Genomic DNA, 144179 nt, shown 5'->3' on the forward strand with positions numbered 1-144179 from the left:
AAGATTCAGAATAGCTCAGCTCTTCTATTGAAGATTCAGTCACCAGGTCAAGGGAATTACATTTTTAACAAGTGTCTAATAGTTAGGAATTGTTTTTTTGCAAGTGGCATAAGGTGTATCTCAAGCTGGCTCAACCAAAGTAGAGAATTTCTTAGCTTGTACAACTGAATATTTCAAGAATAAGGTTTCAGGGCGACCTTGATCAAGAATCTAAATGATACTACAGTATAAACGATGTTATAACAGCCTCTTTCTACATTTCTTCCATCTGTTTTCTCAATGTTACCTCCATTTTTTTGGTCCCCTTGTGGTTGGAAGATGGCTTGACGCAGCCCCTATGTCTTCAGAGGTTCATATTTAGTCGAGTTGAGGGGAAATCTGGTTAACTTTTTACCCGTAAAGTGGCAAAATGAATGTCAGTTTACAAAACTGTATCCTAAGAGGCAAAATAGAGGAAGGATAAAAATGGGTGAATTTCTGTGCTTTTGGGTAAAGTTGTCAAGTGACCTAATACAAAAGATACAAAGTATACAATTATACAAAGCATAATTCAAAGTTTAGTAATAGCTTAATAATACTGATAGTGTTAACTTCGTGCTTTTTTGTGTCAGCCTCTTTGCTGAGTGCATCACATGGATATGTGTATTCACATTAGGTGTAGTTATTATCGCCATTATACAGACAGGGAAACTGAGTCTCTCAGAGGGTACAGTTGCCCAAGGTGGCAGACTGGGTGAAGGAGACAGAGCTGGGATTCACGTCTCAGCTCTTCGGTTTTCAAGTTCTTGCTTCCAAGTGTCACATTTTGCTGCCTCATTAACATGCCAGCTTTGGGAGTGAGCACTCTGTCTTTCTTCTAAAATTAATTAATTAATTACATTTTTCCTTGTAACTTTTTTTTCCCTTCCGTTTTACTGAGATGCCACTGACAGACAGCACTGTGTAAGCTGAAGGTATACAGCATAATGACTTGACCTGCTTGTACTGCAAAATGATTACCACCAGAAGTTTCAACATCCATCAGCTCATATAGACACACACAAAAATTTTTTCTTTGTGAAGAGAACTTTTAGAATTGATTCTCTTAGCAGCTTTCAAATATACCATCCAGCAGTGTGAGCACATTATACGTTATATCCCAGAGTTAGCTCTCTTTAGCAAAGTTGCACTACCTAAAATTTTAAAAGTTTTGATATGACAGTAATGTTGGTGATGAAAGGAAAACATATTCTTTATCATAATTAATCTACATGTACTAGAAAGGCTACTTGTCGGACTTTTGCTTGCGAAGTTGTCTTCCAGACTCAATATATGACGGTCATTGTATCTCTTAGCCCTGGCCATGGGAATCTTCATAAGGTGACAACTTCTTAATTCAATTCAATATAGGCAAGAGGAAAAAGAGAGTCCCAAAATGCTTCTTTACTCCCTGCTGAAGCTATGAGTCTCACCTGATGACTAGGTCACTTGACAACCTTACCAACTTGCAGACTGCAAAGCATGACCAGTTACAAAACCAGCATTCAGAGTGTGTTGTCCTTATTCAGCTAAGTACATTTATTTAACTACTGGACAGTAGCAAAGGTGTTGGTAGGTCTTTCCCTGGAATTTGGGCAGAATGCCTTTGTCCTATTGCTGAGAAAATGCATGTAAATGCCTGAACCACTTTAGTGGTCTTTCCCAAAAATAGCTTGGCCTTTTGACTCACCCAGGCTGCCAGTAAACTGTTTTTTTTTTTCCCCTCTCCACAGATATGCTAAATCTAGTAACATCACGTCAGTCAGTGCATTCCAAATTGGAGGCAGCACTGAATTTGTTTTAGTTTGGGAATCCTTATTATTGGTTCATAGGTTGTATCAGAGAACATTGGGACAGGAAGGGTCTGGCATATACTCAATATTCAACCCATCCTCTTAGATTTATAGATAAGGAAATCGAAGCCCCAGAAGGTTAAGTGATCCACACAAGCACGCATTGCTGGTAAGTGGCAGACCCAAAATAACTCTGGGCTGCTATGCGTGAAGCAGCCTGTTTTCTGCCAGTCTCAGCAGGAGATTTCATGGGTGGGATATGCCAGGTCCCCCTGGCATTTTACAAAAGCATTTTAGTAGAGTGATGGCAAGGTATGAGTCTTGGCTGTCCCTGTATCTACAGAATTTTTATTTCGCCATGTGTTGCTTTAGCAAGAAGGAATTTGAGAATCAAATAATACAAAACCAAATAGATGTTTTGATGCTCAAACTTGGCCAGGGTTGGCTTTCTTAACAGGGCCTTCAGGAGAAGTTAATTAGCATTAGCAAGCTTCTCTGAGTCTTGCACTGCACCGGAGTCATTCCTGCGGCTAAGGTGTCTAAGGCCTCACACCTCCCTAGGTGGCCCGAGTCTACTGCTTTGCACGGGAAAAGGATCCCAGCAGTCTGCCCTTCACCTGGGAAAACTGGACCGCTACATGTAAAAGTATGAAATTAGAACACTTCCTAACACCATACACAAAAATAAACTCAAAATAGATTAAAGACCTAAATGTAAGGCCAGACACTATCAAACTCTTAGAGGAAAACATAGGCAGAACACTCTATGATATAAATCACAGCAAGATCCTTTTTGACCCATCTCCTAGAGAAATGGAAATAAAAATAAACAAATGGGACCTAATGAGCTTAAAACCTTTTGCACAGCAAAGGAAACCATAAAGATGAAAAGACAGCCCTCAGAATGGGAGAAAATATTTGTAAATGAAGCAACTGACAAAGGATTCATCTCCAAAATTTACAAGCAGCTCATGCAGCTCAATAACAAGAAAACAAACAACCCAATCCAAAAATGGGCAGAACACCTAAATTGACATTTCTCCAAAGAAGATATACAGGCTGCCAACAAACACATGAAAGAATGCTCAACATCATTTATCATTAGAGAAATGCAAATCAAAACTACAATGAGATATCATCTCACACCAGTCAGAATGGCCATCATCAAGAAATCTAGAAACAATAAATGCTGGAGAGGGTGTGGAGAAGAGGGAACCCTCTTGCACTGTTGGTGGGAATGTAAATTGCTACAGCCACTATGGAGAACAGTATGAAGGTTCCTTAAAAAACTACAACTAGAACTACCATACGACCCAACAATCCCACTACTGGGCATATACCCTGAGAAAACTATAATTCAACAAGAGTCATGTACCATAATGTTCATTGCAGCTCTATTTACAATAGCCATGACATGGAAGCAACCTAAGTGTCCATCAACAGATGAATGGATAAAGAAGATGTGGCACATATACACAATGGAATATTACTCAGCCATAAAAAGAAACGAAATTGAGTTATTTGTAGTGAGGTGGATGGACCTAGAGTCTGTCATACAGAGTGAAGTAAGTCAGAAAGAGAAAAGCAAATACCGTATGCTAACACATATATATGGAATCTAAGAAAAAAAAAGGTCATGAAGAACCTAGGGGCAAGACGGGAATAAAGAGACAGACCTACTAGGGAATGGACTTGAGGACATGGGGAGGGGGAAGGGTAGGCTGTGACGAGGTGAGAGAGTGGCTTGGACATATATACACTACCAAGCGTAAAGTGGATAGCTAGTGGGAAGCAGCCGCATAGCACAGGGAGATCAGCTAGGTGCTTTGTGACCGCCTAGAGGGGTGCGATAGGGAGGGTGGGAGGGAGGGAGACGCAGGAGGGAAGAGATATGGGAACATGTGTATATGTATAACTGATTCACTTTGTTATAAAGCAGAAACTACCACACCATTGTAAAGCAATTATACTCCAATAAAGATGTTAATAAAGAAAACAAAAAAAACCCCTCTGTGTTTCTCCTTATGTTTTTACAGCTGGGCAAAAGTGCCATTTTCATACAGATCTTTTCTTTTCTCTCTCTGATCTTTCTATCATTTGCTTGGATTTCAGGATAGGTTTTTGTTGTGTTTTGTTTTTAACTGAAAAGGATATAAATCATTTCTATTTTAATTCAATTTGATAGACCTCTCTGTAATGTGAAGATGGAATTTGCAGTTAAAAAATGAAATTTGGTCACACTAAAGAAGGCAAGTATGCCTTTGCTGAGTAGCTATTAAATTTCTCTTTAAACAAATATTCAGAATATAATAAATCCCAGATAGTAACTGTTTCAGTTTAAAAAGGAGTAAATCAGGGATGGATCATGGAGCAGTGTTTATTGTGTGTGCCAGTTTTGCAGGTGAGGAAACTGAGCCTCAGAAAATAAATAAGGAACTTGGGTAAGGTGCAAAGCTGGGAAGTAAGAAATAAGGCTTTAGACCTAGATTTAGATATGAGGCTCACAGGATGACTTGCTCTTTCCATCTGGCTGGACAATCAGTCTCTATAATCACTTTACTGTCAAACGTTTGACTTCTGGAATAGGAAAATTAAAATCTGGTATGAAGTGTTTTCATATTCATTATGTCCTTTGCTCTTTCTAAAGCCTTGAAAGGAAACTAGATGTCACGTTCCCCATTCAAAAAAAAAAAAAGATACCTGACCTTTTTGTTTTTTGCATTAGCAAGATGGTGGAATAGAAAAACCCTGGCCTCACATTCTCTTATGAGCACACCCAAATCACAATTGTCTGCAGAATCTATGAAAAAGACTGGAAGCTACCAGAAAAGATCGGAACCACAATGATATGGGGTCTCCCACCATCCCTATATTGAGGTATAATTGACAGATAAAATTGTACAATATTGAAAAATAAAATAAGATACCTGAGCTTCAGAGAAGTTAGTTGACTTACGCAAAGTTGACTGCCCAGAAGCAGCTAATGTGGGACTCACATCAAGTTCTTGTACGTCTAAAGTAAAGTGACTAGTGAAAAGGATTTAGTATTTGGAGACCCAGGCTCAAGTTCTAACTATTCATTCCACTTACTTGAAGTGTATCCTGGACAGATTACTTAAATCTGTGATCAGTTTCTAGCCATTCACGAAACGGGACTAAAGATAACACCCTGTGACTGGATTGTTATGAAATAAATATAAAATGCCTTTTAAGAATAAAAAGTAATTTATAAGTGCTATGAGTAAAACAATTTTTAAATGTTATAACTTTTACAGTTTAAGAGTTAGAACTTTAAAACAATTTAAAAAGTTAATTGATCCATTTATGATGTGAATGTGGAAATTCTCTTTCGCTAATAAAGGTTGCTTACTCTTTTATCAATTTGATCCTCACAAAAAGATACTCATTTAAGTATTTTGGCCATTTTCTCTTCTAACTTGATGACTTATAGTAGAAACCCTCAGCCTCTTTTACTTCCAGGATATCTGTGTAAGTTGTAATTATGGAAATACATCTTAAGCAGATTTCTAGATTCTGAAAATGAATACAGCTCACCTTCTAGTCCTTTTTCTTCTGTCCTTTCTAATAATTTAGGGGCTAATTGAAGGAGAAAAACCCTGATGTGGATGAGTAAAAGATGACAGTTTTGAAAGAATAAAAGAGGTAGATTTTCAAAGGAGTCTCTGCATCTGATACATGAGATTATGTTCATTTATCAGCAAAAATCTTGCTGAGGAAATCAAAGCAATACTGGTCTAAGAGGTCATTTCTTCTTCAAACTAAACATAATCAAAATTTTATTAAGTATTTACTTTTAAAATGACATTTCAGTGGGCTGAGGATTATAAATATTCTAATACCTTTCATTCAGTTTTTCCTGCACTGAAATTTACAATTAATTTTTAAAAACAAGATGAATGCATTCTAAACAATTACAGAACAAAAGAAGAGTGCACATTTGATTTTAATTACTCTCTACTGCACTTTGTAATAAAATGCCCGGTTAGAGATGGCCTTCCCTCTTCCTGCAGGGTGACATCTTTAACCAAAAGGAACCAGTAGTTACTGAGGGGACTGCAGTGGGAACAAATACTTATTAAGCGCGAATAATGTGTAAGGCACTTTAATCCTCGTGATGATGCTGTGAATTAGTTATTAGGATCCTCATTTTCAGATGAGAAAACAAAGTATTTATGCTTCAAATGCCATAGCAAGGTGATGATGACCCAGCTCTGAGTGATTCCGAGCCTGCTTCTTAAAGAAATCTCTTTTCTTTAGGCTCTGCTTTTGCCATAGCCCTTTCTCCTTCGTTGGTTATGCTTTATAACTGGTGAGTGTTTGTGCGTCTTGCCTTATGGAAACTCTCAAGTGCTAATGTACCAGGTTTCATGGTCTGTAAAGTTATATACAGTAGACTAAAGCACAGATAGGTGCAGCTGCTCAGTCAAGGGGTATTAAGGAAACCTTTTAAATGGCGATAAAATAGACGTACTGGTGTTAACAAGTGAAAAACAACCCATTCTATTTCATATAATACAACCAGTTCATCACAACCTCTACCAAGGCAGCGTAATTGAGGACTCATACTGGAGTGTTCAGTAGACTAGCAATCAAGAACTACCTTCCAGGAATGAATTTACCAATTATAAACCATGGGAGTCCATTAACCTCAGTACTTTCAATTATAAAATAAAAATTATATTCTTCCTGATACCTCATAAGGTTGATTTAAAGATAAAATGAGACATTGTATGTAAAAAGTATTTGTATCCCTATAAAACTGTAAGAATTTAGAAGGAATAAGTTTGCCTTTTACTTATAGCGTATTCCCCAAAGGGAGTAAATATTCTTATTATTCCCAGTGTGGATAGACAAACTCTATGTAACACCTACCCTAAGCTTCTATTCAGTTGACTCCATTCTTATGTAAAATAGAAGGAATGGATTGCCTTTGGACGTGTGTGGTAGAGCGATGAAACCATCACCTTGACCAGATAAAATGATTAATCATTTAAATACTGTGCTGGGAAAGCTCATGAATAGAAGTTCTTGAAATGCCAAGTGATTCTGATAACCTTGTGCGTCTGATCTTGGGATGAAAATTTAAGAACTTGGATTTGCTTGACTTAATTGTGTTTTTCCAAATAATGGCCCATCCCCTGTATAACTAATATTTATTTTTGTGTTCACATTTATTGAGTGCTTTCTGTTTCCCAGGCACTATGCTAAGTGCTCCCGGTACATTATCATTTAATTTTCATAAGAACTCCAGACATTTAGTAATGTTACCAATTGAAGCATAAACTCATTAAGTAATTTTCCCAAGGTTATGCAGTAAGATATATACAAGATACATGCAAGATTATCAAAATAGTTGCACTATTGCCATTATTTACTTATCAAGATTAATTGAAGTCCTTTTATGAGGGAAATTGGTGTTTAGATGGCATTTAAAGCCGTAAGAATGGTTAAAATCACCTCAGGATGTGTGTTCCTAGAGGACCGAGCCCTAGGAGTTTCCTATACTTATAGGTCTGAAAAAGAGAAGGAGCCAGCAAAGGAAATTGAGGAAGAGTGTCCTTCAAGAAGGTAGAAAAAAAAAAACTATATAAATATGGTCTCATAGCCTAGAAAGTGAAATTAAGAGATAGTAGTCAGATTTGTCGAATCCTTCTGAGATGTTGAGAAAAGTGAGAACCGAAACTTTGCCATGGACTTTGGGAAGACATAAGATGTTGATAACCCTGGTATAAATAACTTCAGTTAATGATTGTTCAATTACAGTCAGGTTAGCAAAGAATAGAATGTGAGGGAGTGGAAGCAATGAGTACAGAGAGTTCTTTCAAGTGGAAAGGGAACAGAAATCAACATGATAACTGGAAAGAATTATGGGGTCTTTTAAAAGATTGGGGTTGACATATATACACGAATATGTATAAAATAGATAATAAGAACCTGCTGCATAAAAAAATAAATAAAATTAAAAAAAAAGATGAGTACTAAGGCACATCTGTGGGCAAATAGGAATGATCCTGTGGTGAGGAGGAAAATGAGGCTGCAGTAAAGAAAGAGAATAGTCCTGGTCTCCAGAGCATCAGTGAAGGGGAAGGCCTTACATGAGAGCAGGAGAGCTGGTTCATTAAGACAGGAAGAAGGGCAGAGTGTACAGAGCCACATGGAAGGAAGTGCCTCTCATCAGAGAGAAGAAGATGAAGTTGTTCTTTTCTGATTATTTTTGGGGGAATTATTGCACAGTGTTTTCAACTGAGAATGAGACAAGAGGAAAGGGTGGCTATCTGAAAAGGGTGGTAGAGTGGAGAATGGGGAACTCATTTTCCTGGAGAAGTGTGGTAGGATTATCAGACATTACAGAGGGCATAAATTAAAATGAGGCCAATCAACCTGCTTCTGTGCTTTCTTCCAGCATCATATAGCCTCCTAGGTGCAAGCGCAGAGCAAGTGGATAGCTGAGTTAACCAGGCTTGAGTTTCACCAGGCAAAAAGGGCAGGGTAAGATAGAGGGAAGGGAAAGAGAATTGAGAGCATTTGCAAGGAAGTGACTGCATTTCTGAACATGGGATCTAAGCAGGAAAGGGAGCAAAATAAAGAAAAGGGTGATGGATATTTTTAAAAGAAGCAGTAGGGGAAAGTAATGGAGATCTGGTTGAGATTATGGAATTGCTTCATTGGGTATATATTTTTTTCTTTTTTTTTAAGTTTGTATCAGGGTATAGTTGATTTACAATGTTGTGTTAGTTTCAGGTGTACAGCAAAGTGATTCAGTTATACATATACCTATATCCACTCTGTTTTTAGAGTCTTTTCCCATATAGGCCATTACAGAGTATTGAGTAGAGTTCCCTGTGCTAGGTCCTTACTAGTGATCTATTTGATATGTAGTAGTGTGTATATGTCAATCCCAATCTCCCAATTTATCCCTCCCCCCCTTACCCCCGATAACCATAAGTTTGTTTTCTACATCTGTGACTCTACTTCTGCTTTGCAAATAAGTTCATCTGTACCATTTTTTAAATTCCACATATAAGCAATATCATGTGATATTTGCCTTTCTCTGTCTGACTTACTCCACTCAGTATGGCAATCTCTGGGTCCATCCATGTTGCTGCAGTTATTTTGGGGGGAATTATTAAAACATCACTAGCCTGCTATTTCTTGAAACATATCACAATAATACAACTTAAACATTTCCCAATGAAATATCTAAAAGCATTTGGTTATTAAAAGATATGTTGGGCTTCCCTGGTGGCGCAGTGGTTGAGAGTCCGCCTGCCGATGCAGGGGACACTGGTTCGTGCCCCTGTCTGGGAGGATCCCACATGCTGCGGAGCGGCTGGGCCCGTGAGCCATGGCCGCTGAGCCTGTGCGTCCGGAGCCTGTGCTCCACAACGGGAGAGGCCACAACAGTGAGAGGCCCGCATACAGCAAAAAAAAAAAAGATATGTTTCATATTACCAGAAGAAACTTTTTAAATTTTAAATTCTCTGAGTAAACAAATTACTTTTCCATTAAGATATTAAATATTTTTTAAAAAAAGATATTAAATATTATTTGTACTTAAAAGGAATTGAACAGCCATGGGTAGGGGCTGACACTCATCTGCTAAACATATTTAACCAATCACTTAATGGACTAGAATAAATAAGATCGTGTAGACCAAATTTTCTGGGTGATGGCATTTTATTTACAATGCTTGCATGTTCTATTCCAGTAACCAAATGCCTTCAAGTCTCTCCAATTTCTTATCTGGTTAATTACATTGTTCCACAAAGGAATCTCATTAAAAGGTGGGTGGAGTTTATCCAGGTTAGCTAGAAAAGGAATCAAATAGTATTTGGGGAAAGCTTTGTTGAAATATTTGACCAAAAGGTACTACCTGGCTAGTGTAGGAAAGTAAAGCCAGAAATAGATAAATGCTTTTAGATTGGAGAGAGAGAGGAAACTGAGGAACTGGAAACTTTAATGATGTTGAAGAAAATATTTTATTGGAATTAGAGAATAGGAAGTTGTAGTTGGAGAAGCAATTCAAAGAAAGGGATTTGAATCAGCTCTGAGAAATTGTCTCATGAGGATGAAAATCCAGACGAGTGGCATAAATCCCTGAAGACAGCTTCAAACATCATTCAAAACCCTGGACTTTTTTTTTTTTTTTTTGGTGTGTTTTTCCAGAATCATGATTTAATTAAGGGAGCATATCCATTGTAGAGAATATATTGATTGTAAATGTGACCCCTCATTACAGCCTTAAAATTTTTGAAACACCAAAGCACAAAGATGTCAATTATATATACAAACTACAGGTACAAAACAAGTACATATATTTTCCATGCTCCAAAATTGAGTACATACTGTATTGTCAGTAGGGAAGGCAAAGCCCTGTCCTTTTGAAATCCTCTAAGCCTGGCTTTAATTCCCTACTCTTCCATTTTGTAACTGAGTAACTTCAGATAAGTTAGAGTAGGAAAGTTCTTTACGTAATCATATTTGATTTAATTTTCTCTTCATTGACCTAGTTCCAATTGAATTTACACTTTGCAAAGACAAATATTCTCACTGAATATAATTACTACTTTTAGTGACATATGTATAGGCAAACATTCAGGAAAAAAACCTCTTTGTGTGACCAGTTACAATGGAAAGAAGAAGTCTAAGTACCAGATTGTGTTTTTCAACTGCTTTTTGTAAATCTTCTAAGTCAGATGACTTTGAAAGTGTACTTAATCAGAAAGCTGTGTTTCAATATGATGTGAAGATTCAAAGTCAGGGACCACATAAATGGAAATAGTGTGCCGAATAAATTACACTCTAGTTTACTGGTTCTAGTTTATTGGTTTTAAGGCTCCTCTGAAATCCTTGGTTGGGCCCCAAATGGTACAATTGTTTCCAAAAAGTAAGAAGTATTTCTCTTTTTGATAGAGTCTTAAAAGGAGAATACTTTCTGATATCATTGTCACAAAATGATTTCAGCATAAACAGAATGAGTCTGTTATTTGCATCCCTGAGTATAGGATGAATTAGCTGGATGTCCTTTCTTATAGGAGGATGCTTGGAAAGCAAGGTGGTATCACTTAGAGGGATCTGCATTTTTATCTTCTCTCTTCCAGTTTGATCTTTGTTGTGCCACTTAACCCATATCCTTATCTATAAAATTGGCATAATATTACCTAGCAAGTTGCCCAGATTCTCTACCTTTTTCACATCATGGCACACATAATAATTGTAATATTGCCTAGCACACTAAGATGAATGGTGATGAGGTCAGAGGATACTAACCTGGGGTTTCCCAACTATGGTAAGCTGTCCAGCCTCCTTGAAGAGATCAACATATTAGCATATTTATAACTAGGACGACCATATAATTTATCATGTAGATATGGACACTTCTGAGAGCAAAATTGGACACATTAATAATAACATTTGGGTTGGTACACTAGGCAGAAGCTGAAATTTAACTGAGCCAACCAGAACATGTTCAACCAAACTATAACCACATCCACAGTAAGTGGCATACTTTTAGGGAAGTTCTAGACTCAAACAATGCCTGATATATTAAGCACTCAAAAGTGGTTAGCTGTTACTGTTATTTACAGGGAAACTAAGTGCAAAGAACTTTTCTGACCCTTGGGGAAATAATTTCTTCCAAATGAGATACTAGTCCAGCAATAATGCCCACTATCTATTCTAGCTCCTCCAACTATGCAATCAAGGAAAACAACAACGATCCTAGGAATCCTATATCACCTTTTCTAGTATCACAGACTGAAGTTGCTTCAGTTTCAATCTTCTCCTTTTCCCTCACAGCTGCCAGGAATTATCCTTGAGAGATCCCCATGAATGAGTGGCAATCTCTCTGAGACTGATATTTTTTTCTAAGTATACCACCTTTATGCTATTCATTCCCACCCTACCCAGCCCAGGTCTCACTCTTGAACTCCATGCTGATATTCCCAATTATCTTTTGAATGTATACATCCAAATTTCCAAACCATTCTGCAAACTCTACATATCCAAAGTGAACTCTGTGCAGCCAATGCTTCACTGACACCAGTCAGCTTTTCCCTAGTCTATGTTTCTAATTTGTGTATGGCACTGTTAAGTCTCAAATTACTCATCTGGGAGTAATCATAGGTTCCGCTCTCTCCTATACCCTTCTTGCTCAACACAAACCCAGCCCATTGACTCTTCCTCCAAACAGCTTTCAAGTGAGCATTTCCTGTATATTCTTACTGCCCCGATTTTTACTATCATCATATCTCATCTCCTTATGGAAAACAGTCTTATTTGTTGGTCTTTATATCACTTGTACCAGCGTCTTTCATACTGCTTACAAACGTCATCATTCTAACAGGCAGGGGTGAGCATATTTTTTCCATGCTCAAAATCCTTCAATTTTATCTGCTAACGAATGAAACCCAAAATAATTTTCATCACATAGAAGTATCCTTGGGATCAGGTCTCTAAGTGTCAAGCCTAATTTTGCTCAATCCTTTTTGCATTAGACTGCCTCAGATACTTCTTTTATACCATGTCAAATCTTCTCAACTTCACCTCTTATATCAGTCATGGTCATGTTATTATGAACAGTTCCGTATAGAACTTGACTAGTTTCACCAAGGTACGTTTCAAAATGCCTCACTTTGTCCTCAAGCCACATAGTTCTTCCTTCCCTAGGGCATATCTGAGGAAGCTTCTTAGTATCACACTTGTGTAGCTCAACAGTGGATGTTTACACGCATGGAGCCACCTTGACATGTGGGCAATAGAGGCCCGGACCAATGGTTCAGAGACATATTTTATAAATCTCTACTGCATTATGCAGGTTTGAACACCTGTCACCTGTACCAATGGCCAACTCAACAATTCATATTTATATATTTTCTCTTCTTTTTTACTCCCTCTTTCCATACTTTTTGGCCCAAGAGATTACTTCCCAAATAAATTACCTTTATGTAAGCCTTTGACTGAGGTTCTGTTTTCAAAGAAATATGAAAAACTGTAATTACTAGAAGTGTTTGTATAAAACGGACTCCTGTGATGGGATTTAAAGCTGGATTACTCATAGATAAGAAAGAACTAAAACTCTGAATACTTGTAGGAAGTGGGTGATGATAATCTTTGGCATGCAAAGAAAATATTCCATATATATGTGTTAGCATATGGTATTTGTCTTTCTCTTTCTGACTTACTTCACTCTGTATGACAGACTCTAGGTCCATCCACCTCACTACAAATAACTCAATTTCGTTTCTTTTTATGGCTGAGTAATACTCCATTGTATATATGTGCCACATCTTCTTAATCCATTCATCCGATGATGGACACTTAGGTTGCTTCCACGTCCTGGCTATTGTAAATAGAGCTGCAATGAACATTTTGGTACATGAAGGGGACATAAACATTCAGCCCATAACAGATAGTATAGGAGTGAGAGAATGAATTAAAATCATGTGCCTCAGGACCAGTTACAGCAGCAGGAACTGGAGCTAGTTCCACTAGTGTACTTCTAGTAACTGACTACTATTTTGAATGGGATTTTATGATGGATTGGACTAATGGAAGGCCAAAGTGGACCTGAGTAGTATAAGAGGTAGATGGTGCTGGAAGAGGATGATATTAGATATCTCTTCAAACCCTCTTAGAGCAGTTATGAGACACATAAGTCTCCAACCCTCAGGCTCAAGCAACATGTTGCTTGTATCAGTGGCCAATTAGACAATGCAACCTTAAACTGGCTTATCTTCCTTTTCTGTTTCACTTTCCCTTGTCCATCACTTTTGCTTTGGGGGATCACTTTCTAAATACAGTATTTTCACTCAAGAATTTGTCTCGGGGGAACTCTTGCTAAGACATCTACTTTAAATAGTATTCCCAAAATAAGTACAGTACTTAGCAAAGGGACTGATGCATGATATGGACCCAGTAAATATTTATGTAATGAATACTGGTCTCTGGACATGCCGTGCTCTTTCTGGATCTTTGCTCAGGAATTTATTTCTAACCCAAGCACCTCCATCAGATTTATCACCTGTAAAACTCCTGCTCATTTTTCAAATCTCAGCTCATTTGCAACTCTACAATGTAAACTCTCTGAGTCCCTGTAGGAAACATAATGCAATTTGGTGACCAAACGATTTGATTTCTGGAAATACTGAAAGCGTACATTTCCCAGTCAGCACTGCATGTAGCTAGGACCATGTGGCTGAGTTCTCGCTAGGGAAATGTGAGCAGAGGCGATCAAAGAGATTTACGGCCCTAGCCATAAAATCTTATGCATGATTTTCCATTTTCTGTTTCTGACTATGCAGTTGTAAGTGAAGGATCAAAGATGACAAAACTATAAGTTGGAAGCAACCTGGCTCCTGGTTTATCACTTGGAAGGGAGTTGCCTAGAACTATCACCAAACCACATTAAACTTTACTTGAGTGAAACGTAAATTTGTGTCAAGCCCCTAAGATGTCAGTCTTTATTTCTACTTAAGTATAGCCTACTGCTCCATAACTAGTATATTCCAGGCAGACATAAAGAGTTTCTCTGTGTTCCTACTGGACTCTGATGTGTCTGTATTAAATAAGTAAATATCAGTTCTAATAATCTCATTTCATTTCCACTCATTTGACTGTAACCTTTTTGGATTCCCTAATGCTGGTACTACATTACATAGTTACTGATTGGATGCATGGAGAAGGGCGTGTAGATTTACCTTGTAGGGTTCTAGGAGAAAAGTATTTGGAAATTATTTGGAGATATATTTTGATTGACTAGGAAAAAAAGTTACTAAAAATTTTAGCCTTGGAACAATGGGCTAAAAGGGCTGCTTTTAGAGGTGATGAGAAATTTATCACTGAGAGATTGACTTGGCCTGGAGTTTAGACCAATTGTCCAACCTGTTCAACTTACTAGTGAATTAATTAAGTCCAGGGAAGTTAAAGGACTTGCCCAAAGCATGTTCTCAACAGAACTGGAAGTAAAATTGAATCTCTTATCTCTGATACCAGTACACTATTACATTAAAATTCAGAGTCTGAGCAACCAGAACATCAAATATGCAATATATCTGAGTTCAAATCCTGACAATTTAATAATTACGTGTTTTTAGATTAATTACTTAATCTGTCTCAGGAAAGTTTTCTCATTTATAAAAATGGGATATGATATCTTCATAGATTTTCATGAGATTGTGTTAAATACTGAGCCTGGTACAAATTTGCAATTATTATTGTCATATTTATTATAATTTTAATCATTACAAAAATATTATTCAAGTCTATTATTTACTTCACTGGTATGATATTAAGTAAATTTCAGCTACATTATATGTCAGAGAATTTTTGGTAGCTAAATTGAGAATGTGGATCCTATGGAAAAATGCAGTTCAAGGCCCAAACCAATGAATTCTAAGAGAATTATGGAGCACAATAATTTTTTCAAACTGGGAACTCTCTGGGAAGATATTTTTATAAATGTGACTCCAGTCAATTGCAAACAGTGAGTGGAAGAGGTATGGGAAAGAGTGAATCTGGAAACTCACTGTGGAGCCAGAATGCCATTCCCCTTCTTAGCTTCCTAGTTTCCATTTTACTCTGAATTAGTATTCTTCATGATTCCCATGAAAATGAGTAATCTAGTAAATGTAAAATTATAGGGTCAGGGAAGGGCTAAATTGACTGAATCATTATCAAAAGAGTAATTTTTGTGTCATTGGGATTCAACTTGTGCTTAAGTTTTGGGTCTATGATAGCTCAGAGGTTTGCAGTTGTTCAGGGAGGTGTTCCTAGAGAGTAGCCGTGGGATGGTCACTCCAGGAACCTGGCTGCTTGGGACGCTGGTGTGTGTCTCATGGGAGGCATTAAGACGCGTGTGTGATGATCTAGACTCTGACACACCTAGATAATAAATCCTGGCTGTGTCTCTTTATATCTTTGTGATCCTGAGAAAGTTAATTCAACCTTCTAAGGCTCAGTTTCCTCATGTATAAAATAGAGATGATGATACCTGCCCCCATCAAATTGTGATGATTAAATATACGGCACCTAACAGGTACTCAAAAACAATTCCCTCCCTCCCTCCCTCCCTCCCTCCCTCCTTCCTTCCTTTCCCTCCTTGCTTCCTTATTAAGCAAGAGTGGAAAGACATAGTCTCAATTAGTAAATCTAATTAGCAAATTCATTGAGCACTAACTTGGAATTCCTGAATATAAACACACACACTGTCCCATTTTCCTCCTTTGGGGCAGTGCCTTTCATACCCTGATATCTGCTGCTGTCAACACTGACCCATAAAATTCACCTTTGAGATTCATTTCAATAAAGCCCCACAGACACAGACAGGTGAGTGAGGGAGGAAGGGACCACTGGCTCAGAACCTGCTATGCAAATCCCTTCCCCTTAAGAACAGATTTTGTGGGAAGTTAGAATAAAGCCTATAGAAGTGACAGATTCAGGGGGCACAGCACAAGTGGGGATGTGGCTTTTATTTCCATTCTATTCCTTTGGGAAGCTGGGTAAATCACCTTTGATCTGCTTATCTGTGGATTAAGGATTAAACTTACTTCAAGACTGAAGGCTGTGATTTGACTCTTGATGGTTGTAAAGCAGTTTAACAACTGACTCAGAAGTGAAGCGAAGAAAGCTTAGCTTTTTAATGCTGTCTTTATTAAAGTTAATAAAAAAAAACTTACCCTAGGGCACATAGTATGTGCTAGGAAGTTATCTAATCCTCACAATTACTGTATGATATGGGCATACTATCATTCTACCTTTTACAAATGAAGAAACTGAGGCATAAAGAATCTAAGTAACATGTCTGAGGATGCATTACTAGGGAGCGGTAGAGTTGGAATCTGAATCCAGGAAATAGGTCTCCAGAGACTTTGAGCTTAACCATTATGCTCTACTAGAGAGTTTGGCAAGTGGGTTTAGCAACTCAATTAAAAGGCAACGCATCACAAGAAAATGTGTTGCATTTTTTGAGAAATTTTTATCGCATATTGAACCTCTAGTAAAGTCTTATTGGGCATGGCAGAGAGTAAAAGTTACCAATTATTTCTCAAGGTGTTGGCCTTAGAAAAAGAAAAGACTTTTCTTCATTTTATAGTTACATATTTCTCTTCTACCTATATAAATTCCATAGAAGAGAGGTCTTTTACATGAGGTATGAGAATCCCATGGGTGTGCACAGGGCAATCCATTGAGGTACAAAAAGAAATACTAGAGCATTTATTTTATCTCATTTGTTCCACTGTTAGTGACTTTTAATAAGCAATATATTATTTATTATAGTAGTTCTATGTAATTTATAAATTCATATTATACTCATATTGGAGATTAATCCTCAATAATATCTTTTCTGATAAAGAAGAATGTTACAACAAAGTTGAAGCCCCTAGAATTTAGGAAAGTAACCTTTAATGCTTTACTACAGTGAATCAGTTTACACTTTCACAGGATAATTTAAGCTGCCTTCTAAAGAATCACTGGATTTATGGGCAATAACAAAGCTACCAATATTTCTGAGGGATTCACCATAGCACAAAATTTTGAGATTTCTACCATAGAATCCAATGCATAATAAACTCTCAAAGGATATAGAAGGAAGGGAAGGAGGGAGGAAGGGAGGGAGGAAAGGAGGAAGGAAGGAAAGAGAAAGGGAGGGAAGAAGGAGAAAGAGAGGGAAAGGTGACTTCTTTACACAGTATTTTATCTTTAAGATTACAGATTTTGTAAACACTCTTGATCTTTTCCCCAGCTAGGGAACTCTCTTGATAAGAAACACAGACTATCCTTGGGTTCATCCTATTGCAGTGCTCATCTTAAACAGAACAAATCTGAGATTTGTTGAGAGTTGAGGCAAGCAGTCGCACACTGCTGAGGATATGGCACTTAGCAGACACACAACAAATTTCTATTTAATGAATAAAAGTATGTCTCCTATTTATTGTGTGCTAACTACGTAATGGGCACTGTTGCAAGCTTTACACATATTATTTCCTTTGAGCCTCACAGCATCATTAGGAATCAGGTTCTATTAACCTCACTTTACAGATGAGAAAATAGAGACCAGAGAGAGTAAGTAATTTGCCCAAGGTCACAAAGCTAGTGGCAGATGCAAGATTCACACCGACATAATCTGGCTTCCAAACCCTTGCTCTGAAACCACTACATTACTACACAGGACCTCTCCCATCTCTTCCCTCTTTCACATTTTTAAACTTCTTTTCCCCTTTAAGGATACCTTTGAGTTTCATTTTAATATACTTATCCTGGATTTTGCAAGGTGGGGAGGAGGGGTAACGCCATGGGATAATTCCCAAAATACTACGGAAAAATTAGTTAAAACCAATACCACGAGTATAATGAGGGACATTATCATGATCACCCACATCTTGTGTTGGTTTAACACTTCAGTTTTCAAAGTACTCTTATATATAATACTTTTATATTTAACATTTAACAATTTCAGAATAATTTCCCATTTCTGACAATGAAGGAATTTTTTTTTTTTTTTTTTTTTTTTTTTTTTTGCGTTACGCAGGTCTCTCACCATTATGGCCTCTCCCGTTGCGGAGCACAGGCTCCGGACGCACAGGCTCAGCAGCCGTGGCTCGCGGGCCCAGCCACTCCACGGCATGTGGGATCTCCCCGGACCTGGGCACGAACCCGTATCCCCTGCATCGGCAGGCGGACTCTCAACCACTGTGCCACCAGGGAAGCCCCAATGAAGGAATTTTTGATGTAAGGTTTAGCCACAGTCACAAAGCTAGGGCATGAATATGGATCATCTGACACTTGGTCTTGTGCCCTTTAAATAATTGATCCAACTGATACCCTTTGACAATGGGCAGTTTGGATGGATAACTGCCCTCAAAACTATACTAATAACAATTCCTTGCATTTGTAGAGAGCCAGATTAGCAAGTAGGGTCCATACTAGCTTTGACTTATTGGTGGTGATCAGCTGTGTTGAGAAGGATTCTGAGGCTGAAACTCAGCTCTGTCAAAATGAGTGCAGTGATTGATTTGTTGTGGCTTTCACAGGTTCATAGGCAGTGATTGAGGGAAAACTTACAGCATATTCACTGAACCTCTTACTGAGATTTATGCTTTGGAATTTGCTCTCTTATTTATTGCTTCTTCCAGATAGAGTTATCCCTTTGATGATTCTATAACACTATAGTCATACTTCTGTGATTTTATATTAATAACTGTATAAATATCTAATGATACTTTTCTCATTCTCACTCTTGAAATCAGAGACCTTGTGTATCTGGGCATTTCTTCAGCCCGACACAAATCCTGGCAGATAGTAGGCCTCAATAAAGTTACTGAAAAATTTACGGCTGAAAATAATTTTGTGAGATGAGTATTATTAGCTGTCTCTTTGAGATGGCTGAGAATTCTGTGAAAGCCATCTTGAGTTGATACAGAGTTAAGGAACTATTCCTCTGGACTGACTCTTAAGATGTTAGTGACTTACGTCATGACCACTGGGACTTCTCAAAGCCATTAGTATTCTAGGAGAGGACAGAAGAGTTCTGAAATTGCTCCCTCTAACTGACCTACTGTACTTTGTTTGGAATTAAACTGCCTGTGTTTCCTGCAAACTTCATCAGTTCCCCACAAACATGAAAAGAAATTGTTTCTACTGAGCCATCTTGCTAGGAGACCTTTACTAAAATTGTCCTGGAGAAGAAATTATTCTTCACCCCTGGGGTCACTTGGTAGCTAAAACAGACTTCTCCTTTTGCTTTTAATCTGTTCTACTTCACTGCCTCCTTTTTTGTGTGTTCTTGAAGGTATTGCCTTATTTACTTTGATGGTTTCTCAACTAATTGAATACAGCAGTGAGTTCTTTCTTCCTGGACTCTTTTGGATGTTTCTACTTCCCTAAGGGGACGGGTCCCCACCAGACAGCTTGACTTTGAGATACATGCTTATTGAAACTACTTTAAAAGTTGTTATTTATGAGGCTGTTAAAAGTTTGCACATTTGGCTGAAACAGAGAACGGCTGGAGTGATACCAGCCTTGGCTTGTGGTGGTAGTATTCCTAATTTATAGAAAGGGAGAATCATCTCTAAAAACAAAAGGATGGATATATCCTGTGGCTTGATATTTAGGTCTCTGTGTATTGTGATCAAAAGGGTCCTAATATGATTTAGAAAAAAAAAAACAACTAAGGAATTACTTGCATATGAAGATAAAGAGCACAAGCTAAGTCCAAATCAGGTAGAAACATTACTGAGGAGAAAGAAGTAATTGTCTTAGAACCGAATCCTTCCTTCTGACACAGAGATGACTTGTTTCTGGCCCCATAGTTACCAAATATTTTCTGATTCTTTAATACATGTGCCCATGTGTATATACATACGCACAACCCACAGAAGAGTAGAATCTTCCATAACTGGCCATAATAATATATATTTTGCCACTCTGCTTCCTCCATCCTCCGTCCTCATCTACTTAATCCATTTTATGAAACACTTTCAAAAACATTTTCTTCAAGATAAGGATTTTATTTGACAAGTTATAAAATTCTAAGAAAAGATTCTCACTGCCTTCTCCTTCTGCACACTGACTGGTACCCAACGAATCCCCAGGGCTCAGGATTTTCCAAGAGTCTATGTTTAGTATGCAGCGTGTGTAATGAATCATAGTGTCCACCTGTAAGTGTCATAAACAGATGGTATAAATATGCTTGCATATTGTGACTCAAAACACATCTCCAGTTTTAGCTGGAGTTCAAACAATATTCGCAGTTCCAAGAAACCTGCGGCTTGCAACTTCCGGGTCAGTGGGAGGAGAATGCCAGAAAAGGGAAAGCAAGTTCCCTGTCAGTACAGGCTGTCAGTGCAGTGAGGGGAGATAGTCAAATGGGGGAGGAGTGACAGGAAAACCTGTTTTCCATTTGCTCTTGAAGCCATTCATTTTAAGGATTCCCAGGAAATTGGTCTTTGGATCCTATGGGAATGGGTGGCATCACTCATGCTCCTCCCTCGTCCTGGAAGGTCTTTCTCTCCTTTCCACCCACTCCTGTTTTTTGTTTTGTTTTTGTTTTTGTTTTTCCTCCCCTGTTTGTCTCTACTCTCACTCATCAGGTCTCAGCTTCAAAGCTTTTTCCTGAGGGAAGGGAGGTCTTCCCAGCCCAAGGACATGCTCAGATGACACACAGGAGGGGTATCCTCTAGGGCAGGGACTGTGCTGCCTCCTACATTGATGAGTGCCTGACACTGGGCACAGACAGTGCTTGGCAATTTTTTTTAACTTTTTATTTTGTATTGGAGTATAGTTGATTAACAATGTTGTTTAGTTTCAGGTGTACAACAAAGTGATTCAGTTATACATATACATGTATCTATTCTTTTTCAAATTCTTTTCCCAATTAGGTTGTTACATAATATCGAGCAGAGTTCCCTGTGCTGTACAGTAGGTCCTTGTTGGTTTTCCATTTTAAATGTAGCAGTGTGTACGCGTCGATCCCAAACTCCCTAACTATCCCTGCCTCCCACCCTTCCCCCCAGGTAACCATAAGTTCGTTCTCTAAGTGCTTGACATTTAATACATTGTGTTCATTTGAAGGCCTAACCCAAGAAACAAGCAGTTAATAAAGATTTGCAGCCCAGTTAAAATTTCAGTATGATGTTATCTGGCTTCTTAAAGAGTGATAAGAATTGACTTTTGAAAAAAGTCAAAAAAAGAAAGGAAGAAACAAAGAAAGAAAAAGGAAACTGATTCATCATTAACACTGTGAGGTTTCATTCATTTCTCAGCATGTCTCCCTCACAATACCGAAATCAAGTATCCTGTCCTCTTCAAAGTCTTGTCCGACCTCCTCAGACAGGCAGTAGTCCTCTCTTCCATGATCACACAGAGCTCATTCATAGCCTGGCTTCTTTACCTCCTTTTATCCTGCCCTAGTAGGTCACTAGCTACTTAAGGTTGCGAACTGGGTCTTTGCTTCTTCTGCCTCATTCTACCTTTCCTAGGACCTAGCACATTGCTTAGTATAGAGTAAGCACTCACATTTGCTGAAATGATTAAATGTTGGTGCAAAAAATAGAACATCTATTCATTTAACCAACATTCAATAACTATTTATTGAGAACCCAACTGTTTACCAGGAACTGTTTTTGGTGCTTGGAATACATCAATTAGAAATTCCCTATTCAAATAAACATTTTAGAAGTTTTTAACTTTTCCAAAAGCTAGAGTAATTGTTTCCAGGTTGTTTTGTAACTGTGTTTACCTAAGAGATGCACACAGATGCCTAATACAGGTTGCTAAATACTAGGTGTTAAATTCCAAGGTTCTGATCAACAGTTAAGCTTACTAGTATCTCTGCAGTTATGGATGAACCTAGTACCCTGAAGCTGTGTGTTCAGTAAAGGCAATACAAAAAGGTAGCTGAGTTAGCAAATGATTTCTGTCTACCAGTTTACCATGGGCACAAGTATAATGGTGAAGATTCTTTTCAGTTTTTCATTATAAGCATCCTAAAATGGCCTGAAGGTTAAAAGCCTAGCAATCTTGAATCAGTTCCAAAAATTGTACTTAATTAAATTCTGTTTTTTTAAAAGTGCCTAGTCCTTCTTGAGAAACTAAGCTTCTCTTTAGTATGCTTCAATCAAATTCACCTAGAAATATATTGTTTCTGTGTGTTTGTTTTAAACTAGAATCATTAAAAATGCACAAAAATTTCATGCTGTGCAATCTTTATCTTTTCTAATGATGCTACTTCAGTTGTAGAGTGTTTAAACAAGTAGAACTTGCTCATTACCAGTCATTTTGACATTGTGGATGATATATGGAATATAGCAATTCATGTCAATTATTATCCATTGGCATACTTCATTTCTGAGCCAGTAAGCACAGATTTTAGGAGCAAACCTTCAGTGTTAATTGGAAAATCAATAAACTTCTGATGGAATGAATTTTGTACTCTCTATTTCCTTAATTTTACAAGCTGCCTCAATTTAAATCCATGGTGTTAGCCCCATTAATATTATTTTGGGGAAGGCAGATGGTGACATTTTATTCTTCTATTCTGTCAAGGGGACATGTATTACATTATTTCCAGATTTATACTAACAGGGCTTAAACTTTCTTAAAGGGCTTCACAGCACTGCAGACTTCATAAACAGGTCCTCTTATTTGTCATAGAACTTTAGTCCCTGCAGATGAAGCACAGCAACAATTATATCTAAGATAGGGACACTCTATAAGGAGTTTAGGGGCAGAGAATGAATGTCCTCTGCAGTCAAAGCATAGGGGCTGGCAGGAATTACTCCTGCGGGAGCCGGTAGAGGCTGAAGGCTTCCCTCTGGAGGGAAGTGGAATAGGCAGGGTTTCATCCTGGCTGAATCTGCATCTCAGGTCAAGGCCCTTAAAAATCCTATAAACTTATTAACCACCATCACCATGTGTTCCTGGAAAGACCCATCCTTAACAAGACTGTGAAATAACAGTTATTTTATGGTCCAGTTTCTCTTTCCAGATCCATCAACTGCAACATCGTGGAAATATTACTAGAGTTAAATTTTGACCCCAATTTTGAGCCTGGCTCTGTCATTTATCAGTGACAAGACTTGGGGATATCAATACACCTCCGTGAGACAATATGTTCCTCTGTACCATGCAGCCAACAGCACGTAATCCACAGGTTTGCTGCAAAGATTACATAGGTTGACGTATGTAAAACAGCTTAGTCAACTGATCTATATTCTTGACCATCATTACCCATAAAGCTGGCTTTGGGACAAAAATCGGCAAGGCCGTCTCATGGTTTGGTATTGCTCCCTCCGGCAATCGTCTTGCTCAAATGCCAAGATTCCTCTCACCTCTCTTCCAGCAACATCCAAATAGAATATCTCGATGTCTCAGAGTAAAATGAAAGCTGTTAACTGTCAGATGGTGATGGAATTGTCAAAAGTAAATTAGATCAGCCTCATAAATTGTTCTGTTTGTTCTGTGACAATTTAAGCACTGACCAGTTTTTTTTAAGGAGAGCAAATGAAAAACAAAGAAACTATCCGCATCCCCTTCCAGACAGGCAGGGCCCTCCCACAGTCAAGCATTTGTGCCCCTTAAACCTTTTATTTCTCATCTAAGTCTGTGCTGGATAAAACAGCAAAGATATAAAAATCTAGGTGAAATGTTAGCGTTACATAAAAACGATTTCAGCACTAAGCAGAAGAAATGGCTTGAGGTGGGGAGGAGGTAGAAGAAGAGTTCATCATTCATGCAGCATAATGACATTGGGAAAAGCAGCCCATTTTTTTCACATCCCACATCCGATCTCTAAGGAAATCCTTTAGGCTCTTCTTTCAAAATAGATCTAGGGACTTCCCTGGTGGCGCAGTGGTTAAGAATCCGCCTGCCAATACAATGGACACGGGTTTGAGCCCTGGTCTGGGAAGATCCCACATGCCGCGGAGCAACTAAGCCAGTGCACCACAACTACTGAGCCTGCGATCTAGAGCCCTCGAGCCACAATTACTGAAGCCTGCGCACATAGAGCCCGTGCTCCGCAACAAGAGAAGCCACCGTACTGAGAAGCCCGCGCACCGCAACGAAGAGTAGCCCCTGCTCACTGCAACTAGAGAAAGCCCGCACAGCAACGAAGACCCAGCACAGCCAAAACTAAATAAATGAATGAATAGATTTATTTTAAAAAAAGATCTAGAAAGTGACAAAGTGAGAACTTCTTACCACCTCCTCTTCTTCCACCCTTGTATGAACTACAATCACCTATTGCCTGGATCGTTGCAGTAGCCTTCTAACCAGTCCTCCCCAGACTATTCTCAACTCAGCAGTCAGAGTAATCTTTCTAAAATGTAAGGAGGGTCGTGACGTTCTTCTGTTAAAAAATCCTCCAGCGACTTACATCTCACTGAGTAAATGCCAAAATCCTGAAAATGCCAGGAGACCCTCCTTCTGTCTTTCTGGCATTGCCCCTTATTAGTCTCCCCTTGCTCACTCTGGATTCCTTGATCTTCCTCCTATTCAACAGGCACCTCCTGCTTGAGGACCTTTGCATTGGCCACCTGATCCATTAGCGGCAGCTACCGTCATCCGTGCTCGTCCCTCAGACACCCACCTGGTTGTACGTGCACCTGCTTCAAACCTTTCCCTAAATATTGCTGTCTGAATAAAGCTCACCCAACTACCCTACTTAAAACCACAAGCCACTTCCCTCTTCCCAATATTGCTGACTCCGCTGTGTTTTTTCTGTAGCACTAATCACCATGTAGTATGCCATGTATTTTACTTACTTACTCTGTTTATTATTTATTGCCTGTCTTCCATCCATTTCCCCCAATATAAATTCCAAGAATGCAAGGATTTATATTTATTTGTTTCATTTATGTATCCCATTTGTAGAATGAATAAATGGATGATATTCCTGACCAGATATTTTTGAGGTTGGTATTTTTAAAGGAAACTTCCGAGAGAAGCAGAGAGCTTGGTAGAGAGTACTTTTTAAATGTGGGATAAAAGTGACTGAGTTGTGGAAGGAGAAATGGTGCAATAGAATTTAATGAACAGAACTAAAACTGAGATTACTTATGTTCCAGAGAATGGTTTAAAATCCCCAGTTTCTAAACACGTTAAGTATTCAGCTTAGTTCTCCCTTTGTGATTTCTATGAAAATTGGAAAATATTCTGGTTTTAAATTTTAGTGATGTTGAAAGAATGGATAACATTTAGTGAAATAGAACGATGATGTTGTTTCTGTTAGAATGTATATCTCAATCATTACATCTTTCAGCAAAAGAAGCACCCCATTCTGTATTTATCTTTCAATCAATTTATTTGATGTAAAGACAACTTGTCAAAGCTGCAATTACAAACCCTCATTTGAAATCAGAGAAATAGCTTTGTAAGAGGCAGAAGCAGTATTTTTTGTTGCTGTTTTTGTTTTTAGAGAGGCTGTGACAGTCCTGTACTCCAGCTGCTTTTGTCCAGAGCTAGACACTGCAGGTCAAAACCTCACACGGACACATATTCCTTCTGGGAGGTCTTGTCAGAAACATGCTAATGTGATAAGGGCTGGGAGGTGAAGAGTATACAGCACAGTTTAGATTTTAAATTTGTTTTGTTGTGAGAAAAAACTGTGACTTTTTCAGGCTTCCATTTCAAGAAAGTGTTTTAAACTTTGTGTTTCCATGCCTCTGGTTAGGTAGGGGGCAAGTAGCATTTGACAAAAGACAAAGTTGACGGTTACCTAGCATTTATTTCTTACCCATTCCTAGAATATTCTTTGGGACCTTTGGTCTCACTTTTTATGAAGAAAGGCTTCAAGAGTTGGGAAAGGTGGAAGTGGAACAAATTAGGAAAAAACATACGTGCAGGCTCAGTGGCCATGGCTCACGGGCCTAGCCGCTCCGCGGCACATGGGATCCTCCCGGACAGGGGCACGAACCCGCGTCTCCTGCATCGGCAGGTGGACTCTCAACCACTGCGCCACCAGGGAAGCCCAGGAAAAAACCATTTTTTATTATTTTTAGAGTTTTCCCAGAGATTGGGGGAGATGACATTTTACTCGTGGTCTTTAATAGTGGGACCCCTTGTAGGGCCTCGATTATGTGTGTGACCTCAAATGGGAATGGCCACATGGATGGTCTTGGGATGCTGGGTGCTGACTCTTAAGGCTCAGCCCTTCAGGTAGAATTGCCTCCTCCCCCCCAACACACAAAACACATGTGGACACACAAACACACATACACACACGCATACACAAATGTGCACACAGACACATCTATAATGAGGTGCCACCACCTGCTTTTAAGGGTAGTTAGCAGAGTGGCCCTCATTGAATATCCTAGATGGCACGAAACCTCTACTGTTCTTGTATTACACTGAGGAGGAAGTGTCATATTGAAGCTTGGTTACATTTTCTTACTTTTTTCAGAAACATGGAGGGTCAGAACAGGCCATCTGATTTACTGAAAGAGAATAATGTGAAATTTCTTGCTTCCAAGTTTTATAGAATAAAAGTTATACTTGTTTAAATGGTTCAAAAGGGAACCCGAGGGAGGTTTTATAATTTATCAAGTTCTCACACTAGAGTTTTTTAAGCTACAAGAGATCTGGGCAAGACCATTGACATGTCATCTCTCAACCCAGTTACAGTGAGTTACAGTGAGCTGGGAGTTTACATGGTTTATTATAACTAACAAAAAGACCCCACTTTCTATAAGATATTCATACAATTGAGGTAGCACGTATTTGCATCTGCATAGCACCATACTTCAGAGCTCAGTCTCCAGCTCAACTCTACAGTGTCTGTTCCTTCCAGAATGTGGAAATTGACTGTGAGGTCATGCATTTTATCTTTGCTTTCCAAAGCTAAATGGAAAGAAAGTGATACTGAAATATCTAGCAATTCAATCCACTGAGTGGAAAATCTGAAATATTCCAGTCCAACATTTGTTTTCAAATTTACCAGAGATTATTTTTTAAAGTTTTAGCTGCTCTTGTCTCCCTTACATAATGCTTGGTACCACACTCTGCTGAGAGTAAACAAGCACAAACACCAGCATTTCAAACATGGGTTCTGTGCGCTGTGGGTTTGTGGGAAATACTTTCTGTGGTTAATTCCTCTGGGCCACCCACCCCTGTGGCCTTGGGTCAGGAACTTCTTACCTGAAACAGTTCCTGGTGTACTTCATAGTGTAATGGAGGGGCAAGACGTTAGGGGAAACTTGGGCTTCCAAAAAATCGACAGTACGGACACCAAGCACAAAGTGACGAAGCACTCGGCTTGACCACATCACAGTGTGGGGTTTGAGGATTCACTTCTGGGAACCTCCAGTTCTTGAAAAAGGAGAAGATGTGGTGCAAATGAGTGTTCACAGAAGCTCAGATGTTTGCTTAAAATTTATGACAAACCGTATTACTCCAGGCTTCTTGAGCTTATGCAGCAGACATAGACCCAACTCAACCTTAACGCATGAGCAATGTTAGAAAGCACCAAGACTCTATCCTGGCTCCTTTGAGAGCCAAGTTCCTTGACATCACAGTTTACGATCACTCCTCATCTTTACATTCTCTCATCATCATCCCATTCTGTCTGTAACACAGCAGTATAATTTATGCTTACATTATGTCACGTCAACAGAACTCACTTGGATTGTTCAAACCATCCCATTGCCAGAGCCATTGGACGTTTATTAGTCCTTATCCCATTTAATCTTCCTTCAGTACTTGGTGTAGTTGACTAGTTCCTGTTTCTCGAAACGTCCTCCTCCCTTGATTTTGACGGTACCTGGTTCAACACCTTCTCAATTATCTTCTTTTCAAGTATAATTTTATTGAATGACTGTTCTGCGTTATGAACTAATACAAAAAGTAGAAGTCATGATGGGTTGAGAATCATTTTTGCAGTCCTGGGCATTGCCCTAGGGTCTTTGACTTTGCAGAGCTATATAGAAAAGTGTTTAAAACCACGGCTATTATAACCAATCTGTCTGAGTTCAAATGCTAGCTCTTTCATTTGGTGGCTGTTCAGAAGGGATTCCTCAGAGAGCAGACTCGGAGATGAAGATAGGTGTGTAGGATGTTAATTAAGGAGTGCTCTTGAGATCAACACTGTGAGGATTAAGGAGGGAAGCAGGATTGGGCAAAAAAAGAAGTAGAGCTATGTGGATTCTCATCAAAGCCAAACTTGTGTGAAGCTGGAATGGGCTTTCAGAGTTAAGTGAAGCTGGAGAGGGCCTTTGTAACCCTGTATCTATCAATCGTTGGTTGCAGGCTGCCCCTAGGAAGGGTATCATGACTGGGCAATGTGGCTGTCTTCCCTTACTGGGGCTAGGAGCTGAGGACAGTCAGGTAGCAACACTGCCAGCCATTAGAGGCATATGTCCTGATCCTAAAGGGAGTCTGGGCAGAGCTTCACAGTTTGCATTACCATAGCTCTATATCCTTGGGGAAATTATTTAAATTCTCTGTGCCTCACTTTCTATAGCCATGGAATGGGAATAATGATAGTACCTACCACATGGGTTTGTTGTGATGGCTTAAAATGATATCTGACACATAGTAAGTGCCTGGTAAAATCAGTTATTATCTTAATTCCATAGCCACTCAAGACAGCTGCAGAAATAACCTTGCGCTACAGGGCTAAATTCAACAGATTGCCAAACCGTAAGCATGCCCACATTCAATCCATGCATTCTATCGATTCTTTGTTTTAAATATCTTTCTTACTCGTGACCTCTTCTCCAGCCCCAACCTTGCTGCTTCTCTGGGTCAGATCCTTAGTTGCTGTTGTCGAGACTAATGTGTTTGCCTCCAATCTTTCTTCTTCCCAAATAACCCTTTATAGATAGCTAACGATCTTTTATACAAATTCAAACCCAACCATCATTTTCCTGCTTAAAATCCCATTTCCAGTAAGGCAGAGTACAAGATTCTTAGCATATGGACAACCACATCATCTATTGCCACTCCCTTATATGTAGCTAATTTTCCAGGAACAGCTAATTTACTCTTTTTTTGTTGTTGAAGTATAGTTGATTTACAGTATTGTGCTAATTACTTTGAAGTCATCAATCTCTTGCATAGCTCTGGGACCTTAACCGATTGTTTTGTGAGTTTAACTTCTCTCCACAGCTAAAATATCTTCTCTTCTATGAAGCTTTCTCCAACTCATATATGTGAGTGTAGAAATACACACAGACTTTCCTTTCTCTGCCGGTGGAAAGATTACTTTCTCTCTCCTCTATGTTACCCTGCCTTCTCTATTCAGCCTGGATTAAAGTCCTTAACATGTTGTCTCATAATGTCTTACGGTGAGCCCTGAGATTGGACAGTCCTAGATTTAAATCCTAACTCAGCCTTTATTAGTTAAGTGACCTTGGACCAATTACACCCTTGATTTTCTCAGCTTACCTTGGAAGTTCCCTGTCAAGACTAAATGAGAAAATGTGTACAAAATGCACTAAGCATGTACTCAGTATTAACAGATACGAGTACTATTGTGGTTGCCTGCGTGTCTCCTCCATTTAGTTACGAGCTCCCAAGAGGAGCTTTATCGTATACGTCTTGGTTTCCTTGGCATCCAGGAGAGTGTCTGGCACATTAAATGACTAATTGCTGGATACATGGTTAAGGAAAGGTTTGATGCATATCATATAGCATACTGAAATTGCATAGTAGTGTAAAGGACAGACTTTTGGAAAAAGTGAAATGTCAAGTGTATGACACAGAAACTTAAGGAGCTGTTATCTCTATTTTAAAATGAGAATGCTTCATAATCTTCTTTTTGAGAAAGTGAAAGATACTTCAAACATGAATTCATATGTGGTCGTGTCATCTCAGGTAGAGAAACATTATTTTCCTTCCGCTGACAGGAATAACAATCACAATGGCTAACTAATGGTAGTGTGGTATGTATTTATTCATTCATTCATTCAAAACTTATCTGAATGTTAACCATACTAGGTACAAGCAATTAAAAGATGAACAAAGACAAATCTCTGAGCCTCAATTTCTATCACTAAGAGAGAGGTAATAATGGTAGTTACCTCATTGTGGTTGTTGGGAGAATCAAATAAGTCAATACGTGTAATGAGCTTAGAGTCAGTCTTGGAACATAAGCAGTACTTATTATCATATTGTCATTTTGAAAATTTTTAAGAAACTGTAGTGCTTTCCATCAACAAATTACCATAAAGCTCTGAACATGTGAATGCATGCCTGTGGAACTAACCATATTTCATATCAAAGATAACGACTACCCTACCCCTCACCTACAATTTGGAGTTATTGTGTGAAAAAGTATTTATAATTATTCATCCTGTATTTTCTATGAAGATTTCAAAATTCCACTGATGACTCTGGGATGGAGGGACGGAAGTTGTGAGAGAGCATCACATCGTGTTGGGTTCTAATCACCCCAGATGGAAACCATATTTAAAGGTCCAATGTATTCTTTGGAAGGAAAGACGTCGGGTGGTGCCAGTGTTACGTCATATTCCAGACCAGATTAAAGGTTTCTGGAGTTGTGGCTGTGCACACCCTGTTTTATGGTTGTGAGAATCCACTCCGCAACCAAGGGTACACGGAGCTTCCTCCAACATTCCAGCTCTGAAATATGTAGACCAAATGAAATATCACGTGGCAGTCACTGATTATCAATCGCGAGTCTAGATGGTTCTCATTCATAAACAAATCATTTGAGTACTCACTCCCTGCCAGGTATTAGGATAGACATGAGGGTACCAATAAGAAGAAAACACTTACCCTCTAGCCAGGAAAGTTCCAATTAGTGGAGGAAAGAGACAAGTAAAAAATTCCAAAACGGTACAGTAATAGAGGCATATAAAATTCACAGTAATGAGACCTGGGAAGTGAGAACAGGGCGCTGTTAGATACAGAGGAGGCCGATTTCAGGGAGGTATAACCTGAGCTGAGTTTTGAAGGATACATAAAAGTTAATCATCAAACAAGATAGTGTAATGAGAAGAGCATTTTAATCAGAAGAAAGAATTAAGGCCAGAAATCTTGGTGTGTTTGGGAAACTACAAGTATTTCAACGTGTTCTGGACATACAATTTGTTGTGGAAATTGTTGGGAATTGAGGCTGAAGAGGGCTTTTTGTCTTGTATGTCTTGTCGAGGAATTTAGGCCTTATTCTGTGGACAGTTGGGGCCCCTGAATGATTTTGATTGACAAAACAGAAACACAATCTTATTTTTTTGCTTTAGATGTTACCTCTGGCGGCAGTGTGGAAAATGGGGAGGGGGGAGTAATCGGAGATTCTTGCATAATTAAAGTCATAAATGATGAGAGTCAACATTTATGTCATTATGATGAAAATGGAGAGAAGGGCTGGATTACACACAGATTACAGTGATAAAATTTGTAGGATTAGCTTGAAGTCACTGATTAGCTTGAAGCGTTGGATGAAAAAGTAGAAAAGTAGTTGAAAAAGATCGCTGTATTTCTGACATAAGCATATCAGTTGGTGAATAGTGACGCTGATGACCGTCATGGGACATGTAGTTGAAAGAGATGGTAAATTAGATGAAGGGCCAGACCATACAGAGGGCCTCCCCATTTCCCTGTGTCTTACTGAAAACACTTATCCTCTTATTCAGAGTTCTTTCTCTTGATCACGTTAGAAGTTAATCCAGAAGAAGGGTAAATAGGAGGAAGAATTACGTATTATGTATATACTATGCTACACTTGACCTTAATTCAACTTACAATGACAATTGAGCGTTCATAGAGGGTAAATGTAATTTTAAAATTTATTTATCTATTTATTTATGGCTGTGTTGGGTCTTCGTTTCTGTGCGAGGGCTTTCTCTAGTTGTGGCAAGCGGGGGCCACTCTTCATCGCAGTGCGAGGACCTCTCACTATCGCGGCCTCTCTTGTGGCGGAGCACAGGCTCCAGACGCGCAGGCTCAGTAATTGTGGCTCACGGGCCCAGTTGCTCCGCGGCACATGGGATCTTCCCAGAACAGGGCTCGAACCTGTGTCCCCTGCATAGGCAGGCAGATTCTCAACCTCTGCGCCACCAAGGAAGCTCTAAATGTAATTTTTAAAGCCCATATATATGACATCTTAGGAATAAGACTTTGATTTGGAAAACACTGTATTAATAATGATGATGATGATGATGGTGATAACATATTAACTTGGCACTTACTGTGTATCAAGCACAGCATTAACCTGCAAGTACCATTAATCTTCCCATTTTACAGATGGGGAAATTTGAGACTTAGAGAGTTTGGTCACCCACTGTTAAGAAGTTAACGAGGATTCAAAGTGAAGTCCTCCCATGTTGTGGAATGAGCAGAGGGTTGGAAATTCAGAAATTTGGTTTAGACTCCTAGTTTAGCTATCTATTGGCAAGGCAACCATCATGTCACCCTTCGTCTGTAAAATATGCGTTGAGGGATGGGTTGCTAGGATAGGGAGGAATTGGAAAAGTTGACATTTTTGAAGGCTCTGTAGCCCCCTTCAACCTTTGCATTCTGTGGTTTTGACTGTATAACGGAGTATTCACTCTGATAGTGACTCTGAGCTCAAAGGGCTATGGTGACTGAGCCACACAATCTACTGAGAGGACAGGCACATCACCAAAAGGAAGGCATGCCATTGTCCAGTCAGTGTGGCTGTTGGTTTAGTTCATGCATTTCTTCAAGCTCTTCTCCAAGATCCTCATGGCTATGGATTTTTTTGTTTGTTTGTTTGTTTTTTGCGGTACGCGGGCCTCTCACTGTTGTGGCCCGTCCTGCCGTGGAGCACAGGCTCCGGACGCGCAGGCTCAGCGGCCATGGCTCACGGGCCTAGCCACTCCGCGGCATGTGAGATCTTCCTGGACCGGGGCACGAACCCGCGTCCCCTGCATCGGCAGGCGGACTCTCAACCACTGCGCCACCAGGGAAGCCCATGGCTATGGTTTTGTACTCATCCTAAGTATTGCCCTTTTCTTAATAGAGAAAGTAATAAGAGCGGTTTCTCTGGAAAAGGAAAACCTTGTTCTTCAATAAAAAAGGTCTTCTTGGCCATTGTCTGTGTTTTAAAACAATTCAGAAAGGGACTTTTTGTGATGTGTTCTCTTGAATTTTGTCATCTCTCTTTCACCTTGTAGTTCTGCTGCCCAAATATGGTAGACTAGAAGCCCTTCTAAGTAGAGATTTGGAGAGTCTGAATATTTCCAGGAAAACCCACAGAAGGGTCTTTTCAGGCTGCAGATGGGGACAGAAAAATATCAGGGGGTAAAAATCTCAGAAATGTCTAACTCTGGTTTTTTACATTGGGATATTACCTGCTGGTTCATTTTGGCTGCAGGGGAGTTATTGGGGCTTTGGGGTAATTCACTCTCTTTAGAGATAAAATAGTGGCCACTTTGGTCATTTAAAGCTCTGTGATGTTAGTCCCACTCTTGGGCTTTAGAAGAAAAGACATGTATATTGAAGACAAACACCGGCTCTGCCATTTATTAGCTGTGTGGAGCCCAGATACTATTCCTGAACTTCCATTTCTCATCTGTAAAATAGGAATCGAATCTTTATTTCAAAGTTTATCTTGCAGTTGAAATGCAGTAATACATGGAATAAGCTTAGTCCAGTGCCTGCCTGTAGTTCAACAGATGAGAACTAATCACATCATTCAAAAATAGCAAAGACTAATACTTCGAGTTAGCAGAAGTAATACAAATAACATAGTTTTCCCTGTTCACTGAGCAAGACCACCTACGGAATGTTTTCTTCCACCTTTTTGCCTGTTTAGCCTCTTTATAGCATATGAGTAACAATCACAATAGATGCTGTGTCAATAAGCAAGAAGAATGGCAAATATTTAATGCAGTACGCTTGTGTGCATGGAAGTTTCTATCAGAAATTACAATGCTTATGATCTGAATTCTTCTAAAAGGAAATTTAAGCTCAGAATGCTTTGTATGTGCATTAGCCATTATTTGGTACTTTCGGGAATATCCGCTATCTATGGTTGGTTGTGATTATTTGTGAAAAGCAGAAACAGGAAGAAGAGATATGAAACTGTGCTGGATTAAAAAGAGTGCCTGAGGCATGGACAGAATATTAATATCGTTTGCACAAAAATGGGCTGACCCAGTTGAGCTCAGATATCAAACCTATCTGTATACAGGAGGATGTTAACTTTCAGTGAAAAACCTTGGATAGATGCCAGTAAATTCCGGGAAAAGGAAATAATATTATACAGATTTCTTCTCTGCGATCTTTGATGTCCACAGAGAAACCCTTTCTGAAAAGACAACTATTTTCTTCTTTGGCTCATCTTTGAGAATTGCTGCAGCTAGGTCATTTTGTACCCAAAGACCACCACGAAGTTCAGAGAGGGTGGGAGGGGCCTTCCCATTTAATCCTTGGTCAGCCATTTGCATTTTCCAAAAGTTGGTTGACAATTACAAGGTTTGGGGGCTTTCAGTTATAATTGCATTGCAAAAATAATAAGAGGAAACAGGCAGAGGTTATGTTCACAGGCCCCCGGTGGCTGTCAAGGACATGTGGTTCAGCCTTTGAAGTCAGTTTCAGTAGATTTTCATGTGATATAAGCGGAGTGAAATGCTCCCATTTCAGGTTTCACAAGTGATATTGTTTAATATCCTGATATTGTTTCTTGTACATTTGTTTTAGGGAGTTATTTCCTCTGGCTATTATTTCAGAACTCCTCTATTAAGCTAAGCAAAACAGGGGGTTGAAATTACATCTCTATTTCTATTTTTATGTTATTTAAAAAAATTAATTGAAGCACATGTTATTTTTTTTAAAAAAAGTAAAACAGACACAGAAAGCTAAAAGAATGTGAAGTAACAATCTCCCTTCCCTAGTCTCTCGTCATATCCCTTTCAAAATCTCTTTTTTTTAATATGTCCAAAAAATACGAAAACAAAAACAAATTTTATGTGTAGACCCAGTCATATAGCAGACCCACTATATTGTATATTTTACCCAAATAGGTATATAAAATACTGTTGAGTACTTTGATTTCTCACTTAGCATATCTTGGAGACTTTTCAATATTATTGCATACAGATCTATTGTATTCTTTTTAACATCTGCACATCATCCTGTTGTTTGGCCATACCATAATGTATACAACCAGTGATTTCTGTATCTTGTTACTATAAATAACACTGTAATGAACAGGATAAATTCCTTACCTGGTATTTCTGGGTCAGAAGATAAGTGCATTTAAAATTTTGACATATATATGAATTACGTTCCTACTAAGAGTATGTGCGAGTGCTTATTTTAGGCAGGTATTCTATTGTCGCTATCTGAGTGTTGTCCTCTACACCAGGTTGAAGGTGTGGTGTCAATCGATGTAAGCAGAATAAGTAAATAAAGGATAGAAACTTGGGTACAACAAAGGTGTTAGTCAGGGTCCCAAAGGGGAACAGAAGACACACTCAAATTGAAATAATTTAAGGATGAGTCATTTACAAAGAGACTATTTACAATGATGCAAGCGGATAGAGGGGAAACCCATGGAATCATGCAATAATCTGCAGGTGGTAAATAGCAGCTGAGCTGTTACCACCTCTGAGCCACAATGGAGAGAGGAAGGAGAAGATATTGGACCTCAGGGGGAGTCACGTGGAGAAGTTCACCTTCAGAGGAGCAGTAGCCTTACATTGAAGGTCAAGGTATCATGAGAGTTCCCATCCCTGCAGTGTCACGGGGGCTTCCCATTGACTTAGCCAAGCAGAAGCCAAAATATATTCCCCTTCAATGGGGTCCATATGGGTCAACTTCACACAGCAAATAGGGCAGTTGAAAAGGGTGAAGAGTAGATCTGAAGGGGAAAAAAAATTCACATCACCCCAACACAAAGATGATTTCTATCATTATCGATTTCCAGAATCACCCATGCCAAACCAGATAAGGACCCATACAACCTTTATACCTATCTAGGAGAAAAGTCTGTATTTTTTTCTGGTAAAGTGTATCTTTTCCATTATCTAATTATTTTATTTTGTGAGTTGTCTGAGGGGAGGGACCATATCTAACTTATTCATCACACTTTTAGCAGAACCCAGGACAGTGCCCGAGACAGATGAAGCACTTAATAACTAGTTGTTGGATAAAGAAATGCCAGAAAAAATTTCTTGTTTCTGAATTTGACATTTTATAATGTTACTTAAGCCAAGTTCTTCATTATTAATGAATTATTCACTGCTGGTTGTGGGAGATTATCTTCTGGAGGATGGCTGGGCTCTAGTGCTTTCGTGAGACCCCAGCCCTAGAGGTGAAATCATACTTAACTTGGTTCTTCCCAGGTGTATGGGATTTTACTCATATACAAAGCATAGTTGATGGGAATAATTACAGACATATAAATGGCATTCGAGGTGATGGGATGTTTCCATTCCTGCTCTCTCCAAAATGGTTTTTTTTTTTCCCTTCAGGTTTATTGAGATTAAACTGACAAATAAAATTGTATGTATTTAAAGTGTACAATGTGACGATTTGATGCGTCATTACCACAAATTAATTAACACTTAATTCATCACCTCCCATGGTTACTATAATTACCACGCTCTACATTAGATCCTCAGTCCCCAAAGTTTTCTGAATCCTAAATTAATCATCTCAAGCATCTATACACACACAGTATGAACTTCCTTGGTAGAAACTTCTCTTCTTTGGCCCGTGTACACCTAGATTATTATTCTTGGAAGCCTTCTCTGATTGATACTCATTCCATAAAAGCAATGATCACATTGAATTGTATTTTCTTCTCTCAAGTGACTGTATTAAATACAAAATTTTGTTGTCTAGCTGTCTGAAGGTTTGGGCCCTGTCTTTTTCATCATGAAATCCACAACATGAATCTCGGCACTTAACAGAAGCTCCATAAATAGAAGCTGAATTTCTTCAGGAGTTCAACATTCTTCTTCCCTTTTCTAGGCTCTTCTGGACATATCCCTAGACTTTGGAGATGCAGCAAGAAAGCTGATTCTCACTCTCTTCTGCTGCTGAATAGAGAACCTGAAAACGAACACGGTAATGTAGAATAAACTTGGGTTTTAATATGAGACCAAGCGGGGCTCACATCTCAGTTTTGCCATTTCTAGCTTGATAACCTTGAGTATTATTCAACTTCTCTAAAGTTGCTGAGTGAATGTAATAGGATTACGTACACAGTAAATTCACTGACATGATAAAATACCAGCTTTCCTTCTTCTATCACCTTCTTTCCCCTTAAGGGTATCAAAAATTGTGCTCTGGTTAAAGTCAAAGGATGGGGCAGTGGACTTAAATGGGGGATTTAAGAAGCTTCTTGTAATTTTAGAAAACGGGCATGGCATAATGGGAATCAACATTCTTCCATTAAACTTCCCTTGCCAGGAGATGTGAAGACTTAATCTTAGTACTACTACTTAGTACTACTAAATGAACAACTGAACAAAATACCACAGGGGTTTATGTACATTCACTCCCCCTTCTTCTATGCAACCTGGTATTTAGACTTGTTTTAAGAACGTATTTCAATGAATGGATGTTGGTGTCGAAATGGTAACGTTATACCCTCATTCTCATTCATTCCTGAATCTTGTGATCCACCTTTGTGAATCTTTAGATCAATCATGGATATCTTATTCTTGAGCTAACCTGTCCACACGACTTAATAAACTCACCTGAATTGTTTCCCAACCTTACCAGACCCTGCCCCTTAAATGCTGCTCTCCCTCTCTTGCTTATCTCCAGCCACATTAGCTTTCTTTGAGTTCTTTGCAATTTTGCACGACCATCTAAGTATTATAAATAAAAGTACAATACATATAAAATTATAATATACATTCAACTTATATAGAAAATTACAATATACATAAAATTAAATATACACAAGAGTAGCTGTCTTACTAATAGCATTAAATTATATCACCCAAATTCTGTTTCTGAAGGCTCGGGATTCACAGTCTGTGGCACGTATAGCATTGTCCCTTTGCCCCTGCTGACGTCAGCAGCCCCCTCTCCCACCATGCTGTCTCTTAAGCCTTTATGCCAGTCAGGCAGAACCTTCTCTTGGTTTCACCAAGGCCTTCTTTTTTATTCTGGAACACGCTCTTACTTCTGTTTATATCTATTGTGCCCCACCTCAACGCCCAATTCCACTTATATCCCCAGGGTCAGTTGCCTCTGCTCACCCTTCAGTTTTCAACTTGAAACAGTCGCTTCTACAGAAGGCTTTCCTGACCCCTCTTAGGGTCACACCCCCTGCTAGGTCATCCATAGCACACTGCCCTTCTCTGGATAGCACTTCCCCTATGTCAATGTTAAAGCTGATTTAAATTTCTTTTTTTAATTTAATTTTTATTTTATACTGGAGTACAGTTGATTTACAATGTTGTGCTGGTTTCAGGTGTACAGCAAAGTGATTCAGTTATACATATACATGTGATTTAACTTTCTGACTCTTTCTCCAGTCTATAAGACCTAAGAGGAGAGAACCTATGGCTGTCTTATTTCTTGTTATATATCCAGTGTCTGGCATAGTGCATGATCCATAGAAGATGCTAAGTAAATAATTACCAATTAAAACTCTAAGCTAAAGACGTAAGGGTATTTGGTTTAGAATGATATTAGTTTCCTTCTGCTGCTATAACAAATTGCCATAAATTTAATAGTTTAAGATGATGTAAATTTATTATCTCACAGTTCTGGAGGTCAGAAGCCCCAAAATGGGTCTTACCACACTAAAATCAAGGTGTTGGTAGAGTTATTTAACTTTGGACACTCTGAGGGAGATTTTGTTTTCTTGCCTTTTCCACCTCCTAGAAGCTTTGGCTTGTGGCCCTTTCCTCCATCTTCAAATCCAGCAACACTGGACCAAGTTCTCTCATGCTGCCATTTCTTTACCTCTCTCTTCTTCCTCTCTCTTCTACTTTTAATGACCCTTGCGATTACATTTGAACTATCCAGATAATCCAAGATGAAGTCTTTATTTTAAGTTCAGCTGATTAGTAACCTAAACTCCATCTGCCACCTTCATTCCCCTTTGCCGTGTAACCTAAAGTATTCATAGATTCTAAAAGATTAGAGCATGGGCATCTTTGGGGGCCGACATTCTGCCTATCGTAAGAATGGTACTATTTTATTCACCTTCGTATCTTTAAAATGAGAGGTGAGGTTAGTGGACCTCAAAGGAATTATCTATCTCTGGCCCAAGCAGTAGAGATAATATTAAATTATTAAATGGATGTATTCTACTCCTTTCTTCCTGTAAATTATGTTTGGCTATAACAACTCCAAGTCATGAGACATAAAACACCAGAAAGAAGAAAGTAGATGCCAACCAACCAACAATGGCATCATTAGTTGGGCTTGACTCTTAAATGAGTTATTATTTTGTTTTTCTTTTGGGGGGGCCTAGCATGGCTATAGTCTTAAAAGCAGACATTCTTTTTTTTTTTTTTAAACATCTTTACTGGAGTATAATTGCTCTACAATGGTGTGTTAGTTTCTGCTTTATAACAAGTGAATCAGCTATACATATACATATATCCCCATATCTCCTCCCTCTTGAGTCTCCCTCCCACCCTCCCTATCCCACCCCTCCAGGCGGTCACAAAGCACCAAGCTGATCTCCCTGTGCTATGAGGCTGCTTCCCACTAGCTATCTACCTTACGTTTGGTAGTGTATATATGTCCATGCCTCTCTCTCGCTTTGTCACAGCTTACCCTTCCCGCTCCCCATATCCTCAAGTCCGCTCTCTAGTAGGTCTGTGTCTTTATTCCTGTCTTACCCCTAGGTTCTTCATGACATTTTTTTTTCTTACATCCCATATATATGTGTTAGCATACGGTATTTGTCTTTCTCTAAAAGCAGACATCCTTTAAAGAGAAAAAGTTGTTCTCAATTCTTTAATATCTCATTGGCACATCAAGGTGGAAGGTTGAAAATTGTGCTTTATTCTAAACCATTTGAAATGAAATTCAGGATATGATGTAAGGGATGTAGTTATCACAAAGAGAAGAGCAAAAGCCCATCCCTCCCAGTCCAGTGGCATGTAGGGAGAAAGAGGAAAGTCAATGGGAAACATGTAGTAAAACAGGTATTCTGTGACTTTCTGCTTTGTTTAAATCCATAACGAGAATACCCATACAGATGTGAGATTTACTAGTCAAGTCCTTAGTGGCAAGATGTATATTCAAGGCTTTGAGCAAAGAAAATGTGATGAAAGGACCACTTACAGAGAGGTGTGGGCAGGATTAAAGGAACCAGTAATAGATGGAGAAGCAGCAAGAACTATCAACAGAGGCGGAGGACCAGAAGGGGGAGATGGGTTTGGGGATCCACAAGAGTAAGAGTTTTAACTGTACGCAAGAGGGTCATTCAACAGGAGTTGTGGCCATTGATAGAAGAAAGAGCCACTGTCAAACTATGCCCCTGCAGGGGGGAGTGTGGAGGGAACACCTCCACTTTTCTCTCTCCCCACCTCCTGATCTCCGCTCTCTAATTTGGCAAATTCAAACCTGGAAGCCATAAGGCAAGTGAGACTGTGATCTGGTCTATAAAGGACAGTCCCCCAGGAAAAAATAACAGGAGCAAATGGAGAATAACTCACATAGAATAGAACTAACATCTGAACATATGGGGTTATGCCTGGGCATAGCCCGGGTGAAACTTCACCTTTAGTTTGGCACCATGCCAAAGGGGTACACAAATCCTTGTCTAAGAGTGGACTTCTGGGGAGCTTAGCCCCCAACATGGATGGAGCTGGGTTTCAAACCTATTTGCCTTCCTCCAAAACCCATGTTATTATCTACCACCACCTAATGCTGGCTCTTGTCAGATCCTCAGGAGAGAACCTGCTGAAGCAGCATTTCTTTTTTCCAGTTTGATCTCCAAATGATGGAGTACCATTTAACTGCAGGAGAATCTGAAGGTTTTTTTTTTTTTTTTAATTGCATTTCCTCCATACATCAGTTCAGTAGAAAAACACTATAGGAATGCAGTTTCAATATTTTTATGAAATGGATCCAAGACTAAAAGAATACCACCTAACAGAATTACTGAGTGCTAATGAGTTTGAAATCTTAATTTTCCTAAACTGTACTAACTGGGTTCAAATTTTTACCTTGCCCCTTACTGTATTATGACTCTGGAAAACTGTTTGAATTGATGGTACCTCATTTTCTGTACCTGTGAGATTGAGGTAAAGTAAGATCGTTTTTAGGATTAAATATTTTAATACAGCTAAAGTCCTTACAAGAGTGGTTGGTATATATTAAACAAGACTCGGTAAATGTTATTATTACATGTCTTAACAACAACACCTTCTGCTTTTATTCAAGAAACTTTTAGTGAGCAACCACTCTATGGGAAGACCTATAAGAAATGGTCTCTGTACTTAACATCAGAATTTGGCAGGAAAAACAGACTGTCAATATAAGGTTGTTCATGACAAGACAGAGGGAGTCATAGAGGTCTGGGTTATATTAACTACCATCATTTATTTATTAGTGTTGTCACAAATTCAGACTGGCCAGACATTGGTTGAGATAGGCAAGAAGGAAAAACCAAATTTTGTTAAATGTTACCTGTAGCATTTATGATTAATAAGGCAGTTGTTCCTTATTTATGATTGATTAATTATGCTTTTGAATTTTTGTTTCTCTAAGGTTTTATCTTACTTTTTAAAAAGTCTTTCAAGAAATAACTCTGGTTTTATGGACTTTTCACTAGGGCAGCAGCCCAAAGACACAGGTTCATTTGCTGGCACTACAAATTACTAGCTTTGTGATACTGGACCATCCTCTCTGAGCATCCTCATCTATAAAATGAACCTAACATCCACCCTTTCTGCTGCCCTAGTAGAACATTATGAGGACCAATAAGCTAAATGGATGTGCTAGTAAGAGTGTTAAAAACATAAGACTTTGTGCAAATGTAGAGAAGGAAGTTGTCAACCCATGATATACCCTGAGATAAGACTATAGTTGTTCAGGACACAGGGTTTGGATTTCAGATATACTTGGGTTTGAATCCTGGCTTTGCCACTTATCAGCTGTGCAAACTTGGTTGAGTAAATGATCTTTTTGAACCTCATTTTATGTAATGGATCATTTTGAGGATTGGTTGAGGTTGTATGTAGAAAATGCTTAGCACATTGTTAAGCTCATAGCTCAATAAGATGTTTTTTTTTAACTGTTCCTTATACTGAAGCTTGGGTAGGAACGTATTGTAGTAATCAAATGAAGAAGCAATCTTGCACCTAAAATTTACAACCAAGAGTCATAGCAGAAGAGAGAAACCACCCATATTTGTATTTGTCTCCCTGGCTCAGCAAGATGACTTAAGGAAGTTTTGAAATGTTAGAATTCAGACAAGCATTATGGAAAGACAAAACACTGTCCCAAATTGTGCCTGTAGTATATGCAGAAAGTAGATAAGGCTTATCACTTATAATTTAAATGGGGGATTTATTAAACCAGATAAGGATCTAGAATTTCTGATAAATTCTGTTTCTGCTTCTTATCCAACCACTTTTATGCTTTTAATCATTAACACCTCTGAAGTTACATGGGGCATGTAACACTTTTATCACCCAGACTTTCCTCTCAAAAGACACATAAAAGATTGCAAGGACTTGCAGACACCAGAAACAATAGCAGGAAGCCAGAGAATTTGCCTAAAAATTGAAGGTGAGTCAAATAGGAAAAGTCTTCGTAACCAGGAGCAACCAGACAGCGTCTAATGTGACTTTGCCACATAAAAGACTCTGTTATAACAAAAAAACCCACCAGTACCCTAAGCTGTAGAGTTTTGCCAAAAACACACATGAAAAAACATTTCCTGTCTGTACTGAACTACCAAGTTGCTGTGACATTATGTGTCTGGGTGTGACTTTCAATATAGGTAAACAATTTTGCTTTTTTTTTCAAAGATAACATTACCAACAGTGTATTCCAGACTCAAATTCTGGTTGTTTTCTTATTCAATGTTTATTGAAACTTCATATTCTTTTCATAACTGACCTCTATTTTTATATATGTATATAGACATATATATATGTGTGTATACACACACACACACACACACACACACACACACATTAAATGGAAATCTGGGGGGCAAAGAAATCCTAGACCATTAGGGCTAGAAGAAAACTTAATAGTGACTTAGCCCAACTCTGTCTTTTAATAGATGCAAATACTAAATCCAAGAAAGGACAATGATTTTTTTGTCTCACAGAAGTAGGACTCAGACCCCCAGATGTTCTTCTTTGTATTTTTTTCTACCTTTCCACTATATATTGCTGCCTTTCAAAGTAAGAAAACAAAAACAAACCTTAAAAAAAACCCTGCACAATAGAACAAATACCTGTACAGGGGAATTTTTACTATTGTGGATATTGGAAACACTAAAGCTAGGGAGATCCCATATCCTAGTTTGCCAAGAGTAGTTCGGTGTGCACCTGTTGTCCTGTTGTAATAATCAGTACTACCCCATTTGCTCTCACAATTGTGTGATTTGGAAGATAATTTATACGGTCACCTTAATGAAAGCACAAGTTTCTTGTTGAAGGTAAAGAGCCACATTTTACTTGCAAAGAATCTGAAGGTCCATTCTAAAACTTGGCCTCCCATAAGGAAATCCACACAACCTATTACAAGAGCTTGGGATTAAAAAGGCAGTGTGGGTGGGAGATGCTGTGTACTTGAAAATGATCAAGGTCACACACCATGGCCATAGTAGAGCTAACCGTTGCCACAAAGACCCAAGCACGTATGTGTGGCTTTGCAAGATGTCTTCAATGAGAATTTTCGTTCCGCTTTTATTTTTGTTTGTTTTTAACAAACAACATGAAAGTACATGAAAGAGTAGTCAGGCTATGCTGTGACTGTAAAAACTCAGCTGGGAGTTGAAACCCAAATTCATGTCTCAGCAAAGTGTGACTTGAGGCTGGTCGCTCTAAATCTCTGGATCTTATTATCTATAAGATAAAAGGATTGAATGAGACTATCTCTGTTTCTTTCCAGCTCCAGTTTTAGACTCCCATGGATTTGTTAATTAACTTCCATGATTTTATCCTTTCCCAGGAAAATGTATTACCCTTACCCACACCCTCACCTCCACCATCACCAATTTGTCCCAAGCTCTCAATGAAATGTCCTCAGAAATTTCAGAAAGCGGGATAAATGAGAACCACAAAGAATTTCTCCTCCTGGAATTTGCCTTAGACTTTCATACAACTTAACGCAACCTAACAACATAAGGTTGAAACAATGAGAGCCCATCTCTCCATCCCAGGGTCCTGACTGGGACAGATGTCACTTGCATGTCTCATGTTTTTATTTTATTAGCTCAGTGGCAAACTAAGGCTCTGCCTGTACGTGTGGAATGGATAAAATATGCCATGGCCAATCGGCTCAACTCTGCTTTTACCCCCAATTGGTTCAGACCACAGCCCAGCAGCTCATGATGACGATAGACAAAACTGAAACGATGGGATTAGATATGCTATAACCTCATTTGATGGCATGAATAGACCTAGCCTCATTTTTTCCAGACTCTGTTGCTGAGTTTTAATGAGAAGTCCAAAAGGTCAATTACTTTTTGACTGACTGTATGAAGAGAAAATTGATAGCTGGGGAAAGTTGATTGTATTATTCACCCTGCATACACAGCAAATTGGTTTTCTATTTATGGAGAATGTTTTTAATTAGTGCTTGAATTGTGCATTAAAATTGGGCAACTATAAATAGTTAACAGCTGTGATATTTTATACCTTAAAATTCAAAACTTTTTTCCCCCCTCATTTGATGAATTCTAACCCATAGCTCTCTGTTTACATGTTTGCTATTTTGGTTCTCTGTAATTCTAGAAATAACTAGTTTCAGACAGTTATGGTTTAGTGAACGCAGGGAATTGCTTTTGCTAAAATTATTGTTGCTTGTTTCTAAAACTCCTACAGAATAAATCTACGGTCTTCAGAAAAGCAGAAGTTATTTCCAATGACACACACTATTTGCTGAAAATTTACGGTAGATTGACTCATGCATCTTTGCATTGCACTTAAATTAAAATACTATAGCTTTGGTTGAAGGGTAGATGTGTCAGTGGCCTCTCTGCGGCTTAACGGTTTGTTTTGATAGGACAGAGAAAGTTTACCTAATTATAGGAGGCTCATTATTGGTTCTGAAGGCGGAAAAAAGTCATCTCAACATTGATTTCTTCTGGAAATGAATCATGCAGTTGTATAACTTTTAGCACCACTGTCTGTCTCCATCTATGATCTTTTTTTTTCTTTTAGTTAATGTGAAGTTTGTCATTTCAAATAATGTCTGATGTCTGGCCCCAGACTATTTGTAGATTTATCCTAGCCAACATGTGTCACTCATCTTTGTTTAGAATCTGCAGCCTTCATCCTAGCAACCTCTTTTTATTTTATCCTTGCTTTTGCTTCCTTGGTGGCTCTGTACAGATTATAATGGGCTCTCTTAGAAAAAGTATGATTAACGGTGCGTATCATAAGTCCATAGATGTAAAGTAAATTGGAATTCTTGACATGAATTTATCATTCAGGTAAATATTGGCTGCATCTTATTTCAACAGTTGCTTTGCCCATATTTTATAGTGGCCGACCCGTCCTTTTAACGGTGCCGCTTAAAGAAACAACAGACAGTTCAAACTATTCACTCCACACACCCAATCTCTAAGCTGAAGCTGGAGATGTCAGAATTCTCCAAATATGAGAAAAAGATGCCTTGATTTTCAAACAATTATAATTTTAAAATTAGACTTTCATGACTTTTATGTGGTATTTGCTTTGTTTACCTGCTTACTGAACACACAAATAAAAAATGGATTCCAGCATGTTGTTGCCTATTTAGGAATCAATTTCTTTTCATTTAACCCTGATCCTGAGCCATTGACTGTCTTCCTATGGCCTTATGGGTTAGTCAATGACTTCACCACACGTTGAACCATAGAATTTTCTACCTCACCTTTAGCTTGTGTATGAAGTAACCCACATGAACTTGCATGTCAAGAATTCAGCTAAGAACATGATGAGGTCTTGGGAAGAGCATTCCCTTAGGAAACTCCTAAATGCTGATTTAGCTCTCCTAAGTAATCTGGCTCTCCTACTTTGGACTCTATTCCAAAATGGTTTTTTTTTTTTGGGGGGGGGAACATATACCAACATGTATTAATGGGTGCTTTCGCAAAAGAGACAGTACGTCATTATCACAAAGGAGCAGCCACTTTCAAATAAAAGAGTATATGGATTAGTGTACAAGGTAAACATTTTGGGTACATCCGAGCCTTGGTGAAACTGGTTTACCACTTTGGCTCTGTTGCCACATGGGTAGTGGATCAGGCAGCCAGAAAAGCATGGACTCATTTCAGCTGTGGAAGTTCAGGGCGTGACTCCAAGCCAGAAGCGTGGCCATGGCCAGCTGTCTCAAGCCTCTGTGTGTACTCAGTAACCGAGAGTACGTTACAGCATATGCTGTGTAGATCCAGCCATTAGCCTTCCAGATCAAGTTAGGGGAGTCTTTCTTGCATGTGGTGCACTAGCAAGAAAGCTTCAGTTGAATTATAGGGATCAGCAAGCAGAAAGGTAGAGAGACTAAAGCTCAAAATACAATTTGGACTTTCACTTGCCAGCTCTTAATAGTAGCGTATCTACTTTTGTCTCCTTATAGAACTAACATATACATAATATGTAGATGCAGGTTTTTCAACACTCCACACATCAGCTGGAATGGAGAAGTTTCCTCTCTGAAAAATATGCAATAAAGGATATATTTACTCTTTTAAACATAAACCCCCAAGTGGTGATGTTTTCTTTCTGTACTAAGCCTCTCCAGTTTTCTACATTTTTTTCTATAGGAATGTGATTACGTAGTATAAAGAAAAACAAAAAACTAATAGGAGAAAACAAATGACTTTGAGAGTCCAATGTCAAAGGTGTCATGCCAATTACTGTAAAAATTCAATTAATAAAAACACAGCTCTCAGCAATCATGAAAATAAGTAGAAAGTCTGAATTGCCCTCTTTTATGTAAAAAACAAAAAATGTCAGAAAAACAAGCTTATCTCGTAGATGTTAGGAAAGTATGATTTTCAAGGTAAATTCTAGAGTTTGAACGAATTAAATCTATCTCCTTACATAAACCCATCTACTATAGAATGAGTCATCATTCCACATGGTAGCTCCAAATTCTTGATGCTCAATCATCAAAGAAAGAGATGATTTTTTTTAACGTCCTTATTTACTAAGCCACAAGAATAGCATAATAGAATTTTTAAAGTTTGGTTTCTTTTTTTTTTTAATTGGCTTTTTAACAAAGAGGAATTCTCAAGTTCAAAGACTAAGTTGTATTCATTGTACTGCCTCCAGTGCTTAGGCAAGTACATGGCACAGAGTTGGTACTCATAAATTCTTGATGAATCAAAGGAATTTTAACACCAATTGTAGGAGCTGTATAATTGCCCTGAAGAAGAAACAAAAAGTCATCTCAGCATTGATTGCATCTGGAAAAGAACCACGCTATAACTTCTATCACTACTGTGTCTCCATCAATGATCCGAGAATTCAATTATCTAAAAATTCAGTTTCCCCCATTTTTCAGGAATACATTGTCGGTATGGTTGAATTAGCTTTTGCTAGGAGAGACAGACTGGCTTTCAGGCTGAAGTTGCGACCCTGAAGCTGATTGCCTGTACCCATGGTCCAGATGGTCATTACTAGCCGTGAAACCTTGGGCAAGCCACTTCACTTCTAAATACCTGTTTCCTAGTAAGAATAGTGCCTACCTACTCGGCTTTTTGTGAGAATCTAGTTCATAGATGTAAAACACTTGTAAAATGAATGTTCCCTAGCACTTCATAAGTCTTACTATTTTATTTTTAATGAGATTCATAAAAGGAAAGCATTATATCTCAAATGTCTTATCACTTATATTTTCTAAGAATTTCTAGAGTAACCAGAGAATAACTGATTTGCTTTTTAATATATTCCTGGCTGTCAAAAAAAAAAAAATAAGTAAGAAAGTTCATTTGGCCTCTAAAGTTTTGGTTTAAATATAAACCCATGATTATCTCTTGAAATCATCTTATGGCAGCCTTAAAGTGATACGATTTATTCAGAAGTTAGTAAAGAGATTTTCTATCCAAGAGAAGCTTATAAATCATTAGCCAGCAGAGGCTGCAAGAAACATTATATACGCATTTAGAGTCTGATTAAATGTCTGGTTGGCTATTTTTTCTGAGGAAAAAATTTTTCTATTTTTTGGCTTGGTAATTTATTTTACTTTAATAAAGCCAGTACTTTTTAAGACAATGAAAAATTCAATAAAATGACTATGATTCTAAGACCCACGTGAAAAATATTCTTTTTTTTTTTTGGAGATAAAAATTCCGATAAATCATTTCACATCTAGGTCACTGATACCAAGCAGTTCTCTGCCACTATGGAAGCATGTCTGAGTGGTTCTGTCCTGAGATTACTGACTTGTTTATAGAAAGGGAACAACAGGACCAAAGTTATATTCTTGCTGCCTCTGTTGGTCAGGTAGCTGTGATCTTTCCATCACTCTTACACTGCTCCTTATTCAGTAAAGCAAATTAATTTTTCACACATCTAGATATTCTAAGAGTCTCACCACCAACAAGAAAGGTTAAAGTATCAATAAATACTTGGATTAAGGGTGAAATAGAGAAAAGTGAAAGCTATTTGCTTTTTAAAAATGAATAAATCCTTACTTCAATCCTTTTCCCAAAGCTAAGTGCTTAAGAGAAACATACGTGTCTTTCAGAGCTATGGACTGAAACCAGTTTCCAAGTTGGAGGGATAAGAGCTGCAAAATTCAAAAAAATGCTTTCATTTACTTATGGATAATAAGAGTCTGTAACAAAATCTAAAACGTAATTAATCAATTATAAAAATTCAAATAGAAATACACTGTAAGAGCACGAATTATAAGTCATGTACCCATTTGTTGCTCTTTCCAGATTACTATTTTAGGTGGCTCTTGGATTACTGAAACGTTTTCCTTTTTAGTGATGCAGTGAGAAAAGCATCAAGATAGCAAATCAGAAGATCTGAATTCAAATCCCTGTTATTTCCCATCCATCTGGCAGAAGGCAAGTCTCTTGACCTTCCTGAGCCTTAGTTAATATACCGATAAAATCAGAATTTTATGAGGATAATAGAGATCATGAACCTAATGAAAATGTTATCAGTGTTTTAAAACAGCAACAAAAGTATCTGACTCAGGAAGTCTGGGCCTTGATCACAAACAAGAGTGCCTGGCACAGAGATGGAGTGAAATATATGTTCATTTGAATGTTCATCAATGCATGAATAAACAGATGAATGTATAGTAGATAAAAGACTGTGACATTTATTTCCCAGCCTGAGCAGAAAAAAATAATAATAATAATAGAAGCAGGAACATCACCCTCATTTGAGATAGTGATTATACTATTTAAGTTGTCAGTTTCTCTAATGCATAAGATGCACATTGCTCAATATATGGCAAGCTACAAAGGTAAAGATTCTGAATCCAGGGGCAGAGGGTGGAGATGCTTAGGCTCAGCCCAAGTATAGCTTTTGGAGCTTGAATCCTACCTCTGCACCTCAACTGCTGTGTGATATTAAGCAAGTCACTTAAATACTCTGTGCCTCAGTTTTGTCACACGTCAAACAGGAAAGATAACAGTTTTATTACAGTGTATTAAGCATCAAAAGAGATAGCTGAAGTGTAGCACTTGGTACTCCCCCAAAATAAACACATTTCTGGGGTAACTTCATCAGGGAGAACTGATAGAAAATACACCAAGATGGCAACATTGCTATAATTATTTCCACCTACAACATTATCAAAATTATCGAAGTTTCTCATTCTTAGGCAAAGTTATTTGGCTTGGTTTTAGCCAACATGGTCCCAGGAACATTCCACAGTTTCAGCTAGAACTTGCAAAATACATGCATTTTTAAATAGGAGGTCAGATGCTAGACAAATTATGGAAGTAGTAGCAACACCAAGTCTGTGCATATACTGATCTCTTGTAAAGATCATGTTAATGTCACTTAGGTATAACTCTGAGAGCTACTTACTAGTCTTCTCTGCCAGGTAAGTATTTTAAGTTAAAAAAACAAGTCTTTCCATTATCCAAGGCATTGTCTCATTTAATTTCTAAAGCTCCAAGGCTATCACTACTGACCTTAATTTCTAAGATCTGGACTTTAGTTCTGGTTGTGACACTTATTAGTTAGACAAATTTATTATGTCACTTAAAGTCTCTGAGTTTCTGTTTCCTCATGGAGTTAATGAGATTCTCAGATTAATATAATACCTGTGGAACGAATTACAAATAGCAAACCAAGCCAGTGCTGTCTCCCAAGGTCAGTTGATGATGTCGTTTTCGTGCCCATTCCATTTTCAGAGGAGAGAAAACTAAGTATTTTTACATTTTAATTTAATTGAAAGAAATGTTGCTGGTGACGGTATGTTATCTTAAAGAAAAAAGGGTGTTTTATCTTAGAGGTTATTGGGCAAATTTAGTGGAAGGCACACAGTGAGAAAGCAAAATTATCTGCAAAACGCCACAAAAAAAGATTTTGGAGCAATCTTGGCAACCCAAGAAGGAGGAAGAGTGAGGTTACATGAAACCAAGAAGAGAGGATTGGAGGTAAAGTCCTAGAGAAAAATGTTGAGAAGGAAAAGCCTGAGAGAAGATGGCAAAGGGGAAATTCCTAGTGTATTATTGGCTAGGGAATTTTGAAGAAGAGGAATGCCGAATACTCAATTTTAAGTTGTTTGATCTGCTCTTGAAATAATCATCCTCTGTTTGTCCTCAGCACTTTGGTAGAAAGACACCGCGTATAACTGTCTTGCACCGGTGATGCTTCAGGGTCAGGAAATAAAGTTCCCTTGTGTGATGGATTGCACACACTTGAACTTACAAAATGGGATTTAGTCTTCCCTTCAGTCTTAATTTAGGTGATCAACTTGAAATAATTTACCTTAAGGCTACAACTTGTGAATGTGGTTATTCATCAGGGCAATTCTCCCATAGCAACAGATTGCCAACAGGTCATGTAACCAATGTTTGTATTCTAAAATACATGTATGAAACATATTCATAGAGGAAGCATGTGACAGACAAGGAGCCACTTAACAGAGACACCATGGACCTGGGGTTGAAGAATAGAACACAAAACCAAGATTGAGTTGAGCTCAATGGTGTGGCCAAGATATCCTAAAACATTAACCCTGTACATATCCCCATGGTGCCCCAGAACACACACAGCATTACTTCTAGGAGTCCCTAAATTCTGGCTTCCGTTTTCCGTGATGTATTCTTGCCTCTGAAATTAATGTGTTTAAAAAATATTTTTTAGCAACTAAATGCTCATTTTTAAGCAAAATTGTTCCCCCGTGTTGTATCCATTGTGACATGTCCTTGTAAGCTTTTGGATCCTTTGAGAGAAAGAGAAATAGGAGTAAGAGACTTCAGTATCTATGCCTGTTATGAAGGAGGAGTTTTGGAGTCGTTTATCAGAACTTAGAAAATATATTTGCTTGACATTAAGTTTAGATCTTCTCAGAAGTATTTCATGAAAAGATGTGCTGAAAATTATATATAAAGTACGCAGCCAAATTTCATAATATGAAATCTCTGAAATATAAACAGACCATTAAAAAACGAACATGTCATTTATTAGGCACACGCTTCCCAGCAGAGCTGAAATAAATATTTATCTCTATAATGCAGGAAATATTTTCCCAGAAGTGGGTTATATTCTGTGTTTCATCAGCTCAACAAATGCCCGATGATCTCTTTTAACTTCTCTGTGTTGAATGTCAACCAAATACATCAGGTCAAAAGTCAACCACACACTCTTCAATCTTTATGGAGACCTTGTTGCTAAGGATTCTCGGAAGCAAGGGGTAAAAGAAGTGGTCAACAGCAATTGCTCTGAAGATCGTTCATTCCTGACCTCTGTATACAGTGAGGAGAGAGGCAAAGATGCCCTTTAGTAATTCAACCTGTACCTGTTTAGTGCCTATCTCCAGGGAACTCAGGTACCACGAAAATTTGTTTGACCCATTCCATAAGCAGAGCATGGATCTGGTCTCCACACTTGCAAAAATAGAGAACTAAGATGTAGCAGAAGTAAATAGTCTTCCCCAAGGCAAAAATCTGTAATGGTATTGAAAGTTGGGCCCAGGCTTCTTAAATGTCGAGTCACCGCTATTGTTTAGCATAGTTTCTATTAAAAATATTCAGTTTAGTCATCTTTTTTTCTTAGAGAGCATAAAGCAATTTAAAAGAGATCATGTATTTGAGCTGACTACAAAGAATAAAGATGCCTTGTCAAAAAGGAAAAAAAAGTGCATAAAGTATTAATTTCCCTTTCACACTGCCGAAAGCATTAAAGAATCTCTCAGTTATAAAATGTGAACTTTCTTCCTCTATATGGATTTGGCAAGTTACCAAACTCTATTGACTCTTCCTTTATAATACATTGGCTATCTTTTCGTCTCACTTTCTATTCTTTCAAGATCTCATCCACTCTGATGGCTTTAATTACAACCTATATGTGGATGACTCTCTGATCTGTACCTCTGGCTGAGATTTTGTTGGGGCCATCAGATTCCTCCCCTTGAATATTTCAGAAGGATGTTGAACTCAACGTACCCAAAATTTAATTTATCATCTTTTCTCTGAAATTTGCATTTCTTTTCTCAGTAAATGGCATCACATCCAATTGTTCAAGCCAGGAACCTGGGAATTTCCCTGACCCCTTCCTCTCCCTGACCCTCCATTTCCAAGCAATCAGTAAGTCTTGTTACTTCCACATTCTTTTTTTAATCCATTTGCTTCACTTGATACTCACCCTTGCTTCCAAAGCCCTGATTTACCTAATTGAACTATCTGATCTTTCAGCCTCCCTTGCTGCTAGCATAATTCTAGCCAATGAGATGTAAATGGATTTCACCCCATAAGTTTTCCAGGATGGTTCTTTGAAAAGATGACTAACTAGCTGTCCCGTTGTCTCGGCGCTTGGTCTACAATTTTTCCCTTCATCCTGCGTAGAATGTAGGTACAATGTTTGAAGTTATAGCAGCCCTTTTGTGGCTATGAGGAGAAAAGCCACATGTAAAATATGGTGAAGGCAGAAAATAGAAGTCTTGGTGCCTGATGACAACATAGTACTACTGTGTTAGGATTCTCTGCCTTCAGATTTCTTATTATTTGAAAAAACAAACCAATAAACCACAAAATCCATCTCTTATCTCACCAAGCAAGTTACTTGCTGCGTTTCTATTACATGAAGCCAAGAAGGCTTACCTCTGACACACCTCTCATATTCTGATTTTCAGATCCAGCAGCAACATTCCCTTTTTTTTTTTTTGGCCACACCCACATTGCTTATGGGATCTTAGTTCCCTGACCCGGGATTGAACCCATGTTCCCTGCAGTGGAAGCGCTGTCTTAACCACTGGACCGTCAGGGAAGTCCCAACATTCACTTTCTTAAAATCTTTCATGCGCTCCCACTGCCCGTGGTATCTTTTTCAAACTCCTAAGCAGCACCTACAATGTCCTTCAGATCTACTCCTTACCTTCAGCTGAGCCTTATCTGCCCCATCAAGTTCCAAACGCTAGCCTCAATGAACTACTTTCAGTGCCCCACACATATCATTCTATCTCTCAACCAAGACTTTGCATATGGTACTCCTTCTATGCAGAATGTCTTCCTTTTATAACTTCTCAACTTTATTTGGCTAATTCCAATAGTTTTCCAAAACCTGCAAAACCCCTAAAGGAAACCTTTCCTAATCCGCCAAGCCTAAATCAGGTTCCTCTCATCTAGGTCTCCATGACAACTGGATGCCCGGTATTTATCCCTATCAGAATGGGAAAAAGATTTAAAAAGTAATGGCAACTGTTTTTAAACTTCTCTCTCTTCCCCAAAAGACAATAAATTCCCTAAGAAAAAGACTGTGTCTTAAGGACTATTGTAACTCCAGATACTGTACTGCAGTATCTGATAAATCATTCATAGTTGTTGAATGAGTAGATGAATGAATGCATTTACATCACACATATCTATCATTCGAACTCAAACCCCTCTCATTATGTGCCCATGTAATTATTCATTCTAATTCATCCACTATTATTCAAGAAATTGCTGTGTATAATTAAACACGGAACAAAAATAATGAAAGTCAGGAGCTTGCCTTGAGCCACATTTTAACCAGAAGAAGGTATTGATCCCTGAGTACGTAAATGGGGATACCCGTGCTCTTTAGTGTAATTAAGCTTATACTTAGATGTATTTAAGTAATAGAATTTAGTAATTTATATATATTAATATCTTTTCTTTTCTCTGGTTATTTTTTTTTCATTGATTGCTTTGATTGAAAAAGCCTCACATAAAGACACTCTTTAGGTGCACTGAATCAGTACATACTGACCTGGAAACAATCTTAAGATTGATGACTTACTGAATCTATAAGAACTGATTTCCAAAGTGGAGGCAAAACCAAATTTTTCTAATTGATGATTTCCAGGCTTACAAACACTTCTTGAGAATTAAAACATTCCAAGAGTTTGGAATGTAATGTTGATGTTATTTTTTTTTTAACAGTTTTATGAAGGTATAAATTATATACCATACAATTAACCAATTGTAAGTGAAGAGCTGGAATTTTTAGTGTATTTATATAGCTGTGCAGCCATCACTGTAAAACAAATTTATAACACAGCTATCACTTCCCGGAGTGCCACTGTGCCCATATGAAATCAATTCCTGCTTCTTCCCCCAGCCTCAGGCAACTACTCATCTGCTTTCTATCTTGAGAGTCTTGCCTATCCTAGAAATTTCATATAAAAGGAATAATATAATACTTCATCATTTTTGTCTGGTTTCCTCTACTTTGAATAATTTGGAGAGAAGCCATCATCTATATTGTTCCGTGTATCAGTAGTTTGTTCCTTATAGTATTGATCCATTGTGTGGACACACTACTTGATGGACAAAATCCATCCACTGCTTGATGGACATTTGTGTTGTTTCCAGTTTTTGACTATTACGAATAATACTGTTATGAAAATTCATGTACAAGAATTTGTGTGGACATATGTTGTAATTTCTCTTGGATAGCTCTCAAAGAGTTGAATTGATGGCTTATATTTTAAGTTTATATTTAACCTTTAAAGGAAGTGCCAAACTGTTTTCCAAAGTGACTGTTTACATCCTTACCAATAAAGAATGAGGGAGCCAGTTTATCACATCCTAGCCAACACTTAGTACTATCACTTTTAAAAAATTATTATGGCTAGTGTAATCTGTGTATAATGGTATCTCATTGGAATTTAATGAGTAATGGCATTGGGCTTCTTTCCATACATATATTAGCTATTTGTTGTCTTTGTAGAAATGTCTGTTCAGTTATTTAGCTCATGTTTTTTTATTTAGTCAGTTGCATTTTATTACTCAGTTTTTTACAAGTCCTTTATGGAATATATGATTTGCAAATATTTTCTTCCAATCTGTGACTTGTCTATTTATTCTTAATGAGGTGTATGTGTGCTTAAGTACAAATGTTTTAAATTTGGAAGTAGTATAATTTATCAATTTCTTTTATGGACCGTGGTTTTGGTGTAATATCTAAGAAATTTTTGCCTAACCCAAGGTCACAAAGTTCTTCTTCTATGTTTTCTTCTGTAAGTTTTATAGTTTTGTCTCTTATATTTCAGTTTTTTATCCATTTTGAGTTAATTTTTGAGTACGGTGTGAGATGTGGTTCTAAGTTCATTTCTTTTCATGTTGCAATTCAATTTTCCATGTGGCATCATTTGTTAAAAAGACTATCATTTTCCCCACTGAATTGCCTTGGTACCTTTGCCAACAATCAGTGTGAGAATTTATTTCCATTTGATTTTTTTAAAATGTGTTTTTATAAATATGAGGTTTAAAATGTAAAAATAAAATAATTTTGAGTGTTAGCGTGTTGCTTTCTAAATATGTGTCATTTTAAAAGCCATTCTATTAATTTCCATTTTTTACAAACTGCATGCAATTAAATTAACTTATGAGAGAGAACTTTAATCGAATAAGATGCTTACATGTGAATGGACAAAGATCAAACCAAGTCCAGAGTTGAGTTATATCACCTTGCTAGGAAATCCCTTCAGGAGATGAGGTTGTCATTTTGCTGTTATCCTGTTTTAACAAGTAGAACACTTCAGCCTTGGGATATGCTTGTTTCATATTCTGTTCGTCATTTCCCTCCAGATATCACCTAAGCTGGATGAATAATAATTAAAATGCACAAGAACAGATGTTATTCGGTCTCTGTCAGGCACTGAATAAATGTCTGATGTGTCATTCCTTCCCATTAACTGTGGATGAATATCACAAGAATGGTACCTTAGTTTCCTAGGGCTGCCATAACAAAATACCACAAATTCGGTGGCTTAAAATAACAGAAACTTATTATCTCACAGTTCTGAAGGCCAGAAGTACGAAATTGAGGTGTTGGCAGGGGTGGGTGATTCCTTGCTTCTTCTAGTTTCTGGTTGCTCCAGGTGTGCCTTAGCTAAAGGCTGCATAACCTCGACCTCAGCCTCTGTCCTCGCATGGCCTTCTCATTTTGTCCCTGTGTCTCATATAAGGACACTTGTCATTGGATTTAAGGACCACCCAGATAACCCAGATAATTCATCTTGAGATCCTTAGCTCAATTACATCTGCAAAGACCCTTTCGCTGAATAAGATCACATTCACAGGTTCCAGGCATTGGAATATGGATGTATCTCTTATGGGGCCACCATTCAACCTATGAAAAAATGGGTAGAAGACTGGGGAAGGAGGCAGAATATCACTTGTTATTCATTTCAGTGGCATGTCATTTTTGGACAAGCACAAATCTCAAACCTGGGATTTCAATGCCTTGGGAAGTGGAAGATGAAAAATTCAGGAAAATGTGGAATCACAGAGACAATTTCATAAATGAGCTACTAATTCTTATCTTTTTAGATTTACTTTTTTTTTTTGAGGTTTTTCTTTAACATCTTTATTGGAGTATAATTGCTTTACAGTGTTGTGTTAGTTTCTGCTGTATAACAAAGTGAATCAGCTATACATATACGTATGTCCCTGTATCTCCTCCCTCTTGCTTCTCCCTCCCACCCTCCCTATCCCACGCCTCTAGGTGGTCACAAAGCACTGAGCTGATCTCCCTGTGCTTTGCGGCTGCTTCCCACTACCTATTTTACATTAACCTCTTCTAATCTTATACCAGCTGAAAACTTGATTGGTTTATTGTTTATGTCAGAATTATGTTTTAAAGAGAAAGCATAGTTGACTTGTATTTCAACATCTGACTTAATTTTCTAGATAACTGAGAGTTAAGTCTTTAAAGTTTCAGTAGAAATCTTTCTAGTGGGCATTAGATATTTTTCACACACTAAAAAGGGTACATTTAACATCATTTGACAACTACCTTTCATTTACTCAATCCTCTCTTCCCTTTTAAAATTTATGTCATTCATTTATTCCGTATTTACTGGGTTAACAAGGAACTTGTACAAAGTTTTTAAACAATAGCAACAGTCTCACAACTTTCAACATCTCACAGACCAGGTTCCATTAATACTTTCTTTACAACATTTTTTTTCTTCATCAACAAATTTCATAGTAAATTATGCTAGATTCCACTGTCTCATTTACCACACCATTCAATTTTAACTGCACTCTGGTTTGAGCACTGTTTAGAACCCTTAAGAAGAAATACAGTATATTCTTAGGTGCTGAGAGTAAGTAAGTAGGAGACAGATGGGTCAATAAAGGTAAGTGATATTATTAGTTTTCATATTATTGTGACTGTTCAATAATGACTCTCCCAGTGGTTATGAGACTCCTTGTCACTCCTTTCCTCTCATCTTGATGAAATCTCTTCACTGAGTGATCTCTTTCATTCGTAAGGTGGTATTTATAAATTACTGACTTCTAAATCCCATGGCTTATTCTCAACCTTCATCTTATGCTTCCATGCATTAATTGGAACCAATTATACATTTAGACTTTCTTGTTCTTTGGCTTCCATGACATTTTGCTCCCTCTGTGATCTGTTTGCTAGCCCTTCTTTTGCCTTTTGGCCCCTGAATATAGACTCTCTTGGTATTCATACTCTTGAACTTCTTTTCTCACTCAAAATTCCACTTTTATCTCTAATCTCCATACTTATGACTCTCAGATTGAAATCTCAAATTCTAGATTTCCCCCTAGAATCAAAACCCGCATTCCAAAATGCCTGCCTGTAATCTCCATCGTGTTATTTCCCTGACCCTTAAAGTCACCCAGCCTCATTATTTTCCCTTCAAAATTATTTTTTTCCACAACCAGGGTTTCTTAGTGGCAATAGTGTTTTTCCTGTCACCCAGATTGAAACTGAGAAGTGTTTTTTAAGATCACATTTCTTGGTAAATCCTAGCTAAAAGTAGAGCAGTCCTCTCTAGTCTATGAAAGTCCTCTACTTTGAATATCCACCTACTTAAAAGCTCCCGTATTTGTCAGTGAGGGAAAAAGGGAACTATATTTCCAAGCCAGATGAGAAAAAAATTAATCCTGGAGACCATAGTCTCCATGAGAAAGGAAAGCACTATATGATTACAATATATGAGTTATTTTTTTTTTAATTTCCGTTTAGCTGTTGCTCTCAACATTCAGTGACTTACCAAGCCATATACATTTGTCTTCTTCAAGATCAAAAGCAGGAATTTTTAGACATAATTTGTATTTGAATTTCTTTTGTCCTCTTTTCAATGGGGGACTATTAGTCAGGGTTCTCCAGAGAAACAGAACCAACAGGATATATCTCTTTCTCTATCACTATCTCTATCTATCTGTATATATCTATTTCAGAAAGAGAAAAATTTATTATAAGGAACTGGCTTACATAATTATGGAGGATGAGAAGTCCCACAGTCTGCAAGCTGAAGGCCCAGGAAAGCTAGTGGCATAGCTTCAGTCCAATCCCAAAGACCTTGAGAATCAGGGGAGACAATGGTGTAAATCCCAGTCCCAGTACAAAGGCCTGAGAACGAGGATAGATGATACTGTAAGTTCTGGTCCAAGTGCAGGAAAAAGCCAGTCCCAGTGCAAGTGCTCAGGCAGAGAGCAAGTTCTTTCTCTCTCTGTCTTTTTGTTGTACTCAGGCCCACAAAGGATTGGATGAGGCCCATTCACTTTGGGGAGGCCAACCTGCTTTACTCAGTTTACCAGTCCAAATGCTAATCTCATCTGGAAACATCCTCACAGACGTGCCCAGAAATAATGTATAGCCAAGTATCTGGCACCCACGATCCAGTCAAGTTGACTAGTAAAATCAACCATCACAGTGACCTTGGCAAAACTGCTTAACTTTTCTGAGCCTCAGGTACTTTGCCTGCAAAATGAGGGAATTACTGTCTATTCCACAGGGCTATTTTAAGGTTTAAATAAGATAAACAAGTTAAGAGACCTATCCTTGCACATAATGACTGTTCAGTCAATGCCAGTTCCTTTCCCTGTATTGCTTATGAAAAGATCAGTTTAGTTATACTACAAGCCTGTTGTTATGGGTTGAATTGAGTCTCCCCAGGCAAAAATATGTTGAAGTTCTAACCCCCAGTACCTCATAATGTAACTGTTTAGACACAGGGTTATTAAACAGGTAATCAAGTTAAAATGAGACCATTAAGGTGAGTCCTAATCCATTGTAAATGGTATGTCTATAAAAAGGGAAACATTTGGACACAGAGACACACACACAGGGAGAACTCTACTTGAAGATTGGAGTTATGCTTTCACAAGCCAAGGCACTCAGAGGCTATGAGATGGGCCTGGAACAAATCCTTTCCTGGTGTCTTCAGAAGAGGCATGGCCTTGCCAATACCTTGATCTCAGATTTCTAGCCTCCAGAATAGTGAGACAACAAATTTTTGTTGTTTAAGCCACTTAGTTTGTGATACTTTGTTACAGTAGCCATAAGAAACAAATCTACCTGTATTTCTTAGATTGACCATTATTTGAAATGACATCTCTTAGGGATAATTCCTTATTAGTTCTTATCAGAATATGTAAGGTTCTTTTCCAATTTCAAAGAAACTAGGTCCAAAAACCCTTCTGGCCCAACTCTTAGTTAACATGCCTCTTCAAGAACGGAGAAGGTAAGAAATCTCCCTGCTATATGACCTGGTTCTAGTTTTTCAGAATCTTACTAAGTCTAGGCTACTCATACAGGTCATGGGGTTGATGGAACAGATAGGTAAGCTGACAGTTAGATGGATAGATAGATAGATAGATAGATAGGTAGATAGATAGACAGATAACAGATAAATGTAGAAAGAGAGAGGAGGAGATCTCTAGTTCTATCTCTGTATATATGACTATATTTGTAGTTACATCATCTGTATCTATATCTGGTCTGCTTTTTAACAAATGTGATACCACAAGGTTTTTTCTCCCCATTTTATCAAAAACTTGCTGAAAACACCATTTTAATAAAATTGTCATGCCGTACTCTCATGCATTTGTACTTAACGATGACTTGCCAACCATTAACGTATCATTAAGCAACTGATGTCCTTTCGCCTTTGGCCACATCTTTTAAATAAAACTTTGCCCACATTTCAGAATATTTTTTTCAGACAGTGTACCAGAAGGCCAATTACTAGGGCAAAGGCCATAAACATTTTTAATATTCTTGATACTTTTTGCGAAATTGCTTTGCAGTGAAGTGGTGTTCCTTCCTTTGGGGCTCAGTCCCAAGACAGTTCTTTGTAGCAAGAGAAGAAAGAAATAAGGTCACATGGAGATCAGTTGAGAGTGTTAGTGTTCAACTGTTACCAGCAGCAAGTAATGAATATTTCCTTGTGAAAAAGCTCAATGCCATGCATAACATGTAGGTAATTCAAGAAATCTCTGGCTCCATCTTTCTGGAACCCCAACATTTCAGTGCAATTTGGGTATTAAATTATCCATTCATGCACTGAGTTGAAGGTATCTCTGTCCCCTCTATTCTCTGAGATGTTTCTGCTGACCCGCACACTTGAGTGTTTAGTTCAGAGATAACTTTCAATAAACTGTTGTCACTTGAAAATAAACAGTCTGGACAATGTATGGTTCATTTGGAACACTGAGAAAATAAACAACCTTCCTTCCTGTTTTTACAGCCCTTTTTGGAATGTGTGTTCCAGATATTTCCCCTTCTTCCCCAAAGAAGAAGGTTTCATTTAAAATAAAGCTGTTGATTTGGCACTTCTGGGCGGCCCTTTTTTGAAGAGCCACAGCAATGGGTGGCTTCGGAGCCCATCTTCGAAGGAATCAGTTCATCCTTCTGTTGCTCTTTCTTTTGCAAATTCAGAGTCTGGGTCTGGACATTGATAGTCGTCCTACGACTGAAGTCTGTGCCACACACATAGTTTCACCAGGACCCAAAGGTGAGGAAAGAAAAATGAAACGCTCATATCTAGTAAGTAAGCTCTCTTACTTCATCCCTCAACCCCACTCTAGCCCCCAATGACTTTCTCTACTCCCTTCCTTAGAGTTCTCTCACTTTCCTTCTATTTTAGAAAAATCAATGTCTTGTTACTTATTTTAAGATCTCCCTTGGTGTTAGGTAAGAGAACGTGGGGAGGCGCTGGAAGGCTGGGGCAGGGCTGTGTTGGAATTCACCCAGGGCAGGGGGAAGTTCCATCTTCCGTGCTGCTCCAGGGGAGATACACAAGCAAGACATCAACCTTCCGGAATCCTTTCCTTAAGAGCATCTCTGTTCATGGGCTGATTTTACTCCAACTGCTTCCTCAGACTGATTTTGGTAAAGCTACTAGACCAAAGCTCAGTAAAGTAAAAATGAATTCTTTCATGTATTTCATAAATTAAGGGGCTTCTGAAGAGGAAAATATTCATCAAGGATTGGAGGTAGCATAGAAATGAACATTTCTTTATTTGAAAGTGGAGTTTTAGGGCCAAATGCCTTCAGCTGAAGGATGATAGAATATTGCAAACATTGTTTTTCAAGTAGAGCCAAGGTCCAAACGCGCTTCCAGCAACTGGTTGGTAAAAAAATGCTGTTGTTTTCCTGGTTTCAGCTCTGACCCTTTTGTTCTGAAAGTGGTCACTGCAGCACAAATTGGTGCTCCCTCATTAGTAATTCATGCTGTGTTTCTCCAGGCTAGATGGTGGAAGAATTGCATCTGCTTAAAATTTTAAGTAGAAAAAAAGGGTCTTTAAAAAAAAAAAGAAAAGCATTGTCCCGTGCTTGTCAGTTATTTAAATGTGTATTGCTTAAAGTGCATTTTTCTTAATCAGTGAATTAATTTCCTCCTAAGATTGCAATCCAAGTTTTAACCTTTGATACCATAAAATAAATGCAGGGAAAAACAATGAGGCCTTGGGGCTTCCAAATAATTTCTTGGGTGAATAAATGAATAATGCGAGGGTAAATGTTCGGAAAACAAACTTTCAATTAGAAATAAAGTACTTACTTAAAACCATTACTGGACTTTTCATAGAATAGAGGACACTTTGTGTTATTCCTGGGGTTTCATGGGAAATGCTAAAAATTAAAATTGAAACTTTGTTCCTTCAAATGGCAGAATCCATTTTAGAATAGAACTGTTAAGCAGTTTTCCTTGCAGAGAAACTGCAACTTTCAAACTGGAAGAAGAATGGACAAAGAATTGTTAAAATAATGTCCAAAATATCGTCCAATTCAACAATTCTATTCATTCCAACTCAGCCGGCATATATTGAATACCTATTAAGTTCTAAGCACTGTTTTAGGCACAAGCGATGCATTAAATGATATATATTAGTGTCATGAGCAATGGGGACGTAAATAATTTAGGAGGGAGAGCAGAGGGCAATTAATATTTGCTGGATACCAGCGTGGGGTCCACCATGAGCCTTCCAACCCTCTTTTTTTAACGTAACACAAAACTTCTCCCTTCCCATTAGAAACTCTAAGGTTTCAAACAATGGAAACCTCTTTAACTCTCTTCCTGAGCCTGTGTAGAAATTATGAGATGATTACACGCAGAAATGTGACAGAATGAAGAAGCAAGTGCTCCTGGGGAAGAAAGACTTGGGACGAAGCCCTCTAGAGCTCCGGGTTTCAGAGCTAAGTTATGGACTTGGTATGATTTCTTCTTCCCCTAGAACCTGGGGACTTGGCATCAAGTGGGTTCTCAGTGGCTTTTTTATTTAAAAGATTCCAAGATTCTGGAACGTACTGAATACCAGCTAAGTCCCAGGCATCATGTGGGATTCTAAAGGTTTCAAGCTAAGGAAGAACTTGTCTTAGAACTTGTACCTACATTGAAAGCTGGTGTTAGAGTGCAAACTCTTGGGGTCAGTTAACTCATTTTTAACTTGCAAATTGCCTGTATGTGTACCACATGCATAACATCAAAAGCCTATTCCTCACTGCCCTTCCTCTGCTCTATGTCCTGTGCTAGACATTGTGGATACACCAAAACACAAGGCATGTTTTTTTTGTCTTCTCTCAAGATATAAACTGCCATCTGCTCTACTTCATCCTGTCATGAACACGGTGACAGTCCTCCCGACCCGTGAATAAGGCGGATCTGTATATTTATCTCTACAAAATGACAAAAAAAAAAAAAAAAAAGCTTGATGGCTAAGCAAACATTTTAACGAACTGGATTATTGCTTTTGTTTAATATATTTTTTTAAGAGCAAGCTGCTCTATATTTTTCTCCCCGGCTAATCATCTCAACACCGGAGTCATCAGCACTGTGCGCAGAAACTTCCAGATACTCTGAGAAACAAACAATAAAAGGAGTTTTCCCTAAATCCATTTGGGAGACTTGGAATTTAATAAAAATCTATAGAGTTGCAAATGGAAAACCATTAATGCTACTCTGTCATACAATATATTGTCTAAGGACAGACACACCATTTTTTATTGCACTACTTCCCAAGCTTGACTTAGTGGGAAAAAACGACATTGGATTGCATCTGCTTGATCTTCAGGATATTACATCTGTTTATGCTTCAGTTTCTTTATTTGCAAAATGAGCTTCATCACAGACCTCTTTTAAGAATAACATCGGCTAATCAAAGTGAACTTTAAGCTGGGTAGACATTATGAATAGAGACTTAACAGATTCTATTTCTCTTTCCTTCTCCTTCCTATTTGTGTAAGTCTGTTGAGGAGTCATTTTGAGAATGAGTATTGCTCTAGTTATAAAAAATTCTTCGTTGAAAGCCATTTTTATTTTTCTTTCTATACCTTAAACTTACTATTTTATGCTGCTTAGTAGGAAAATGTTCCCTTCTTTTTTCCCCCACGTTGGTGGTTTCCTTAAACAATTTGTGTGAAAGTCTGACCTCTAGTGGTTTTACTTGAAAACCGCAATGACAAGAAATTTTAACAAGAACTATTAAAAAGAAATGTAAAACCAATAAGAAATATTTGGGTGATGCTTCACAGTTTCCAAGGAACTTTCAAATATATTATCTTGTTTAAGTTTCACAATTTTTCAACGTGGTAGCAATTACTTTGACCTTAAAGATAAGGAAACAGTCTCTATGAGGCCAAGTGGAGGTCCCAAGGTCTTCCACGTAGATGTTGTACAGTCATGCAATTTGAACTTGACCCCTGGCCTTCTGCCTCTGTGTCCACCGTCATTCCATGACATCTACTAGAGTCTATTAGAATCATGTTTGAAAATACAGCCCACTGACCCCTTTTTGATAAATGGATAGAACTCTGCCTCAGAACATGGAATTTATGCAAGCTCACAGCCCAACATTGTACTGGACCCTAAAACATGCTGAAAGTGATGACGTGCCTCCTCCTTGATAATGAACTCCATCACTTCATTCGTTTGTTTGGAAATTAATGATATTTCACCCTATTGCTTATTTTGGGTTTTGTTTTAGGAGGTTTTTCTTTCAATGAAATTTGGGTGTATGTGGTCTTAAAGCTCCTTTGCGATCCATCTGGATTCTCCCAACTTCTCCCACCTCAAACTACTTGTCCACTTGTAGTTTGCTTCAGGCATCCTTGCTTTGTCTCCCATTCCCGACCCAGGATTTTTGCACTTGATGTTCCCTCTGTCTGACCCAAACTTGCCCCAGATCTTCCCAAGGAGAGTTCCTTCTTCTCATTCTTGTTTTAGCTCAAATGCCATTTGCACAGTGGGACCCTGCCTGAAGACCCCCTTCACTCTCTGTCATAGTTCCCAAGACATTTTGTTGTTATTTTCACAGACTTATGACCAAATGAAAAATCCCTTGTGTTTTTATATATCTACAGTCAGTCCTAGAATACAAGCTTGATGAAAGCAGGGACCCTGTTCATCTTGCTGAGTGTGTTTTCCTGCTGTCTAGAAGAGTTCCTGACACATAGCAATTGCTCAATAAATACTTTTGATGAAATAAACAAACCCAAATTTTCCAAGATCCCCTGACCGTTCCTTGAAAATACTTTCCAAGGATGTCTTGCAGTTCCCCAAAATGTGTTGCAATGCTTCCAAGAAAACAACTGGTCTTGGGAGACACTGTCATTGTACCACTTCAGTGGTCAAAGAACTTTCCCACCAGTGGCCACTAGTTTTCTGTAAGCACAGCCGTACCACCACTTCCCTGGTACCCCTGTCTCAACCTGGCCTGGCCACTAACTCAGTGCCACTTCACTCAGTAAGGAAGGCTTTCCTTTGCTTCTGAGGGCACTGCAACTCCTACAAGTAACCATCTTGACTCCACACAACTGGCCTGTGATGAACTCATGGGGCCAAGAAAGGCTCTCTCCCCTTCAGCATGACTCTAAGGACAGCCTCAATCATGGTGGTGGCAGCAGAAATACTAACACATTGAATAGATGCCATTGACCCGGTACTGCGTGAGTGCTATCCAGCCATTTTTAAGTTGAACTATCTCAATAGACTTTGAGAAAGAAGACATTTTAATTCTCATCTGACAGATGAGGAAACCGAGGTTCAGAACTATTAAGTCACTAGCCTAAGGCCACACAGCTGGAAGGTGGCGGGTTGGAACCTGATTCAATTCTAGTTGGACTTCATGCTCCATTCAGGATGCTAAACCGTCTCATCAGCCGGAGGGGCCCCTAAGCAGTGTTGACTGCATCACAGGATTTTACAGGGCAGGATGAAATAGCTACTTTAGTTTTTGCTTAAAGCTCCTATTGGTCCCTGTGGCCCACATCTGAGTGCCAGACACTACGAGGTACATGTGGCTTTGCCAGGATGTAAACCTCTGTCTTACAGGATAGTTTCTTTCCCAGAAAACCCCTTACCTCTAGGAAATGGACTTCAATCTGGCCAGTATTTTTGCTGAACATGGCTCTGGATCCCAGCAATTGACACACTTGAGTTATTTCCCAGAAGTGTTCTCAAGCCTCCAAAGAGATGGCAAGTATGCCCAGCAATATCTGGGTCACTTTCACACTCCAATCAGAAGTCTCACTATGTTTAAAGTAACTTCAGAGTTTATTTGGTTTAACACCAGTTATATTTACATTTGTGAAAACTGAAGCCCAGAGAGGTGAAATCACGTGTTCTAGTTCACACAGCTGTTCATTGGTGGCAGAGCTAAAACTCCTCTTCCAGATTCCCAAGCCAGTCATTGTTCCATTCCTCCGTGTTCTACCATTGTCCTCAGGTTTTATCATCCTCATTAGGCATGAAATGATCCTTCCTTAGGTTTTATAAATTAACATTAGAAAAGGAGGTCAATGTATAAACATGGTACAGAGCTGTTTTAGCTGGGTCACCTTGGTACAAATTAAGTTGCTGATTTCTTTCTGGTGACTTTATCAGAGAGGTTAAGCAAGTAGGTATTTTCCCAAAACCTTTTTTTAAAATTGTATTAATTCACCAGATTCTTTCATTAAGAGTTTTAATATGTATATTATGCATAAGGTCAGACCAAAATTTTAAGAGACTTGGCTTTTTCAACTTTATATTCCAGTGGATGGATGTTCTGAACCAATTTTTCTCCTCTTTTTCCCTTTGAATAGATGCCAAGAAAACATTTCAAGGTTAGGTCAGGAGGGGAGGGATAAAAGTCCAGGCAATCAAAGTGTGGGCAAAGATGAGTGAGGATGTAATAACCAAAAAAAAAATTAGCTTGTTTCATTTAAGAAAGTTGTATCCTTTACCTATACCATTTCTCCCCCCAACTCACTTACATAATAATTTGGCTATATATCAGTCGTTACTAGGAACTGTAGTAATAGGTGCTTGCATGTTGGTAAAGATGATGGGCTTTGGAGACAGAATATATGGTTTTGAATTTGAGCTCTGCCACTTACCTACCGATGTGATCTTAAGTCTCAGTGTCCTCATTTTTTAAATGGAGACAATTTTATGGCCAATCTCAAAAGCTTAATTTGAAAATTAAGACACGTTTAGCGTATAGCTCAGCTATCAATTTCTTTCATTAGCTTCCATTGCTGTTACTAGTCACCATAAGTCTTCTCTCCCACATCCCTAAACAAAGGCTCATAGGTTGTAACCTTGGTTCTACAAACAGAAATCTACCAGGAAAATGCACCACCTTCTGCTCCTTGCTGCCATTTCCTACCTATTTTAGTCTCACTGCAAAGTCAACTTTTATTCATCAGATGCTCACAAACTTGAGGCCACCCTTCCTCTTCACTAATGGCGCTTTCTTTCTGTAGTTCTCCAGTTGAGCCTGGGGCTTCTTATCAATTAAATAGAATAATAATAGTGTAAATACACCCAGTAGGATTAAATGAATTAAGACAGAAAAAACCAAGCCTCAGTCCTTTTATCTGTAACATGGGTTAGTAATGGTATGACTACCTCATAGGCATAAAGCATTTAGCACCATCTCTGACACATTGTTAAGGACTCTTTAAATATTAGAAAACCACAGATTAGCAAAACCCAAGGGAGAATGAGAATTATTTTTCCATGTTTCCTTCTTCTCTTTTTCCCTTAAGGAATATTTTCCTTTAGCCACTGTCTGTACCCTAGGTAGGCAGTTCTGTTGGTCTTAGGTCATTAGCCATATGTGTAGGCCAGATACAACTTAGGTGTCTCTTTCTATTTGTGTTTATGAAATACTACTTCTGGAAACTTTCTAATTCTGTTAGAAATGGTTTTATTTGGCCTCTCCACATCTTTTCAGGGTATTCCAACTGATAACCAGTCTGTCGGGTTTTCACACTGCTATATGATCTGCAATATTCTATAATTTTCCAAAATTCTTTCAGTTATATTTTACAGCTTCCTCTGCTCTTTGATAAAAGAATTATAAGTATATGCAGTTACAATCTGACACTCAGAGACTCAAGTCAAGTAGCATCTGAATAGTTTAATTGTTTTCAAATTGTTTATCGTGATTGTTCTTGCTTTGAAAACTCTGGAAGCATCCTTTCAGGTCTCTTGACCATACCTGTATCTGTGAAATCGATCATATAAATACGAGTCTTTAAAATTTACAAAGGGTTTATCCATTATTTCGCTTTAGCTCCGCTGACGTATTATAGGAATCATTATCCCCATTTAAAGAGAAGGAAACTAAAGCACAGTACTCTTGTTTGTGACCCCTCTGAAGGTCATTTATGTAACATATCACCCAGGGATGTGTGTATGTGTAAGACATTACAATACTGGTTGCAGTCAAAAATACTTTACATGGTGTTGTTCTGCCTGGCCTGAGATGAACAAATATTTAGAAAAAGATTTTGATATTCAGAGCCAGTAGCTGTGACAATGTCATCTCTCTCTCATCAGACCACATGCTGAGTGACCAAATGACAGGACAACCAAAAGGAAGAGGCCCATATGTCCAATGGGAAGTTGGCAGCAAGTGTGACAATGTGCTCCAGACCAAAATGAAAGTCCCCAAAGAGACTGGGAGACTTCGATATACCACAAGGGAGCGTCTCCGGAACTGTTTTATCAGTGTTGCCCTAGCACTTGCAGAGCAAGGCTGGGCAATGCCACCAATGATCTTGGGGAAAAGCCAGTACTAGCCCATAGGCACAGACCAAATACACTGAAATAAAGCTCACCCAGAGCGTACAAAGGCAAGGGCTATGACCTGCCTTCCTAGATTAGAGTACTCCTAAGGGGACATTATATTTTTATTAAAATGGGCAATTTTTGATTAACGTATGCGTAGGTATCTATATCTATACTGAGAAATAAAATATTGCCTGTCATATCAGTAAACAAAGGATGTCACAGTTATCAGCGATTACAGATTGCAGCCACCTCCAAAGGCCAGCTGGTGAGCCCTGAGGGAACACAGGAAGGAAAGAATACCTGCCATTCAGCAACCATCAGACTGCAGCCACTCCCATCGGTGAGCCCTGAGGAAACTCAAGTGTGAAAACGCAGGATACTGGCCCCAGAGAGCTGAGGTGCATATCAAAGGAATGATTTCTGTGAGCCCAGACTCTTGCATCTTCCCATACATAGAAAAGCACTAAATTCCTAAACTTGAGATATCTAGTTTTCTTTCATAAATAGTAATCTTTTGTTCCGACTACCTGCCCTTTGTTGCAAAACTCCTCTATATCCTAGCTCCCCCTTCCCCTCCCGGGAACAGTTTTCTCAGGGTTACCTGAGATGCTGCCTCCAGGGCTTGAAGTCCTCAGTTTGTCTGCCAAATAAAACCTAACTCTCAACTTTTAGGTTGTACATATTTTTTAATCAACAATATCTGTATCTATATCTATATCTATCATCTCCTGATGATCAAGGAAAGCAATACCACATTGGTATTATTTTAATGTTGCCCAGCAATACTAACATGGAACTTTTTCCTGCTCCCTCTTTCTGATTGACTAACATTTTAACCCTGAGCAAATGAGCGTATGCAAAACTAAAACGTCCTGCATTCACAGCTCCCAAGGTGTTCCTGTGCCTTCCTAAAAAGTTTTATTACTGGGAACTGAAACTACCAAAATGCATCATTCCACTGCCTGTCCTCCTGTATCCCTCTCTGTCTTACCTTTTGGAATGAGGTTAGGGCGCAGTACTCTGCCGTGTCAAAAAACATCACTCATGTAGCAAAGTTACTGACTCAACTTTCTTGTCAGTAGAGACCTCGTCTTGGAGCAGGGGTGTCCAGTGGAAGAGGAACTAAGTTTCGTTCTACCTCCTTTTAGCTAAATAGGATGGATCTTTTAATAAGGTAGAAGACAGAATTATTTTCCCTATCCCAGCTCCAGTGGTTTCTATGTAAATATTCATATGCTTCATTATGCTTTGTTAACCTAATCTTCATTGTACCTTGGGTTTTCTTTTTTCTTCTTTCTCTGTCTTTCTTTCTTTCTTTCTTTTTTGTTTTTCCAGGTTTCATAGCTATTCTGTAGAAGTTGTATTTATCAGGTCTGAGCAGCCACATGATCGTTTAAAACAGAGTAGCCAATGGAAGTTTTTGAGTAGGAGAATGATGTAATTAAATTTGTTTTTCAGGGAGATAAATCTCTTGGAAGGGGTGATGATAGACTGAAGGGTGTGAGAAGCTCCTGGTGGAACATGAATTAAAAACAAGGGATGCATTAAGGCTGTCGGGAGAGGGTGTATTAGAGAGATTTCAGAGGCAAAATGGCAGATTATAATGAGTTCCAAACTGTGTTTGAGCCACCTATGAACATCCAGATGGAAAAGTCCAATAGGCAGTTGAAAATAGACACATCATAAATACTTTTTAGGCATTTTTCCTTAATAAAAGCTAATCACATGACCTGTAGCCTCGACTCTTAGTTTTTATATTTTGTCTTATTTAGTGATAGCAGGGAGGACTGCCTTTCTCACAGATAGTTGGGATATACATGGACCAGGATATTCGTTTATATAATAGCAGTTACGACTTACACTTAATAACAACACTACTCTTTTTCTTTAAATTTGTTTCTGCCCCACTTTGTACTGAAAGAAAATTTAGACAGAATATTGTATGTCACATCTATAGAGTATTGTGAACATTTCAATGCCAGAAGCACAAATCTCTGGAAGCAAAAATATATATCAGCCAGGGCGTGGGAGAGCCGCACAGCCAAGGTGTGAGTTAAAAGATGCATCGCTTCCCCTTGGCCTCTTCTTTTTATCCCTCTAATTTCTTTTTTTTTTTTTTTTTGAGGGGGGTTTCTCATTCTCTTTATTTTATTGTTTTTTTAATTGAAGTATAGTTCATTTACAATGTTGTGTTAGTTTCAGGTATACATATATATGCATATATATGTGTGTATATATATCCAAGATATACATATTTTTTTCAGATTCTTTTCCCTTATAGGTTATTACAAAATATGTATCCCTCTAATTTCTAGTGGCTAGAAACTCTGGGGGCCGATTGGGTGATACTGGCATAATGTAATATTTGCTGAGTGCTTACTGCATTCCAGGCACCGTTTGGCCCTTCACATGTATCATCACATTTACTCCTGGGGAAGTAAATTTGTTTTACTTCCACCCTGGGGAAGTATTTACGGCACCCTGGGGAAGATATTTCACTCTTCTGATCTACTAATGAGGAAACTGAGGCTGAAAGCATTGAAGTAGTTGCAAAATCTCACAGCCAGTGAGTGCCTGATCCCAGATGCCCTGTTCTTAACCACTGCATTGCATTGCAGAAACACAGCACTCAGTCCTAGATGGATGGGATACCTCCTCCTTGCATTTGTTTCTGCTGACTTGGCTGTGAATGCATTTGAATAATGAATGATATGTTCAAGCAGAAGAAAACCTGCCCCACAAAACTTAATGTTGTATTTTTCATTAAGGATAATGTTAGTTGTGTTTTATTTTTTGTTTTTTTCCGCCCTGTTACTTGGACATGCAGTGACTGCAAAAGACTTGCAGGTTCCAAGTAGGAATTCTTTTTAAACAAAACAAGCCTGAAAACAAAGAGTGGGTCCTTTGTAATTCAAGTAGGAAGGATTGCAGGATTCTTGAAATTCTCACTTTTCTTTGCTAGGTTACACAGGAGTGCGGTGAAGGGCGAATGAAGTTTATGGGTCCCTGGAATGGATGGGGCACAGTAAATGGATTGGCTGACAACATGCCATGCATATTAACAGCCCAGCTAGGGCCATATTAAGCACCCAATAAACATTAGATGTTATCATTATTGACGTTGATATTATTATTATTGTGATAAATTAGTCACAATATACATATCTCCTTACATTTTGTATTTCCTTGCATTTGTTTAGCATATTAATATTGAAAAAGCACTTCCATTTTATTTTCTTATTTGATATGTAATCTTGTCATCTGAGGAGACAGCAGTAGAGATGAGTAAAAGCCTAGTCTCCTTACCCCTACATCATTGATCTTTCCAAAGGCTCACCTTGTTAGAAGCCAACAAAACAGGCAGTAATTTCCCTTTCAGAACATTCATGACATTTACAAGACCTTGCTTCGTGCCTCCTTCCCACCAAACTTTTCGGCTTAGGTCATGTCTTGTCCAAGCTAATGCTGTATCCCTAGGATCCAGCACAGAACTTGGTAGGTGGTAGAAATTCAGTAAATATTTGACCAAGGAATGAATGAGTGAGCACATTGTGAAGTTTGAACAGCTCTTGAGAACAAAGTGTAGAATGTCTGCCCTTATCACAAGGAACTTACATTCTGAAGTTAAGTAACAATGCATTTTTAAATAATACTTCAAGGCAGCAATTAGAAAGTAGTAACAAGGAGCCAGATGGTGAATTACCAAGGAAATAATTCTACCAGTAAATTCATATAATTTAGAATTTAATTTGAGACACAACTCATTGGTACGATTTATAAAAGGAGAAAAGGGCCACAGTTCTTTTATATTATTTATGATTTATTTTTTAAATCATAAGAGTAATTCAGGCTTGTCGTAACGCATAGCGTGTATAAATGTGTACAAAATAAGGATATATAAAGAAAAAGCTAATCTCTCTTTTCACTGTGACGCTGCCCTTTACAGATCCAAATCTCTCCTGTAACCATCACTAATAGCTTGTTATTAACACTTTTCTCTATATTTGTTCTGTTCATTTGTTCTTTCTTCTAAATGGGATCATATGCATATGACTCTCTAAGAGGCATTCCTTACATAATATAGCCTGGAGCTCACTCCTTATTCAGAGCTCTTCCTCGTTGTTTTTAGTAGTTACACAGTATTCCTCATATTTTCATCAGTCTCATGATGATAAACTTTCAGATTGTTTATGTTTTTTTTTTTTGCCACTACAAGCAAACATTCTCATGTATACATTTGTTCTTACAGATAAGTCCCATAAAATAGGTTCGCTAAGGTAAAGTAGAGTATGTGGATTTTTTATTTTAATCATGATTGACAGATTATTTTGCAGAAATGTTGTAGCAGTTTATGTTGCCAAAAGCAATGACTGAGTGCTTTCTGTAGCTATGGCAACTTCAGATGCCATTAATCTTTTATAATTATTACTAAATATGATGGAAAAATATGACATTGACATTTACACGTATATCTTTTTGTGACTAATAGTGAGTCTGGGCATCTTATCCATCATTTGCTGTTTATCTTTTTAGATTACCTTTTAATTTCATTTGTTGTCTTTTTTAGCAAAGCAGTTTGCAAAAACTTTTTGTACATTAAAAATATTAATCATTTTTTTTAAGTCAGTGTTTGATTTTTCCTTGTCTCTCATATTTTTGTTGATAAACTTTATATATTTATGTGGCATCTTTTGTCATATAAAGACTTTTAATTTCTCTAATGATCATATATGTCTTTTATTTTATAAGTTTTTCCCCTGAGGAGATGAAATTCAAACAGAGAGAAAGCCATGTGCCTTTCAATGGGAGCAAACATTGAAAGACATTTTAATGAACAATGAATAGACAAGTCGGGCAGGAATAGAAAGTTATGCAGGTCAATGTCAGAAAATAATGCCAGAAAGTTCCATTGATACCAGTCTGTGAAAGTCCAAACACTAGACTAATTAGTTTGGACTTGGCCTAGAAACACAGAGGAACTGCTGAAATGTTTTGAATGGGGCAGTTTTATAATGAAAATGTGATTTTATACAGATTAGTTTGCAAGGTGGTTTGAAAAAGTGAAGTTCAGATCCAAAGAAACCAGGATTTCAACAACTATGTATACAACAGACACGATTCTAGGCCCTTGGAACCACCAGTGAATAAAAACACCATGAAGACCATTTAGGGCTCACCTGCAAGGAACACGGGTTAGTGTACAAGGACAGGAAGAGGTAAAACAGTGGCAGTGAGATGGAAGGAAAAAGAAAGGATGGACGTGAGAAAAAATAAGAATCAAGGTGGGAGTTAGGAAGGAGGAAAGGGTCAAAGCCAGTTTGGGTGTTGAGCCTGGGGCATTGGAGCCCGGGGGATTGGAGCCTGGGGCAGAGCCTGGGGGATTGGAGCATGGCAGTGATACTGGAAGATGGGTAAATCAGAAGAGGAAAAAAAATATGAAGTGGAGGGAACAGTAGAGACAGATATTGGTGTGCAGATCTTACTCAACTTACAATGCAGTTGCATCCTGATAAACGCTTCCTAAGTGGAAAATATCATAGTTGAAAGTGCATTTAATACACCTAACCTAGGGAACACCATAGCTTAGCCTAGCCTGCCTTAGACATGCTCAGAACACTTACATTAGCCTACAGTTGGGCAAAATTATCTTTTTAAAAATAAAGTGTTGGATATCTCATGCAATTTATTAACTACTGTACTGAAAGTGAAAAACAGAACAGTTGTCTGGGTACAGATGGTTGTCAGTGTATTGATTGTTTACCCTCATGATTGCATGACTGACTGGGAACTGCAGCTCACTGCCACCACCCAGCCTCAAGAGAAAGTATCATATTGCATATCGCTAGCCTAGGAAAAGGGCAAAATTCAAAAGTTGAAGTACAGTTTCTACTGAATGCATATCACTTTTGCATCACTGTAAAGTCAAAAAATTGGTACGTCAAACCATCGTAAATCAGGGACTGTCTGTATTTGCCTGGGCTGCCTTACTAGATTATAAGCCTTTCCCATAGACCCCCCAGCAGGCTGAAGTCAATTCATTAATCAGCCATTATTAAGAATGACATTTCAATCAATTAGTAATTAATTTGACTGTATTTTCATTAACCTCACATTCATCCATCTTGTTTTTAAGAATGTTATTCCTTTTACTTTGAAACCTTTATTGAGAAAGCACCTATTGCATCTGAGACCCTGTGCCAAGTACTAGGCATACAAAGAAAATAATATATCATCCCCAACGCGTCCCATCATCTGTGACACAATGTGGAGGAGGCTATGAAGTCTGAGGGGAATTACCTTCAGAGAATGAGATTAATCCAGACTGCTAAAGAGGGAGATGGGGGCAGATGCTGAGAAGACTTTTGGGTAGAGGAGGTGACACATTAGCTGGACCTACAGGGTGCATGGAATTGGACAAAAGATAAAAATCCACATGAATTTTATTGATGAGAACGTTTTAGTATCAACCTGCCCTAATATATTGACAAATTTGTATTTTAGGTTATTTTCTTCTGCACTTACCTTGAGATATAGTTTATTCTGGTGGAGCCCAATGAAAGGGATCTCGTTTACTTCTTCTGGAGAAAGAATAGAGGAGAGTTTTAGGTGTGAGCAGGCAGAGTTAGATGTTTTCTCCTTTATGTTCCCATAACTGCTACTCTTCCCTCTTCCAGCATCTATCACAGTAATTATGTTTACTTGCCCATTCTCTCCTGAAGTTTTGATCTCCTCATGAGAAGATCCTGATCAGTGTCTAGTAGTTATAATAGTAAGGAAACTTGTGTTTGCAAGTGAAAGAAACAAAACCAAATCCAACTTAAACTGGTTAATCATACAAACAAACAAAAGAGAGAAGAGGAATTTATAGACTCATGTAACAGGGAGGGTTTCAGGCAGAGCTATATCCAGGCTCAAGTGATGTGTTCAGAATCAAAAACACCTTGGTTCTCTTTTCCCCTATAATGACTTCATTTTAAAGAAGGGTCTTATTTTGTGGTGCTAAAATAGATTCAGATACTTCAGTAATAGTCTATCCTCTCTGCAACCCCTGCAGAAAGAGCAAGTCTCTGTCTCGAAATTCATAACTGTCTGAGTTATTGAGGAGACTTATCTACCAATTGAAATTTGTTGGCTCTCATTGGGCCACATGTCCACTGCTGAACCAGTTACTGTGGAGAAGGTTCAAACTACGTGGATTGAGAATAAGCTAGTATTGTTTCCTATGGCAAGTTGTGGGGCCGTTACCAGAAGCACAGGTAGAAGCTCCCTGGTAGGAGGTAGGTGAAAGTTACAGATTTTGTGGATTAATGAGTCCCCTCAGTGCAAGGGACTCTTCTATAAATTTTGCCATCCATAGTATTATTTAATATTACAGTAACTCCATGAGACACCTGTAACTATCTTAATTTTCCAGGGTAGAAAATTGAAGCAGAGGGGATAATTATTTAGGATAAGGTTAAAGAGCTGTTAAGTGGAGATTTAGGATTTGCACCTAGATCTCTGTGACTATGATTCCATTTGCTAGGGCTGCCATAACAAAATATCACAAACTGGGGGGCTTAAACAACAGAAGTTTATTGTCTTACAGTTCTGGAGACTGGAAGTCCAAGGTCAAAGAGTTGGCAGATTTGGTCTCTCTTAGCCAAGACCTCTCTCCTTGGCTTGCAGTTGGCTGTCTTCTCACTGTGTCCTTACATGGCCTTTTCAGGGGTGTGTGCACGCATCCCTCATGTTCCTTTGTGTGTCCAAACTTCCTCTTCACGTAAGGACACCAGTCAGATTGGATTAAAACTGCCCTAAAAGCCACAATTTAACTTAACCACCTATTTAAAGGCCTTATCTCCAAATATAGTTCCGTTCTGAAGTGCTGGGGTAGGGCTTCAACATATGGATTTTGGGGAGAAGATACAATTCAGCCCATAACAGACTATAAAACTCCAGTTCATTGCACCAAGCTTCTGGAGGAAACTTGAATGACAGTCCTGTCACTCATTCAGTTTGAATAGACTTAATGGTTCTGAAGGCTGAGCCCCTTGAAAATTTCACCTTGGTTAAAAGCTGTCACCTTCCATGTAAGATTCTCCCTGGGACAGCTTTCCTCCTTAAAGACATGAAGTTTCCTATGGACTAAGATGAACATGGTTCTTTGGTAAACATATCCCTACTGTGAACAGGAATAAACAGTGTTTTGCGAACACGTTAAATGTGGAAAAGGTAGGAAAAGCGTTAACTGTTTAGAATGGTCTTATTTCACGCACATTCATCATAACCAGGTGAGGTAATGTTAGGGAAGAATCTCAGAAAAATCTCTTAGAGGACCTATGTGCTACCACCATATTTTTACTAATCATGGAGAAACATACTGTTGTTTATTTATTTATTTATTTTTGCGGTACGTGGCCCTCTCATTGTTGTGGCCTCTCCCATTGCGGAGCACAGGCTCTGGATGCACAGGCTCAGCGGCCATGGCTCATGGGCCCAGCCGCTCCGCGGCATGTGGGATCTTCCCGGACCGGGGCACGAACCCATGTCCCCTGCATCGGCAGGCGGACTCTCAACCACTGCGCCACCAGGGAAGCCCTACTGTTGTTTATTGTTCTTAAGCAAGGTTGACCAAGGTCAGGGTCTCCCCTATCAACAGATAAGCTACCTCACAGCCATGAAGATGCCAAACACAATGTTTACAAGCGATTTTTCACTTAGAAATCATGCTTGCTTGCTCAATTTTTATGTTTTCATTAAAAGAAATATGAAGAAAATTGCCCCTCAGAGTCTCAGAGAAAGAAAGATGCTGTGATAAAATGTCACTATGGATCTGTAGTCTCTCGACACTGTATACCCAGTGCTATCTTTGGGGGATCAGTAAGCCATACCTGGTTTTAAATTAAAGATAATCTTCTCCTTTAAAAAATTTAAAATATATATCTAAATATAATATTTTCCTATTGGCTCCCAATAACCAAGTGATGGGTGCCAGTTCTAGGGTATAGGACTATTTAGACAGTTAAAGAATCCCACTTTCAGGCAATGAACAGGAGCTGTACAAGTTAAGACTAGACAGGGAATAAAGGAAGTGAGAAACCTTATTAGTGGTGTTTCCTCTGCCCGCAATTACCATCCCAAAGCTATTAAAATGAATCAAAGTACCATGTGTCTCAGAGTAAGGAAACAGCCCTCAGTATGGGAGACTAAACATGTAGGTACTCTAGTCATTTCCAATTACAGATAAAACAGAAACTTTGGAAGGTTAAATATTACCCCTAAGTTCACAAAGCTGGAAAGTGATATAATTAGGACTTGAACTCAGGATATATAAGAGTGGAACCTGTGGGCTTCATCAGTATATCACCCCAGCTTCCCAAGAACTGCTGTCTTCTGTGAAAGACCAGTGGAAATTGTCTTCTTCCAATCACTCTGGTCATGGCAGTTTCTTAGTAGTCCTTTCAGAAGAGAAAATGAAATTATTTGTCATGATTTGTCTTCAAAGAACTTCAGTTTACTCCTCTGAATGTCTTCTCCTCTTTCTAAGTGCTTGCCTGTTTTTCATTAGATTATATGCAGCACAGCAGTATGGGCTCCAGATAAATGAAATCACAAAACACAAATCCCCGCAGCCCACTAAAAAGTAAGACTGATATAATGATATTTTGTTTACATAGGAGAATGTTCTTACCTTTTAGAGACACTTGCTGAAGTCTTTGAGAAATATTGGTTATAATTTACTTTAAAAAAATCAGTAAAAATAAAGAGATGAAGCAATGGCAACTTGTTAATTGTTAAAGATACCTCAGTATCTTTAATGGGTGTATATTTACTTAGCTATCTTTGCGTGAAAATCTTCATAGTAATGAGTAAAAAAAATACCTAGTCAAATAAAAAAGTAAGTAATGATTTTAAAATAAGGATTGAGATAGGTTCAAAAGAGATGACCTTTCATCGTAATCATCATCATCATTTTTGTACCTCCATTCTGTTCTCATTAAAACAAGAATAGATGAGTTTACCAAGCACCAGACACTGCGCTGAACACCTCTCATGCATTGTCTCCTTTAGTCCCTGACAATCCCTTGACGTAAGGAATTTTTCCTCCATTTTACGGATGAAACTGAGACTCAGAGAAATGAAATGACTTTCTCCAGAGCTCTTTTCTCCAGTGCAGTGCACTCCTTTTTCCTTAGGGTGAGCCTTGTGAATGTGACTGAGTTGAAGGGATCCAGGACATATGGGGAGGTAGGTAGAGGCACAGAGGGACTGGTAAGCTGGGTGAATAGAGGAAAGGCAAACAATAGCAGGTCCCAGTAAGGCCTTAAAAGTTTTCTTTTTCTTTTTTAAAACAAATTTGTATTGGAGTAGAGTTGATTTACAATGTTGTGTTACTTTCAGGTGTACAGCAAAGTGAATCAGTTATACATATATATCCTCTCTTTTTTAAGATTCTTTTCCCATATAGGCCATTACAGAGTATTGAGTAGAGTTCCCTGTGCTCTACAGTAGGTCCTTATTAGTTATCTATTTTATATACAGTAGTGTGTACCTGTCAATCCCATCTCCCAATTTATCCCTCCCCCTCTTCTCCCCCGGTAACCATAAGTTTGTTTTCTACATCTGTGACTCTATTTCTGTTTTGTAAATAAGTTCATTTGTACCATTTTCTTTTAGATTTCACATATAAGCGATATCATAAGATATTTGTCTTTGTCTGACTTACTTCACTCAGTATAACAATTTCTAGGTCCATCCATCTTGCTGCAAATAGCATTATTTTGTTCTTTTTTATGTTTCTGGGGAATAATGAGGTCGTGATTGCGGAAGGAAAAGTACTGGGATGTGGTCCACTTTATGACCTTACTAGTGTATCTCATATATATGAGAGGTCCAGACGATAATTGATACAACTATGAACATTTCCAAAAATGAAGATGCAATCAGCATACGTGGAAAAAGGGCGTAAGTAGGGTTGGGGAGGATATATTTTAGGTAGGAATCTGGCCCATTGATAAAGTACACCATAACACCTGTATCACTCAATTCCAAGGCTGACCAGGAGAAGGATTATTAACAACTTGCCCCCAGTCCATAAGATTATTCTGGCAGTGGGAAAAGTACAGCTTCCAGTGAATTTTTTTTAGCATTTCCAAAACCAATTCACTAAGTTTTAATAATTACTTCCTTTGAGCAGGGATAATGACCTAGGTTCGGCTATTTCATTTCAAACTAGAATTTCATTTTAAAAGAGCTTTTGCCTTTTGGGGAAAAAAAATCGTACCTAAGAAGAATTGGTCAGCTGTGTGCTCTGCTGGAATTCTGCTGGAGAGATTATCACAACAAGCTGGTGGCCTGGCAGGGGCTGAAACAAATAATTTTGTAAATCTGAAACTAGTTCATCACAGTTTATAGTTTTTCATTTCATTTTAAAATGTAAGTGGCTATTTTTAAAGGAAGGAAAGTAAGTCTGAATTGCCCTACTAATCCAATGAAATATCGCCAAGAGGGTAAAAGCAGACAACTGTGCTCCATGTGGGAGATCCTTTCCAAAGCCTGCTTTTACGCCTCTCTTCTGTTCTCATTAAAACAAGTCCCAAAGATCAAATGAAGCTGGGACCCAAGCTGAAGGCAAGGGTACACGTTGTTTACTTCGTCGCTGCCAGCAGCCCTCTCACTACCAGGCTGGGATTCAGGCACACAGGTCAGAAGAAGAAGAATCCTGCTTTCACCCTCCCAGGTCTCCATCAGGAACCACCAGGGAGCAGCAGATGACTAAGTCACTCACCTGGCTGCCTCCAGTTAGATACTTGCTTGAAAATGAATGGGAAAGCTCCTAAGAAGGGGGAGAGAAGAAATAATGGCACCAATAATTCACATTAGTGTGGTTTTATGATTCACCAAACCACGTACATGCCTGTGTTTGATTTTGCCTTTTGGTGAGCAGAGCACGCATCTTTGGTCCCGTTGTGCAGAATAGCAATCCCCAAACCCAGAAATGTTAAAACAGAAATTTGTTCCCAATCATACGCTTTGTTCAGAACAAAAGCTTTGAAGGCATTTTCCCTGGTTTGAATTCTGGCTTTATTACTTACGAGCTATGTGACCTTGGGAAGTTATTGAACCTCTCTTTGACCTCATTTTCTCATCTGTAAAATGGAGCTAAGGGGCTTCCCTGGTGGCGCAGTGGTTGAGGGTCCGCCTGCCGATGCAGGGGACATGGGTTCGTGCCCCGGTCCGGGAGGATCCCACATGCCGGGGAGCGGCTGGGCCCGTGAGCCATGGCCGCTGAGCCTGCGCGTCCGGAGCCTGCGCTCCCCGACGGGAGAGGCCACGGCAGTGAGAGGCCCGCGTACCGCAAAAAAAACAAAAACAAAAACAAAAAACTCTCTGAAAAAAGTATTATTTTGTCCATTCTACAAACGGGTGAAACAAGGCCCAAGGTCAAGGACCTCCCAAGGTCCCTCAGCTCATGAGTGGCAAAGCCAGGTCTGACTTACACTAAATTACCGCAAGGATACATTCCCTATGAATTAAGTCACTGAGACCTTGAGCTGGTTTCATCCTCCCCACTATCCATCTTATTTAAAAAGGAACAAGACTCACTTTCTGTATCTCCACTTTTCTCCCTGAAAAATGTGGCACAGTGCCAAGTTCTGTAAAATCCACAGTCTGCTGAGAGTCACAGAATCCTAGACTAGAAGGAACAATTACCTGCTAGTAGGGATCTGGAGAGGCAGAGACACACATATTGTTGAATCCTAGTTGTATCACTCGCAAGCTCTATGACGACAGGGTAACAACTTAACCTCGGTGGGTCTCAGTTTTTCCATTCAGAAAATGGAGCGGTAATTGTTTCCACCTCCTAGAATTGCTGTGATGATCACATTAGCTCAGTGCTGGCACCCAGGATAACTGCTTGATAAACATGTGCTAATAACTTAAGCTAGAGAAACACCGTCTAGTTCATCCACTTCACCCCACTGGTTTGATCACACAAATCACCTGTGCATCTTTTTTGAAATCCTTCCCCAGAAGGAGATACTAGAGCTTCGTGTGTGAAGGGTTCCAATGCCTGACCAATCTCACAACCTGGAAATCTAACTGCTCCATTTAAAAGATTATTTCATTTAAAATATTAACATTCTAAAAAAATTAAAAATTAACATTCATTCTCCAAAAAAAGTAGAGAATGACTTGTTATGCTTTTTCTGGATAAATGAATGAACATCTCAACATTCTCTCTCCCAAGCTAATCTAATCTAATCCCAGGAATTTCGTTTTTGTCTTATGAAGTCTGTTGTCTACCACTTTCCACTGGTGAAGACGAGGATGGCTTCCCGTCCTGAGATTGCTGTGGTGATAAGGCAGGTAGCTCATCTTAATAATATTGTGTGTTGTGCTCTTTATTTTCAAAGCACATTCACATGCTTATCTTTTTTTTTTTTTTTTTTTTTACGGTACGTGGGCCTCTCACTGCTGTGGCCTCTCCCGTTGCGGAGCACAGGCTCCGGACGCGCAGGCTCAGCGGCCGTGGCTCACGGGCCCAGCCGCTCCGCGGCACGTGGGATCTTCCCGGACCGGGTCATGAACCCGTGTGCGCTGCATCGGCAGGCGGACTCTCAACCGCTGCGCCACCAGGGAAGCCCCTCATGCTTATCTTGTTGATCGTAATACAACTGGGAGAGTTAGGGAGGGTGGGGGTTATCTCTACACTAAGGATGAGGAAACTGAAGTATAAAGGAAAGAACAACGATAGCCACCATGGCTAAGCACTTATATTCCAGGTCTTTTTTTGTTAATTTTTATTTTATATTGGAATATAGTTGATTAACAATGTTGTGTAAGTTTCAGGTGTACAGCAACGTTCCAGGTCTTTCACACATAATATCTTATCTAAACTTCTCAAGAGCCTTCTTTAGTAAGTGTTATTAGCTCAGTTTAGAGGAAAGGAAAATGAGGCTCATAAAGGGAGGTGACATAGCCAATTTTCTCCAGATACTGAACGGTAGAGCTGAGAAACTCCAGATCTACCTCACTCCAAACCCAATAAGCTCAGTCACTGACTTTTGAAAATTTGCTTAACCCATCAGTGACTAAAATGGCATTAAAATCCAGGATTCCTGATTCACAGTTTGGGACACCTTTCATCAAACCACTAATTCAGTTCTTCCTGACTGGGTATGTTGCTAGAGCTAGACCCACCTATGACTAGAATAGCCACTGCTCACACAGAACTGCTTTACAGCTGTTCCCCATTCCTAGCTAGTCTTCTGCTCTTATCTTCCAGGTCCATGCCTATGATTTGGGGGTTCTCAAGCATGCAGTCAGAGGGTTATAAATTTATATATATGGTTACATATCTATCTATCTGTTATGTGTATAAAATGTATATATATTTACATAATATATAAATATATATTTGTATTATATATTTATACATATTGTGCATAGATATTCATTTATATGGATATATATATATATATATATATATATATATATATATATATATATACATGCACAGGCTTCCAGAATTTGCCAGATTCTCCAGCAAGAATAAAGATTTGCCAAGCCAAACAAACTTCTCAGGGATTTGCCAATAAGTGTAATTCTTTAAATACAGATTTGGATGTGTGTTGGTTTGCAATTTTGGGAATTTCCTTGGTGAAATCTGAAACTGGCCCCATACACAGAGGGCAAGGGGAGGTGAAGAAAGAGGCAGGCCACTCCAGATTGGTAGGTGAGAGGTTTAATAAGCAAGGGGAGTTACAAGGCTCGTCTTGAGTGGCCTTAAGACTAGTCAATCTCTGCACTCACCCACCAGAATCTTAAAGGTTTATATAGATGCCTTAACTGGGTTCGGGCATGTATTCAGTCCAGGTGGTCTCAAGGCTGCATCCTTGAACTGGCTTGGGCTGTGGGAACTGGGTGGAACATACATTCCAAGGACAGGGGAGAGGGTAAGGAGCCTCTGATTGCCAGAGTCTAGCTTGCTGGTCAATCAACGGTCACATCCTCTTGATTACCTCTTCCAACAACATGGGAGAAGTGAAAGAAAAATGTTAATGGGAGTTTCTTCTCTTTCCCTGAGTGTCCCGTTCACATGGGCCTATAGACATAATCAAATCGAAGTTGTAAGGCCAGCACTGAGCTGAGGGATGGATTCTAACCATGTTCAGCTTTTCCTGGGGAGTCTGTGCTTATGTTACTATTTGAGCTGCTCCACTCATTCATTTTCCATTTCTAAAGGAGATGAGGGTGAAAAAGGAGATCCAGGAGAGGAGGGAAAGCATGGCAAAGTGGGACGCATGGGGCCGAAAGGTAGGTAACATGATATGACTTTGACACTTTGCTCTCTCTCTGCTGGACTTGCCTTGGAAGTTAGCAGCTTTCGTAACACCCTCCTCTCCAGAGATTCATGAGATGTGTTTCCTAGATGAATTTACTTGCCACCAGAGAGTTCCTATGAGATTGCCTGTTGACAAGACTCGGACACATTTCTCAAGCTTCATCCTTAGGGCTGGTGGGAGAGGAACACCCTGGGAGCCCTGGGGAATTGCAGTCTCTGGGAATATCCAAGAAACTCTGAGTTTTAGAAACACAGCCATGTTCACCGCTGTGTCTCCCCTCAGATGCCGTGCTAAGCATCTCTGGCTGGCTGGCTTAGAGTGTGAGGGGGAAGAAAAGCAAGAGCAGAAACAGCTGTCTGATCCATTGATTTACTCACTTTTCTCCAAGAGCTCTTGGCAAATGGTGGGGTATATATGGGAAGAACAGGAGAAAAGAAAATGAGAATATAACACACAGGCTATTAGGGAATGGTTTTACTCACAAGCCAAGACTCAGCCTCGCCAGAATACAGCTTCTGGATTGTGACGTGTCAGCGTGTGTCTTCCAAGCACTAGAACTATTCCTTGCCATCTGCTACAAGGTAGTGGCCCTAGACCACTGATTTTAAAATCTTCAGTAAGTTAAAGAGAGAAAAAGACTCATAGGATTTTGAGACTTCAATTTGAGAAATGCTGATTTAAACTCTTCTTATTGTATAAATATGTACAATCAACTGCAAAATTATTCTCACAACTAGATAGCTTTACAACTGGTAAATATTTTTTAGATAATCATGGATTAAAAATGCAAATTAGTAACAATTTTGTAGGCACTCAGTAACCCCTGATTATATTTTTTTTGGATGAAAACTTGGTGGGACAATCTCTGATGTCTCTTTAATCACTAGGTTTTATGATCGTATGTTCCCTCCCCTTTGAAAAAAATGGCTAAGCTAGTCCAATTTGTTTTAAAGTAGCGAGGAAATAGAATCCCGGAGTGAAGCCAAAATGGATCTCAGGAGGAACAGAATTAGAAAAAACTGCAAGAATTTTTTCACTCAGCTCCTTACCTGACCTTTAGATTAAACATCTTCTGCTGTAGTTCTTTAGAAATATTGCATTTTAATATCATCAGGCCCAGGACTGTCACACTCACCCACATTTTAATTTTAATACGTACATTATAATGCTATTAAAATAGTTAATATAGCACAGGATGTATATAATATAGCACAGATAGAAGAATGCACTTTTCAGTATTTCCTTCAAGTGAATATCATATACTAGGCACATCATTAAAGGGGAGATAAAACCTTAGGATATAAAGATGACTTGCTTTACTTTTCAGGAATTAAAGGAGAACTGGGTGATGTAGGAGACCAAGGCAATATTGGCAAGACCGGGCCCATTGGCAAGAAGGGTAAGCTATATTTTACTATTCTCCAGTAGCAATTTAAAGCCAATCGAACCTACCCTCGAAATGTTCTGCACCATGAAAAATGAGCCCTTTCCTTTCTTTTAAAACACGAGTTTTCTCTTTCCTCCTATCTTGGCAGTTTCTTCCCTGCGTAAGCAACGTGTCTTTGAAAAAAGGCCTTGAGCAAAATTCAGGGACAGATTCAAACATAAAGTTCAGTTAGTCTCTACCCAGAACTCTCTCTTGGGATCTACTGGTTATAATCCTTTATGCAATTAAAACGGGTGTCATGACCATGAAGCGCACTCAGTTGCAGAAAACAATTATTCATAAAACTCAGTGTAGCTGAGGACAGTATAATATTCCTTTTTAATCTGAGTGGAATGATAATAAGTCTGTGTCTGAGATCTACTAACAGGATAGGAATTTGAGGTGCGTGTATATACATCCTTTTGTTTTCAGTCATATCCTGATCCTGCATGTTCCTGCTTCCATATTATGAAACACAGGTAGCCTCCCCTTTATTATCTAAGCACCCTATCCCATCGTCTTCTCCAAAAGCACCACAACGGTAGCAGGTTGTTTTTTTAATAGATCTTTACTGGAGTATAATTGCTCCACGGTACTGTGTTAGTTTCTGTTGTACACCAAAGTGAATCAGCCGTATGCATACATATGTCCCCATATCCTCTTCCTCTTGAGGCTCCCTCCCACCCTCCCTTATTGCTTCTGATATTCAGCAATTCATACAGACATCGTTCTGTTGGGTTGAAGTTACAAAGCGATCTCCTTTAACCTGGATACACAATTTATTTGAGCATAGGAGAACGGGCTCAAGTGCGGATGATTTGCATAACAGGGGCATTTTAAGCAGATACTCGCTATGCTGGAGCTCACCACAGTAGTAGTGGGAGGTGGCTACGAAATTATGACCTAAGTACAGTATTTACTCCAGTTAATTTTATGCAGTTATGATTTAATACTACATCTTTACATTTGCTTACATTTCTCGCAACTGGGAATGGCACCATGTATGGTCTGTAGTCGTGTCTGTAAGTTTTGATGAATTTTAACTTTTTATAATCAGTTTGTGTATATTTTATGGTGTAAATGATAAAATAAACTAGTATCTACATCTATTTTATACATTCATGACATACCTAAATTTTTCTTAATTTTTTTCAGTATTTCTAGGCTACGTGGTTTATCTGTGAGTTTTTTCAAATTGTTGAAAATCTCCCAAAATTTCCCCAATATATTTATTTTAAAACTTTGCACATAAGTGAACCCGCACATTTCAAACCCGTGTTGTTCAAGGGTCAACTGTATAATGCTGAATAACCACAGGACTACTATAGGAACCATGTCAGAGAGTAAAGCCAGATTGGTATGAAAAAGAACTGACTGGGCTTCCCTGGTGGCGCAGTGGTTGAGAGTCCGCCTGCCGATGCAGGGGACATGGGTTCGCGCCCTGGTCCGGGAAGAACCCACATGCAGCAGAGCGGCTGGGCCCGTGAGCCACGGCCGCTGAGCCTGCGCGTCCGGAGCCTGTGCTCCGCAACGGGAGAGGCCACTACAGTGAGAGGCCCGCGGACCGCAAAAAAAAAAAAAAATACGGGAAAGTAGTCACAGGGCTTACATCTTCTCAGAAAAAAAAAAAAAAAAGTCCATGCATCAATTCAAGTATCTATTTCCCACATTAAGATCCAGTTAAAGGCTACTGCTTCAATGAATCTTTCCCTACTCTGATCCACAGCCGTCTTTACCTTCTCTGAAAACCTACCAGGCAATTCCTTTATTTCATTCTGTTTGTAGACAATGGTGCTAATGTCTCATCTCCTTGGTCTCTTATGAGCACTTTGTTTTCCTTAAAAACCTATTTTTTTTTGGCCGTGCTGCGCGGCTTGCAGGATCTTCGTTCCCTGACAAGGGATTGAACCCGTACCCTCGGCAGTGAAAGAGTCCCAGCCACTGGACGGCCAGGGAAGTCCCCCAAAACCTATCATTTTCTAAAGCAAATACTCTATGTATGCTTTTTTTTTTAATATTCATTATTGGGCTTAGACCAGAACTAGGGTCATAGCAGAACTAGAATCAATTTTCAACCTATGTTGAAGTGAAAGGATTCACATATAAAGAAAATAAACGATTTTTAATTAAAATATTAAGCCATATTCATATGAACTTTCAAGTCCATATTGCTTTTGGTGATGATAGGACTGATATTCCTTTCAACTTTTTATAACATGTTTTGAAGACTTGGCTTCCCTTCATTAAGTCATTGGTTAAGTTATTTGAAAAGCACCATGAACTGGGGAGTCAGAAGTGGTTGGGTTTCAATACCAGCACTGCTATGGAATTGCTGGGTGTCCTTGAGCAATTTATTTTGCCTCTCTGATCTTCAATATCTTCAGTTGTAGAATAAATATAATGATAGTACCTAGCTCATTGGATTTAATATGATAATACCTATAAAGTATCTAACTTGGCAAATGATTGGCACTCAGCAAGTTTATATTCCTTTTCTTCCATTAACATACTCTCAAAATCTAGTCTTATCTTTTCCAATTTACATATAAGGGGAATGAGGAGTTTGCAGGACACAGCTTAGGTGTGTTCAGATCAATCTTCCTCATCAGGGTGCTCGGCATATCTTTATGCTTCTTTCCCAGCTGTACCTCTGCTGTACATTGTTTCCTATGTTGCTCCCACCTTCACCTGCTGAAGCTCCAATGCCATCTCCTCAGGAGAGCCTTCCTTCATTCTTCCAGCTGGGGCACTACCTCTTCCAACTGCCGTCTGCATTGGACAGAGTATGTTATCTCTGCTCATGGTCTTTCTTATAATATTTATCACATTCCATTGTCATAGATTTCACCATTGTTTCATTTCATCCAAGTACAAGTTCTGAGGCATTCCCCAGCATACTTAAACTACATTTGGGGTTTCAAGGACTCCCCTCCTTTTGTCTGGGGAGCTCTGGCATCACTGTAAAGAAGAGTGTCCACGTAGGTCAATTCGGAAAGGCTCAGCAAACCCTGGGGGCCCTGGCAGGCATGCCTTTCTGCATGATCATTGGTCAATATGTACGGGACTCAGTGAAAAGCAGTCAGCAGACAGTGATGAAGGAATAGCTAGTGGGCAGGCAACATGGGGAACCCTTTGGGTTTTAGAGTGGCTCCCAGGTTTTCCCTTTTGCTGGGAAAGGAAGGGGTTAGGCAGAACCTCAATGCTGACCCCACTGCCCCTTACATTGCCCCCTCGGTCATATACCCAATTCCTGGCCACATCATTATTCTACAAGAGTAAGCCTCATACTCTTCTCTAGCCTGGATGACCTTCATCCTGCATTCATCCCCCTGAATTCTTTCTTATTCTTTTTCCAGATCACCGTTGAAGCATAAACTCTGTTTTACTTCTATCAGGGTCTTCTCTTTGGAGAAGAGGACTTCAGGGCCCAAAGCTTCAGGCAAACATTTCCTCTTATAAATCAAAAGTTTTGCTTTCAATTATTGTGCCTGATGTGGGCTTCAAGAGCTTATTTTGAAGTTGAAAAAATTCAACATTTTTTTCCTCTCTGCTTTAATAATTCTGATTCTCTGAAAACTGTTTTGTGGATGTCTCTGACTGAATAAGAAAAGGGTCAAATACAAAAAAGAGCAGAGAGGAAAATTATCAAGGTTGATATGTCAGTATAATATTTTTGACACAACTTTAAATTATGGATATTTGCATATATCACATCTCTTCCAAAAAGCATAAACTCTTTCAAGCCAGATGTTTAATCTTGTCTCTCTTTATACCCTTTCAAAGTACCAAGCAAGTCTTTTGTCTTGCATAGAGTAAGTAAATAGTAAGTATTTGTTGAATTAAATTGAAAAAGCATGATACATGTTTTTGAAAATCCAAGGGCAGAGCCACATGGAAGAACTTGGGGGCATAATAAATACACAGACACTGTGTAGTGCTAATCAGTTGATCCAGATGTGTAAAACAATGGTACTTTTTAAATTAAAAACATGCAGAATATTGTCTTAGCTTTGCCCAGAAGGCCACATTATAAAAACATGTTAGTGAGATCAGTGACACAAACTTAAACGTTTATACATCCAACTGGAATTCTGCATTCCATCTAATTAAATTATGACTTGTTTGATTTGCTGTACCTGTACAGCCAACTCAAAATCAAATTATTTTTATAAAACCAAGGAATATTTGTTGGAGATATTGCAATGAATTTTAAAACCTCTTTCCTGTTATTTTAGGTGTATAAGATATTGTCTGCCTGAAATAATTCTATTTCATTAGATTTTATGCGTTCTATTCTATTCATCAATAACACTATTTTATTTAGTTGTTCTTTTCATGGCTACTGTTTTTCTTCAGGTGACAAAGGGGAAAAGGGTTTGCCTGGGATACCTGGAGGAAAAGGCAAAGCAGGTATAATATACTTAGTTTTTCTTCTTAATTTTTAGCATCATTCCAAATCTATTCATCTTAAAAATGAATATAGTGTATAGAAAAACAATAGTCTTTTCAGTGGGATTAACCTCATTTTCCTTGGGCCAGAAGAAAGGGAAGAATGAAAATTTCCTCTCTATCTGCTGGTGACTTTCCAGGCCTCTGGGGAAGGGGAGGATGGTGCATTCCACCCCTCCCATGCTTACCATGAGGTAGCAAACCCAGCACATCAGGAAGCAGCCCTCATTCTCTGAGACCAGGAGGAAAATCCACGAGGGCCACAACAATTGGACCAGCACGTCTTACATTCCACCAACATCTCAGCCAAATACTGGCCAAGCAGTTTGCCAGCAGCAAACTGGCCTGATCCAGTGAGGCCCTGTGGTTACAGAACATGCCTCAGTGGCCGGGGAGTTTCTCCCTGATACTGAAAGAGAGGTCTATTTCCAGCGCTCGATGCAAGGAAAAAAGTAGCTTGTTCTTGGTGAGCTTCAATTATTTCTATCCGTAAAGGTGTAGTGCGGACTAATTCTAAGAGCTCTTTTAACTTCCTTATATTTAACTGTGAATGTGGATAAATAAAGCCACAGATATTTTTTTTCCTTTGGCTAATAGAATTCATTTTGCTTTTCAACAACCAAAGAAACAAAGCCAATGGAAATGTTGACATGAAGCAGCCATTAAATAGGAAAAGGGAATCATTTGAATTTTTTTTAACTTTTTATTTTATATTGGAGTATAGTTGATTAACAATGCGTTCGTTTCAGGTGTGCAGCAAAGTGATTCAGTTATACATATACACGTGTCTACTCTTTTTCACATTCTTTTCCCATTTAGTTGTTACATAATATCGAGCAGAGTTCCCCGTGCTCTACAGCAGGCCCTTGTTGGTTATCTGGGAATCATTTGAATTTTACATCATTTTCCTTACAATTCTTTCTCTGCCACATTGCCAGTAGGTAATTGAAAAGGTAAATGAGCAAAGGGGAATTAATGGCAGAAGTTAAAATCATAGTTAATCCACAAATGGATCAACTGACTCTTGAAATTGTAAGATAGATCTATTCACAAGATTTAAACTTAGTCCTTGAAACGTTAAGCTATACTGCAAATGGATAATCAGAATTAACATTTATTTCATCGTGAAAGTTTTCTCCTGTCTTGGCAGAGTTGTGTGAGCCAGTGAACAATGCAGTAACAGAAGAGAAGACTGGCTAGAAATATGTTTTTTTAAAAGCTGTAAAGATTTTATTCTGAGACTGGTATGTTCTGTGTTCAACAGAATGCCAAATGGTCCACAATATGTGTACAGTGGCTAGTCATATTTACTGTTCTTTTAAAAAATCTGGTTTAGAACTGTGTTTTAACTAATTTAAAATATTTTAAAAGATATTTTCTGAATTCCTAAAGACAAGGTATATCAGAAACCCTGTATTAAATAAAAGACGAAAAGCATAGCCGTTCACAGAGAGATGTAGCCAGACTAGAAGCAGACAGTAAATATTGGGAAGAGAGCAATTGCTCTTTTCAACCAGTCTGCTTGTGCTTCAACATGAATTCACAGCTTTGTCATTTAAAAGGGACTGTCTGTGATTGCGGAAGATACCGAAAAGTTGTTGGACAACTGGATATCAGTGTGGCTCGCCTCAAGACATCGATGAAGTTTGTCAAGAATGGTGAGTCTCTTCTATCGCTTTGTACTATTTATCCGTGGATTTATCTCTTTCAACACTGCAATTCCAACATCCCTAGCAGGAAATAACTTTGGGCAAAGGCCTACTGAATAGTGTCAACAGTTTAAAGTCTCTCAAAATTCTAATTATCCACTCAGTCTAGGACGCTTTAGGTCCACTTCCTGTGGACATACATATGTGTGCTCCTATGGGTAGAAAAGGGTGCTTTAGTGAGAGAGGGGAATGAAGAAGAGGCAGAGTCTGGCTAGCTGGGCCTTAAGAAAAAAAGGGCCCAGCTTTCAAACAGACAGCCAGCATCTCAGAAGATAAAAGTAATAATAAAAACAACAGCTACTTTCTTGAGTACTTGGAATAATAATAATTTTTATGATTAGACCGAAGCTTAGAGAGATTATCTTACCCATAGATACAAGCTAATGAACAGTGGAGCATGGATCTGAACACAGGTTTCATGACTCCTCTACCCTCAGTGCAAATCAATAGGAACATTATGCATTTCTCTAAATTGTGCAATTTTCCATATCAGTCATTTTTGTTTTCCCTTGTATTTCCCTATTAAAGTTCTCAATAAAGCCCTTAAAGTGGGGCTTATGTGCCCTCTCCTGAGACAGTATGAATGAGGGAACTGTTTTAGTTACTGTTACGGTTGGTTTCACTTTGTTGTACTTTTATTTATTATAATCCAGCCATATTTATTGTACAATACTGGAGGCAAACAGTTGCCGTCTTGCGTCCATTCTCGTCTTGTAATACTAAAGGCATAGGAAATGTTTGATATGAACTAACCCTCAGTTATAACTCTGGTTGTAACCTATACAGAAGATGCCGCATCTGACATGACTTGGACCTTAATGAATAAACCAGACCCCAGGGGTTCAACATAGTGCAATAGTCCTTAACATTTGAGTGCTCATAGATTTATTTGTAAATTTTAACTTATAGACCCTAAAAAGATGTATGTAGATGCCCCCATAGGCCAAAACGTACATAGCATATTATGAGCTAGGGATGATTCTGAGTCCCCAATTCTGTCCTGAATCTTACTCAGAAGCTCAGTCTCCTTCATGTACCTGGAGTGAAGTATAGACCATCTATCTCAATTGATGTATATGTTCACAATCTAGGAATCTGGCCCATAGGGACAAACTTCTGTATTATTTCCATATCAGTCCAATAAGCCTTTACCACCCCTTAACGCTGTTCCAGGCACTGAGGCTACAGAGTGGCAAAGACATGGTCACTGGCCTCAAGATGCTCACAGTTCAGTAGAAGAGACACACAAACAATTAGACTAGAATGTGTCAAGTGCTGTGAAGTGAAAGGGACAATGGAAACATAGGGGAGAATGCACAGGAGTGCTCATGTCTGTCCAGGAGCATTGAAAAGGCTCTTATAGGAGAGAACACTTCCACTAAGATCTAAAGGACGGGTAGGAATTTGCCAGATAAAGCAGTAAGAAGACCTTCCAGGCATGAAAGGTACGGAAGTGGAAGAGAGAAGGTCATGCTCATGGAACTGTAAGTGTGGCAAAAGCATAAACTAGGAGGGGAAAAATTGTCTGAGATGAGCTGAGTGACAGTTCATATAACACATCTTTGTCAAAATAGCTCTCTGCTTCACATTGTGAGGGAAGTGAAGGAGAAAAAGACAAGGGAGGACCAATGACAGGAGTTTGTTCCCCATTTGACAGCTAGAAAGGTGGAGAAAATATTGAACCAGTGCCCACCTCATGATAGGTTCTTGGAAAAGAATTTTAAACGTTGAATAAATGAATTTAAATTAGCAATATTTTATACTTAGCGTTTCTCTTTTTGACATATATAATCACATTCTTCTTTTCCTTGCTGCAAAGTCATAGCAGGGATTAGGGAAACCGAAGAGAAATTCTACTACATCGTTCAGGAGGAGAAGAACTACAGGGAATCCCTGACCCACTGCCGGATCCGGGGTGGAATGCTAGCCATGCCAAAGGATGAAGCTGCCAACATGCTCCTGGCAGACTACGTCTCCAAGAGTGGCTTCTTCCGGGTGTTCATCGGGGTGAATGACCTTGAGAGAGAAGGCCAGTATGTGTTCACCGACAACACTCCACTGCAGAACTACAGCAACTGGAAGGAGGGTGAGCCCAGCGACCCCTACGGCCACGAGGACTGTGTGGAAATGCTGAGTTCAGGCAGGTGGAATGACACAGAGTGCCATCTTAGCATGTACTTTGTCTGTGAGTTTGTCAAGAAGAAAAAGTAACTTCCCTCTTGCTGTACATTTGTCATTTCCCCGTGACTACCATGGCAGTTATTTTTATCCATCTTTTTCTGTCTAATTACACTAAATTCATTCTGACTCAAGGCAAGTGAGAAATGCTAGACTGAGGTTTGGAATCTCCATCGCCATGTTCGTCCATGGCGATTTTGAACATTTTCATACACGGTATGTTACTGAGCCATAAGCTCACCAGGTTACGGGTCCCAAGAGAGAGCTCGAATTACTAGTTGTGCAGGAGGTGGTTGTCTATGTCTCAAATGAAGTTCTCACTTGGCATTTGCTCTGCCACCTCTCCCTAGAGCCGTAAACCACTGTCTGTCTAGCCCAGTGGATAATTGGATAGTTGGTTGGGGATGATTAGGCTCCAAGCCAGACATATGAGAGGCTCTTCTCTTAGGAATGTCAAGGTATTATCTGTCTTTGAACCCAAGATCCCCAGTTCTTTGACCAGTCACCCACCATGGCCATAGCCACACATGCAAGGTCCTCTTCTTTGCATACACTCAGAAATACTTCAACTCTAAGCCTCTATATGAGGAACTTCTAGCCTAGTGCCCTGTTCCAGACCATATGGAATCGTACAGATAACTTCTGTTCTTCTGGTTGACGGCCTTCACTGAAGTATACCAAGCCTTGGCCCCCTTTCTGTAGGCCCACAGGTAAATTCCAGGCCTCCAGATATTAACCCTGTGATCTGAGGAAAAGGGAGCTCTAGAAATTGAAAAGAAAAAAAAGAAAAGGTTAGCTCCCACACAATATTATTTATAATCCTCCTGCTAAATTGCCCCCTTTATTAATATGGCTCCATTTTTCCTCATCTTAAGTTCATCCATAGCAACTTTTCTCCCCTTGGGCATGGAGAATGAAGGAAAGGGTTTGTGAAGCCTTCAGAAAACTCTAGAAGCTTCAGGGTGCTACCAACACCAAGTCTCTAAGACTCTTGTCTGCCTCTAATATATCATGCATGGTGACATTTTGTGGGAGGCCCTTTATTCTCTGCAACTGTATGTTGTAAAAATCTCACATCAGTGATGCCTTCAAGTACTTTCAAGTATATCACAAGAATGTGTCAAGTGTGGAGTTTGGAACATGCCTGAGACTCACATTTACTAAGCTGGTAAAATTCTACTTTGAACTGCAGATCAAACCTCAAAGCAGCTCTAAATTGAAATTTTAAAATAAAAGTTCAACAAAACCCTAGATTATCCCCTTATAAACTGATGCTCCAGTTATAGTTTGTGACATATAATTAGACGTTTAAAATGCTGGCAGAACAGTTAATGAGGGGCTTCCCTGGTGGCGCAGTGGTTGAGAATCTGCCTGCTAATGCAGGGGACACGGGTTCGAGCCCCGGTCTGGGAAGATCCCACATGCCGCGGAGTGGCTGCGCCCGTGAGCCATGGCCGCTGAGCCTGCGCGTCCGGAGCCTGTGCTCCGCAACGGGAGAGGCCACAACAGTCAGAGGCCCACGTGCCCCCCAAAAAAAAAAAAAAAAATTACAAAGCAGGACACCATATCAAATCCAGTATCCTGGGGTAGAATGCCAGCCAAGAGCTTGAGGAACAAGAATCTAGAAGCACTTAGAGGAAAAGAAAGGGATTAGAAAAGAGGAGCGAGGGAACAGACAGTAAACATTGCCTATGGGCAGCTCACACTGGGATCCATATTCTGATTTGTTCTAAGCCCCCCAAGTATGAATATTAATTGTGTGTACCGTCCATGCTATTCTAATTTCTATTATGATTATTATAATAATAACAACATTTCTCTCAATGACTCATCGTTGCTGCCATTGCTTCCAAGAGAAGATGACAGAGTTTCAAAGATAGGATTCATCCTGAGACCTTGCCTGGGAGAAATTTTGAAGGCACCACACATTTAATTAGATTTGCTATAAAACTTACTTTGTGCTTTACAAAATAAATGTCTTCACATAACATTTTCCATGTGATCCTGATAAACTCTGGGAAGTACGAAGGGCAGACGTTTTTACTGCCATCTCTCCAATGAGAATACTGAGGTCCAAGGAAGCTAAGAAGTTTACCAAAATCAACTCATTTGAAAGAAAAGCAGGATTTCACTCTGCTGATTGAAACTGTCAATCCAGTGTCCTCTCCAGCCTATGTTTTTTGCTCTTACATTGAATGGAATTTCATCCACGATTCTCTTGTGATAACAGGCGCTCAAATAATCTCTCTTGATTACTTTCCAAAGTTAAAGATTAGGGTTAATTAGTAGAAATGCTGGGGATTCAGAAACTTGCCTTACGAATATGGTACTCACTGGTTTCTTTTAAAATTCAGGAATGTCTACACATGTCATTAATGTTGAGGAGGGGATTTAGTAAAGTGTCACTACAGTTTTGCAGATAACTACAGATTTAGGGAAAGCAAGGCAGATATATTAAAATTAAGATTTGCCAAAACTAAAAATGAGCAAGTAATTATTTGCCCCATAAGAGAATAAAGTAGATAATTCCCTTAAATAATTAGCATTTAAAATCAATTTCATTCTCAAAAGTTAAATGTATATTCAACTTTGCAGGAACATATCTGGGCACTTCCCGAGGATGACATAAAGGTTCCAGGGGAAGAAAATTTTAAATGTATTCACAATTGCACAGTGCTGCCCTTTCAAAGCAACACACTCTATAGCCAGACAAGGAGAAATACCTTATGTCCAGAGTCATTGCCCAGACACTGTAGAAGGGTATACATCCCGTGTTGAGAGAAATATAACAAACATTGATTACACTTTGGACAACTCACCCATAAAAACTACTAACATTAAAGAAGATGTATTTTTTCCTGCTTAGATGTATGAGCTTATTTGATTGTTATTGACCAATTAATTTCCAGCTCTCTGGATTGCATACCTGGAGACCATAAGACGTCTCTGGAATAGGAAAGGTTAACTAGATAGCAGCACGCACTGCATTTCCACAGATGTGGTATACATACATGCATTGTTTTCAATATAGGGCTTTCTTTTACTGCACTCCTAACAGGTGGTCACACAGTCCATATTTGAAGGTTTTGGGTAATTTTCTAACCCCATTAGAAAGTTTTTCCTTACGGTGAAATAAAATATGCTGTCTCTAATTTCCATCTACGTCCTTGTTCTACCTTCTGCTGTTCATAACTCTGAGAGGTCTGACCCTGAGACCAGCTGGATCAGCCTCTAAATGAAAGTACAAGTCAGGGCAGGGAGAACTATGCTCACTGTGGCACTGGTTACTAAGGTGGATACCCAGGTTTTTTTTTTTGTGCGGGGGGCGGTTCGCGGCCCTCCCACTGTTGTGGCCTCTCCCGTTGCGGAGCACAGGCTCCGGACGCGCAGGCTCAGCGGCCATGGCTCACAGGCCCAGCCGCTCCGCGGCACGTGGGATCTTCCCAGACCGGGGCACGAACCCGCGTCCCCTGCATCGGCAGGCGGACTCTCAACCACTGCGCCACCAGGGAAGCCCGATACCCAGTTTTGTACATTTCTCTAACCCTATATGGTATGCCCCACTCCCAGTGAATTCAAATTTTGTTGGTGAGGCATTAGAGGCACAGATATAGAGTAGAACTGGGATTGAAGGTCATGTGGGGCATCTCAATTATAAATAATCTATTTATTAGGAGAGGGTATTCAGTGGAGAGGGTTCAACCCTAAGGGAGGAGGCTGTTAAGAGGTTGATGGTTTGGTAAGACCTGACTGAGAGGGTTCAGGGCAGGTGTCCAGTGCCAGTGAGATGAAGTCCAAGGCAGAGACCAGGTTCATGAAACTGACATGGCGAACAATTGGCTTAGGTGCCTAGTAGAGCTCACTAACTCATTAATTCATCAAATGTACTTATGGAGCATTTACCATGTGATGAGGGCTGGAGACACAATGGAAAAGAAGACAGATCAGACTTCTAGCCTCATGAACAGAACTCTCCTTTGGCTCATTGAACATCGAGGTTACCACACTGAAGCCCAAGAGTTAATCCACTGTCATGGATGGAATATATAAACCTATTCTATTTTTACTCCTACTTCCTCTTCAACATAACGCCTCTTCAAAATTATACTGAAATAGGTTGGACAAAGAGAATTTTTTTTTTGGTAAAAGTACAACGTTACCATTTCTTGAAGAGCAACATTGACACATCTCTTCAAATACATTTATAAATTCCTGTAGGCTGGCTAATTTTGATGTGAACAAGAAGTTCTCATGTCGTTGTATATGCTCACCCACACCACTACCTCACAAGACAGAATATATCCTTGTGATTGTGCATGGATGAGCGTTAACACTTGGTAAATATTCCTCCACATTATTTTTTTCTGGTGACCTACAGCTGACATTCAGTGAAACCCAGATTTCCCACAGACTGTCACTTTCATACTAAAATAAAGACAGGTAGGGAGAAGGGGGAAGGGAATCAGAATTTTACAATTTATTAAAATGTGAGCACAGCAGCCTTAAATTAATCACCATGTTGGAATCTGTAGCTGGGAAATAATGCAGATTCATGTGTGTCCACACAATTTTAAAGGTATGTAATGCTTTGGCCTATGTGTTTTTCGCTTTAGAACCCTTAAACAGATGAATTTATCAAGAGGTAAGTCTTATCCTTTGGACGAACTGGGTTAGTGGGCTTCTGGGGGAGGTGATAGAGATGAGGATTGTCTACAACCCACCCCTCGATATATTGACAGAACATCAGTCGGGAAGAATACTCATAAGCTCTGCCAGGATATGTGAAAAACCAAGGCAGGCACAGAAATTTCCTAAGTCTTGAGAAAATGAGGTAAGTGGAGACATAATTGCAAAACACGTTCAATTTACATCCAATAAAGTCTAGGTGAATACTTTTACTAAGTGTAGTGCACATAATAGACAACTGCGGAAGACTCTTTCCTAGGAGATCACAATTTCATGTGTATATTTCCTGAATCAACTCAGAGAAAATGATTCTGGAGAAAGCTTACCGGGAGAAACATATGTGTTTTACAAATAGATGCTTTTTGGAAATGTTTATGTTTAAAATAATAATGTTTCCAAATACGTTTCCCCAGACTCCCTGGTTTGTCTGACCTTATCTTTGATTCTGCTGACGTTGGTACTTTTCAGGGACTCAGTCTCCAGGAAGGATGAAGGATTTATGTACAGGCACAAAATTACAATCACCACAATTCTCTCTTCCACAGAATAGGGATATTATCTTTGCCCTAAAGGACCTTAGGGCTTAAAGAATAGAGTGAACAAACATAGGAAGCTATTTCCAAGAGTCCAAAATTTTGATCACTACATTTGAGAAAAAGGAGATCCAAAAATACATTTTGAGACACTGGAATGAAATATCAAAAAGCACAGTTTTTAAAGAAGCTTGAAAATATTTCTTCTGGGGTTTCTAACCTTAAACACCCTTGCATGGAGATATTTTATAAAAAGTGCAGGGCAGGGGGTAAATATATATGTTTGTGTCTCCATCTTTGAAAGTGTAAAAGAAAAAATACCTAACCTCTTCTTTCCTCAGATAATCTGTGTTACTGGGGACGGGATGACGATTATACTACTGCTCCTTTTAAAAAGTTTTGCTGTAAGTTTTCCTCATTCTTACATTTTCAAAAATTCAGTAGCTCACTATGCACTAATGTCCAGGCCTCATTGATTCATGCCTGTATGAATTACGAAGATAGTAGTTGGAGGGTGAAATTATACATGAAAAAAGGATGTGTTCCTTTGATCACCACAAACAATCCCTCAGTTCCATATGGAGAGGAATAACGTGATATCTGGGCCCTGGTATGTAAACACCTTACACTGGAAATCTTTACTGTCAGACTGTCTGTAATCACTCCAAAGTGAATCAGCTATACGTATACATATATCCCCATATCCCCTCCCTCTTGCATCTCCCTCCCACCCTCCCTATCCCACCCCTCTAGGTGGTCACAAAGCACCGAGCTGATCTCCCTGTACTATGCAGCTGCTTCCCACTAGCTATCTGTTTTAATACTTTACCAAATTCGTTGGTTAGCTCTAGTAGTTTTCTGGTAGCATCTTTAGGATTCTCTGTGTATAGTGTCATGTCATCTGCAAACAGTGACAGTTTTACTTCTTCTTTTCCAATTTGGATTCCTTTTATTTCTTTTTCTTCTCTGATTGCTATGGCTAAAACTTCCAAAGCTATGTTGTATAATAGCAGTGAGAATGGGCAATGTTGTCTTGTTCCTGATCTTAGTGGAAAATGGTTTCAGGTTTTCCACCATTGAGAGCGATGTTGACTGTGGGTTTGTCATATATGGCCTTCATTATGTTGAGGTAAGTTCCCTCTATGCCTACTCTCTGGAGGGTTTTTTATGATAAATGGGTGTTGAATTTTGTCGAAAGCTTTTTCTGCATGTATTGATATTATCGTATGGTTTTTATCCTTCATTTTATTAATTTGGTGTATCACATTGGTTGATTTGCATATATTGAAGAATCCTTGCATTCCTGGGATAAATCCCACTTGATCATGGTGTATGATCTTTTTAATGTGCTGTTGGATTCTGTTTGCTAGTATTTTGTTGAGGATTTCTGCATCTATGTTCATCAGTGATATTGGCCTGTAGTTTTCTTTTTTGTGACATCTTTGTCTGGTTAGTTCCTTTACTCTTAACATGACTTCTTCCACTGGCATCCAATGATGAAGAGTAAAATGCAATTCTACTTTATTTTGCGCAAAGATCACTGAAAGTAACCCCACCCTCATTTAGGCTTATGTGCTCAATGCCCATAAAGGACTTTTGGTTAAGCCTTTGATCTAGAGAATCTCCTTCCCATCAAGTTCAATAAAGTCCACTTTAACTCACCAAAACCAGTCAAATTGATTATCTAACTGGTATCCCAGCATCAGGAAATATTTTTCCTAGAAGAATGCCATTTTTACAGTTATACTTCTAGCTTGGGTCTCAAACACTTCTCACCATACTCCTACTAGATGATCTCAGCTGAAGCTGCTGGTTGTGGTAAAGGATAATGTGGAAAATACTCTATTCAGTGGCAAGCAGAAGAAGAACCTGGGATACCCAATGGACTTTAGAAACCTCAAGGAATTAAAGCTTTGAGACTTCATCATATTTGATCATTTTCTGTACCCCAGCTCTTCCAGGGCTTTCCTCAGAAATCTCATGTTTAATGAATTCCCTCTAACTTAAAGATTCCTGGTGGGCTTTGAGGTTTCTAGCCATGGCCCCATCACCTGCGTGATCAGCAACTCCATGTACTGCCTTTTTGATTACTATGTGATCTGGAGAGGTGGAGGTTTCTGCTTTCTGCTTCCCTGTTCTATTCTCAGCGTCCTACCTTTCTGCTAAACTTGATCTCTCTAGCTATCCTAGAGTTAGTCTCTAATAAAGAAGGGTTAGTCTCTAATAAAGAAGAGTTAATCTCTAGTCTATCTCCTTTTGAATCCATCAGCATAAATTCCTCTTTTTTCTCATCAAAGGAATGTGCCCAATAAGACTTTTATTCTTTTACCACCAGGTACCAGGCTTAGCATTAGCCTACTCTGACATGAGGAGAGTGCTGTATTATCCTTGTTTCCTTTCCTCCCATATAAGTTATTAGATCATTTTTACCGTCTAGCTCGTGATGCTAAACGTCTTAAACCTAGATCAGAGAAATCAAGGATGAACCCAAAGACTGAAGAAATAAAACTCACTGATACTTTATTAATTAGGAAGAGTGATATCCACCCACATCTGAGCAAGTTTCCTTTCTATTTCTCACTAAGAATCACTCAAAACAGTGGTAATACTCAGCACCCCACATGAGGAGAGTAATGCAGTATGTCTGAGAAGTCCTGAGCAATCAAGCTTCTTTCTCTTCAAAAGACCTTGTCAGGGCTTCCCTGGTGGCGCAGTGGTTGAGAGTCCAAAAAAAAAAAAAGACCTTGTCAGAAACAACATATGCTATTATATAACAATAATTCTGCAAATCAGCAAGCCATGTCATATATGCCTGAAGACCAGGTTCTAGACCTTGAAATTCTGTGCTAGCAATTTTAAAATTTCAGTTTACTTGAGTCTGTATCATAACACGTAGACATGTCCCATTCATCTTATTTTAGAGACTTTCCATGGGCAGTCCTGGCCAGAGTCCCCCACAGCAATCCTGGGTGTAGAGCTGAGATTTGAAGGTACAGAAATGGGAGAAGTTGCTTTGGGTAAGAATGTTGAGTGAGGAGAGCAGATATCCGAGGCCTGAGATCTAAGTTATTCTAATATTTAAAGGTTAGGAAGAAGGATAAGGGTAGGTTTCTTAAGGTTCATTGTTAAAGGGTGGGCAGAGAATAGTAGTAGAATCAGGAACATTTCAGGAAGGGAGCATCAAATTTATTGAATGTCTCTGAGAGTTCAAGTACAAACGGTTAAAAAACACCTATTGGATTTGTCAACATGAAATCCTGAAGGAACTTAGCAAAAGTCTCAATAGTATGGGGGAGGCAAGAGACAAAGTAGAGCTGGGTTGATGGGGAAATGGGCTGCAAAGAAGTAGAGATAGTATATACAGGTAATATTTTCCAGAAGCTTTTCAGTAAAGGAGAGTTGAAGCAATCCAATCAAGAATGGAAGTTGGACATTGTCAATCAAAATAATATAACTAATATAATTTGAGTGCTATGTTAAGCATTTTATATGTGGTTTCAATTTAATCCCCAAATCAACCCTGTGTAGTACATACTATTACTACCTCCATTTACCTATGAATAAATAGAAACACAGAGATTAAGTAGCATCTCTAAGGTCCATTGCTGGGCCTTAGAGCTGGGATTTCATTGCAAGCAGTTCAGTTCAGTGCTTTCATTGTTAAATCCCTACACTATTCCATCTTACCATATGATAATGGGCATATTTCGAAAGTCCAGAGTTTCTGCTATGGCTTTGCTACCTAGGTTCTAGATGAATTTCACAACTCACTCAGTTTTTCTGGGCATGTTGTCAGCATGTACAACACACTTATTGATGGATGTATGGAAAAGAGGAAAAACTGTACAAACACATTCCTGTTTCACAACACCTCCATCAGTCCTGAATAGGTTTGAAACTTAAGAACATATTGTCCATGCCTCAAAAGGAACAAATAGATATTTCAAGAATTCTGAAGACTACTCTTTTTTCTGTCCCTCCGAAGGCAAGGAAAATTACAGCTTCACATAAAGGAAGTGACTAATAGAGACAGAGCGTTCCAAGGGGATCTGGCGGAAAGCACTTAAAGTCAGACATGAGGAAGTTCCTGAAAAGAACCTTGAGAAGCAACTGCTCTGATCAAGAGGAGGAAAAATGACATAATTGGGGTCCCCTGGGCTGAAGTGATGTGATCCTGGGATGCAGTGTGGCAGGAAGATGGAGAGCTCAGGGGTCTTCTTAAAGGACACTGTGAGTGCCTCTGGAGGGAAGTGTGGCCGTGTGGGTCCCTCTTAGTGAGGACATTGGGTCCTCTGTTTGGGATGCTGAAAGCATTCAGCTCCCGTTGCTGTAGACAGTATTCTAGCCTGGAAAAACTACTGTGATGTATATAGTGGGATATGCTGTTTTTATTTAATTTTAAGAATGAAATATCACTTGTTCCATGATGGCAATAATGTTCTAGCCTTTGCAGTTCTACATCACAGATATCTTGCCTCCAATCCTGTCCTGTACTTATAGTCCTATGGGATAAAGCCAAGAATTCATAATATAACATGCTATGAAACTTAGATACTTGATGAACGAATATGCGATCTTTGTAATACGGCTTCTGCCTACATTTTCAGCCCCTCCATTCACCACCCCTTCTAAGTGCACACCTCCAAATATGCACATGTACTAGAAGTTTCCACGGCTTTTTCATCTCTCTGATTTGTGTATGTTGCCTTTGCGTATTTTTCCCTATTGTCTGCTTAGCAAATTTTCACTCATCCAATGAAACACAACTTATACATCTCAGCTTTCTAAGAGACCCTCAGGGGTTTCTTCCACTGTTCTCTCTCCACACAATTCTGTATGTTCCTGTCAGGACATTTCTGTTGAGGTCAGGGATTATACCACATTCATCTCTGTAGCACAATGGCTGAGGAAAATATCTAGGATATAATGAGTAACCAGTATATGTTGGCTCAATAACTACCTTATAAAGGGTGAATCCAGGAACAGAATTCAAAGCCTCTTGGTGTACCTTGGTCCTACTATGTTCAGAGCAGCACATTAGGACCAAGGGGTGTTTTATTCAGGGTCCTTATGGGAAAGAGATGGCACATGCAAATGAGATGATTGAGAAGCCTTGAAAAGGGAAATTTTACAAAGGTGTAGACAGAGTCAAGGGAAACCACCAAGAGGTGATGAAACATGTAGGGTAGTAACAGCAGGACCTATAGGACCAATGTGAGAAATGGGTTACCAGACCTGGAGAGAGCTCATGGGAGATCCACCCAAGAGGATCTGTGGCCTTAGAGGTAGGAAAGCAACCTGCTGCCAGGTAGGGAGAGAAACCAACAGATCATTAGCTGACTAGCATCTCCCACTGCTTCCTGTTAACCCACAAGTGCTTCCCATTGTCCAATCCCAACCAGAAACCAGAGAGTAAAGGATCCAGTTGTTGTAGGCTAAAAAATTCAACCTCCCCAGTCTCTAAACATGGTGGAGCCAGGTAAAGATGTAGTTGAAGGCCGAACAAAAACATCTAGCACAAAGACCGGAGTCCAAGCTTTCTTCTTCAGCAAGCAGAGGCTGACAATGCCTATTAGGGATTTTAGGAACTAGGATAAGATAAGGAAGTTGGAAGATCACTGAAATTAGAAAGGCAGCAAGCAGTGGACAGCCAGGATTAATACAGACAGTCCTAATAAAGCATCAGAATAAAGAGATAGGCAGAATGGTGGATACAACTTGTGAGGCAATGGGACATGAACCCAGGACTGAACAGGAAATTTTCAATGAAAATTAGAAGACGGGGCCAGGAGACACTCTTTAAAATAATAGAGTTCATTGTAGGGACTTTTCACAAAATGTTTACAGATTTATTCACAGGAGAAGAAGGAGCTACTAAGTCTACAGAGCTGGGTTTGGCATATGCAAAGGGGACTAATGTATGAGTCCTAACTTTAGGAGCTTTCTAAATTGCCAACGCAAAAGGGTGAGATGGAATTCAAGTGTGCCGTCCACCCCTTGGCATATCCTGGCTTCTCAGGTCTTGGAGGACACTCTTATGATCCCCAATCCTTGAGAACTATTTTTTAAAAATTCCACAAGACCCTGAAACTCTTTGCTGTCATGGCCATCATGCTTATAGAATGAAAATGTATATATACAGTTGGATGTTTAAATTCTTCAATAAGTTCGTTATCACGAGTCTATTTTAATTCTAATTAAAACTCAACACACAGGTCGGCTCAAAATTTTATTCTCAATCAAAATCAGCTCAATCAAGCAAAAGTCATTTGTGCAAGTAGTATGGTTACTCTAGAAATGTGTTTCCCCATTCCCTCTGCACCACCACTTCTGGGCTTATAGCTTTCCCTTTGTACTTCTTTGGGCCAGAAGATTTTAATAGCAAGAAAGAGAAACTCAACTCAGACTAACTGAAGTAGGGAAGGAAAGTGGGAAACATAGGGCTACAGCTGGATTGTGCTACAGCTGCCTTCTCTGCGTTCTCCTTGTCTTTGTCTCCTTACAGACTCTCATCCCATGATGGAATGCTGGTCACTTGTAAGCCTCATGTTGATTCTCATTCTTCCTTTTCACTGGCCTCAAGGAAAATACAGTGTGTCTTGCTGACTGGGACACAATGTCCTGTTGTTGTCCCCAAGTAGCTCGGTTTGGTCTTATGCCCTCCACTATGGCAGAAGAATAGGTGGGATGGGGCAGGAGTAAGTAACAATTCCATTAACTCATGGAATCTCTTTCTGTGTGTCTCTCTTTTTTTCTTTCTATATTTTGATTTATCTATCTACCTATCTACCTTGAAATACATCTATCTTTGTATGGAGTAATAATATTTTGAATTATGTTGATTTGAACTGGACTGAAGGGCTGAATAGCAGAAAGGAAAAGAAATGAAAAGGGATAAAGGACATAGCTGTGCTATTACTCCACCTTCATTTCACCTGGGAGACATCATACATCACAATAAACCCCAATTCCTTGTAAGGCACATTCATCCTTAAAAGTCCTAGACCTGAATTTTGTTCTTCTACCCAGTGACTTAAGACCAGTGGGATTTTAGATATAAATATCTAAAGGAGGCACCAATATCCACCCTGCTAAATTGTAAAATGCCTCCTACACCCCTTCTCTCCTTCTGTTCCCTCTCACCTCCCAGTTTCTCAGTTAACTAAGGCAGGCAGAATTGTCTCTGCCAAGTGATTCAGCCCAGGGAAGCTGAAGTTTGCCAATGCCGCAAAAATACATTTATTTGCAGTTCCATAGCTCATCTCAAAAATTCATCTAAATGTCGCAATCTCATCTACAATATAGTGTGTTTATTTTAATATAAAATAATGTGCCTACCGGCTGTTTCAGGAAAACTGGCGGCAGAGAAAAGCAGACCGCATTTCTCCTTTCCACCGTACCTTTGTGGCATACTGCTTGGAATACCTCAGTCCAATAAGCAAGACTGTGCTACTGTCTCACATGGAAACCAAAGTTGGGTAAGACCATGGGGATATGATTGCCAGCTGGAAATCCATCCGATTGTGCAGTATCACTTTCACATTTACTGAAATTTTAGTTGCTCTGAGTGTTTTGACAATTGCTAGACATTTCCCAGATGAGGAGCTAGCAATTATTGCAACGGCCATGAGGTATTTCAAGTTGTTATAATGTTCATGGTGATCTTATTATCTATTTATTTTTTTATCAAGTTGACATTTTTGAGGTGAAAAAGGCTCTTTCTATGATTTAAAGCAGCATATGGCTATTAAATTGACACTTTATACCTGGCAATTTGACAGGGCCATCAGCCAATTCACGAATCTAAAATTGTTCAGGCTGCAAGAATAAATGAATGTGTGCCCTTTTATTCTGCTGACCTACCACTCTCATCCTACTCCTAGGGGGAATGCATTTGACCATTGTACTTTACCACCCTTGGTTCTATCTGCAAGGAAGTTCCTCCTGGTTATTATTCTCCTCGGCCATATCTGATGTGGATCTTAGAGACCACGCCTTCTTTGGGGGTTAAATAGCCTTTGAAGCTTGACTCTTTTCCTCAAAACTTTGGGACCTATGGATTGTTTTAGGTCTCATCCAGTCAAATGATTTTTTTTAAGCCAGAGTTGTGTTTTCTTTAACAATGCAATTCCTTAAAAAATTAGTAGGCTTCTGATCTTGCTTTAGGTTCCATCAGCAACCACATGCAAAATTCTTTTTTAGGAAGAATTTTCAAGCCTGATGTATTTCTCTGCTTCCTTGCTCTGTGCCTGTCCCATCCCCTCTCTTTGAGGCTCTCTGGAACTGTGTTTGGGAAGTCTACAGTCTTCATCTGTCTTTGCTCAGATTACTTTATTCATCTCGGAAGTTTTATTAGACCTTTTCCTTGAATGTCTTCTGACATCTCATCTTCTTTAATTATTTGGCATCTTCTTACATAGCAGGACCCCAATTTCTGCACTCTGTTCTCTTTCAATTCTATTTATTACTGGCCAGGATTTTTTTCCAATTTTTTGGGTAATAACCTTGCCAAAGGCAGCCAATAATAGCCAATAGACACTAGTGGTCTTTTATTCATCCATTCCTCCTAAAACTACAAGTTAAATGTTCCTATTCTGTCTCCCGCGTTACTAAAAGCAACAGTTATTTCCAGTTGCTCTTCCACAGTATTAAAAGAATAGCTAGTTTCTCATATATCCTAGCCTTTGATATGGACCTTCTTGTTGCCTAACAATGAAACCAATGTCATATAATTGATTTTAAAGCAATCTGATTCAAAATACCAATTTCTTTATTAGTCAGGATACATCAAGGTACATGCAAGTAAATGTACTCTCAAATCATAGTGGTTTGATGTAATAAATGTTTCTTTCTCATTCATATTATCATTGAAAACAGATTGGGGAGTCCGTCTCCATCTCTTGGTGGTCCCGTGTGGAACCCCTGGCTTCCTAGTTGCCAAAAGAGAGAGATCTGGAGGACCTCAAAGGATGATCTTAAAGGCCAAGCCTGGAAGGAAGTTTACATCATTATTGCCTACATTCTTCTGGCCAGAACTCAGTCATTGGGACTTATCTAGTTTCAGGGCAATCGAGGAAATGTAGCCTTTCTGTGTGATCTGGAAGAGGAAAATGTAGTAAACACATACCATTTTCTCTGCTACCTGCCACCACAAACTTGTAGTTAAGTGTAATGATTCTGATCTTACCATATAATGGCCATGGGACATTGAGCAAGTTACTTAACCTCTGTGTGCTTCAGTTTCTTCCCCTGTAAAGTGGGGTTCATGAAAGGGTAACTACATCAGACGGTCATAGGTTTATATAAAGTAATTAGAAAAAGCCTGGCATACAGTAAGTGCTATGTAAGGTTATATAGCAAGTTGTTGAAATGCCAGTAGAGAACACACCAGGATAATTAGCAAATGAGCCATTTAATTTATATTTTTAATACATTTATTTATTTATTTATCTTTGGCTGTGTTGGGTCTTCATTGCTGCGTGCAGGCTTTCTCTAGTTGTGGCGAGCAGGGGCTACTCTTCATTGCGGTGGCTTATTTTGTTGCAGAGCACGGGCTCTAGGCGGGGGCTTCAATAGTTGTGGCTCACAGGCTGCAGAGCACAAGCGCAGTAGTTGTGGCGCACAGGCTTAGTTGCTCCACGGCATGTGGGGTCTTCCAGGATGAGGGATCGAACCTGTGTCTCCTGCATTGGCAGGAGGATTCTTAACCACTGTGCCACCAGGGAAGTCTCTGCAAATGAGCCATTTTATAATAAGTCTATTTGACTGGAAAGACAGATATTTAAAAACCCCAGCCCAAGCTGAGGCTCCGCCTTTGATCGGATCCGAGGGAGAGGACTGGGGTTGGCGGCGTGAACACAGCCTGAAGGGAGCTAGTGCGCCACAGCTAGCCGGGAGGGAGTCCGGGAAAAGGTCTGGAACTGCTGAAGAGGCAAGAGACTTTTTCTTGCCTCTGTTTCCTGGTGTGCGAGGAGAGGGGATTAACAGCGCCTTTTAAAGGAGCTCCAGAGACGGGCGCAAGCCGCGGCTATCAGCGCGGACCCCCGAGTCGGGCCTGGGATGCTAAGGCTGCTGCTGCCGCCAGCAAGAAGCCTGTGTGCGAGCACAGGTCACTATCCACACCCCACTTCCGGGGAGGCTGTGCAGCCCGCCACTGCCAGGGTCCCGTGATCCAGGGACAACTTCCCCGGGAGAACACACGGCGCGCCTCAGGCTGGTGCAACGTCACGCGGGCCTCTGACACCGCAGGCTCGCCCCGCATCCGTACCCCTCCCTCCCCACGGCCTGAGTGAGCCAGAGACCCCGAATCAGCTGCTCCTTTAACCCAGTCCTGTCTGATCGTGAACAGACGCCCTCAGGCGACCTACATGCAGAGGCGGGGCCAAATCCAAAGCTGAACCCCGGGAGCTGTGCGAGCAAAGAAGAGAAAGGGAAATCTCTCCCAGCAGCCTCAGGAGCAGCGGATTAAATCTCCACAATCAACTTGATGCACCCTGCATCTGTGGAATATCTGAATAGACAACGAATCATCCCAAAATTGAGGAGGTGGACTTTGGGAGCAAAGATATATATTTTTTTTCCTTTTTCTCTTTCTGTGAGTGTGTATGTGTATGCTTCTGTGTGTGATTTTGTCTGTATAGCTTTGCTTGCTTTTACTATTTGTCCTAGGGTCCTGTCTGTTCATTCTTCTTTTTTTTTTTTTTAGTATAGTTTTCAGTGCTTGTTATCATTGGCAGATTTGTTTTTTGGTTTGGTTGTTCTTTCTTTATTTCTTTTTTTTAATTAATTAAAAATTTTTAAAATAATTTTTGTTTTTTATTTTAATAACTTTCTTATTTTATTTTATTTTATCTTTTCTTTCTTTTTTTTTTTTTTCAGTACGCAGGCCTCTCACTGTTGTGGCCTCTCCCGTTGCGGAGCACAGGCTCAGCACTCTACCTGGAAAAGAATACAGAATAATGATAGTAAAGATGACCCAAAACCTTGGAAATAGAATGGAGAAAATAAAATAAACGTTTAACAAGGACTTAGAAGAACTAAAGAGCAAACAAACAATCATGAACAAGACAATAAAGGAAATTAAAAATTCTCTAGAAGGGATCAACAGCAGAATAACTGAGGCAGAAGGACGGATAAGAATAGCAATACAATCCTACCTGAAGAAGCAAGAAACATATCAAATAAACAACCTAACCTTACACCTAAAGCAATTAGAAAAAGAGGAACAAAAAAACGCCAAAGTTAGCAGAACGAAAGAAATCATAAAGATCAGATCAGAAAGAAATGAAGGAAATGATAGGAAAGATCAGTAAAACTAAAAGCTGGTTCTTTGAGAAGATAAACAAAATTGATAAACCATTAGCCAGACTTATCAAGAAAAAAGGGAGAAGACTCACATCAATAGAATTAGAAATGAAAAAGGAGAAGTAACAATTCACACTGCAGAAATACAAAGGATCATGAGAGATTACTACAAGCAACTATATGCCAATAAAATGAATAACCTGGAAGAAATGGACAAGTTCTTAGAAAAGCACAACCTTCCAAGTCTGAACCTGGAAGAAATAGCAAAAATAAACAGACCAATCTCAAGCACTGAATTTGAAACTGTGATTAAAAATCTTCCAACAAACAAAAGCCCAGGACCAGATGGCTTCACAGGCTAATTCTCTCAAACATTTAGAGAAGAGCTAACACCTATCCTTCTCAGAGTCTTCCAAAATATAGCAGAGGGAGGAACACCCCCAAACACATTGTATGAGGCCACCATCACCCTGATACGAAAATCAAGGATTTCACAAAACAAGAAAACTACAGATCAATATCACTGATGAACATAGATGCAAAAATCCTCAACAAAATACTAGCAAACAGAATCCAACAGCACATTAAAAGGATCATACACCATGATCAAGTGGGGTTTATCCCAGGAATGCAAGGATTCTTCAATATTCACAAATCAATCAATGTGATAAGCCATATTAACAAATTGAAGAAGAAAAACCATATGATCATCTCAATAGATGCAGAAAAAGGTTTTGACAAAATTCAACATCCATTTATGATAAAAACCCTCCAGAAAGTAGGCATAGAGGGAACTTACCTCAACATAATAAAGGCCATATATGACAAACCCACAGCCAACATCTTCATCAATGGTGAAAAACTGAAACCATTTCCACTAAGATCAGGAACAAGACAAGGTTGCCCACTCTCACCATTATTATTCAACATAGTTTTGGAAGTTTTAGCCATAGCAATCAGAGAAGAAAAAGAAATAAAAGGAATCCAAATCGGAAAAGAAGAAGTAAAGCTGTCACTGTTTGCAGATGACATGATACTATAAATAGAGAATCCTAAAGATGCTACCAGAAAACTACTAGAGCTAATCAATGAATTTGGGAAAGTAGCAGGATACAAAATTAATGCACAGAAATCTCTTGCATCCTATACACTAATGATGAAAAATCTGAAAGTGTAATTAAGAAAACACTCCCATTTACCATTGCAACAAAAAGAATAATATACCTAGGAATAAACCTACCTAAGGAGACAAAAGAAATGTATGCAGAAAATTATAAGACACTGATGAAAGAAATTAAAGATGATACAAAGAGAAAACCTATGGGAACTTGGAATGAACATACACACACTACTATATATAAGATAGATAACCAACAAGGGCATGGTGTATAGCACAGGGAACTCTACTCAATATTCTGTGATAACCTATGAGAGAAAACAATCTAAAAAAGAATGAATGTATGTATATATATACACATTCACTTTGCTGTACACCTGAATCTAACACAACATTGTAAATCAACTATATGGCAAAAATTTTAAATAAAAAAAAAAAAAGAAAATGAGAACTTAGGTCCAGGATGTAGCATATCCAATGTGACCCCACAGGAAAGGAACTGGGGCCGTAAACACTCAAAACCTCCCTCCCTTGGATCTCCTGCCAGTGTTTCTCATTGGCCCGAAGCAAGTGGAAGCTGGATAGATGCTGTTCAGCCTCCAGAAGAAAAGAAGGTGGCAAAAGGAGAAAGAGAGTGAATTAGAGGGGAGCATCAGAAGACATACAAGGTGGAAAGTGGAGGAGAATGAATCTGAAGTGGCAAACAAGATAGTCATCACAACCACTTTCATAAAGGGTGAGCTCACCTCACCTACAGCCATTTTTCTGGAAAGTTATATTAGTCAAATTTTTACAATGGATTTAACTTAACAGTCACAGAAACAACCCTCTTTTACTATAAATATTACCTCTGTTCATTAATATTTAATTATTTTATTATAGTAATAAGTGAACTGGAAAACAGGTTTGGGAACAAACACACTTGACTCTTAGTAAGCGCACATAGCAACGGTTGATAGTTGAAGCAGGCAGGCATGACCCAGATGCCCACTCTCTGCAAGGATTCAGTGACCAGTGGAATGGGTCATTGTGATTTACCAAGTGACGAAGTACATCAGTGAAACCAGCAAATCAGATCAGAAAGGCAGAGAAGAGCTTCTAGTGAAGTTCTATGCTGAGCATCTGGTCATTTTACTTGATAACTTAAATGGAGAAATATTTGTCTAGCTAGATAATATCAAACCATTTTTTCCTAATCTTATAGTGTCAATAATCTTCAGTTTCTTATCAAAGCTGTCAATCATGGTTAATTTCTGTGCAGTCTTCGTGCCTGAAATTTTCATAGATCAGCCTCCCCTGCACCACGTGCTTGGTCCATTTTAACAGACCAGTTTCGCAGGCAACATCAATGATTAATGAATCCTATGAGCTGAACTAGCAGCTTGCTTGGTGTATCTGAACTGGGTGCTTTAAAACTCATTACTGGTACCTACTGAAGCTTTTCTGATAGATTTAAAATAGATTGCACTGCTGTTAACACGATTCTGCTCTTATGTGATCTAGATTTTCATGTTCCTTGTTTGTGTGTTGTAATTTATTGTTAGGCACTATTAACAGGCATTCATTAAAAAAAAAGTCAATCTACATTCAGGATAACAATTTACCATGTATCATTTAGAAAAGAAAGACTTTTACTCTAAAGTTACATGTCTAAATGATGGACATCTGACACAAGATAGCACTCCTTTAATGTAGAATTTATATGTTTAATATTATAAATAAAGCCAGGTCTATACGAAAATAGTGCCCTGGAATACTCCCTATAGTGGATATTGGTTATTTGCTCAATATTTGTTCTTCTGTGTGGTTGTGATGGAGCTGCTAAACATGTTACTCTATCTCTTCCCTCCTGATGGGAACATGTTCTAGGCTGGCCAAGCAAATAAACTTCTTTTCCTAATCACTGTGATTGGTTCAAAAACGTGACTCAAGCACAAGGCCAATCACTTTTTGTCAAGGTTCAACATATGGATAATGGGAGATATGATGTATCTCTCTTCCTCTAGGATTACAAGTAATAAAGGTGATGGGAACTGGAGTTGTCACAGACATCTTTCCTTCTTGAATGGAGGAAGCCACCTATGCTAGGAGAGAGTAGGAATAACTCATAATCACCTAATTTAGCATGTAAAAAAACACATTATTACCACTCCTTTCTCTGATGTAAAGTATAAAATCTAGAATCTCCCTGCATTCTCAGATGACTAATTTATGCTAATTTAGACTTCAGTTTTTAAGGCTTTAGACACCTCTTGGTTTAGGAAGGTCAGGGAAACCTGATAGATATCCCACAAAGGCTACTTTCTGTAAGGGAGGAAAATTGGGGTTAACAGAAGAAAGAGGAATGAATGTGAATGACCAGGAAGAAAGCAAAAATGAAGGGAAAAAAGAAAATTATAAGCCACCAAATCTGGATTGAAAACCAAATTGTGGTTAAACTTGGTGGTTGCTTAAAGAAATAAAATAGGTGAAATAGATAGTAGATTCTATATATGTTTAAGATTTATTGCCTTCTGCTTTTACATTTCATGATTCCAGGAAGACTGATGGTATCAACAGCCAAGAAATGTTATAGTCATTCAGGGAAACTGGATGCATTAACAAAAAAGCCACAGTGAATAAATAGAATTGCACACAGCAAATGGAAAATCATAGGATCTACCCAAACTCTGGACTGTGGAGCAACTTTGAAAATACAATATTTATGGTAATAACTTCTGAAAACTTTGTCATGACAAAGGATGGCAAACTTGAAGCAATACCCATTGCACAATAGAGGCAAATCTTTCTGTTTATTGATACTCAGAACATTGCATTTGTGGAAGGAAATCTCATTATCAGAGGGAAGCAGTTAAATGGAGATGATCCAAAAAGAAAGAAATGCATAGAATGAGACCCCTGGAAAAGTGAGTGACTGTCTTATTTACACAATTATTGGGAAGTAAATTATTCACAGAAGAGTGTCTAGCTTGATGGAACTTTCTCTATTCAGTGATCAAACTCATAAACAATGTTAACGATTTTGAAGGAAAACTTTATACACAGAATTTTTATAATTGCATTTGTTCTTCAAAAGAACGTGTGAAATGTAAAAACATTTTTGATAATTGAAGTGGTTACTATAAATATGAATTATGGTATTGTATTGTAAAATAAGAATGCTTTGAGGACTTATAAGGTGTTTGATGCTTTTCACTAATCCAGATGTCTGTGCTTTCAGAATTTTGGTGTCTAGATTTTAATATTATTATTATTACTATTATTACTTTCTTCCTGAAAGTAATAGGAAGTTACTACTTATCTCTTTCTATTATTGCTTGAACACGCTTATGATCTCAGTGGCTAGTCACTACATTTTGGTGCCCGTATTTGCTAGAGAAGAGGAATTGGGTGTAAACTGGAGAAGACAAATGCAAATGAAAAACCCTCCTGTAGAAAATTTCATTGGCTTTCTAAGCTGTGCTATCTGCCAGCTCTTTTAGATTCTCAGCAAATAGAATTTCTCCCCACTGCACCCCCGCTCCCTCATTCACTCTTACTCATTTTTGTGTATCTCACTGTGCCCTACATACAGAGGTAGCCTCATGTTTGATGTATACTAGTGTTGTATGCAAACACAAACACACATACAAACACACAGAGAATAAGGCATAAAGTATCTAGTATAAAGAAGGAAAGGGTTGTAAGTTAATGATAGAAAATTATAACTATATTAATATACTTGAAGATGTAGCCAAGTGAGAGTAAGGGAGAAACCAAGACCAAGACTTTGACACAGAAGTTTTAGGCTGATGGCAGTCCTAAAATTCAAATTCGGACATTTCAACTATAAAAGAATTTCAGTGTAAAGACTGAAAATTATTTCAAGAAATTTATTCAGCTCACACTATATTCTATGGTACTTCCAAATTATGTGAACCGAATGGTTTCAATCAAGAAAATTTAGTGCCTTTGAGCAAACAAATGACTAACATAATTAAAGATATTTACAGAATAATCTTTAGGTAATAATCATGACCTATTCGAAACCAGGGATCAAGCTTGTTCATTTTTGTCTCTCCTCAATGTCTAGCCTAGCATTGCACATAGCAGATGCTCAAAAAAAGCTTATCAAAAGAATAACTGTTACCCTTGTAAAAACTTAAAACAAATGTCTGGCTGCCTGGCTATATAGGTATACCTATGCACGAATATATAGATAAATATACTGGGAAACGATCATTCATTGGTTATTTAATTCTAAACAAAACCCCTTCGTTCCTTGCAAAGATATTTATTGTCTTTAAGTTAATTGGATCAGTAAGACAGTCTCTGCCTCGAAGAGGTTTGTAGTTTCTTTGAAGAATACAATATACATTATGATATTGAAGGCTTGTTTATTACTGTAATATTTGTCAACATACCTCTTTTAAATGTCAAATAAAGCTGAAATTTAAAAGGTTTTATAACATTTTTTTTTATATTTATTACCTACTTTCATTCAAAATAGTTGATGTAGTTTGCAAACTCTGAAGAACACATTTTACTTCTGTTAATTATTTTCTGTTTTAAAAGGATAAAATCTTTGTAAAAGAGATAAAATGTGACTTGCCAAAGTTTATAAAGTCAATGGGGGCGGGTCAATCTGAAATTAAAGAATATATTTCAGAATTTTACATTCAGAATTAAATTTCTATTGTTTACTAAATTCATTTATACATTCATTCATTCAGTGCACTGATCATTCCAGAGTATCATTTACTAATGAGAAATTTGTGCCTAAATTTCTTTCATTAACATTGTATGCTTTGATTTTGTGAACAACTTGGTTCAAAAGCTTTGTTCATTTATTCTAAGCTATTGAATGTCTGATTGCCAGGATAAGTCCACTGCTCACAAGGGTCTGTTTTTAAAATAATTTAGGCAAAATACACAAAAGTTTACTTCTTTAAGATATACTGTCTGAGAAACTATTATCAAAATGAATTAAGTAACTTACTTTATTCATTACCTGGAAACTAATAAATCAGTGGATGACAGTTGTACCTTCCCATAATATTTCCCCAAACATAGCGTTAATCAAACTTGCAATCTCTTGTTTAATAAGTATATTCACTGCTAGACTCTAAACGCCCCAGGAGCAGGGATGCATTAGTATTGTCTGTCACTTAATGTCCAATGCCACACAAAAGCATATGACACATAATGATCAACCCAACACATATCAGTTGAAAAGAACAAAATTGAACAGGTAAAGTAATACAGAACTTCTTCTAATCATTTACTGAAAATATAATGAGACATTTCTACATGCAAGGGAAATTAAAATTATGTCAGAGGAAATTAACTAAAATCTTTCATATATTTAATGTATGTGTTGTGTTTGGTTCTGATTTTGATATATAAGTATGAATGTGCATGTGTCCATTTTGATGTCATGTCTAGATTGTCATGGAGTTTGAATGCTTAGAATGTAATAATAATAATAATAGCTATAATAAAAAATATAGGTAAACATTTATCAAGTCCTTAACTACGTGCCAGGAGCTATGTGCTTTACATATATTAATTCATTTAACTCTCACAACTGCTCTAGTAGTTAAGTACAGTTTTATCCCTTTTGACAGAGAAAGAAACAGCCTAATTCTATAGGCACTATAAAGTAAATGGAAAGCAATGTCACCCTTACAGTTTGGCCAGCTTCTCATATACTATGGAAAAGATAAAAAGAAAGAAAGAGAGAGAGAAGAAAGAAAGGTAATTAATTAATCAGTTCTTGATCAGAACCTGTTAAATACACATCAATGTAGACCACTCAGCTAGAAATTAGGTCATGTCCCCTGTTGCAGGAAGAAAAAGCAGTTTAACTGGGTGTGGTTCTGCAGTATGTACACTGCAGTATATTCCATAGGTCACTGATTCTTTTTCACTTCAGGCTTGCTTTTTGTACTGTACAGAGTAGACAGAAATGACTGAGTAAACAGAAAATGGCAAATTGCACTAAGTAATTCCAAGATTTCACATATGCTAAAGAATTCCACAGAATCAAGATAAATTTAGCAATAACTGGTGGAAAATAAAAGATTGTATCACAGGGAAAGATAACACAAGGTGGACATTTCCATTGCCCTTTATGAAGTGAAAACTCAGTTTCTCTTGATGTAAAATGGAAATTGAGTCCTGAAGACTCCTAACATATAAGCCAAATAAGTTTGGTCAATGTTGTAAGTCTGTCAGCAACAGCTTTGTACGCCACCTTGAGGAGAGAGTGACGTTTAGTTAATAAATGTAATTTATACATATATATTTAAATGTGTGTTTATATATAATATAAATTCATGTTCATGTAAAATATAATTTATTAATCTCTTTACATAAGCCAGGTATCACATGGAGTACTTTTCACTGGATTATCTCGTGTATGGCTCCTAATTTTGAGGGTGTTATTACTTCCTCACTGTGAGGGTGAGGAAGGAGTAATCAATAACCTATCCCAGTTTACACAGAGTAAGTGGTAGAGTTCATCTGAACATAGGCGGCTGACTCTACTGCTCACACTGTGTCACTGTGTGACTCTTTGGAAGCCAAGTTGCATTTGATAAGGGCACACCAGCAACTGGCCCGAGCGCAATTACTGTAAACGTGGAGGTGGAAGCAGAGAAATAAGTCTGCAGGTTACTACTGACCTTGGTCAGACTTGAGCTAGTAAGAGTCCTGACTGTGGCTGTGTGTGACCGTTGGGTTGAAGAGGAAGAGGCAGACACAAGAGCTACTTAGGAGACTGCTTGGCCAGAACTTAGCATCCATTAGATGGAAAGGTAATGGGGGAAAGAGGAGAATCCTTAGGTTCCTGGTTAAGTGATGAGAAAGTGTGCCCCCCAAATACATAAAGATTTAGGAAAGCAGTTTGTTAATTATTTTCAGTAGAAAAGTGTTGTATTTGAGGTAACTGCCCTTCTGTTGGAGATACTCAGAAGGCAGATAAATACGTAGGAGTGAAACTCAAGAGAGATTAACCCTAGAGAAAAAGATATTGAGAATTGTTAGCTTGGGGGTGAGGCAGTTACTAAATGTGATTAAACCCTCAAAATTATACATAGATTAGAAAAAAAGATAGGACATCAAGGAGAGGAACCCTAGAAATAACCAGCATTTGAAGAGTTCTGCCATGCTTCCCAAGATCAAGGCTTGATTTCTTCAAGAGATTCTTTAATATTTAGTCTCAGTTATTAAACAATTTTTATACTAATAAATTATGCTTGGATTACAATAAACGTCATTTGAATAAAATAGTAAACAAATACAATAAAAATTTTAAAGTAAAATAATATATCATAACTATATATAAATAGAAAATAAAAGTATAAATAAATATAATGAAATAAATAAAATAAAAATATAATATAGTATAGATATATAATATAAATAAATAATAATAATACATAAGTACTGTCAATAAATAACACTAAAATAAATATAAAATAGGATATCAAAAATTACAGATACCATAGACTACAATAGTGATTGCACTATTTATTAAGTGACTTTATTGTAATGAATGAAGAGTAGAAAATATTGGAAGTGTAAAGAAACAAAAATATCAACGATTTTATCACTTGACAATAACCTTTTTTTATAAATCAGTTTATTTACTTCTAGTAATTTGTCTGTGGAAAACATAAAGCAGGCTCACATTATTTAAAATAAAATTAAAACAATGCTGTATATTTAGTTTGTGTTATTATTTTTATTTCCTTATTAAGGTAAAACTAATATACACTAAAATTCACACATTTTAAAAACACAGTTCAATGAGTTTGGGCACATAAGTATACCCATGTACCCAACAAGATATGGGATGGCTCCATCATCCCAGAAATGTTTCTTATGTTTCTTTCTCATCAATACTTCCAACTCGTGGAAATCCCCTTTTTGATTTCTATGGCCATGGATTAGTTTTGCCTGTTCTAGAACTTTCTATAAATGGAAGCCCACAGATGTATTCTTTTTTGTCCTACTTCTTTTGATACCACAATGTTTTGGAGATGTAGGTACGTGTATCAATAGTTTACTTTACTGAGTAGTATCGCAACTTGCTTACCCATTCACCTACTGATAAATATTTGGGGTGTTTTCAGTTTGGAGCTATTATGAAAAGCTTTCTCTGACCATGTTTTTACAAATTTCATGAACATATGTTTTCACTTCTGGCTTTCAGAACTCTAAAATAATAAATTTATGTTGCTTCCTGCCACTGAATTTAATTTGTTACAGTGGCATTAGCAACTAATACATTTTCTTTTATTATTTTCAGAATTGGCTTATTCTAATGGCCATTAGCACATCAAAACCTCTCTAAACTCATTCCAAATTGCCACCGAAACTCATATTAATTTAACTAAAATTCCCAAATACGAGTACCTTAAGTCAGACATCTCTTCTAAATGCAGAGTTCTTAAATCAAAAGGGCAAAAAAGATGTGTATATGCATGTATGATGAGAGGCAGCCATGAAAAACTACTAGCAAGTATATTTTTGCCTAAAACGAACACCTGTTATTGACACAACTATTTTCAGTAAGTTGAGAATATTTATCATTATGCAATGTGCTCAATTTTGTCAAAGGACACAATTGACATGGTGATAAAATTGTCTTCTTATTCCACTGCTCTTCAGACAAATCTAAGCAGTACCAGAAGCTTCCCCTCCTGCTGACACTGAACACCACACCCGTTACTTGGCATCCACATCTAATTCTCTCTTGTGACAGCTTTCATTTATTCCCACTTTTAAATGCCGTGAAAAGATAACCCACAAACATTTCTGCATTGCTCCTTTCCCCATTTACACTAAAACCTCACCTGTGTGCATAGGTGTAGTTAGCATCTCCATTGAATCAATAGCATGGCTAACAGAATATGTAAGATGAAAGAGGAAGTTTTTTTATCTTTGATCTCAAATGCCAACATAAGCAGTAAGGTACATGTCCTTATAGTGTCCTAACAGTGCAAGAGGGTTCCCTTTTCTCCACACCTTCTCCAGCATTTATTGTTTGTAGATTTTTTGATTATGGCTATTCTGACTGGTGTGAGGTGATACCTCATTGTAGTTTTGATTTGCATTTCTCTAATGATTAGTGATGTTGAGCATCCTTTCATGTGTTTGTTTACAATCTGTATATCTTCTTTGGAGAAATGTCTATTTAGGTCTTCTGCCCATTTTTGGATTGGGTTGTTTGTTTTTCTGATATTGAGCTGCATGAGCTGCTTGTATATTCTGGAGATTAATCCTCTGTCAGTTGCTTCGTTTGCAAATATTTTCTCCCGTTCTGAGGGTTGTCTTTTCGTCTTGTTTATGGTTTCCTTTGCTATGCAAAAGCTTTTAAGCTTCACTAGGTCCCATTTGTTTATTTTTTGTTTTTATTTCCTTTTCTCTAGGAAGTGGGTCAAAAAGGGTCTTGCTGTTATTTATGTCAGAGTGTTCTGCCTATGTTTTCCTCTAAGAGTTTGATAGTGTCTGGCCTTATATTTAGGTCTTTAATCCATTTTGAGTTTATTTTTGTGTATGGTGTTAGAGAGTCTTCTAATTTCATTCTTTTACATGTAGCTGTCCAATTTTCCCAGAGGCTGTCTTTTCTCCATTGTATATTCTTGCCTTCTTTATCAAAGATAAGGTGACCACATGTGTGTTGGTTTATCTCTGGGCTTTCTATCCTGTTCCATTGATCTATATTTCTGTTTTTGTGGCAGTACCATACTGTCTTGATTACTGTAGCTTTGTAGTATAGTTTGAAGTCCTCAATTTTATTATTAAAAATAAAAAATGACACTTGTTTGTTCCCATGCTGGGATAGAGTATCTGTGCTTGATTGTCTCACAGACATCTCAAATTTAACAGGTCTTAAAGAGAACTGCTGTCTTGAAGGGAATTCCCTGGTGGTCCAGTGGCATTTCCACTGAAGGGGGCACGCGTTTGATCTCTGGTCAGGGAATTAAGATCCTGTATCTCACATGCTGCAGGCTCAGCCAAAAAAAACAAAAAAGAACTGCTGACTTGATTTGTCCCCCTTCCTGCTCCTATTGTCTTCTATCCTCTCCTCAGCAGTGTTAATGGCATGACCGCCTCACCCAGTGAACCAGCCAGAATCCTAGGTTGTAATCATGAGTCCCACTTTCTCCTCTCCATTCTCTCACACCAACTGTCATCAAGTACTCTTTATTCTGTCAGAAGTACATGTGGAATCCATGTCCTTACCTCCATCTTCACTCCAGCTACCTTAGACCAGACCACCATTGCTTCCTCCCTGTATCACTCAGCAGCCCCCTAACCAGGCACTCTCACTCTTATTAACTCTAAATCCATTCAACATTGAAAGTATACTTAAAACATACCTTGGGGTCACTTAACCTATCTATTTCAGAACCCTGCAATAGCTTTCTGTTGTGCTTGGAACAAAATCCAAATTTCTAACCCTGGCCTGTAATACCCTGAACAATCTGGCTTTGCCTATCATTTCAGACTTATTCTCTGCGGCTCATTGACACACTGTTGGCTTCATCTCCATGGATTCTGTCCTAGTCTATTCAGGATACTGTAACAAAAACACCATGAATTGGATAGCATGTGAACAACAGAAATTTATTTCTCACAGTTCTGGAGGCTATGAAGTCCAAGATCAAGGCTCCAGCAGATTCCATGTCTGGTGAGAGCCTACTTCCTTGTTCAACTACAGCTGTCTTTTCACCATGTCCTTACATGGCAGAAGGGACGAGCAAGCTCTCTGGGGTCTCTTTTACAAGGGCCCAATTCCATTCATGAGGGCTCCATCCTCATGGCCTAATCATCTCCTAAAGGCCCCTGCCTCTAGGTACCATCACATTGAGGGTTAGTTGTCAACATATGAATTTGAGGATGGACATATTCCATCTATAGCAGGTTCCACAAAGAAGACAAAACTCTCCCTGGTTTTAGGATCCTCACACAAATATTCCCTCTTCCACCAAAGATTCCCCGTCTTCTTTCATTGTTTAACTGTCACCTCCTCAGAGGTGTTTCCTCTTGGCTACTGTGCTCAGAATGGGATAGTTACTTTCCTTCTGGCACTTATCATGGCTTGTAATCATTTGCTTGTTTGCCTCTGAACTGTGTTTGGTGTCTTTCCACCACAAAAATGTAAGCTCCATGAAGCCAGAGGTTGGGTGTCTTGTCCACTTTCTATTTCTAGCACCTAGAGCAAGGTCTATAACAAAATGAGCATCTGTTGCAGAGGAGGTAATTAGTGACTTTTTGTTAATGAAGATAAAACATTTTAGATCTTATATAATTACATCATAGTGAGAGATAATTACTATTTGTAGCAACATTTTACAGATAAGAAAACTGAAACTTAAACTTTCTAGCTGTGTTGCTTTCCTGTGTCGTCACACAGGTGGTGACATTAGAATTGAACCACATTAGTCTGCTCGGTTAACCAGGTTATTCGTGGCCCTGGAACTCTGTGGGAGCTGGGGAAAATCAAATGTAATCCCTAAAGGCCCTTCTTCTACCTAATTAGGAATTATAAAATTGTGATTTCTCTAATTTACCATTTTTTCTACATTTCTTAGCTGGAATTCTTCTATTACAAAGGGGGCTTAATACTGCATATGTTTCATATGCAGTTTATTGTGAGTTATTGAAATTACTAAATAACATGGATTCCAAAACTCAGATAGGAATTTTGAATAGACTTAACAAAAACTATTCTGAGAGTAACAGAGGGGGAAAAACGGGTGCTTCTGGTTTCCCTCCCTGCCATTTTTGGTCAGGACTCTTGTCTAGGCAATAGAGCAGTTAATGAAACCAAATCCAGCCTCTGTACCCTGACACTGAATTAAATCTCAGAGACAGAGTTTTGGGTGAACTAGAAAAGAATAGCTTTATTGCTTTGCCAGGCAAAGGGGGCCACAGCAGGCTAATGCCCTCGAAAACTGTGTGTCCCAACCTGGAGGGTGTAGTGAGGCGTTTTACAGTAATGGTTCAAAGAGGGTGTGATCAGCTTGTCGACTTTCTTCTGACTGGTTGGTGATGAGGTAAGTGGGAGTCAGCAGCATCAACCTTCTGGTTCCAACCGGTCTGGGGTCTACATGCTTGTGGGCGCCATACCTTTAACTTCTCCCACCTGGTGGGGTTTCAGTATCTGCAAAACAGCTCAAAGATATTGTTATGTATAATCACTTGATGGGGAACAAGGACCCTGCCCCGAGGCTGCACTACTTTCTCTTTTGACTGTTCCTCCCTTGTCTCCACATTCCCCTGGTTCCCTAACTAGCATTTGTTTGAACCTGCCTGTTGGAACTCAGGAAAGCTCATGGAGGCTGAATGAAGTTTATTTCCTGTAATCAAGAAATGGGGAACAGAGAAAGGCTTTTGTGCCCTGGAGCCCCACAGTGTCCTGCTCAGTATCATCAGTATCATAAGTTCAGTAACAAGAGATGGTGCATTTTCTACTAGAAAAAGTCAGTTATTAGAAAATTCCCTACAGAGCTATTATATTGAAATATCATACATTTTCACATTTAAGTCTTAAGAGTGATGGGCTTAAGGTGATTTTTAGAAATCATCGGTAGAATCTCCACAAGTTAAAACTTCCCAAAACAGCAAAAGTGATTCACTCACCCACCCACACACCTTTCCACTCTCTCCTTCATATCCTTTCTGGATGGTCTCAAAACAGAAATTTGGGGACAATATTATTGAGAAAGAAATAAAGGAGAGGTTTCTTTCCCACCTAAATCCTATTATCATATCCATAAATTAACCATAAAAAGAAACAGGAACAGCAATGAACATAAACACAGCTCCACAGGAGATCCAGAAGAGTCACAACTGGTTTCAAGCCATGGATCAGGGAGAACCAGTGAAAACCAGAGATCACTCAGGATGGAGAAGAGGAAAGATGGCAAAAAAAAACCCTCAAGATTTAGAAAGAAGTACGTAAAAATGGCTCCCTCTATCCCATTGGTTTGGGATTGGTGTCTGCTTATAGGGGGACTTTTAGTAGATTTGGCTGGAAAGAACTGGGCATATAAGGGAAGTGCTGATTCTCCTGGTTGGTAGGTAGATTGGAAGAGAGATATAAAGGGAAATCCTAGATTTTGATCATGGAATTTTTAGCATGGGGACCAGTTTATTCACAGGTCTACAATGGTTGATATCCCCAACAAGATATTTTTGTATAATAAGGAACAATCTGCTAGGAAATAATCTGCTAAGAAAAAAGGAGAATTGACCCACATGAGAAGCAGAGAATGCTACTCGGTGCATCTCTAGAGAGAAAATTTTCTCAGCATGGAACATAGAGTGAATTTTCCCATTGTAGACTGCAGAAAATCCAATGAAGCTTTGGTACTCTTAGGATTCCATCCCCTTACTGCCATCAGTATCCATAGGGGAACCATTATTGTATTCAAAAAGAATGGCTACAGAATCTGAAGGAGAGAGGACCAAAGGAAAGAGGTAGCATTATTCTCGAAGAAACAGGAAAAAGCATACTTGGTATTTGTAGTCTTCTCCTTAATGGATGGCACCTGCAGCCAAAGTGACTCAGAGAATATACAAAATACCTTCAGGGACTCCCAGAAATAATGGGAGAGTTCAAGGTCCTGAAAAAGGAATGGGACAAAAGAAAATGTTTTTTTTTTTTTTTGGTTTGGTTTTTTTTTTTTTTTTTTTTTTTTTTTTTTAAAAAAAAATTTTTTTTTTTTTGGTTTGTTTTTTTTTTTTTTTTTTTTTTTTTTTGCGGCACGCAGGCCTCTCACTGTTGTGGTCTCTCCCATTGCGGGGCACAGGCTCCGGACGCGCAGGCTCAGCGGCCATGGCTCACGGGCCTAGCCGCTCCGCGGCACGTAGGATCTTCCCGGACCGGGGCACGAACCCGCGTCCCCTGCATCGGCAGGCGGACTCTTGACCACGGCGCCACCAGGGAAGCCCCAAATCTGTTGTTTTTTATAGTTGATGTGACCACATTAGCATCTCACAGACTGGTATGGTCTAGGAAAATAATGGATCATGAGAGTGCATATGTATGTAAACATTTTATTTAAATCCCCTCTCATAAAGAATATTATACTTCAATAGGGGGATGAAGAATAAGAAAAATAAAAGGAACTTGAAAATTATGTCAATGTCTCATATCACACAGAAGTACATATTGAAGGCAAGTATTAAAGGAGAGAATAAATAAGATAAAGATGTGTGTGTGTGTCTGTGTGTGTGTGTTTTCTGATGGGAAATAAATCAAGTATGCCACCTTTCCTGGTGTTATCTTCTTTCTTTAGTTTTATTCCTATTCATTTTGACTTTATAGTATGCCACGCTAAGATTCTAAACTCCCTTGCTCTTTTGTTCTTGCATTGCTCCTCCATGGCAAACAGCCAACCAACAGCCAAGAATCCAGCTCTTCATCTCTTTTGTGACCACCCCTAGGTTGATGAGTACTGCTGGGAAAGTCCCATTGTTGGGCAACTCGACGTCACCATCAATATGTGCTCAGCATTCTCAACTGAGCCTTTAGTGTGGATTGAGAGGACTACCCTGTTATGAAAGTCATTGTGCATACCTCCTCACAAGAATTCTTTTTCTGCTCTTCTCAAGCGTTTCTTGTCTCCTTCCCCACTCCCTCTCATCAGACGACCTCAAGTTGTCTTCCAAATTATCAGAAAAATAGAAGCAATCAGATGAAATTTGTCTCAACTTCCAGTCTAGAAATCTATAAAAATACTCAAGTCTCCTCCAAAATTTTTCTCTTTTAATCCTTTTAATGACCTTCTTAGGACCCTCGCAAGTTTAGTTATTTCTCCATCATCAGCCAAATATGTTCACCTGTTCTTTACATGTATGTATGTGTTCATAGGCACGTATTATGTATATATTCCTCCATTAAGACTAACTACCCTTCTAGTTACTATCTTAACTTCTTTCCACGACAAAATTTCACAGAGTTGTCTATATTCATTCCCTGTGGTTTCTCACTTTTCATTCCCTATTTAGCATTCGTCTTTTACCATTTCACTAATATTGTTCTTGCCAAGTCACTAATAATTTAAACATTACTAAAAGTATACTTTTAAAAGTAAACGTTACTAAAGTATATTATTCAGTCCCCATTTCATCTTATTTCTTAGCCTCATTCAACAGAAACGTTTTTGGTTCTGATTTTCTTGAAACAATCATTTCATTTGGCTTCCCTGATACCTCTGCTTTTCATTTGTTTCTTCTATTTCTCTGACCACACTATTTCCGTTATTGGGTCACACGCCTCCAAGCAGCAATAGGGTATTGGAGTTCCTTGTGGTTCTGTCCAGTACTCTCTGTCCACTCTCCTCCTAGACAAGCCCTAACATGTTCGAGGCTTCCATTACTATGTGTGTCTCCAGTCCAAATCTATGTCTGAGTCCATGATTCATAGATCCAACTTCCCACGCAGGCTTTCCATTTGGACTTCTTACAGCACCCAAAACTCTACTTTCCCAGAGAAGAATTCCTGCTCCTCCTTTGTTTCTCGTGATCATTCATGAGAACATGTGTTCGTCCTTGACACCTACTTTCCCTTTATCACATCATACAGCCAGCCATCCATCTTGGCCAATTCTACCTCTAAAGCCCCCTGAATCCATCACCTCCCTTCTGTCTCTGGTGGCACCACCCTAGTGTATGTCTCCATCATCCTCTGTCTGGAATAATACAATGAATACATAATGGTCTTCTAATTGGTCTCCTGCATCTAATATTGCCTCTCTCATGTTACCACTGATCTATTATCTTCATAGTAGTAGGATCTCCTGAAAACTGTAATTATGATTCATGAAGTTCCTCTGCTGAGGCCCTTTATTAACTTTCTATTACCTTTAGGATAAAGCCCAAACTCCTTAATATTCTTTTAAGACCTTGTAAGAATTGGCCTAGACTTTCTTCTTGCTCCTCTCATACATTGTCTTCTTTTCAGCCCAGTTAAGCTTTCTTGAGACCCTTGAACATACAAAGCTCTTTTCGTTGAGTCATCACATGGGCAGTTCTGCCTATCAGGCTCTTGCTCTTTTCTGTGCCAACACACTCTTCCTGTCCCAGATTAGTGATCTCCTCCTCAGGGAAGTTTTCTTCACCATCACCACTCCCTCAGATCAGGCCTTATGTACCCCTGTATCATAGCCTGGTACATAATCAGGGCTCAGAAATATTTGTTCACCGACTTTTTAACTCTCTCCCAGTTCATGAAGACCTGAAAGCTACTAAAACTTGATGTGATTCACGAGCAGTGGAGGACCTTTCACCGTAACATTTGCCCACAGTCGGTCTTATTAAAAGGAGATACGGTAGGTGAAAACAGAAAACTCCCTACCACGCAGCTGTCAAAAAAGGCCCTGGTAATTTGCTTCATGGCCAATTGCTGTCAAAACTCACAGTTTCTCCTTCTATTGGGATGTGGTAGCTAGGCAACTTCAATAACATTTGGAATCCAACCCACAAATATCACACTCCAAAACAGGATAAAGTGCCAACACTGGTTGGTTTCCCTTGAGAGATACTTTTCCTAAGGCCATGAATATGGGCCAAATGTCTGAGAAGAAATTTTTAAAATACATATACGTCAAGCATACACAGGCGTGATGTTTTATCGACTTAATTTTGTGACACAGAGCGTTTGATCCAACATATGGAAGGCTTGGATTTTCCTACTATAAGATGAAGTACACATGCGAATAATTATCCTGTTAATATGGCATTTATTGAAAAACTGACTGCATATTGCAACACTGTAAGTTAAGCAAAATACACCGTTATTTTCAAGAGGACTTTTCCAAGCATGAAATCCTTACTGCAAGATTTGTCCTGTAAATAACAAATTTAAATGAAGTAATAAATCAAATGTCTTGTGCATACATTCTTGGACTGAAGAAAAAGACCTCAGCAGACAACCTTACCAGATAATGATTTTAAGATGGAAGCAACTATTGCAACAGGATTATTCAGAAAAACCTTTATCTTTTCACAGATTCAAATTAGCTGAGGATTGAACATATCCACTAAGGGATTCTGTGAATGTCACCATCATTAATATTGAGTTAATACAAATTTTAAAGATTAATAATGGCTGCTTAATGCTCTGCCTCCTTCAAAAAATCTCTTGTGTAAAGTGACTAACTGCTTCCTTTCATTTTTTCAACTTGTAAATGTGTATATAAAACAATAATGAGACAATGTTAACCCAAATGATATCCATTCCCTGCTACAGACAGTGTTTTAATACATAATTAAAACTTCCTATTTGGGGAAAAGAAGTGATATGGTGTAATTGGTTGACTAGAGAAGAATTTTTTTCTAGTTGTTTATTAAACAACCCAACTATTTCCCAATTTTTTACTTGCCTGAAATTATAAGCACATTTTAACTTTCCTTAATACTTTTGATTAAGCCAGAAAAGTACTTTAGTTTTACCAAGGGTGTAATATTTTGTTCTTTTCCAAATCTATCCATCAATTAAAATAAAACAATCTCAATATCCTATGTGATTATCCCTTCCCCCTAATGAATTTTTAGCCAGGGATTTGACCGATAAAACAAACACATTGCTATAAAAATAATGACTATATATCTCTCAGATTCACAAAAATATATATTCATGATGAATATATAAACCTCTAAAATGTAATGAAACCTCTTTAAAATGTAATAAAATATCCAAATATTTAAATACAACTTAAATTGCTAAACATTCTTCTTCAACCTAGTTATACAAAATTAACAACCAAAAGTTCTACTCTACTTTGGTACGCTTGAGCTGTTATAGAATAAATATATTTTGCTACATCTGTTTAACACAGACAAATAGTAGTAGTTAATCTACCAGTTAGAAACTGGGGCATGTCTGTCAGTTATCTGACAGCAGAATCAGATCCAAGAAAAGTTTGGTGCCAGGTTATAGAGAAACTGCTTGAATGCATTTTGGCCTTTGATTTCTGAACAATTTTCAAGAAGTTCAGTCCTGGGCCAATTATGCAGTATCATGCTTGGAAAACAGGAAACTACCTTAAGCAGAAGTTGTTAGTATCATTTGTAAGATATGTCAGACAGCTCATTCAAAGACAGATAAGGTATTTTGCTGGGAAGCAGCTGTATTGTACTGGAAAGCAAAATAGTCACAAGAAACAAAACAAACGAACAAACGAAACAAAATGAAAACAGACTCTTAGATACAGAAAACAAACTGGTGGTTGACAGAGGGGAGGGGCTTGGGGGGTTGAGGGAAATAAGTAAAGGGGATCACAAGGTACAAACTAACTTCCAGTTATAAAATAACTCACGGGGTGTAATATTCAGCATCAAGAATATGGTCAATGATACTGTAATAACTTTGTATGGAGACAGATGATTACTAGACTTATCATGGCATCATTTTATAATGCATTTAAATGTCAAGTCACTATGTGTACACCTGAAACTAACATAATATTGTATGTCAGCTATACTTTAGTTAAAAATAAAAGACTAATGGATGTGGATCCTGGCTCTCCCATGTACTACTTTCATGTATATTCTTGGGCAAGTCTTTTAATGTTCTAGTCTCAATTTTATCATGCTTAAAAAGGCTATGATACCTGCTTCAAAGGATTGCAATAAGGCTCATGTAAGGTTATAAATGGAAAATGCTTTCTGTTATAAAGAACACTCATTGAAGAATGGTGGTTATTATTTTCCATACAATAGTTCTTGCCATAGTATTAATGAATCTACAACTTTGGATGTTGAGTTCTAAAGCCCCATCTAAAGACGTTACAACCTTTTCCTCTTGATTGTAGGTATGAGTGAATCTGAGAACTGTTAAAATAGTAAAGTGTGTTTATCTCATCTGCAGTGAGGTGGGTCTCTGTTCAACCTTTGAACTCTCATATTTCATCTACAACAGGCTAGACCTTGCAAGATTAAATACACTGGACAATTTATTGTGCTTATAAGTTTGCCTTTCTTCATGTAAGAGGTGTATCCTGAGATGTTACATACAAACTGACTCATATTTAACTATGTTGGAAAGAGATTTTTATTTAGATTAAAGAAATGCTGTGATAAATCTTTTGCAGAGTAAAGAATCCCTTCAGTATAGAAAAATGATGGTCTTGTAAATTTAGATTTTTCCATGCCTAATATTCTCAAAGTGGGAATAAAACTTCATTATGACTTTTTTCTTGACCTGAGAGCCTCACTCGTGACCTAGAAGGACCTACACTGAGCCAAGAGACAATAAAAATGAAGGATTAGCACTCTGTCATTTGACTATTGTCTTACTGAAATTATTATCTTAGGTGGGATAACAGTCTGTCCATGTTCATATCATCAACTTAACAGCAAACACTCTTTCCTTCACAACTGGAGTCACGGTCACCCTTTGATTGGAGCACTGGCCTCTTTGTATCAGTACCTGAACATCAGCATCTGTATAGTAGATATTGTCTCTCAATTACCCATCTCAAATCTCCATTTAATTATGTCCAGTCACAGACTCTGATTCTCTTTGTTTGTTGTGTGTGCTTGTTATTTATTTATTTATTTGGGGGGGCTACGTTGGGTCTTCTTTACTGTGCGTGAGCTATTCTCTAGCTGCAGCAAGCGGGGGCTGCTCTTCGTTGCGGTGCGCGCGGGCTTCTCATTGCGGTGGCTTCCCTTGTTGCAGAGCATGGGCTCTAGGTGCACGGGCTTCAGTAGTTGCAGCATACAGGTTCAGTAGTTGGGGCATGTGGGCCCTAGAGCTCCTGGGCTTCAGTAGTTGTGGTGTGTGGGCTCTAGAGTGCAGGCTCAGGAGTTGTGACACACAGGCTTAGTTGCTCCACGGCATGTGGGATCTTCCCAGACTAGGAATAAAACCCATGTCCCCTGCACTAGCAGGCGGATTCTTAACCATTGTACCACCAGGGAAATCCCTGTTATTTTTCTTGTTTACTCTGTAGTTGGGCTCATAGGGTTAGAATATTAATTTGGATGGTCTCTTAGTTCCCAGTTTCTCCTTTGCCCCTATCTTGAATCCCTTGCAATTTAGTTCTGCTTAGAGCCAGCCAAGAGCTACATCTACTCCTCAATCTGCCCCAACCTCAGGATCTCCTGTCTGGGCAAATTCTCAGACCTCCTATCGGCCCTGGAGTGAAAGTTTATGTAGTCTTGATTTTTTTAAAAAGAATTTCCTAAGTGAGGTTTATTTCTCATTGAAAGTGACAGCAAGCCAACAAGAAACTAGTTGAGCCAAAAGATGGAAATTTATTGGAAGACTTGTAACTACTAAAAGAGCAAATATGGCCCAGGGACCGACTGGGAATAGAAACTGCAACATCTCCAGAACATACTACATGTCCCTTATTCGCATGTTGGCTTCATTTTCTTAGGAAAGGTTCTCCCACCAGCAGGAAACATGGAATCTGGCAGCAACTCCATCTTCAATCTTCTATTACCATCACCAGAAAATGACTGACTCCTGCTGTCTCTTTGCCCAAATCAAAAAATCAGGAAAAAGACCTCTAGTTTGTCCAGGGTGAGTGAAAGGTTCTTTCCCAGACCAATCAGCTAAGGTCAGGTAGAGTGTGATGTCACTCACAATTTACTGATACACCTTGATCATTCTGTGTGTCTGGGAGTGGTAGCTCCCATTCAAACTAGATGGCTAAAATGAGATAAATGCCATTTCCCAGGAGGGAATAAAGAAGGAGAAACAATTTCCGGAAGGAAGGAAGGATGACTGGACAGACAAGGCAATGACTGTTCATTGGGGTAGATATCCATTTGGCAAATTATCTTGAGATCCTTTGGTTTTCCTATATTCCCCATTAACCCTTGCCTTTTGTTTATATCAAAATTTTCTTAAGGTCGAGGTGACTATAGGAAAAGGAAATTAATCTGAAAAAGTTTTGTAGGAGAATTAACACTTTCTGAGTACCAGCTAAGCTCCAAAAATATCTTCTATAATCTTTTATTCCTCCCCCAAACAACCCTAACGTGAGCTATCTCCATTCCCAGATAAACAAATTAATACTCAGGGATAATATAACTGCTTCAAACTGACAAAACTAGTAAAGACTAAGCTGGAATTGAAGACCCGTATATACTCAGTTAGAAGAGGGAAAATGCAGAGGGACTGGTGCAGATTCAATTCATGATATTTGCAAGGAAGTAGCATTTGGTGTCCAAGGCTCATCTTTACACATCATCCCACAAAAGATCTGTTGCTTTACAGGGATCAAGTACGAGAACAACCTAGGCCATATTACTGAATCATTAGTATAAGAAGTATAAACAAATAATTGCTCTCCTTTCTTTTCTTTGGGATCTGTTTTACTCATCATCACAGCATTAAGATGGAAAGTTGAGAGTAGGGTGCAAACCTAGAGAAATGAGGCCAAAGAGACCAGCTGAACTGCTGACTATAGCTCATGCTAAAGGCTTTCTCATGGCATTGTATGATAAGAAGACTCTATTGGGATTTGATGGAAAGTCTTTAAAAAATAAATAAATTTAAAAAATGATTTTTTTCCCCGAGAGTATCCCTTTGGCATAATGCTTTCTTGAACCTGTGGAGGTGTAGGCCAGCTCCTGGAGGATTCCTGGATCTTGGGCTCTCATCAAATGCCACTGAATCTCAAATAAGAATTGATAAGAGATGTCTATACATACAGAACATGAAAGATGATAGGTTATGCACTCTGTATCCACAGAATATGGTTTAAATTCTTCTTTTTTCATCTGATTACATTTAACACTCACTACGTATAGGTATTGTGCTTGGCACCAGACATGCAAAGGTAGAGCCCTTCCCTCAAACGCACAGTATTCTGGATGCACTTTGATGTATTTCTGAGCTCAGAACTTTAAATGAATTATCAAGATAATTTTGTGATGTGAGTACCAAGTGTGGTTAGTACTTGACATAGATCACAGGCTACTCAGACAACAGATTTATAAAGTAGCTAATATCACTCCCATGTTGTAGATGAAGGAAGCATCTGAAAACCTGAAAGATACATAGAGTGAATAACTGCTGAAGTTAGGATTTGAGTCCATCTGCCTGGCCCTGGAGCTCAAATACATATCCCATTCCTCCATGCTCCTATGCTGAAACTGTAAGTTGAAATCTTATCTTTCTCTTTCCCCTCTCTAACCTTTACACATTTGGCAGAGTACTGAGAAATAAATCTAGGATGTGCTCCCTGATCTGAGCACTGACACCAAATAATTAACTTGCTCTTGACACTGCACTCCATATTTGTTCAAGTGTATATTTAATTTATGATAAAATTGTAAAAAGGCATGGTCTGGAAAATTGAGATGAAATTAGAAAATTTTTCCCTACCTAATTTCCAAGCCTAGAATTACAACCAAATCTAAAGAGTCAATTTGGTTATTAAAAGAGCTCTTAGATGGAAAAATATTGCTCAGTTAAACAGTAATATGCAAAGAAATGGCTCTGATCTGAGAACAATTTCCTAATTTTATTCTTGAACTTGAGTACATTTTATTTTAACAAGGAACCTCTCAGATTACATTGACTAAGTTTTCATTTTACCTTCCAATGTTTTTTATTACATATTTCCCATCTCTGACTATCATTTAGTCAGGCAAAATGCCATCTATAACCAATATCATTTTAGCTATAGTCTAAATCCACAGGAAGACCCTAATGAAAATAATATTTACCTAACTAACATACAATGAATGTATGGACATTCAGGGAAACTCTTTGATTTTATGCTTAAATTATTAACTTATTTAATCCTGAGACCATTTTGGTGGATGATATTATTATCACTGTTATACAAATGAGGAAATGAATTGGCTGAACCATCTGGTCGAGGAAGACAGCCTTCTAAATGGTGGAGTAGGGATGTCTTGGCTTTCCCAGCCTTCATTGATTTTACTGCCACTCATCCTTGGTCCATTGTAGATACGAAGCAATTTTTCCCTCATCCTCTGTGCAATATTTTTAACAGTTCACTGGACATTCACTTAATATTCAGTAATTATTACTTGAACACCTATTTTATGAAAGACACTAAGCCAGGCACTGTTGGGGCCAGAGATCAACAAGACCCAAGCTCTGCCCTGTGGAGTTTAAACTCTAGTCTGGGAACAGATACAAATACCCCAATATGCAGAATTCCAGGAAATAGATTGTTTTTAAAATCCCACACGAGAGACATGTTTTAAATGCCATGGATTTAACAGAAAAGGAAGGTCACGTCTAGGGGGTAGTGAGACGATATCACAGAGAACTGCATCTGGAAAGGTTTTTGAGCCCTCAAGTGTTGGGGGGGATTTCAGCAGGAAGGAGTGGGAATGCCAGAAGAGGATGTTACAGGATGAAGAGCATAAAAGTGGGAACGTACTAGAGAGTTCAGGAAATTGTGAGGTGTCCAGTTCAATTTGAAATGTATAAGAAGGTTGTGAAAGGTAAAATCCAAAGACTGAATTAGAAGCCAGATAATAAGGGCTGGAATTTAACTCTAAGAAACCCAGTGTTGGGTCCATATATGTTCTATGTGAACTAAATTGATAAGTTCATTCTTCATGAGCGTTGTTATGTGCAGATAAGGTTACTGAATTTAGAACAATCTGTTGGTTAAAAAACATGTAAATAAAAAGGAGATCAGTATAAGCAGCTGCTGCTGCTCTGACACTTTTTTTTTGCGGTACGCGGGCCTCTCGCTGCTGTGGCCTCTCCCGTTGCGAAGCACAGGCTCTGGACGCGCAGGCTCAGTGGCCATGGCTCACGGGCCCAGCCGCTCTGCGGCATGTGGGATCTTCCCGGACCGGGGCACGAACCCGTGTCCCCTGCATCAGCAGGCGGACTCTCAACCACTGCGTCACCAGGGAAGCCCGACACTGACACTTTTTATGAAGTATTCTCATAATTACTTATCTAAAGATGATCTAGGTCTTTTGTTGCGATCAGGTTAATCTTTAATCCTTTGTCTACCCAGGAGATAAGGACAATGTACTCTTGGAAGAAATTTCTTTTCGTATTACCAGTCTCCTCAGATGTAATCATATTTTGAAATAAAATGCAAAGTTTTAATATATGGTACTAAGGGAAAAATATGTATGTGAACAGACTGAATAAACTCAAAAAACTTTGTGACTGTTTGCTTTAGATATTGTGATTTATTTAGTGTTTTAACCTTCAGTTTTTTGGACTGAAGGATTCATGTCCTAGCCAGTCCTAAGTTTGTTAGTAGCTTTGATGAGATCCTTAATGGAAAAACAGGATTCAGTGAGGGCTAGATCAGAAAAATGTCTGTGTCAATGGCACAAGTTCCCTACAGAATAGCCTTATTGGTAACAAATATTTTAAAAGATGAGAGGCCTTGATTCATTAAAACTTTTCTGATATATTGTTAATTAGCATCATTTATCTCAAATAATCTAATAGTCTTGAAAAGAACAGAAGGTCACAGAGTATGAATTACTTAGAAAAGAATAAATGTAGATGCAGATTATCAGAAAAATAACTTAGAATGTATATGGAACTCTGGTAAATCAACAAGATGATAGGCATGGAACCAAGCAGGAGGAAAAAAAGGCAAAGATAGGAATAAGCAATATTCAGAAGAGGATCCCCAAATGGACCATAAACATATGAAGAGATGCTTCAGTCCACTAGTAGTATGAATAATACAGCTTAAAATAATAATGGGAACTACTTTATATCCACTGGGTTGGTGAAAATGAAAAATTTGATAATTCCAAACGAAGCTATAGACCTGGAGAAAAGAAACAGGGACTCCTGGCACTATTTGTTGGAGTACATTTTAGTATAGTTTCTTTGAAGAGAAATCTGACAACACAGTGGAATTAAATTTGCAGTCTCATTTGTTGGTACCATCCCCAGAGACAAAAGTCATCCATAGTTCCATAAGGGAACATGACAAGGATATTAATTGTAGCAGGGAGTTGAAGGCAACCTGGGTATCCATCACCAGATGCAAGGGTATGCTGTGCGACAGTTAAAAGCAATGCCCTGGAGACATATCTGGCAACATGAAAATATGTTAAAAACATAATGTTGAGTGAAAAATAGAGAAAAAGATGTATCTCGCCAAACAACATTATGCATTTTTATAGACACAAATATATCTGAAAACATAAGCAAATGTATTTGAAAAGGTGCCAAACAGGGAGAGCAGGAAACAGTAATGGAGATCAGAAATAATGGGAAAATGTTAAAATAATATTTTTAAAAAGTAAGATCTCCCATAGACCAATAATGAGAGGGTGCCATGAATTGTGCAAGAGATCCAGAGGGGGAGGGAAAGAAGGAAGGAAGGAAGGAAGGAAGGACGGGAGTAGGGGTGGGGGAAGAGAGGGAAAGCTGAGGTATAATTATAAAGAAATGATACTTTCGTTTCATTCAACTAGTTTATATTGAATGCTTACCAAGCATCAGGCCCTGTACAGTACCACTTATTCAATAAACAGGGTAGAAACTAAACATTCAAAACATTGTTATTCTTTAGAGTAATCACCTTGGGAAACTATGTGCTCATTTTTTCAAGCTGTCATTGCTCAGAATATTTGTGGAATTGCCATACTTTGAAATCTGATGACTTCTAAGCATAGTTGAGTGTCATTAAGAAAAAGGAAAAAAAAAGCTATTTCATTATTTTGTAATCACACCTTGCTTATATATATATTATGCATATATATTTGTATATAAGTACATACATATATACACATATAAAATATATACAAATATATATATTATACTGCCTACTTGGATCATTCACCTTACATACAAAACGTGACTCTGTATAACATTTACCAGTTTCAAAACACCTAAATTCTTTCCCAAAGGATTAAGATTTGCCACTAAGAGAATGTGTGGTTGACTCTAAAAGGGGTATACAAACAGCAGTAGCATTGTTGAAATGTCTTTACCTACTACTCATCCTGACCCCAAGGCGATTACTTTAAGGGAGAACACTCTTTTACCTGGATACATTCTTGTACATCTACTTAAAAATAAAAACGTGCAGAAATACAAAGAAAGTTATTCTAATTTACTTTTGCCTGTATTCTTATTCTTTTAGTCCCGAATTTGCTCATTCATTAAATAAATGTTTACTGAGTCTTTACGTTAGGGTCTGAGCTATGTGCTGAAGACGAAACAAAGAATAAATAATAGCTCATGCCTAAGGTAATTCAAAGCCTGATGGTCTTGCTTTAATAGTTTGCGGATTTGTGTAAATATTCGTGTGGATTGAAGTGACTTAAGCCAAATTTCTGGCAAAAGTTTAACTCCCCTGTTTGAATTAAACTGCTTTATATTCTAGTGAGCTTCCACTCTCCACTGAAGGAAAACAACAGAAAAGGAAGATAAGCAATGTTTCCCGCCCATTTTGTATTCATATTTGGGAGACTGTCAGGGCCATAGCACCTCAGCATATCTGGCAGAAACCCCCCGAGGTGGCGTCAAAAGAGGAAATATCTAAATGTCTAGTGCCTTACTGTGCCCAGCTCTTCAAAGAGCTATTGAAGGGGGCATCTTGTTACAAATTCTTTTTTCAGCCACCATGTATATCAAATTCTGATTATTCTTCAAGCATGCAGCCTACTTACACACTTCATTCCCATCCAAAATGTATTCTTTGATTTTAGAGAAAGCCACACCGTTTGGGATGACCTTTTCTAATCCTGTAGATCTGGGTGGTGTTTTAGACCTTCACACATTGCTTCAGCCCTGTTAGTGGTTGTATTAAGCACAGCGATGCTGCAAATTAACCTCCAAACTTCAGAGGCTTAGCCCAGCAACGGTTTATTGTAGGTCAGCAGAAGGTGACCTTCACCTGGTAATTTAGGGACTGTACAATCTGGGTGTCATTGGCATACAGGGAAACATTTGAGAACAGATGAAGAAAGGAACCATTTATAAGATGTCGGTAAGGTGAGGGAAAGCACAAAGATACAGGGCTTGAGAAAATAACCAGTGCTGAACACCGAGTTGACCAAGGCTCTGTTGACTTCATTTTGTTGTCACGTCTTTGTTGCACTTGGTGTCATGTGCATTCTTTGAAGCAGACTCTATTGTTGAATCCCCTACACTCAACAGTGCCTGGTATATGACAGGAGTTCTATAAATACACCTTGCATGCCCACGGAATTAATTATTTAACACTTGTGTTTTGAGATAGGCACAGAATAGTTACACAGTAGATTTATACCAAACTCACTCATTTGAGGGAATTCCTGAGCATGGACTCAGGTCCTGAGAAGCACACCTCTGACTAAGCTCCATTCGCGATCCCAACCTCCAGGTATAGATGTTCACAGCTACTCCTTTCTACTTTTGATGTGCTCCAGAAGAAGAGGCTGAATAATAGCAAGCAACCCACAGCTCGTTATTTGCAGTGACTCTCCGTGCGTCTTGTAAACAGGTGGCTTTCAACAAATACTGCGTTTGATAAAATTGACTAGAAAGTTCCATTTAACTTGCACAGTGTTACCTGTACAGTAAACGTGGGTCCTGAGACCCCCTCACCCTCTGTCTCATTTCTGGAATGATAAGGAAATTGCAAGTGGGCCTTTTGCAATGAGAGTCTGAACGTCAGCACTTCCCTCAATAATAAAAAAGATATTACTCTGTGGTAAAGCACCTTGCATGAGATGAGACACAGCAGATTCCCTTACCTTTGGCATTATTCATTTGCCTTGTAAACTTGGTCTCTTAATGTTTAGAAATGCAACTAAATACACCAGAATAAAATATCTTAGGCATTTACACCTTCAAATGTTTACAATGAGAAATGTACCAGTCATGTTTTTAGTCTCATAAGACTAGATCAATAACCTTATAACAAAAGCCCTGAGCTCTCAGTTAGCACATTCAAGTTGCAACTAAGACAATGATACATTTACCATTGTTATTATTCAGAACCCACCAGTCATATTTTTGCTAGACCTTGTTTGATTCTGCAAAATGGTTCTGCCCTTGGGTGTCTGTAGCCTCCTGATTCCTGACTGCTCACCCAGGTATGTTCCATGTCTTCTTCAGACTGTGCCCATCTCAGCTCCTCATGCTACAGTGTCCCAGCTTCACTCTGTCCCCGCCAAACCCCAATCTGTCAAGCACCACCCACAGCCTGCAGAACCCAGTTTCCTCCCAGTTGCCAAGAGCCTGTAGGGCTCTCCAGTCCAAGGCCTGCCAGTCCTTTTTATCATACCCTTAACAAGAGACATCTTCAGAAACTGCTCTGTTTACTCCAGCTCCCACCATCAGGCATGTAAAAAGATATTGTCTTATTTTTCCAAATTAAGTCATGAAGAGTTTCATGATGTGATGCTAATGCCCTTTGTTTTGATTAAGGACTTTGGATTCGATTAGACCCAGTTACTTCTTACAAACTGAATACACAGACAGTAAAATCTGGTTTATGAATAGATTCGGTCCAAGACTATAGATACAGAATCACAAGGCTATGAGATTTCTGAATGGCCTTTTAGCCTGCTTTTTATCTTCAGGTAGGAACATGGTTAAGGTGTACGGAGGGTGAGGGGTGAAGGAGGGAGGGAGGGAGAGAGAGAATACAAATCACAGTTTTACAAAAAACTTCAGGGGATCATCTATTTAGGACAGCCTTCACCTCAGGCCATTCATACCCGAGATTTAAGAAACCAGATTTAAGAAAGAGAGTCTTAGCTACAAATAAAACAGGGTTTGAATAATTTTTATAAAGGGAGAGAGTCTTTCCAGTGGCAGTTACCCAATGTGTAAAATTCGGTATGTAATGGCCAAAACTACAGGGCATAGTTCTGGTTCACTATTTTTTTCAAAGATGGATAACTTTTTAACGAATAATAATGTGTTTTCTGATCCAAGGTAAGATATTAATGATCAAATCTCATGCTTCAGGCTACAGAATAATTACTGCAGAGAACAGAGTTCCTTTGCCTGTGTTTAAACAAGACAGAGAGAGAGCCACAATGCATACTGTGTAAACCCATCTTCCCTCCCTGGAGCCCTCACTGAGCCACTCCAATTTCCCAACCATGATGCCCTGACTTTGAAACAGAGGTGATATAGCTTTAGCCACAGTATACAAAGCTCTGATTTTTTTTGCCAGTCCTTTCAAAGTCTTTCTTTGCTTTGCCAAGGTTAACCTCCTCTCTCTAATTAAAACAAAAGCATTGTTTTGCCAGTTAATATAAAGAAAAGAACACAATACCTGTGTTAGTACAGGAGTTTTTTAGGTAATGGAAATGTGGTACAGAGGCTCTTGTTTAAAATTGGTTGTAATGAACTCACAGCAGGGCAGCAGGCACTTTGACAGGTGGCATTACTTGGAACCCATGTTTAACTTAGATTTGTTATAGTAATCATGGTAATCCAATACATAGTAAGTTCATTTGGGTTTTTTTCTCCTTCATATAGCATTGAAACTAAAATACTAAAGCAAAACAACAAACACAAACACTGTAGTGTCAGGATTTGAATTGGACAAACCTGGATATAGGTAAAGGTTTTGCCAATTATTAGCTGGATGGCATCAAGCAAGTAATTTAATCCGAGTTTCTGTTGGAGAGATTAAAATACGAAATATAAAAAAGTAAAAATAATGCTATTGGCTTCCCAGGGTTAATGTCAAGAAATAGGCAGTGTCCAGCATATAAAATTTGTTTTCAGCAAATGACAATTTATCCTTATTTACTAGTTCTATGTTTTTCTCATACTTGCACTTGGATTTAGGAATTTAAAAGAACCCTACATTATTTCCACCTAAAATACATACTTTTGTGGGTAGTATATCCAGTAAGGCTCCTATTTGTAGCCTCAATATAGAAATTCCAGAATGGGTCTGCTTATCATTATGCAGTTACTTAAAAAGGAAACCTTCTTATGCCATTGAAATTGGACTCCTTGACTGAAAGTAAGGTTTCTAGGCCCTTGCTATTCAAACTGAGGTCAGAATATCAGCATCAATACCAGCACTTAGGAGCTTGTCAAAAATTTAGAATCTCAGACATTACCCAGATTACAGAATCAGAAAATGCACTGAGAAGGATTGCTGTAGTAACACGGTTCTCAGACATTAGCATGTACCTGAGTACCTGTTAAAATGCAGATCGCTGGGCCTCAGTCCCACAGTTTCTGATTCAGTAGGTCTAGTATGGGCCTAAGATTTTTTTTTTTTTTACATCTTTATTGGAGTATAATTGCTTTACAATGGTGTGTTAGTTTCTGCTTTATAACAAAGTGAATCAGTTATACATATACATACGTTCCCATATCCCCTCCCTCTTGCGTCTCCCTCCCTCCCACCCTCCCAATCCCACCCCTCTAGGTGGTCACAAAGCACCGAGCTGATCTCCCTGTGCTATGCGGCTGCTTCCCACTAGCCATCTATTTTACGTTTGGTAGTGTATATATGTCCATGCCACTCTCTTGCTTTGTCACAGCTTACCCTTCCCCTCCCCATATCCTCAAGTCCATTCTCTAGTGGATCTGTGTCTTTATTCCTGTCTTACCCCTAGGTTCTTCATGACATTTTTTTCTTTCTTAAATTCCATATATACAGAGTGAAATAAGTCAGAAAGAGGAAGACAAATACCGTATGCTAACACCTATATATGGGCCTAAGATTTTGCATTACGAATAAGATGATGTCCATCTTATTATTATGCCCATCCCTTATCCAAGGGACCACACTATGATAATGACTAGAGCATTCAGTGGAGACTCCAGAAGGGTCATATTTGAGTTGTAAGATTAAAGTAGGACTAGCGTAAAGGCTACTGTAGACTCACTCTATCTAGCAAGACTTATGAATATCCCTGAAAAGTAACAAGTCCATCCACAATTAACAGAATTACCTGTCGCAAAACACAGGAGAAAAACAAAATCTAGGCGATGATATAACATTGACAATGTTCACCAACCAGGCAAAAATTACTAGCCATACCAAGAAGCAGAAAAATGTAACCCATAAGCTGGTGTCTCTCAACTGAAACAAACACAGAAATGAAAAAGACGATGAAATTAGCAGAGAAGGGTATTACAAGAGCTATTGTAGATATGTTCAGTATGCTCAAAGACTAAAGGAAAAAACATCAATGTAAAAGAAGAAAAGTGGGAAATATATTAAAGAACTAAATGGAATTTCTAGAGATGAAAGATACAAATGAAAAATTCACCAAAACCCAAGAGAATTAAAAATATATATCCACGTTAAAACCTGTATACAAATGCTCATAGGAATGTTACTCATAATAGACAAAGAGTGGAAACAACTCAAATGTTTATCACCTTATGAATAAATACACAGTATGTGGTGTATTTCCATACAATGGAATAGTATCCAGTGATATAAACAAATGAAGTACTAATATATGCTGCCACATGACTGAAGCTTGAAGATATTATGTTAAATTAAAGATGTCAGTTGCAAAGTCCATATTGATGACGCCATTTTTCTGCAATATCCAGACTAGGTAAATATATAGAGACAAGAAAATAGATCAGTGGTTGTCTCGGGCTGGGCAGGGAGGCCTGGGGCATGTGGAGGATGATGGCTTATGGGTATTCTTTTTGAATCAATGAAAATGGTCTAAAAGTGATTGTGGTGATGACTGAATCATTGCACTTATACTTCAAGTAGGTAAAATGTGTGATCTATGATTTATATATTAAGAAAGCTGTTATATTGAAATAGAAAAAAAAAAACAAGAAAAATGTTAGCATTAGATTTCATACCTAGATGGTAGTTAGTGACCTTGGCTTGAACAATTTCAATCTGAGTTGGGAAAAAGCCAAAAAAAGGAAAGTGGTAATGTGTAAACAATGTGTATAGATCACTCTTTTTAAAAAAGTCAGCTGTAAAGAGAAAAAAAGCACAACATCATTTAGAGGTGTTTGTGCTAAAGGGAATGAGATGATAGGAGGTGAAAGAAAGAGAAAGATACAAAAGAACGTGTGTGGGAAAAAATTGGCTGAGCAAGGTGTGAGAGGAGACGGGACTAGAGAAATAAAAGGGATTATCTTTCCATATGAGATTACCAGTCTTCAACTGATATAGGAAGGAAGAAATAAAAAACAAATGCTCTGCCCTTGTGTTTCTCACAATCTAGGGGCAGC

The 144179-nt window shown here is 38.6% G+C and overlaps 1 protein-coding gene across 1 annotated transcript; it reads left to right on the forward strand.

Annotated features, from left to right (window-relative positions):
* The first annotated feature begins 61602 nt into the window (after positions 1-61602).
* COLEC10 (collectin subfamily member 10) lies at positions 61603-95447 on the forward strand. Its single transcript, XM_024741330.1, has 6 exons — positions 61603-61784; positions 84561-84632; positions 85989-86060; positions 90444-90497; positions 92099-92194; positions 94065-95447. The coding sequence occupies exons 1-6, from the start codon at positions 61637-61639 to the stop codon at positions 94454-94456; spliced, it is 834 nt and encodes a 277-aa protein (XP_024597098.1). The 5' UTR covers positions 61603-61636; the 3' UTR covers positions 94457-95447.
* Positions 95448-144179: the final 48732 nt, after the last annotated feature.

This window comes from Neophocaena asiaeorientalis, unplaced genomic scaffold (assembly GCF_003031525.2).
Source record: "Neophocaena asiaeorientalis asiaeorientalis breed wild unplaced genomic scaffold, Neophocaena_asiaeorientalis_V1.1 scaffold177, whole genome shotgun sequence".
Lineage (NCBI taxonomy): Eukaryota > Metazoa > Chordata > Mammalia > Artiodactyla > Phocoenidae > Neophocaena > Neophocaena asiaeorientalis.

Coding starts and splice junctions, on each gene's coding strand:
- COLEC10 (XM_024741330.1), top strand. CDS start 61,637: ATGGGTGGCTTCGGAGCCCATCTTCGAAGGAATCAGTTCATCCTTCTG. Junction 84,633..85,988: donor GGGACGCATGGGGCCGAAAG/GTAGGTAACATG, acceptor TTTACTTTTCAG/GAATTAAAGGAGAACTGGGT. Junction 86,061..90,443: donor CGGGCCCATTGGCAAGAAGG/GTAAGCTATATT, acceptor GTTTTTCTTCAG/GTGACAAAGGGGAAAAGGGT.